This window comes from Ciconia boyciana, chromosome 1, assembly GCF_034638445.1.
Source record: "Ciconia boyciana chromosome 1, ASM3463844v1, whole genome shotgun sequence".
In the NCBI taxonomy this organism is placed as follows: Eukaryota; Metazoa; Chordata; class Aves; order Ciconiiformes; family Ciconiidae; genus Ciconia; species Ciconia boyciana.
In genome coordinates this window covers 150,543,221-150,687,399 of record NC_132934.1, presented here as the reverse complement: position 1 = coordinate 150,687,399, position 144,179 = coordinate 150,543,221, and the positions used below count along the sequence as shown (strand labels likewise).

Genomic DNA, 144,179 nt, shown 5'->3' with positions numbered 1-144,179 from the left:
GTTGGGCAGTCCCCGAGCAGAGGCTTTGGGGTTTTTTTGGATCACTGTTTTGGACTGATGATATGGACACCACATCTCTGGATCAAAAGGGACTGAAAAACAATCCAAAACCAGCTCCAAACCTCCCTCAGGTACTCCAGTATTCTCAATGAACTTCTATGAAATGAAGAAAAAAGCAAGAATAAAATACAGAGAGCTGAAACAGAGAGCCCACATAATTCTTCAAATACAGGCTGCCTCACAGCTGAAATTCCCCAAGCCAACCCCTGTTTCACTAGCAAACAAACAATGGGGAACATTGTCCTTTTTGCAAGCATGTGGGTGAAAATTCTGCTGCCTCTTCTCTTTCTGCCTAGCAGATGAGACACTGTGATCACCCGTGTGAACACTGGGGTCACTTCACCCAGACCTGGCAGGGAAGACCCCCGCCGTAACACTTGTTCCCTGCCTGCATGCTGCCGTGCCTTAACAGGGTTACAGAGGACAGGGCTGCAGGTGGCTGCCTCTGCAAGAGCCAGGCTTGCCACCTTGCTGTGTGCTTATAAAATGGTCTTAAAGCTCCAGGGAGCTAGTCATTGCAGGGCTAATGGCTGGTGAAAAATGCAGACTTTTTTCCCAGAATATGAAAACTTGTACAGTATTAATTGACTGTTCAAATAATGTAAAAACACATTTTAAAATCACCTAAGCATATAGGTGGAAGTGGTTTAACTTATTTCAAAATAAAATGTACTGAAGGGTGCCAAGAGTCCCCAGTAAAAGGCTAAAACCCCCAGCAGAGGCCTGAGGGTCGTTAAATCACCTTTAACCACGATGCATGCCCGTGGATGACGGGGAGACACGGCGGTGCTGCTGTGACCGAGGAGGCAGGATCATGCCCTCCCGAGCTGGGCTGAAGAGCTCCTGCTGGGAGCATCACCTCCCTGCGGACAGCCACCTCCCTCTGCTCTGAAAGGAAAAGGGCTGTGGCCAAATGTGAACATCTCAGTGGGTCCCCCCAGCTGCATCATTCAACCACCCCAAACTTGTACCTGAGAGTCCTCTTCAGGCTGAGTATCAATAACTCAAGGAGAGCAAATGTCCGAGTTGTGCTGGGAAGCGGCTTCCAAATTACGAAACCAATTTCCCTGGAACCGATCCTTAAACTCTGAGCATGTGCTTAAGCCCCCTGGGTCAGGAAAAGATTTAAATGTGTGTGAATGTCCATACTGTCTGAGACATGCCATGAGCATGTACAGTTCTTGGAGCTGAGCACAGGTTTGTCTTCCTGGGGCTGTGGGGTCACGGGCTCAAAAGCCAGGGTTGGGAGCTGATCCCAGAGGGGGTGTGGGGTGGGCACAGATCCAGGGACCAAGAATATAGTGAGCCCCTTCTCCTGCAAACCATAGATGTTTCCTCCCACCTCCCTCACCCCTCCAGGCCAACCCCTGGCACCTCTTTCCCACTGTGACAGGCAAAAGATGCAGGTTTAATCTCAGAGAGAGGGTGGAGGAGAAGGAAGACCTGTGAAAGCAATGGCCTCCATGGGGAAATGTCTTTCCCCGGTGCAGTCTGTCCATCTGATAGCTACATTGCTATTTACCAAACCCCCATTGTGTATGGCTGCATAACATGAAACCAAGCTCCAGCTCGAGGGAGACGAGCTGAAGAAGAGGAAGGCACCCGCGGAGGTCCCTGGGCTGGACAACACCCGGAGCAGCCTCACTGGGGCTCCCACAGGCAATGCACCAGATTTCCATCTAGACCTGGCTTCGAGAGCTGCCCTCCCCAAAGGCAGGGCCTTGTCCTGCCCCAGAGGACATTTAGACTGGATATTAGGAAATTTTATTTCACTGAAAGGGTCATCAAGCATTGGAACAGGCTGCCCAGGGAAGTGGTTGAGTCGCCATCCCTGGAGGTATTTAAAAGACGTTTGGATGAGGTGCTTAGGGACATGGTGTAGTGGTGGTCTTGGCAGTGTTAGGTTTACGGTTGGACTCGATGATCTTAAAGGTCTTTTCCAACCTATAGGATTCTGTGATTCTGTGATTCAGAGATCGGGCTCGGCCACCCTTGCAGAAGGAGAAACCGCGTGAGAGCCGCAGGGCACCTGGCTGGGGCTGGGTGAGCCTCACTTGGGGAAGCAGGCCACCACCATCTGCAGGGACAGCAGTGACGCAGACAGAGAAGGAGGGCGTCCTCGCAGGGAGCCTGCCTGCCGGTCTGGCAAGCTTGTGGCAGTGTTCTCCTGTTAAATCCCGATTAACTCAGCCTTAAAGGCTCAGCCCAGGCAAGCGTGTAATGTAGAAGGACTCCTCAAGGCAGCTCAGGTAAACTATATGCTTTATAACCTCTACTTTTAGTGTCTTATTTTAAGAGTCTGTTAACTTAGCATATAAATCACATCCTTTAATATAGGAAAGTGAGATAAGTTTGAATTAGAAAATGCCTGGAAATTCAGGTTATGATTACTATTCTTCCTCTGTACTTCAAATTAAGAGTGGGCTATTAATGGCAACACGGAAATTCCTGAGTAATGCAATTCAAGCTGGATGCTTTAAATGACTGAAACATAAAGGACCAGATTGTCCTTTATACAAAGGCCCTAAAGTGATAGAAAATAATATTTAAATCTTCTTTCAGACCTAAACATTTTCATTAAGAGTAGTTTTTATAGTACGAGTCTAATCCAATCTAATCTTGCAAAAGATGGTTTAGTGCATTTAGTACAAAGTATTTACATGATAACAGATAAAGTGAATACATCATTTTGCCAGCTATTAAAATATAGTTAATAATTCCAGTTGGAGCACTCAGCTGTAAGAGCTGCTTTCCATTTCAGTGAACTTTCTGCTACGGAGAGGAAAGAAATTATTCCTCCACATGGCTGAGCATCAGGTTTCTTTGAGCATGAAAGCAGGCTTGTAAAGGGTCAGTGTTCATGGTTGCTTGTCTCCACCACGAGTGTTTTCTGACATGCACATAACTTGCCATCCGCTAGCAGGCTTTAAGCAGCTTCGCTTTAAAACCTTCTTCTGTAAGCCTGTGTCAGCCCAGCCCAGTGTGTGCATGGATTATCTTCATTTTAGGAGGTGGTGTAGTAGTTTCTTTGGTGCTGTGCTGCTGCAGCTGCTATAGCTGTGTGAAAAGCATTGAGTGGCAAAAGGGAAAAACTGAAAAAAGGTATCTGCAGATCACGGGAGGGCTCTCCTGCCCTTCTCCCTCTCTGAATTCAGCTCTAATGACAACCTCTGCTAACTCAGAAGAACACCAGGGGCTGATTTTCAACTGGAGGTTGACTTGGAGCAGCTCTTTTTCTGCACTAGTCTTTATAGCTAATAGCTGGGGTTTTGTCTTGTTTTGTTTTAGCAGTGCTCACTGTTTAAACAAGTGAGGATGTTTAAACAAGTGTGGATGTCCTCATACTTTTGGGTAAGCTGAATGGTGCTCTGGACACCATGGGCTGTACATGGCACCTGCGGTGACTATCTCAGATGTAGGTATTTAAGCTGTAGTGTCCATATGTCCTCAGCTGGTACCCTCCCTTCTGTATATGTGTACATTTGACTTTACGTTGCAGGAAATAAAATGACTGCATTACACAACCAAACTTACACCATGAGAAACACACTTTTGTGCCTGGCAGCTCAGCAGTAACCTCAAGCTGAAGCCAGAGACTCCCTCTGAATTTCAAATACTTAGGGGCGACATTGCTTTTATACTCAGTCAGTAGAGTGGGGTGGGTCAAGGGCTCCCCTCAGCCCATCATGTTGCTGATCAGGGCTCTGCTTTCCACATGTGGCAGCCCTGCTGCAGGACCCAGCTTATAAAGTCACCCCCTCTCCCACAGCTCTGCTCCTCCTGTCATGCCAGACCTAGCAACCAATCCGGATGAAAAAAAAAAACCAAAAACAAAAAAGGACAACATTTTGAAAAAACCCACCTTATTTCAGCCTAGTGGGGGAGGTAGTTTGTGGGTAAGAATCAGCAGCCAAGACAAGGGCAAGGCAATAGTTGTCTAAGCCATCTGATAATAGTAAGCTAAAGGGTGCCTCGCAGATGACACATTAAAACGGGCCAGACTGTAATCTGGAGTGAAGGGAGAGGGAGGAGAGAAAGGGCAAAAGAAAGGGCAGGAAGGAGAGGACTTGTATGCGTCTGGAGTTTCGCCCTGGGTGGAGCATGATGGCTGAGACCCTCTTTCTTGGGCAGCCACCTGCATCCCTGCTCCCTGGAGGCTCTGCAGTAAAACGTGACCTACCTGGGGCACATGGGGAGCAAGCCCCAGGTGCCCTGCACTCCAGTCACACCTGCATGACAAGTAGTACTTCTGCCATGTCACTATTCATCTATGCAAAAATAACTGAGTGGATGTTTTGGGGGACAGCTAATGTTACAGTATTTTTCTGAAAGGCAATCTACCCACATAGTTGAACACCAGGCTCCCATAAATAATTAGTATCGCAAATCTTCACCTTGCCTTTATCTTTGTTACAGTGACTGGAATGCACCCCACTACCATCTGTGATTATAATTCATGCGTCACTAAAACCACAAGGTATGCTTTTCACATGCTTGATGTCCACCCCTCCACGCACCAGCACTGCCCATAAATCTCCTTTTTTTCCAAAGATGCTAGGACCCACTGGCAAAATCTAAAGAATGCCAAGTATTTGCTCGAAATATTAATGTATTGTTAAAATCAGGAGCTCTTCAGAAAAGACATATCTGATATTTCCAAGGAGTGTTTGGTGAGCTAGAGTATCTGGAAAGTGCCTGTTGTAAGCGTGATGGAAGAAGTGGTTCAGAATAATCTTTTGCAGCAGGAAGCAGTTTCAGCAAGGACCTTGCTTCACTAAAAAGGGAGGTGCTGATAGAAGCTAACCTAAAACAGCTGCTGCATTTATTACCATTGTTAGCAGTTTTGATAATAATAGCAATGACAACAACAACAATAATAATAACAATAATTAATCAATGGAGGATAGGCTGCCCACAGCAGGCTCACTGCCCCACAGCCTTCCTTACCTGCTTGTTTACTGGGCTGTACAGTGCGTGATCCCTAAAAGTGATTGCATATTAAAGAAAAAAACCCCCAGCTCTGCATATTTTTAAGATCCACTGCAAAGTCTGTGTAGGCTATGAAAACACGTACAGTCTAAGTACTGAAATAATAATTGAAAAAAATAAACCCCCTCAGACAATCCAAACCAAGAGCCTTTCCTTGAGTACACAGCAGTGATCCTAAGCAAAGCCAGGGACACTGCTGAGGGCAGAGGCTTTTTGTGCCATGGCACTATGGAGAAACAGACCATTCCCCAAGAGATCAACAGCATTTCCACAGGTATCTCACTTGTCTGGGTCCACCCACAGGCTGACAAAATGTTTTTATTCGAAGATTGTTTAGGCACCCAAAATTATCTGACATTATGAAATACTTAGCTCAGTGTGGTCCTGTACGATGCTGCCAGCTTGTTGGGAAATCATAGTATGGCAGCCAGTAGGCTGCAAAACCTTGCCTAGGAAATTTTTTTTTTTTCACCTCTGCCACAATGATGCAGGTGTAGTTAACCCGTCCGCAAAGACATCACAATTACTTTGTCTGAAATTGCCAGCATTAACGCTGTAGCGAGAAAAGGACAATGATTCTTCTGCCATACGATGCAGAGGGCACAACAGCCCAGACTCTGATAGCAGGGAAGGGAAGATGTAAGGTGACTGAGGACTAGCCCTAGATCAGACTCTTATTTTCTTGTGTGCTGTGGTGTGCATGTATGGGCAGCTTTCATAACAACTGGTACCAAGAAGAGGAATTTTGGCAAACAGCTTTGATGGAAAAAACCAATATCTCTTCTTGCTTATCTTTGCATGTCTCCACCTGCGGTGCCGCCGTTGGTCACCCTCTCTGAGTGCCCACAGCACAGCTGGCCAGATGTGCTTCATCCCTTTTGCCTTTACCACACTGTGGGGGTTGGGAGAAGATCCTTAGCAGAGCTTTATTCCAAATCCGTCTGGTACAATGCAGAAATGGACATAGCAGGGTATTCAGGCTGCCTAACCTAACCTGCCCAGGGCACACGCACCCCTACCTGAGCCATCTCTGGTCCACACCCCCCAGGGCCTCCACTGACCACAGCAGGACTCATGAGTTTTTATGAGGTTGAGCTCATGAGGTTGAGCTAACTCATGAGGTTGAGCTAAAGGCCTGAGTCAGTCATGAGTGAAAAAGGCTGAAATACTTCAGGAAGGCTGCTGAATATCACACAGGCACTATGGGTGTTTAAGAACAAGCTAACATTTTGTCAGGACATTTGTCAGAAATGGGATGTCTGCAGCTGATCTTGCCCAGGGGCAGAGGATTCAGCCCTGCTTTTCTGTGGCTCTGTGGTATTCAGTGAGTCCCATGGTCAGGAGTAGTAAAGCTACAGGAAGCCACAGAGATCCCGAATTTCTCAGGAAGCTGCAACAGCTTAGGAAAAAAAAAGTTAAAGAAAAAACAGCTTTGTGGAAATGCAAAGAGAATCAGAAATTTAAATTTTGAAACTTGCTTGAGGCGTCGTTTCTGGAAAAGTCGAGATACTGTAACAAGTACTCACTTGATGTGGGGTTTTCCTTACAGCTATGAGATGTTAATTTTCACTAGAAAATGGTGCTAAGTGAGGACAGGAGTGTGTGGTTTTTGCTACTACAAGATTCAATGCCTTTTTGAAAGGGCCTGGTGAGAGGCTTTGGTAAACCTCATCCTCATCTGTGCCTGACAAAAGCTGTACCAGAGGGAGCTTATGTAGTCACTAGTAAGTCTTTAGCCTTCACTTCAGCTATTTGCAAAGTAAGCTCTGGGAAGCAGAGCTGGTCTAACTCATAGTAGTTCGAATGAATCAGAGGGTTTAAAACAGTTCTCATCGTCTGAGCCTCTATCGCTCTGTCTGTCTGTACGTGGGACTGTTTTTATGGCCAAATCCTCATCTGCCTCTTTAATAGCCTTGATGCAAGGGCTCACATCAGTAGGCACTCAAGTCTGTAGAAGTTTATCCATCTGTGGCATCAGCCAACGTCTCATCTATTAGGCTGACTCTGAAAAGTCAATCTAAGGTTGCTCTGAAATTAGGTTGACTGAGAAGTCAATCTAATCTGCTATCTAAGGTTGTTTTCATATCAGAAAATAAAATTTAAAGACTGACAGTTTAAAACACAGATGGCTTGGGCCAAATGGACAGTTTGGTGACTATTTGCAGAGATCATGTAGAGTTTTTCAGCGACCCAAATCAGATGGTGCGTTATCCAGAGACCTACAGTGTTACCAGGTAAAGTGTCATACGGTTACAGAGTCACCACCACAGGGTTTCGTGTGAAATTACGCAGTCAAGGACCAGGAGAAGGACTACTCCTGTGACATGCAACTCCATTGCCAACAGCAGCTTCATTGCTAGAAGGGAGCAAGACCTGTCCTCCCTTTCTGCTGGTCGACTCCTTCTTCAAAAGGAAGAGAAGAGGTTCAACTACCATATCACTGGAGAGACCTGTTCATGTGATGGGGAAACAGGGAAAGGGAGAGGACTTCTTACAGAGCTCTAACGTGCAAGACTTGTAGGACGTGTGTGTTTTCATCCTGAGTGTAAGGCAGGATGCTCACACTTTTTACTACCCTGCATTCAGGGCCTGATTCAGAGACCTTGAAAACTTTCCATTGACTTCAGTGGAGTTTGGATCACTTCTGAAAGCTACCCAACAGCCTGGAAGGGGGAAAAGATAGACTGACTTTTTCCCCTGGAAAGATCCAGGAAAATAATTCAGGCAGAGAGAAGTAGGATATTGTGGCGTTTTGGTTTTTGTTGGGTTGTTTTTGTTGTTGATTGGTTGGGTTTTTCTTCCCCACAGCAGCTCATAATCTAATGCCTGGATTATTTTTAATGTTACATTCTTCTTGTTGTTGTGATTTCTAAGGAGAACAGCCTGCAGGGCCTTTGGCCACGGGGTCCAGCAGGCAGCTGAAACACAGCAGCAGGAGCTCCTGCAGAGAAACGCGGTCCATGGCCCAGCTGGCAGCCAGGGCTCCTGAAGGGCCAGGGAAAGGGGGGGCACTGGGGCAGGACGAGGTTGCACAGCCATGCTCGGATGTCCTCTCCCCAGAGCTGTGCTGGGCAGACGCTGCTGTGGGGGGCAGAAGGTGACCGGCAGCCGATGCAGCAGCACCAGATAACGGGGTGACCCCCGAGCCCATAGATTTGACAGCAGTTTACAAAGCCATCACGGTCCTTGTGACTATCCCAGGGGCTGGTGAGCAAGCTCCAGGAAAGATACAGGTTTGATCTGGGCTATCGTGAGCCATGGTCTTGTTTAGTCTGGGCCTGGTCCAAAATCAGTCTTAAGGCTCTGGTATGTGTTCTGGCTGAACTAGGCTTTGTTCTTCCATTTTTGAGAGAGCCCAGAGAGCAGGCTCCCGGTGAGAAAGCCCTATCAGCCAGGCTGCTGATGTGAAACAAAAGTCTCACATTTGTTTCCTTTCACATCCTTTTGGCTTAGGAGCACATAGACACATTTAACAGGAACACACACCCTAAAAATAACATCTTTGGAACAGTCAGAAAATCAAGGTTCTTACTTTTTAATGATTACCTTAAGCAGCCCTGCTTTATGATCTGGCCTTGGAACTGACACCGCACAATCGATCAGCCTTACAAACAAAAACAGTTTTCAAACCTTGCCACTTTTAAGATAAAATGCCTTTTAATGGCTTTTCTACTAATTAGCTGCCATAACTTCCCAATCGCTTGGCAGAGGCTCTTTTTAATGTATGTCAATAAAACCACCGAGCATTATGGTCTTTTGTTCAAAGCATGTCAATAAGGGATAAGCAACCATAACGGTCCTGCTTTCACCCCACTAATGGGCACCTCCATCTGTGTCCCTCCAAACATCAGACCTGCCTGGGCAGGAGTTGCCAGGAGGGGCTGAGGATGGGGAGACCCCTCAGTAGGGCTGAAGTGACCAGGAGGATGGAGCAGAAGGCTATCGCTACAGCCCTGTCACAGGTTTCTCTGCTGCTAAAGCAAAGTGCAAAGCCCAGAGGAAACCACACAGCATAGCCCCCCACCCAGGACAGAGGGGATTGATAGAGCCGGTGGCTTTTTCAGGGGTGAAGAGCGTTGTGCAGCCGCCATGATGCTCCCTTACAGCTCTCCTCTTTCTCACAGGAGAGCCCTTCAGTCTGAGCGATGTGGCAATACACATGGTGTCAGTAAAGAAAAAAGCCATCTGAGTATAAATAAAAGGGGCCAAAGCCTCCTTAGCGGTGGTCAGTCTCTAAGCATCTCCGTGATCTAGATGTTGCCAACAGTAAATCCAGCTCTTGCGCTCTCCCTCTTACAAATGACTTTGCTCAAGCAGTATCAAGCGCTGGCTGGGCTATTACCAATAGTGGATATTAAGGAAATACACAGTCACACCAGGGAGTAACAAATGATCCAGAACACGCCCTTGGAAGCCCATTTTAAAATAAACATTTAGAGTCTCAGTTCTTCAGCAGTCCACAACAGGACCAGCCTAATGCCATAATCTCAGGATTTGCCAGCTTGGATCACACTGAACATTGGCCTTTCCAGTCTTACACTGCAAGTTGTCTCATTATTCCTAGCTAATGCAATTATCTGTGCTCATATTTTCCACACGGTCTCAATAAAACACTCGGACGTTTCAAACTGATAGTTTAATTAAATTATGGCAACTGGGGTTATTTCAGTTCCAGGACTATCTGAGGCACAGATACTGAGGATAAACGTGGCACTTGTGCTGTCAGGGAAGGGGATAGACAATGTTCTATGTGAAGATGAAGCTTTCAGAGGACTGAATTTTGTTAGCATCTGAATCCTCTAGAAATCATGCTCCTTTCACACATTTCAAGTTGGATGCTCCAAGATGGAAGCCATCAAGCTTACTTGTGGAAAATTTGTCTTACGCATGCAAGGAGACCTGGATATCCGTCTATTCCTCTGTGCTAAAGAAGGATTTTTAAGTGGTTTAGATATCCTCTGTGCAGCCAGGCATGCCAAGACAGCATGGCTCCCTATGGGAAGCTCTGCTTGGCCTCTACTTTTACTAGCCACCCAAAAAGCAACATTAGGTTTCTATGTGTTATGTGACTTAACCACAGCAAGCAGTAAGCAGTAAGACCAGCAAGGATCAACGACAGATGGAGGCAGCCTAGTGACCTGAGCAGTGAAAACAGGGCCCACTGAATTGGCAACTCCCTACGACCATCAAAGGAGAAGGATTAGACCATTACCAGTGTGAAACACCCCATGATGGGACAGCCAAATGGGTCAGACAGTCATGCACAGGCAAGGGAGGTACTGCCTAACAGGATGCAGGATTTAGCGTGGTATGCACAGGAAGGAGAATTTGAGGATTGTAGAAAATTTCTTAGGGGAGGTATTCAGGGGACTGTGGGAATGTGTGGGTCTCAGTGAGGGATGCTTATGGGAAGGACCAGAGGTGGAAAAATGAAGGCATAAGGTGAATTGGGGGGACAAAAAACATGAGGAAATTTACTCAGATTACTCAAATTACTAACCATTATTCCATATATCCATATCCATACCTCAGATTATTATCCATTAGTGATTTTTCAAGTAGGCAGCGATGAAGCTGCAACTAGAAGTCCGAGGGCAATCAAGAGAGGCTTCAGGGCCTTGAGACGAATGGTTAAGGGATCAGGAGCACAAGTAGTGTTCTGCTTTATCCTTCCAGTTGCAGGAAACGATGAGGGAAGAAACAGGAAGAGCCAGCAGATCAATACCTGGCTCCGAGCCTGGTGTCACCGGCAGGATTTTGGGGGTTTTGATCATGGTCGCTCTGCACAACACCAGGCCTGCTGGCAACAGACAGGGTACACCTGTCTCAAAGGGGGAAAAGGATCTTTGCACAGGAGTTAGCAAGGCTCATTGACAGAGCTTTAAAGTAGATTTGAAGGGGGAAAGGGATAAAACCAGGGTCACTAGAGATAAGCCTGGGGGCGGCACGCCAATGTTTGAGGAATGGTGTGCTAGCAAGGTCCTTTGGTCTGCTGTCTCAGTGGAGATAGGGGATGGAGATCCATGTGGCAGCAAAGACACAAGGGTTATGGATGTGTTAGAAACCATGGAAGTGCCTGAGAATGGTCAAGTAGGAATTAGGGCTTCTTCCCCCAAAAAGGTGGCAGGATCAATAGCCCAATTGAAGTGCATCTACACCAATGCACGCAGCACGGGCAACAAACAGGAAGAACTGGAAGTCATTGTGCAGCAGGAAAGGTATGGCATAGTTGCCATCACGGAAAACATGGTAGGATGACTCGCACAACTGGAGTGTGGTGATGGATGGCTATAAACTCTTCAGAAGGGATAGGCAAGGCAGGAGAGGATGTGGGGTAGCCCTGTATGTTAGGGAGTGTTTGGATAGTTAAGAGCTCAATGATGGTGACGATAGGGTTGAGTGTTTATGGGTAAGAATCAGGGGGAAGGCCAACAAGGCAGATATCATGGTGGGAGTCTGTTATAGACCACCCAACCAGGATGAAGAGGCAGACGAACTATTCTATAAGCAGCTGGGAGAAGTCTCACAATCGCTAGCCCTTGTTCTCGTGGGGGACTTCAACTTACCAGATGTCTGCTGGAAATACAATACAGCAGAGAGGAAACAGTCAAGCAGGTTCCTGGAGTGTGTGGAAGGTGACTTCCTGACACAGCTGGTGAGTGAGCCAACTAGGGAAGGTGCCCTGCTGGACCTGTTGTTTGTGAACAGAGATGGACTTGTGGGTGATGTGACGGTTGGAGGCCATCTTGGGCATAGCGATCACAAAATGATAGAGTTTTCAGTTTTTTGAGAAGTAAGGAGGAAGGGTCAGCAGAACTGCTACCTTGGACTTCTGGAGGGCAGACTTTGGCCTGTTTAGGAGACTGGTTGACAGAGTCCCTTGGGAGGCAGTCCTGAAGGGCAAAGGAGTCCAGGAAGGCTGGACATTCTTCAAGAGGGAAATCTTCAAGGCGCAGGAGCAGGCCATCCCCATGTGCCGAAAGACGAGCCGACGGGGAAGAAGACCGGCCTGGCTGAACAGAGACCTTTGTCTGGAACTCAGGAAAAAAAGGAGAGTTTATGACCTTTGGAAGAAGGGGCAGGCAACTCAGGAGGACTACAAGGATATTGTGAGGTTATGCAGGGAGAAAATTAGAAGGGCCAAAGCCCAACTAGAACTTAATCTGGCTACTGCTGTAAAAGACAATAAAAAATGTTTCTATAAGTACATTAACAACAAAAGGAGGGCTAAGGAGAATCTCCATCCTTTACTGGATGTGGGGGAAACATAGTGACAAAGGATGAGGAAAAGGCTGAGGTACTTAATGCCTTCTTTGCCTCAGTCTTTAATAGTAAGACCAGTTGTTCTCTGGGTACCCAGCCCCCTGAGCTGGAAGACAGGGATGGGGAGCAGAATGAAGCCCCCATAATCCAGGGGAAATGGTAGGTGACCTGCTAGACCACTTAGACACACACAGGTCTATGGGTCTGGATGGGATCCACCCAAGAGTACTGAAGGAACTGGCAGATGTGCTCACCAAGCCCCTTTCCACCATTTAGCAGCAGTCCTGGTTAACGGGGAGCTCCCAGTTGATTGGAAGTTAGCAAATGTGATGCCCATCTTCAAGAAGGGCCAGAAGGAGGATCTGGGGAAGTACAGGCCTGTCAGTCTACCTTGGTGCCAGGAAGGTTATGGAGCAGATCATCTTGAGTGCCATCACATGGCACGTACAGAACAACCAGGTGATCAGGCCCAGTCAGCATGGGTTTATGAAAGGCAGGTCCTGCCTGACTAACCTGATCTCCTTCTATGGCAAGGTGACCCACTTAGTGGATGAGGGAAAGGCTGTGGATGTTGTCTACCTAGACTTCAGTAAAGCCTTTGACACCATTTCCCACAGCATTCTCCTGGAGAAACTGGCTGCATGTGGCTTGGATGTGCATATGCTTTGCTGGATAAAAAACTGGCTGGATGGCCGGGACCAAAGAGTTGTGGTGAATGGAGTTTACTCCAGTTGGCGGCCGGTCACAAGTGGTGTTCCCCAGGGCTCAGTATTTGGGTCAGTTCTGTTTAATATCTTTATCAATGACCTGGACAAGGGGATCGAGTGCACTCTCAGTAACTTTGCAGATGACACCAAGTTGTGCGGGAGTGTTGATCTGCTTGAGGGTAGGAAGGCTCTGCAGAGGGATCTGGACAGGCTGGGTCGATGGGCCAAGGCCAATTGTATGAGACTCAACAAGGCCAAGTGTCGGGTCCTGCACTTGGGTCACAACAACCCCATGCAACGCTACAGGCTTGGGGAAGAGCGGCTGGAAAGCTGCCCAGCGGAAAAGGACCTGGGAGTGTTGGTCAATAGCCATCTGAATATGAGCCAGCAGTGTGCCCAGGTGGCCAAGAAGGCCAACAGCATCCTGGCTTGTATCAGGAATAGTGTGGCCAGCAGGACTAGGGAAGTGATCGTCCCCCTGTACTTGGCACTGGTGAGGCTGCACCTCAAATACTGTGTCCAGTTTTGGGCCCCTCACTACAAGAGAGACATGGAGGTGCTGGAGCGTGTCCAGAGAAGGGCAATGAAGCTGGTGAAGGGTCTGGAGCACAAGTCTGATGAGGAGCAGCTGAGGGAACTGGGGTTGTTTAGCCTGGAGAAAAGGAGGCTGAGGGGAGACCTTATCGCTCTCTACAACTACCTGAAAGGAGGTTGTAGAAAGGTGGGGGTCGGTCTCTTCTCCCAGGTAACAAGCAATAGGACGAGAGGAAATGGCCTCAAGTTGCGCCAGGGGAGGTTTAGATTGGATATTAGGAACAATTTCTTCACTGAAAGGGTTGTCAAGCATTGGAACAGGCTGCCCAGGGAAGTGGTGGAGTCACCATCCCTGGAGGTATTTAAAAGACATGTAGATGTGGTGCTTAGGGACATGGTTTAGTGGTGGACTTGGCAGTGCTAGTTTAACGGATGGACTTGATGATCTTAAAGGTCTTTTCCAGCACAGACAATTCTATGATTCTGTTCTATGATTCTATAAAGAGAGGGGAAAAGGAGATAAAAGGGCCCAGTTAAGTATACACTTGCCTGACTGAGTCCTGCGCTTCATCACCACCACCACCTATCCTGTATTCTCACTAAATCCTATTTCTAACTGGCTTCCGTGAGGGTGCACTCTCTGTCCTGAGTCATTTTGTGTGAGTGCTACCAAATTTCAGACCAGACTAGTAGGATTAGAGAGTACCAGCACCTAGAGGGGGACTACAAACCTCTGGGGCTCATAGGTCCAAGCGCTAGCAGCTGGAGGAGACCAGGAGCTAGGTGCCAACTAGAGGACAGAGTGTCTATGACCAACTCCTGGAGTGACCCATACATTGTGTGTATATCCCACCAGTGGACTTCAATCCTGATCCCCCAGAGAGGGGGAACAAGATGGGGCTGTCTGTGTTGTTCATGTTTGTGTGAGTGCTGGCCGTGCCAATAAAGGCACTGATTCCTCTTTGTGCTGATCTGTGTGACCGGCGATGTGCACACTGTGTGTGTGTGTGTGCGCACATATGTGTGTTTGTCCATCGGGAATATATGCTCAGCCTCACTACAGGCTGGACCCATGGACGTGGAGCTGCAGCGGCCTCACCTACATCCCAAAGCTCACCGGATTCGATCACCCGTAACACCATGAACTTGATGGAGACTCCGTGTTGAGGCACTTCACTAGCTTTACAGAGATAGACTCTGTCCCAAGAAGACTTCCCTTCCAAGCCTCCTTATCAACTTTCAAAATGCCCCATGCAACTCGGGGAGAAACATCTGGCTGCCTGTGGCTTTGTATCTTTTCTAGGAGAATGGTCCAACACCCCCAGTTACTGAATCGTCGCTTCTTTGGGAATGGAATGACGGTGGTTTGCCAGTTATCCTTAAATCACTCCTACCACCAGACAGGCTTGAAGATAAAGTAAGGAATGAATTTATTCAGGAATCCAAAGATCAGCAGTACCATTTCCTTATTTAGAGGCAGCTGTGCAGAAATAAAAGAAAACTTACAGCTGCAGACAGATTATTCTAACTCTGTTCTCTGTTTTATCCAGTTAAAAAGCTCTCAGCATGCTTACACTTTTCAGCTAGAAGCTCGTCTTTAAGCAAGACCTGGTCCAGAGCATGTATTTCATTGAAGGGCTCCTGATTCAGGGATATGGATGTCCTTGCACATCTCTTTTCTCCCCTGGGGTGTTTCAGGTCCCCCTCACACCTCTCCCATTCATGCCGTCACCTGACCTGAGAAGTGTTGGTGCCTGCTGGATAGGTGGGATCTCCTCCTGCCCAGACAGGGGAAAAAATAGCATTATCCTGGTGCTTACCTTAATGCATGCTGACTGTGAAGGAAAGCTTCTCCTCAAAGGCAGAGCAGGATTCAAGCCTCCTTGCATTAATTCTTTATACACGCAAAACACCAGCTCACATATATGCATAAGCTAACAATCATAGTAGATATAAACATATAAACAGTGATAATGCATGTAGTTAATTAGATCTTGGCTGCATCGAGACAAGAATTAATGGTAACCAAATTATTTCAGGGTGACAATGGCATGACCATGCTTGGCATGAACAAAGCCCCTGCAATACCCTGTGAGGGCATTTTCTTCCTTTGAAGATATGGATGTGCTGGATGAGAGATTTTTGGAAAACATGAAAACCAAAAGTCATTTATTATACTCCTTATTCTATTAACAGTTTTATTTTCCATCTGTCCTCCCAAATCCCGGATCCATGTTAACCAATGCTTTGCATCAAGCAGTCCTTGTGTTTAGAACTCATATGTGACACTAGTGCCCATTGTCACTTGCAAAGTTTCAAAAGTGGCCACTGATGGCAAGCATATGAAAGTTTTTACTTATTTTGTAAGGACTGTAGACATACCTGCCACTATCACATTAACATCAGGAGGAACGATCTTGGGTTGTTTGGCATTAACCTGGTCTCACCCCTGTGAAGAATTATTTTGACCTACAGGTTATTCTTCGCACAAGCACTGCAGGCTGCCTGATGTTATGCGGGAGGGTTGTCCTTGATAAGATTCTGGCATTCAAATCTGCCGAGCTACCAAGAAAAAGCTGAGCAATTTGAGCTGCTACCATGATACCATGTTTGAAAAGGAGCAGAAATGCTGTTACTCCCAGTCACATTGAGAGATGATGCAAATCACTTTCCGTCATAGCAGCAATAGGTCACACATTTGAAAAGCTTCTCTATTCAGTCTTTTAACGCAACTGTGCCAGAAAGGGGACTTTGGGACCTGTGTTTCTGGGATCCCCTGGGCCTCCCCTACCACACCTTCCTCCTCCTCCTCCCTCAAGCCACAGTGCCCTGCAGCATGTGTAATGGAGGTGGTGGAACCCTCTTTTATAGACAGGGCATTGAATTTACATCACGTTTGCTGGCAGATGGCTCCAAACATCACGTTTGGTGGCAGATGGCTCCACGTTTGGTGGCAGCGTAGCTCCTCCTGGGCTGGCAGCAGTCCCAGGGGTGCTGGACCTGGCCCTGGGGCAAAGTTGCAGCAGAGGCTGGGGAGTGAGGGGTTTCCTCTGCTGGGGCTGGGGCAGTGGGAGGCCACATGGAAAGGGCTTTTAGGGGGTCCTGTCACAGAGCTTAGCTTTCAATCCTTAATCTTTTCAGGTCAGGTCTGGATGCCACAAATCAGGGGAATGAAAAGAGCCACTGAGCTCGTTAAGTGCCCGGGTGAGCTCCTACCAATGCTCTCCCATGGCTCTGCACAAGCCATCCTGGAAACGTCCTGCAGCTTTGCAGAGGAGCAGGTACCCTCTGTGCTGTTTTGGGACCCAGCTGTAGAGTAAATGGAGATTCACATCTCTTCTGCAGCACTCAGATTTTTCTTTTTTTTTAAGATATAACCTCGCCCAACCTATTAGGTTCTATTAATGAAATTATTGTATTTCTATACAATTCAATATTTGTTTTTCTAAAAATTTGATCTCCAGAAGGCAAAGTTGTCTCCGGACCCCTCCCTGTCCACAAGGATAGATCAGGACCAAAGCAGGATCAGAGCCAGAGAGCTCACAGGTCTGGTATCTGGTGTTGTTTTAGGATTTGTTGTGATGATGCTCAGAGCTGAATGCCCTAAAAGCATTTCAGCATGCAAGGCAGAGATAACAACTTCTCTGTCTTTCAACTTGTTCATCTGCCTTTGTTCAATGCCAGGAGGCCTTTCTTTTTATACTCCTTTAGGTTTGGCAGATATCGAACCTCTTCAGGCCCAAGCTCAACTGCAAACCATGGGCGATGCCCAAGGCTCATGCAGGGACTCAGAAAATGCCTTCTTCTTGATACACTCTTGCAAAGGAGCACATTCTTTCTAAAAGATAGAAAGAAGCGCTGCTGTCTGCTGAGCAGGAGCCAAGTTTAGTGCAATCACAGATCAAAGAGAGGTGTGAACCTCTTGCCTCCCTCTTAGCAGGGCACTCTCCAGAATATTTAATGCTTGCGCCCAAAAATTAAATGGCAGATTTGTTTACAGAAGTGTTTTCCAAGAGATGCTTGGGCTACGCTCAGCAGCTGCCCGTATCGCTGGCGCTGGGCATACCTTGCGTGTCTGGGTGATTAATCGATTTGAACTGCTTTCCGCAAGACTCCTGCTTGCAAGGCAGGGACGTGCTCCAGCATGGCAGAGGAGCCGTAAAACAACAGCTGCAACAGATGGCTTCTGCTCTTGTCTTGGTTTGGCGTGCCCTGCCAAAACTGTGCCAGACGCACACGTTTGTGCGGGGCTTGATGAATGAGGAATAATGCAAGAACATTTGTCAAGTGAAAATGGAGAGGACTAATGTGCTGTAGGGACATAAAGTTAAACGGGGAGATATGGGGAATGAGGTGAAGGGAGAAAACTGCAGGTGTTTGGAGGAAACACCTGCTAATCCTTGAGGGGAAAGAAGTGGTGGCAAGGATGCTAAGGAGGCAGAGATTGAGAGGATTAGCTTGCAGGTTTCACGGCTTGAGTGGAGAGGGGAGGTTGGCAGACCACGCACTGACACTGCAGATGCCCGGGCAGAAAGGAAGCAGGGGAGAGACGTGGCGTGCCAGCTGTAACAGCTGAGAGGAGAAGAGATGGTGGAACATGGAAAAACCGCAAAGAAAATGATAGTAATGCTAAGGTGGTCTAGTATTACACTGGATGATGGTTTTATGAGGCATACAGGTGGCAATTTGAAAAAGATCAGCAAATTCATAGTCAGGATATGTGCAAAAACAGAATGCAGATTTTGAATGATAAAGACTCTAATCTCACTATCTTCCTGTTATATTGTATACAACTGTATGTTTTTAAAGCATGAAAAAGGCACTGTTTTTTTTCCTAACGATGTGAAAATCAAAGAGCTCTTTGTGTATTTTGATCGGTGTGTGTAACTAACAATTTATCTAATCTCAGCTGATGAGACACACAGAGCAAAGACCTGTCGCTTCCTTGTTCAGCATGCTTTGGTTTTGCTTTCTGCACTCCGACAACTTAATGGCTAAACAAGTCTGTCAAGACTTTCAAATTAATTCATGGCCATAGAACTGATTATTTGTCTTTGAATCGTTTTTGAAAAATCTGAGCGTTTCTGATGATGATAGAAGCAGCTCTGTTGTTTAACTGAGATACCATAAAGAGCTGTCCTCCTGGTAAATGTCATGTTCTCTGTCAAACTCGGCCATAAAATCAGGGTGCCAGTTTTAATACACATAGCTTTTTTCAGCCACCAGAAAAATCACTGTGAACTCTCACTGAAGGCATCACTGAAACAGATAAAGTATTAATATAATCAGGTGAAGACTTTATGTTATGGATGAGAATAGAGGCAAATCAGTGACTCAACAAAAAGAGAAAACAAGCATTTGAGGATCATCATAGTCACACACAGGATCTGGGTAAGGGGAAACGGTAGGTGTCAGGTTTGACATTAATTTTGGCACTTGCGTCCAGGCTAATCTAGGCTCTCCAGTGAAATTTTTTGCATTGTGCTAAGTGGCCTAAAAGGTACATGGTAGCCCTGGGCTGCACTTCTATCAGCAATGCAACAAACCGCTAGCAAAGATTGAGTTACCAGTTATGCAGTTGATTATGTCTCCAGGGGAAGGATATACACCGTAACACCAACAGCTGCTCTTTATAAACATAACTTTTTAGTATTGCTGGGCTTGTTTCAAATTGCACACGATGGCCTTCAGCAGGCTAACCCAAGCCACCAGGCTTACACCAAAGCAATGCCCAAAAGAGGGGCCACTGCCCTATTTCACAGTGTGCAGAGACGATACAGGGCTTAAACATCCTGTGAAAGATTTTAGATTTATCACCACTGCCAGCTGCATTATCCCAATTTCTATTTCTGCACTGTTTTGGGAAGTGCCTTTGAAGGTAGTATAATGTCATACTAGTTTTGCAAGTGAAGACTGATGTTCTACTTAATATGTCCTATTGATTGCGATGTAGTGCATGCAAACAGGTCGACTCTGGGGTGCTGGAGCACCTCTGCTTGAGACCATGTGCGCCCCACCCAGCATGAACCCTGAGGCAGAAGGTGTAGGGAAAGGGCTATCACAGCCAGTCGTGGGGCTTTTTGCTGGGAAATGTGCTCCTGCCAGAAGGATCCTTCTAATGGCTGTGGAGGTCTGGGAAATTCTTAGTCCTCTAAGGGCTGGGGGGTTTTTTATGATCTCGGTGTATTTTTCAGATCTTGTTCTCAGCAATGATCTCTCTCCTAGTTTCCCCTATAAGTGGAAACCTGAGCCCCAGGGAGCTTAATTTGATTTTTTTAAGTGCTTGGCACTTGCAGCTCCTCTGTCCTTCAGTGGGGCTTGCATGCACTTGCCAGGTTTGATAATGTGGATGTGAGTGTCATGTCCAAGGTCACACAATGAATTAATGCCAGAGCTGGGATTATTATTACTTATTATGGGTGGGCTGGCGATTACACCTATGCTTAAGGCAATCTACAGCTTCTATTACAAAAGTCTGCTTTAGTCGCTATACATGCCAAAATAAAACTGCTTAGGCTGAAATTCCTTATCCATACAAGCACCCTTGTACTTGGGGGCAGGCAAAGCAGACTGGGCTCTTGCTTGCTTAATTTTGCTGGTGGCAATTCCCAACTCTCACTGCTGGGTTCACAGCACTGTAATTATCTCAGGTAACAGTTACCTCATGAGAAAATACCTCTCTCCTAAAAGGAGTCCTGAAAGTTTCTTTTGCACGTGTACTCATACTCACTAGTGGGGTTAGGTACAGTGCGGTAAAGACATTAATTCAAACAGGCAGGTAAGGGTGCAAATGGGGCACTGAAACTCAGTGTTACTGGGATTGCTTCTCCCATCTGCTTTGAACTCAGGCAATGACTTGGGATCCCCTTGTCACTGCAACCCACAAATAGTTATATCTCAGCTTGTTGTTAAGTGAAGCCTGCTTAGCTTTATCAGGACTTAGTTTGGTGGATTATCAGGGTAGATTTAGTTTTGGACTGAAGAAGTCCTAGCATGATCCAAAAACAGCAGCTACAGTGGAGTGAACGAGTATTTCAGCCAAAATGGGAAAGGGCAGAGGTGGGGCCATGAAACAGCTGCTAAGAGCAGTGGCCTTTTGTGAGCTGTAACATTTGCTGGGCAGATAAATGAAGAAGTGAAGAAGAAATGATTCCTGCTTTTCCAACCTTGTTTGCACTCTGAAAATATATCCAGAGCTCCCTCTGGCTAAAGAGGCACCATCCAGTCCTCTCTTCACTCAGGGCATTTGTCAGTGCTGTGTCACAAGATTTGCAAAGTGAACCCTGAGATATGGGGCCAGTGAGTAGGGGCAGAAAGGCAGCATTGCAGACTGGGGACTGGATTCAATGCCCTCCATGTGAGTGGGACAGGGGATGGAGAGGGGGAGAAAGGAGAAAACTCCCTAGGTTTTCCATGCAAAGTTTGGTTTTAGAGGTTTTGGAGAGTTGGGTGTCTGAATCTTTAAACTAAGGTTCATCTGCATCATTTACCCGAATGTGGTATTGTTTGTGCTGGAGGGAGAGCTCCTGCCTGTGCTCTGAGCCTCTGCCAGCCCCCAGGCCTGGGGGGTGCAAGCTGCAGAGATTGGGCATGGGACGGACCAAACACCCTGAGCACTTGGGTTCAGAATCAGCTGGAGAAATTCACAGAAAGAAAAAAAAAAAAATCCATCAAGGTCATTAAATATAGTTTGCTTCTGTCTCAGAGAGTCCCCAAACCAACACCTGTGGGAATTCAGGAAATTGTTCTGGGGAATATATATTCCCAAACATGAACTACTGGCTATCGCTGGAGGCAAGAAAATGGGCTAGGCTAACCTACATCTGGCCCAAGACAGGCATTTTTGTGGCACACTGCACACAGCAAGGGCATCTCAGCTGAGTGAGGCGCATTTCACGTAACTTCGGTCACCAGAAGTTAGCTGTCTGGTGTGAGTCATCTCCTCTCCCCCTGTAGTCAGCAGCAAGAGATAGGCACCTCCACCCACCAAAGAAAGCACACAGATAACCCGCTTACACTAGATGCCAGCTTTTGATGGCAAAAAGTAGGTGAGGTGAACTGCTGATGACAGCGTCCATGGAAAACACAGAGGTCACAGGGCTCCAAGCGTTTCAGCCTGCTCTCAAGCCTGCGCGTAGCTTTGCAGTGATGACATCTTCTTGGAGCCTCGGCTCAAAACACAGGGCAGGAGGGAAAGCCGGGCAGAGACGAGGCCCTTGGAAATCACACATGCCTTGCTGCTTCATATGAAGGCATCTCCACCTCACCTGTGCTTCAGAGCCTGGGCATGGTGGTGGTAGCGAGGACAGCTGCCCACCGGGTGGGAGCTGGGGCTGGGGTCTTCCAGGTGCTCCTCCATCCCCAGGGGCCTGGAGGTCACTGGTGTTCCTGGGGCCACCACTTCCAGAGCCCGAACACTGCCTGCCGCAAGCATTTTCACAGGCGTGGGAAGGCCAGAAGATGTGCAATGCTCCTGATGCCCTGTGTGCCTCCTGGCAAAAGGCTGTGTACTCATGGGTTTGCATGGGGGTCAGTGTTTGTGCATGCTCTTCCTCCAGGTTTGGGGTTTCATGTGCAAATGTCTTATTCGGAAGGTACTGGTGTGACCTGTGGCTGTGAAGGGCAAGAAGAAGCAGGTAGGCTGATGGCTTGCTAGCACAGCCGAATCCCCAGTTCATAGTGGCAAATGCTAATCCCGTCTTCCTCACTGCGAGGCCCTGAGTATAAAGTGTTTGCAAAATATTGACTACCAGCAAAATCTCCACAGGCCCCCTCTTCCCCTCTGGCTCTGCTGATAAGTCTCTGGCAGTCAATATCATATGTACAGAACCTACCTCTAAATCCCCCAAATTAGATTAAAGGCTCAACAACATCATAATGCGGTTTTAATCCCTGTGCTACCTACCATGAACACAAATGTCAGGACACCAAGGTCAGATTCCCATGAATATCTGTCAGTAGAGCTCTTCCTTTAGAAAAGGCAGTTCTGGTGCAAGCTGGTGAGCTTTTATTTGTTAAAGCTATCCTGAAGATTTACATCCTTCTCGAGTGCCCACACTCCGGCATCTTCTGTGACTTGCAGAGAATGGTGGGGCGAATCCTGATTGTGTGGGATCAGTGGTAAAACTTCTAACCTCAGTGTAACAAATGGGTAACAGGACCTTGGTATGGTTTCCACAGGGGGCTGTGCTTTAAAGCTTGCACCATTTCCTTTGCATTTCAAAAGCACAGTTGGACTTGATGATCTTACAGGTCTTCTCCAACCTAAATGATTCTATGATTCTGTGATTCTAAAGCAGCTCTTCTAGCGCACACACACCTCCCATCGCCTTGGAGTAGAGAACTGGCTGAAATTCTTGCTTTGCTTCCTCCCCGTGCCTTAGTCATGGGAGCAGCAGGGCTGAATCCGGTGCCGCAGACCCATGGAGATGGCAAAGGGGCCCACCATGCCACTGCTGCTTTGGGCCCCAGAGGTTCAGCCCCTGACCCTCTTTTTAAAGGGTTAAATTCCAGTGCTGCTATAAAGTTAAGAAGCCTGACAACATCCACAGAAACACCTCTCCTCCATTGTTAGCCTGCCACCCTTCTGTATCTCAGAAGTGCTGGTGCCCCAAGCACGGGGGCATTGCCCTGCCTATCTCAGGAGAGCAGCTCAGCTGCTACCTGCTGCGGGGAGCACAGGATTGTTCCCAGCATCCTGACTTGTCGCTGATGCTTTAGCCTTCTGACGGCATCCTTTTTCAAGCCCTCCTTTCCCCGGTGAACCTCATCAAAGACTAAAGCAATACCCAAAATGAAACTGGGACAGATTAATTAGCGGGACAGTGGGGAGCACCCAGCTTTACAGGACATTTGCTTTTTTCAGAGAGAAAAGCAGTAATGTTTGCGTTAACAGATCTGTAATTCACCTTCTCAAGTAGCTAGATGAAGTGTGCTGGGAGGCCACGTTTACCCCAAGCTGCTCCTCAGTTGCTCAATGTTTACACCAGATCCAAATGTGCTCTGTAATTGGGCTGACACATGGGGATTAAACATGTCATTAGTGCCCAGAACAGCCTGGACTAGGGCTGGGGACAACCATCTTTTACCCAGGTTGTTTCTACAACATCACCCGGACCTTTGAATCATGCAAACAAAAAAATTGGCTAACATGAAAAGGTTGAGGCTTTCCAGAGCTGTCCAAGCATATGTCCTAACTACTACTTTTTTGTTGCTTATACAGCTTTTCATAACTGTTTATTGTTCTGGGAAATGAGAAAGGGCTGTTTACACATTAGCTAAAGGAACATGTGGCAAAAGGCTGCTAGCTCTAGGATGAACAATATTTTCATCAGGAATCTGTGGGACTTTCCTCTTATCTCCCTAACCTAAGTCTCTAGGCCATGCTCCTCGCCCACGGCGCTTGGAAGCTGAGCATTTCTGCATGGACAAAAGGAGATGGGTGAAAGTCATTTGTTCCAGGAGACTTGACTCAGGCTTTCAAATCATGTTGCTTGGCAGGGGCCAAGGACGTGCTGTTATGAGCTTTTTTATGTTAGGATGAACCCTCCAGATGCCAACTTCTCATTGGTTTGGAGTTAAAACCATAAAACCTGACTGGGCTCCATGTCAAGCCATAAATCAGTTTGTCATGTCAGAAAGCCTGGCACACAGTTTGCGTTAGTATCCAGTCCCCATGGCTTGACCCATGCTTGCTATCCAAACAAACATCTGAGACAAGCTGGGAGGTGACACTACCTCCTAAAGACTATTACTCAACCAGCACTCTGAAGAGAAGAGAGAGAAGAGGGAGATGAAGGGAATGGGGGTTCTTCAGGACCATGGAAGTAATAAATAAATCCAGCAAAGAAATCGAATCCCTCAGCAAATACTCCTGTTTCAGCCAGGAGGAAGAACAACAGGCAGTCTCAGTTTAACAGCACAGTACTTCTTCAGAGAAGTATGCTGCTGTGTAATGGAGAGAGACATTTGCCTGCACATGGAGGCAGCCCAATGCTATTTCTTCACCTCCTGATCTTAAAGAGAGGTTTTCCTTTTCCTCCTCTGAAAAAAAATACCTTAAAATAGTTCACCTTTGGGTCAAGGGCTGTGTCTCTGCTGCAACTTTCTCTGCAGAAGTACATTGAAATGCAGAGCTGAGCCTGCATTGGCAAGGAGATGGGCAGGTTGTAACCCCACCTCCGCGCTAAGCCTTGCTCAGGCAGGTTCTCCTCCAGAGCCAGCGAGATGCGGCCCAGGGGAACTGCCAGAAGAGCTTTTTTCCACCTCTAATCTGTCACTCCTTACACGTACGAGTGTCCCCTTCACCCAGCATCACACCTGCGTTGCAGCGGGAAGGGAGCCCCGAGCAGAGAGCTCGCTCCTGAGCTACAGCCCCACTGCCCACGCAGATTTATGTCATGACCTCAGGCCAGTCTCTAAAGTTGCTGACTTTTTTGCTGTGAAATGGTAGCACTGGCACTACCTCCCCTACACGAGGTGGTGCAGGGGTAAAACGAGGCAGGACACGAGGCACAGACACCCCTGCAACAAGGCTGCACACCTGGGATGGACAGACAGACAGACAGACAAAGGGGAGTTGGAGTTTGTTACATCCACAGGGCAGTCGACATTTCCTAGCGTGTTTCTGTCAATCCCGGAGCCCTGACAGATAATCTGACTGAGAAATTACAGTTGCTTATAGCTCAGCCAAAATATCACACCCTGAAATAAGGCCGGCTCCTTGGGGTCCCTTGCAGGACCTCCCTACAGCAGGTGAGTGTATTTTAAGATCAGGCACTCCCAAATGGAGCAGAGCGAAGGGCCGGGGCTGCTCAGGAGCACAGCAGCCCTTTCCATCGGGGACTTCGTGCCGCTCTAGCTATGAAGCCTTAAAAGGCTGGTGGCACAGAGGTGCTGCTGTCCTTATCTCCCGCAGATGGCTGGTACTTTGGAGATATTATATTTATAGCTCATCCAAAGCATGAATGCCTAACCGTCTAATTACTAAACACATAGTTTGGGCAATCCAATAAAGCAGAGAGTCTGTCCCCGTCCTCTCTCGTTCGCAGACTCACAAGCAGAGGCAGCACCAAGCTGCAGCAAGGTAAGACAGTGCCTTGTTTTGGTTTTCACTGTCCTTTGGGCCCTTTTCTCCTTTTCACCTTCCCTTTGCAAAGGGGGCTGGCAATTTCTCAGGGCTCTGTGTAGATATCATGAGGGGAGCGCTGCTTTCTTATGGGAAGAGTGGATTTTAAGATGTTTGTTCCCTTCTTGCTGCCAGGGCACACACAGAGCGTCTCTCTTTGTATTTGCAGTCTGCTGTTGGGAACCAGGTGCTAACTAACAGCTGCTCTTTAGTTTCTGCACTAATAATATGCTGTCATGTTTTCATGTTCTCAAGGAACACAACCATGTCTAACTATAGACACTTTCCTGGTTTGAATAGCAAACTGAATGACTTCAGGCAGAAAGCTTTTGATTAGGTTTGTTTTTTTTTTTTTTCTCTATCAGCATTTTCTTCTTTACGATGAATATTTGGAAAATGAATAGATAGTGGAAAAAAAAAGAGGACAGAAGGAACATTTTACTTTTTTCCCTTCTTTCAGACCATTTCCTAATGGCCATGAAAGAAAGAAAAGCAAATTACAGGAGATGGCTGCTGATTTCATATTTAAACAATCACTTGTTATGGATTACAGCAGCTGTGTGAAAAGGGAAAAGAAAGCAAAGCACTGAAACATAACTGGGTGTCAAAGCAGGAATTTGTCAGAACTAGCCTGTAAAATAGCATTAGCAATAACTGCCAAATGCCAATTATCAGGCTATTGTTACATTAAATTACTTTTAACCTCATCTCATGAGAGCATTAATTTTCAAATGAAGCCAATAAAAGAAGACCTCTTTGGAAAAATAAGATTGTTTGTGCATGTGTGTACATTTGTTTGGATGCATTTACACATGCATTTTTAATATAAACATTCTTATAAAAAAAGGCTTTTTAATCAAAGGATCACAAAGTATGACACAAAGGTAAGAAATACTAATTTACTTTTAGCCTGAGAACTAAAGCTATCACATTTTGCACCAGAGTTTGTTTACTATTCCATTATTTAGGAAATTAAATGAAAGAATGCTTTTTTTCAAAATGCTGAGCAACCATTGCTCCATGGGCTTTGACAGGATCACAGGTCCCTGGCACTCCTGGGGAGCAGGACTCCTTAGACCTGACCCAAAGCCAAGGCTTGTAGGAAAGGTCAGCCCACTTCAAAGTGTTTGGGATTGGGCTCAATCCCTAAGTAGGGATTTCAGAGGCAAAAGAGTAGGTCCTTAGTTGGTCCAAAGCTGCTGGAGATCCACCGACTCTAGCTGAGAGGTGGGTGTTTACACCAGGTGCTGACTGGGCAGGTGGACGTGGAGAAGTTGGGTCCGGTCCCAGGGCTGTCCCTTGGGCTCTGTCATAGCAGTGCGTGCAATATTCCCGGCAATGCTCCCACGGGAGACACGGCCCCGGGGCCGTGCCCGGGCCTTTACGCACTCCTGGCCTCTGAAACCAAGTGGCCATATTCCAAACAGGTCCTAGGGACAGGATTTGCTCCCAAGCCATGCCCAGGTGGGAGAGCCCCAGCCGGCATCTGGACGACTGACCAGTGCGGTTGACTGAGTCTCAGTGCCCAGGAGCACCCTGTGGTCCTGTTGGATTTATGAGTACAAACATGGCCTCTGAGGGTGCCCCCACGTGTCCAGCCTCACCTGCGATGGGAGCCCGCTGCCGTGGTGGATGTCCTCAGTTAACATGCCTTGTCCGGCTGGGCTCTCGAGGCTTATGCTGGTGGGGGCTGTGACCATCAGCGTAGATAGCACTGAGACAGCATGCTTAGGAACAAGCTTGCTCCACCTTTCATGTGAAGAACAGCACATAACTTAAGTGGAAGAAAAAAGGAATGTACAATACCAAATCGTCTGCACACACGCCTATCTTATCTTGAGGCTTACTGTCCCCGCTCAGATGCCTTGGAAGGCTTTTAATGTCTTCAGGCACCGCAGCCGGCGCCTCCACGTGTCTCTCTCTTCTCCAGCAGTAACGGTCTCGCTGCTAGACTGTGGTCTGCTCCGTTCAGACCTGCACAGAGCCCCGATCTTCTGCTCCCCAGCACTGGTGAGATGAGTTTTGTAAGTTGGCTGGAGCCCAAAGGTAGCGTGACCCACCAGAGAGCGCAGCATTGACTCTTAGCGGGCCACGAGCAGGAGCTGGCAGCCGCCTTAGCCTGACCTGCTGCTCCACTTGGTCTGTTTTTTCCAAGATCTTGCTATTAAGCTGAACTGATGTGTCTCCACAGTAAATTGTGCAATAAAGAAATCATGTACAAAACTAATATTTTTTTATAGAGTAGTCTCACTTCTCCCATACTAGAAGTTTTCTCACGTCCTCAAATTCTTTGTCTATCATCCAAGCCTCAGGCTGAAACAATAAAAATAACAAACTTGTTCTGGTTGGGTATTTAGTGTTAAAGTATTGCCACTGGTGTATTGATAGTATTCCCTCTTAAAAACAAGAAGCAGAAGCAGCATTCCAATCATGTGCAGCAAAACTTTTTTTTTTTTTTTAATATGTTGGCCAAAGATCTTTAGCTTGAAAAAATGCAGGAACTTACATACTAATGCAGTGATTTTTCACTGGATTTGAATTTAAAAGTGAAATAAAACAAAAAGACCCAAAGCCTGTTCCCAAAGTGAACCCATTCTAAAGGCAGTCTTTCCAACAATAATACTTTGTTCTTACCTAGCATTTGAAAATATGATTAATGGATGAATAACTTTACTTTTTCCCTTCCAAACAGCAAGCCATCAGAACAAGGCAGACCTTTGATTGCAGCTGGCAAGAGGCTGGGAGGGGGCAGACTCATTCAAACACTTCTTTAATACAGAAAATGTAAAAGGCCATTTTACAAGGAAGAAAACCAGAGAAGGAAGGGAATGTGAATACTGACTGGGGGGTGAAATCCTGGCCCCACTGAAATCAGTGGGAGTTTTCTCAGAAACATCCACTGATTTTAGCAAAGCTCAGATCTCCTCCTTTTCCTTCTAATTTTAATAGTGCCAAACTTCTGTAGATTTGCACCACCAAAGTGCTTTTTCACATTTTTCCTTACCAGTTTCCCTTTTTTGTAGCTGCGTATTATCTAACCGAAGCACAGGCACTCTGACACAGTTGTTTTTCAGTGAGATGAATTATCAGCTGCAATATTTTATCTTTGGCTTTATATCACAGTGAGTACAGTTTCATGCTGATAAATCTCAGACTGTTTCAACAATGTTCATCATCTAACACTGATTAGTTTCAAGAAGCATAGGTCATATTACACAGAGTCCTAGTTTTTTCTGAAAGCAGTTGGAGTAATGCTGCCTGGTTTCGCTCAGCTCGCTCTGACACAAACACAGGAGCACTACCATACATATTTTGAAGGGATCCATCAACTTCATAAAACTCAAAATGTTTCTGCTGCAGGTTGATATACTGGCTACTGTTAACACATGTCACCAAGAAGTCGTGAAACTGAAAGAGCTAGAAGAAAAAATATTTTCCCCCAATTTCACTTTATATTTTCAGTAACATTTTGTGTGAAGCCAGTTGTGCAGGTTCTCTTTTGTAATATTTTTTTCCTGCTGTCTCCATGAAACTTCCATATTGCAACGAGAGGAAAACTCTCCTTTAAAAAAGGAAAATAAGTACACTATCAAGCCACGTTGTCATGGGAGTAGAACGGGCACAGATGTGGGGACAGAAATTGTTTCACACACTTCATAAACAAAGCCAGTGGGCTTTCCGATCAGCATATTCCCTGTCAAGCTTAACGGATTTTCACCACAGTCTCACTAGAAATTTGCATGCTTTCTGTTGGACAGAAGTAGGTAACATTGACTAGTGCTCCTTTTTGGTAGTCTCCAGCTAGGGGAGCAAAGCCCCGCATGCCTAGAGATTACCATACGAAAACAGGAATACCTACAATCCACAGATACCACCACACAGAAGCCCATTATTCTGTCATTTACCCCATTTTTTAAATGCTGAGTATCCTAATTTCCTATGCATGAAGTCAATTGACTGCAACACGCCCCACAGCCTCAGGCGTTGGGTGCAGAAGGCAGCAGGACACTCAAGGGGTTAGGACACCGATTATAATACAAAGAGAGAGATGTGACAACGCTGTATAGCATGGCGCTCCTGGTACAGAACAATAAGAGAGAGGAAGCTATGGCATAAACTATCGGAATATTTGTTGTAGTTTTCAACTTCTGTGTGTAAGCCCCCACTCAGTAATTTGCATGAGCACAGGTTAAACACATTTTGTGTTACATACTCGTATGGCCTGCATATTATGTTGTCGAGTATTTCTTCTCTCAACATCCTTTTAGGGGAGAAAAGTAGCACTTTTTCCTAATTCAGAAAGGAGAAGCAAGGGCCAGATCTGAGGGCAGACTCAAGTGCTGAAGTGCGGCGAGGATTGGCAGGCTGTGAGACCCAGCTCGGGGCTGCAGTGACCCAGGGCTCCAAGAAATAAGTCTTGGAGAGAGACTCTCCCCTCTCTTCCTTTCATCTGCCATAAAAATCCTCTAGCCAACATGAGCGATGCTGTGTCCAGTTCTGCTCAATTAAGCAGGGGGGAATATAGTGGCTGAATTCAGGTGTGTGAATTCTGCCCGGACATATGTGCTGCGCTTTAGCTATCCAAGGTCAGGTGTTTGTCTGAACTAGACAGCTGGTTTCCCTCTAGATTCAATGTGGAAAGAAAAGCACATCTATAGGGCAATCCATTTCATCCTCAATAGCTGTCTAACAAATCACCCCTCGTAAACACCTCTCTTTCTCCATCCACTATAGTGGGATCATGGATGGCTTGTTTGGGTCAGCTAACATTTTAACTGAGCTAACCTCAGTTAAAATGAGGTGAGATGGATGCCACTATAGGTTATTTGCAAGGATTACACAAAACATTTTGTTGATCAAGGAACAGACTTTGTTATCACAAGTCCCTGACTACTACCTGCAAACTCTCCCCTCCTCTCTACTTTTATGAACCAGGGTACTTTATTAATGTAGACTCTCTGTAATAAGAACTGGGTTGGCCTTACTTCTCATCTTTCTTCTCGGTCATTTTTACTTCTTATATTGTTTTTTCTGTATATTGATGTGTTCTGGGGCATTGTCTGGAGATTCATGAGGTGAACCAAGACTATCCTGGTGCTGTAGGAACTCTTGAAAGCCTGCTTCCAGGTGCAAAGTGGGACCCAGAGCACAGAAGGAGCACATCAAATGAACGGAAAGTGCTTCTGGTAGAAACAAGAACCCGTATAGGAAGTAGAAATATTTTGTTAGGAATTTTTCCTTGCTTGGTGGGGCTGTAACAGAGAGCAATAGTCTGCAGAAATGACTTTGCCTCTCAAAACAAAAGGCTGTGAAAGAGTTTATTCAGGAGTGAAGGATTATGAAAGAGTGTAGAAACTTAGGAGGAGGGACTGAACAGTGATGGTTTTCTAGACCATCCATTCTCATCTGCAGGGAGAAAATGACACAAACCTATTTGAAAATTTGTAATGGTAACAGTCTTTTCAGCAAACATTACCTGAAAAATTTTCAATCCAATGTACCTTTTTGTCCAAAGTTGAAGGTCTCTGAAAAATTGGAGATTGCAATGGAAACGTTAACAGTCTTTTGTAGAAATCTTGAATGGAAAGAAGAGCTTTTGCATGAGATTGGCACTTTTCTGATCTGATGCTATGAGTTATACTTGTATTCCTAATTATTTTTACTGAACTGCTTCCGAAAAACATCAGTGTGACTGTGGTAACAATGACAATCAGCCAGCTAGGACACTGGCTGTCTCTTATTTTAGACTGTCCATTTAAAATAAGAAAAAGAACAGAACTTTTCCTAATAGTGGAAGGTGCTTATGTACATTTGTTAGTTAGGCAATCAATCAATGGGAAAATATTAAATCATTATAAATTATTAAAAGACGATTGGATAAATGATAAAAGACAATTGGAATGATAAAAGACATACAAATTATAAAAGACAATTGGAACTTCTTATGAGGACTGATAAGGTCATTCATTTGTAAACTGTTCCACCTCCATCTCATCAAATTCAGTAAGAGTTTCACTGCGAGGCCTCCAAGATTGGCTACAGAAACATTTCTGAGCTTCATGGTAATAATAGTAACATTTCTTTGTAGACCACAACCTTAAATAAAGCCACGGTGTTATTTGTAGTGTCATCTTACTTAAGTCTTGCAGTTCAATAACTAGCAGATTCATAACCTAATGAGAATCTAGATTTATTAGTGCAATTAATGTCTTACGATACAATTATTTGTTGCTGTGGAATACTGGTGGCTAAGCAGAGGGTATAATTATATGCACTTGATTACGTGAACATAATATATGATGTGCACAGTAAAAAACATATTGTTCTGCTTAAGAAGATCTTTAGGCAGACAGAAGTGGGAAGACAGTGGTTGCAGATGTTGGCACCCCAGCACACACTTGAAAAACAACGAGCAAAACTCTCTGTTTCAAGGATCTTACATCCACGCTCCACCAGATCTGAAGACCAAGGGACCACAGAGCTACAAGCAGCAAAGGATTCAAGAAAGAGGGACTAGAATGGGCCAAAAAGGCTTTCTCTTGACCCTGTGGAGCAAATGGTGCATGAGATAGATAGAGGAATAGACTACATCAACCAAACCACAGAAATCTCGGGACAGGTTTTCTAAGGACATCCTTGTGGAAAATAGGTAGATCTGATTTACTGTCATGTTTCTCTGTTAGCTAGTTTTGTCTCAGTTAGAAACATTTTGGTTTATAACAAAACATTGGCCCTGAGGCCAACTAGCATGGCACAGCTGGTGTCCATATAGTTATGCTGTCTTACCAGGCAAAACGAGATGGACACATCCACCCTCCTGTGAGGAGCAGACCTTCGGGCAGGCCAGCCCTTGGGCCATGCTGGAGACCCCTTGGAAGAGCTACGGGGGCTTTGGGCTCAACCCGACCAGGGGCTGCACTTACAGTTGAACAGTGTGGACCATCCTCTGCTGTGTTTGGGCCAAGCTACTGCTATAGATGCAGGCAGGGAAGGCGGCGGGGCCAGAGGAGTGGGCGATGCGGTCACCCTGAGAAGATCTCCCTGTCATTGGCACAAGGAGGTTGCAAGGAGATTGCAGTATGCGAGAGCAGTTTGTTTGTCCGTCCTTTTCTTCTCAGCAGCCCTTGATTTGCTTCCGGTAGCAAAATGCACACGCAGGGGTGGGGTGGCCAGGCCACTCTCTCCCACCACCATGAGCAGGAGGACCTAGCTTGCGTGCTGGAGATCATGTGGGTCCATGCATGGTCTTCCCTTTGTCCTAGCCGTTCCTCCCCCTGTTATCATTGCTTCCTACTGGAGTCTGCCACTCCTCCCAGTTTCCTGCTTTTGGTAATGGTTTCCTCATTTGTTGAATGAGAGCGGCTGAGTTAGCAGAGACCTAGCACGTGAAGGGCACGGGCACGGCCAGCTCATCATGCCTGGAACAGGTTAGGGTTCAGCTACACAGGCAGTTGTGCCAGCTGCTGGAAGAGGATTTGTAACCAGACCCGCAGCCTGGATTCCTGCCCAACTATCTACAGCCATGCCTCCTTTCTGCCTTTGCCCCCTGTCCTTACCAATGCAAATGTCGGGTGGATATGCAGCTTACTAAAGGAAACAGCTTTGCTTACTACAGCAAACAGCTCTGGGTCTGAGGCATGCTCACATAGAAAGCCGGCAGGGGAAGCAGCATGAGCATGGCTGTAGAAGAGCTGTGGGCACCCAAGCTGCGCAGCCTGCCTTCCTCCCAGGTCTTCCTCTGCTCTCTCCTGCGAGTGAAGTTTCTGCTGCCTGCCAGTGCTGTGTCTGCTGCCAGACAAGCCAGCCCCTTCCCCACATTTTTTTCTGGACAGCCAAGTGTTAGGAACTCTTCCTTGCAAATGAGGGGTCTGGATTCCTGGAAATCCTACTGGATATAAGGAAGAGCCAGCATCACCGTGGACCGGGTGCTCTTTGGGGAGCAGCCAGCCAGGTGGGCAGTGCTCAGTCGTGCAAGGCATTTGTATTGTAGCACCCCAGCAAGGACTCGCTAGACTTTATGGTTAGCCATTAGGGATAAATGAAAGGACTAGCGCTGCTTCATAATGTGATTTCTGACTCCTCTCTAATGATTCAAAAAAATTACTTAGCGCCCAGCATGAGACACATTATCTTCAAGACAAGCCATTGTTACAAGCCTTTATTTCGTTTTACTCACAACATTTGAATTTCATTGACATTAAGACAGCAACTCCGCTAGACAGCCATGTGAATATAAACTTGGCAGGGACAAACACAATCCATATGTCTATCAGGCTGACAATGGATGGTATATTTTTTCAGCTCTATGTGAAGTGTTAGACATGAAATTCACATCAGCAACAAAAAGAATGCTTTAATCCTATTATTTAAAGGGCCTGAGCACTTATAGAGTTCAAAGTAAGCACAGGCCTAAGAGGATCAACAGCAAGGACTCTACTTCAAAGTGCACAATCTAAGCTCATATTTTCAATCATATGTCTGAGCCTATGTCTCAGACCCTCTCAGTTTATATGAAGTATATACAAACAGTGGTTGAGAAGAAAAATAACTGTTGCCGTACAGAAGGATCTTTCTGCAAATCAGGATGTCCCCAATCACATTCAGATTGGAGAGGACAACTATTTCTGCTTACATCAAAATATTAGGAGTCTGAAGTAATCTGGGAAGTGATTTGCAACTGTATACTTCTTTTGAATTCAAGGCAAGTTGAATGGTTTGGGGAATGATAGGACCAATAGATAACCAGGGTACAAAAAGAGTCCTCAGGGAAGAGATGGCTGTAACAAAAAAAAAAAAAAAATTTTTTTGCTCCTGTGTTCACTGTGAGGAACTTGGAGAGCTTCCCGCAGCAGAACACTTCCTTATGGGGATCGTCAGAGGATCTATTTCAAGCTGAAGTGTCTGTAGAAGAGGTATGGAACAAATAAACAAAATGAATAGGAGGAAAATGTTAGAACCAGATGGTGTTCACCCAAGAAATCTAAAGGGATGAATTAGCTGAAATAATAGTGGTGCATGGCCTCTTTCTTATTTAAAACAGGCTTAGAACTGAGCACCTGAAAGTAGCTATATGGTGCCAGTCTTTTTAAATGGTTCCAAGAGAAACTGGGTGAATTAGAGCCTGGTAAGTTTGATAAATTTAGTAGAAATTACTATGCAGGGTAGAAAAGATGGATAAATATGATACATTGGGAGAAATTCAATACAGCTTTGTAAAGGGAAATCATGCTGTACAAATCCATCGGGTTCCTGTAAGATGATAAGGAGCATGCAGATAGGGGAGATCTTTGGTTGGCAGCATCTGCTTATTTGTACTTTTCCATGTATTCAACAAGGGTCCTCACCAAACACCTTTAAAAACACATACACAGCCACAGGATAAGAGGGAAGATCTTTGCATGGATTGCATAAAATCGGTTGAAAGATAAACAGGCAGTTCTTGCAGTAAAGGGAGTTTAATAGGAGATTAATAGTGGAAATTCTTCTAAGACTGAGAAACAGAAGGATCTTAGGCAACAGGATGAGTGGGCACTGGAATGGCATCTTAAACTGAATGTAGATAAGCATAAAGCAGTGCACATGGGGAAAAATGTAACTTTAGCTATAAAGTAATGGTTCTGAGCTGACCACCTGGGTGTGAAATTTGGGGGTTATATAGGTTTACAAAAAAAACCCCAACTGCTCAGTGGTCAAAAACAGCCAAAAAGCAAATTGAATGTTAAAGTTCTGGCCACTTCATCTGAAAAAGTAAATCATCATGTTGGAAAAAGTTTGGGGAAGGATGATAAAACACGGGGAGTAACTTTCATACAGAGTGACTAGGTAGGCTGGGACTCTCCAGCCTAGGAGAGAGATGGCTGAGGGGAGATATGATAAAGATTGACAAAGACATGAGAAGCCTGTAAAGTGTGAATAAAGATCAGTTGCTCATTATCTCTCCAAGCGTAAGACCTTGGAGGCATCAGATGAAGCTAGTGGGTAATATGTTCAAAATGAACACAAGGAGATGGTTCTCCAGCAACACAGAGTAGAGCTATCTGTCACAGGAAACTGGGAATTTCCTTTCAGGGGATCAGGAGGGAACTGCGCAAGTTCATGGAAGTGATATTCAGTATGGATACTGCCTCCAGGTTGAGAAATCCCAGGTTGAGCCAAAAGTTGTTGGAGGCTGGGAGGGTATTATGAGGAGGTATCATTACAGGCTATTTTCATTTTCTCCCCAAGTCACTTCTGAGACCCCAAGAACAGAATAACAAGTTGGAGGAACCCTTCTGCTCAATAATTCTCATATTGCTATGGCATGATCTGAATACCTACAAATTACAGGTTCTGCCTGACACTAGTCATCATTTACAAGCACTCATGTTAGACTGAAAACTCTAGTCTGAACGTCTTTTTCTTTCTTTCTGCCATCTGTGTTGGACTGACAAAACTTATGCTCATTTGACTTTGGAGGTTGTGGAGTCCTAACGTTAATCCTTAAGGGCAGATTAGACAAAGATCTGCCAGGAACAAGTTAGGTGTTGTCACTCCTGCCTTGGAAATGAGATAGACAAGTTCTTGAGGTGTCTGCCGACTGCTCAATTTTACAAACCTCTCTTTGTTCAGAAGCTCCCTGGGCCTCTGGCTGGCTGATAAGGGGAAATGGCAGTTACAAACGTTGCTGTGGACTGTTTCTAGAGGGTCATAAAAGATGTCAGGGATGCAGGCAGAAAAAGCATTAAGGGGAGGAAAAGGAAATTATTCACACAGAAGGTTTTGGAGAAGAAGCTATGAGCAATGGAGCAGAGGGAGGGGGAGGATCCTGGAAAACGGACTTTGCCTAAAAACACTGAAGCATGCTGGGAACACTGTGGGGAATACTAGGTATGTGAGCTATTTTGTACAGATTTGCATGTCTTTTGTGCTATCAAAAACACAGAGCCATTAGTTTTTTGGAACAATCACAGTGTGCTTGTTTAATGTGTCTGAAACAGGGAACCATAAATCATGATTATACTAAAATGAATAAATCCTAAATTAAGGGGCAGTATTGCCAACTCAGAAGACCAGCAATTACTGCAAACTCAGTCGTAATTTGACATCCCAGGTTCCACCCGCAGGGGTAGGAAACCGAAAAGCCTCTTCCCATCTGTCATACTCAGGGCCCCACGTGGCAATCAAGCTGAATCCAGAGGAAAGGAAAGAAGCAACAGCTCCTCCACATAGGTCTCTGCACTATCATCGTTTAGAGTCACTGTTTCTAAAGACCCTCGCCTCTTGTCAGAGGTTGTCTCTGGATCCCAAAGCACTTCCAAAAACGTGCCACCAGGCTCCCTATCCCTGTTTACAGGTGAACAATCTATGGAGCCAAGAGGCTTAGGGAATGCTTAGATTCCAAAGAGGTGTGAGGATCGCACAGACGAAAACGTTTCACTTCAGTTTCCTTAAAAGTAGAGGCACTATCTGTTCTCTAGTGAGAGGAAAGAATGAGAAAGAGTGGTTGGGAAAGTAGGGAAGGAGAAGACTATATTCAACAAGAAGAACTGTTGCTTTCCACTCACTTCATTACAACTCTTCATGATTTCTTCTTCACTTGGTCAGCAGCCTGGTGAGGGCTCTCCAAGGTGGCTGGCCCACATGGCACAGACACCTGCTGCTTTGGGAAATGTTTGACTGGCTTCCTTTATCCTGTGATGGCTTTTATGGCTTCTTTTAATCCATGAGGACCTGAGATGTCTCTTCTGACAACGCTGCTTGCCCAGTGAAGGACCTGTCAGTCCTATAGTGTGGTACCTCAGCTTTCCAAGCTGTTGAAAACTCAACCATCACCAAGAGGGGTTTTCTTTAGCAGATACCAGTTCCTTTAAACCCTGGCTTACTCCTTGAAGCTTCCTCTGGTGTGCTCCGTCCCCTCCTTCCTCAAGCACCACTGTTCCTCTCCCCTCTGATCCCCTCAGTTCATGCCCCACCCCTCATCAGTGTCAAGAGCTGTTTGCCACCACAGCTGAGATAGATAGAGGAAAGCAGCAGCAGGAGGGACATAGCTGTCTTTCTGCCTGGGTCATCCATTGCAAACCATCTCTACATCTCAATTGTCCATGGAGAAAGGGGCATAGGTGCAATTACATAGATAGTGGCAGACCACATGTTGACCAGTGTCTCACTGCCGCATTCACTTTGAGACATCTTTTTCAGGAGATAGATTTATCTGAATGAAACTGGGGCTAACTGGATAGAAAAGGAGGTCCTGACTAACTTCAAAAAATGAATGAAATCTTTGTCCAAATTGACCATAATGGTCTAAACTGCTTTCAACTCCATCCCACACCATGTTACCACAGAAACACCCTTGAATTTGAGTCAGTATCATCTGTCTTATCACATAGCAATATATTATCCTTCTGAAGATAACTTTTCCTATACAAAACCAGAAGTTCTTCGGTGCTACTGAGCCATGGCACCTTTCTCTAAATTCACTGAAGAAAATTGTTTAAGACTGTATGTGAAAACTATTCAAACACACTAAGAAAACAAACATGGAAACATTTTTTCCAGATTAGATTGGAGTTTCTAAAACACTAAGCTTTTCATATTGCTTTAGGCTAAACACCCTCTCAAAAATAAAAGAGGTCTTGCAACTACCCAAAGCAGACAGACTTTCACTTCATGTTAAGTTCCGTATCTGCCTTGGCTGCTGTGGTTTTAATGGGTTGTCCAAAAGTATCCATAATTCCTTCATCAGAATCTGAGAAACTCTGAGATTTCTTATTTGCTGAGTATTTCTACTTGAGGATTGGGTCACCAAGGGGAAGAAAGGAAGATCAGAATGTTGCAAAAAGCCTTGTGACTGGGAGACTGAATGGGGAGAGGAAAATACACACTAAAAAAAAATCTATTTACCCTTTGCATATTCCTCATACACTTGGGGAAAACTACATATCTGAGAACATCTTATCAGAATGAAATTTCAGGAAGATTTAATATTGCTTGGCTGTTATTTTAGGTTTAATGAACTAAAATGCAACGTCTGCATGAGTCTACACTACTTCCTAAGCAGTAGTGCCAAAAATAGCAGTTCTCCTAAATGCACCCTCTCGTATTCAATGGAAGCTTGTATTATACAGGTTCCAGCATCAAAAAGGGATTTGCTGAATTCTGATAAGTAACTTAACAGTTTCCAGGATAAAATAGTGGTGGAAGGAATCAGTCAGTAGCTTAGCCATTTTCAAACCTTAAAGTGTAGCTTTCCACCTCCCCTGCCCTCTCAGAGACATTAAATTTCCCTGTGACTCAAACTGGGAGAAATAGAAATATTCCACTTCCAGCTGTCTCTTTCCACTATTTTTCTTTGTTCATTCTTTTCAGCCAGAAAAGGAGATAAGTGCTGAAATGGTAGTTATTCCAGCATCAACCCAGTAGCTGAAGTGAGATTTCTGAAGGAGTAGTAAAATAATTGAGAACTCCTGCTGTGAAAATGATACTTTTTCCGTCTTGTTTCCCATATGTGAGGTATGGCCTTCTCCACATTAGAATTAAACCTGTTAAAGCACACAGGCCACTGAAGAACAAACAATATATGCTACATAAATGCTACATAGATGAGAAATATATAAGCCATGGGGTATGTTTCTAAATCACAGGATGGCACTGAATGGTGCTTGTATTTTCAACCTTAAATGTAGGCACCCTATTAGAAACATTGCCCCCTGTTTTCATTGCATTGTCTCCTCTGAAGCCTTGAGGATGACTGATCTGTGCTGGGCTAATCAGAGAACCAATGCAGAAGAAGAAAAAAAAAAAAAAAGTGGGTCACTTACTTAAACATTAAATTTGCCAGTGAAAAAAGCCCCTGCTCTTTCCTCCGCATCTCCCTTTCCTTAATTATCATTAAGGAAAATTGGTTTTCTTCCCCCGGTGGATTTGATGCTGATGGGAAAGAGGGTGTGGGAGTTTTTGCCAATTACTGATGAATATTTACTTGTCAGATAAAAAGGTGAAGTGAGCAGGGGTGGACTGACTGAAGGAGGGTAAGAGGTCAGAGGTTGCCCCTGCCATGCCTAGTAGTGTTTGATGGAGTGCATATACCACATCATGGGATGAGGGAAGGAGCTGGCTGGTAACTCTCCCTCATCCCTTTCACAGCTCCATGAGGTCTTGATGTTGCTGCTGAGCATCAAGTCCCATAGTGAGCCCACAGATCGTTGGGTTTTAAATTGGCAGAGGCTCTTCTGCCTTCAAGGAGTGAGAGATGTTAGATTAAATCAGTCAAAAATTATCTTATCTTCCTAAAGTCAACCCATGACCTGCAACAGTTAAACTAAACCCTTTCAACTGGAGCTAGTATATGTTTTAACTTGTAATTGTGGAAAACACTTGTATTGTATTCCAGGAGGTCACATAAAAAAAATCTCTGGCAGAGTTGCTGCAGTGGCTGTCAATGGACAGACAGGGAAATGAAAATATCATGGAAACTGAAAAAATCAAATAACACATTCAGAATATTTAATTTCTTTTAGAAAGGTTTGGAAATACACTGACTCAAATAGCCCAAATCTAATCACCTTCAGGGCCCATTTTTCTTCTTTACATGCACTTCTAAATCAGAGCTGAGCTAAGAGCTGTAACTAAGATGGAAATTAATGATTATTGTTGTCACTGTGCAATAGTTTAATCTAAAAGAAAGAAACACTATTATGATTATTATTCTGCACTAACTAGTCCTTTGTTAATTTGCTAACAACTCACACAAGAGTTTGGCTGTCCTGAGCTCTATATTTACAGGCAGTGAAACTAAAGAACAGAAAGGTGCAATGTCTTGTCCAAGGGCGTCCAGCAAGCCAGTGACGGGGCTGGAAACCCAACAAGCAGCTCTCCCAAGATATAGGTGCAGCTCCATGGCAGCTCAAGGGCTCACTGAAAATTGCTCACTGTCTGGTTTAACTCATCTTTCAGTGACAGTGCAAACACAAGGGAGGAGCCAGGGCCATGTGGCTGGGGAGTGCAGCAGCTTTGATTTAAATAAGCTTTAATTGCCATAGAATCAAACTCCTTAATCCCATATGTCCATGGTCAGACCTCCAGGGCACAATGGCTGCGTTTTGAAAACGCAACTGCAAAGGCTGCAGCAACAGACAGATCAACCCATGGGCTTTGCTGGTCACCGAAAAACCTCACATCTGTAAAGAAGATTTTGCTCCTTATAGAAGAACTAGGAATGGCCCTTTCCTACCATTTTATTCTGTCTGTGCTTTTGTAGATTTTGAGTAAAGCTAAGACTGACATTTCATCCCCATTCCAAATCTGACTACCATTCGGGTGCACAAGGGGACAGTAAGTACAGGTCAGGGTTCTGGCATAAGTTTGTTCTGTAGGAGAAACCCTTAGCCAACCCATATGCACACCTGCATCATCGCCCAGACCCGTGCCAGGACCCAGTGTGCAACGCAAAAGGACATTGGACTACCTTGCATCATCTGGATGCAAAACAACAGCAACGCTGTCGCGGGCTAATGGGCTTTACATTTTTATCCTACTAGTTTCTCTTAAGGTTGAAAGCATTCAAATTAAAGCACCTCCCTTTGGCAAGCACCAGTCATTACTGAAGTATTACCCTGAATTGCCTCCCCACCCTACGCCTCAAATGGCAGAAAGCAGACATCTCCCGTGTGCTTCTGATCCAAATTCTTCCCTCTGGGAGGTTTCCCAGGACCCTCACTGTTTTGATTAACAGAATGTGTTTCTGCTAGAATGGTTGATAGATGAAATTGGATTTTGTAGCAGAAAAATTAGTTCCTGGTTGTAGGAGGATTAATGGTTCCCCCTCTCTTTAACATGTGCCCACTGGCAGGGCTCTTCACTGGGTCCTGAGCATGTGCTGAGACAATCTGTTCCTTTGGCTTTCTCTTACACAAGGGGTTTTTTTGGTTTCATTAATTTTCCCTGTTTTTCTTCTTTTTCTTCCTCACTATGGGGGAACTTGGAAAGAAAAAAGGGTGGAGAGAAACAAGAATGGGCTCTGAACGCTCGTAAAGAAATGCCTGCACACTTGCTCCTCAGAAAAATGTGCACCTCTTCACAAAGGAGAAGAGAAACAGCTTGTTTCACTCTTCTCTGGGCAAGGCACTAAGTCAGTGCAGGCAAAACAGCCAAAGCTAATAAAGCCTCATACCAATTTTAACCAAATACTTTATTCTCTCAGCCAGGTGAAGAGCCTTACAAATGTGTGGGTTTGAGTTGCTGTAAAACCTTTCCTCCTGTAAAGCGCGATCCCTCGGATTTAGCAAAGCTACGTTATTAATAAGCATCAGGGGTTTAGAGAAACAAAGGCTGGAGGAAGGGAGGGGGAGCCTTATTTTAGGAAGGGGGCCAAGAAAGACAAGATGTTTAGGAGGGGGAAGTATCGACACCCTTGGAATAGAGAAAGTGTCGAATGCCAGCTGCAGAGCGCCTAAAAGAATGAGTGTCTCTGATGCTTTTGTCTCCTTATATGGTAAAATGATAGAGAGGGGTTTCACTAGGCTGGGGAAGGCAGCAGCCTCTTTCCACACAACACTGACTGCAGAGCTGAAATCGGAAGAGCCGCTCTTCGCAGGCAGTAGAAAGCCCCGGCTAGCTGTGCAGCTCTCCTCTGCAAGCAGGCCGGTGTGCTCTTTACACATTTGTTAATGGATGTGACCCCCTGTCCCTGGTCCAGGAGGTGACATTAACTGCCCGCTACTGCTCTGTAAGTAAATATCCCTTTTTTTCCCCTCCCTCCCCACTACCCACGGACTAGATCTTTGAAGGTGTCGCTTTAAACAAAGGGTGCAGAGAGGAGGAGAGGGTTGTTTAATGCCCCAGTGGGTTGTTGGGTAAGGATGCGAGGAAAGAGATTGCCGGTCCCCCTTTCTCCTGAGCACACAGCAAGGGGTGCGAAGAGGAGAAAAAGACAAATTTCTTATCAGAGCAATTACTGCTGCATGTCCATCCGTACAGTGACACATCAGCGAGCTGGTGAGGTGCTGGGTCATTTCATGTGTACCTATTTTTAATGACTGCATTGTGCTGCGTGTGTAACCCACTGGGGAGGTGAGGAAAAGCAGAAGCTCGGGTCTTAGATTCCTTACACCTCCGTGCACCCCTCTGCTGCCGAGCTCAACAAAGGAGGATTTTTGCACTGTAGCAAGAGCAGATGCACATGAGACAAAGGTAGCCTTTCCTCTTTGCAGGCAAACGCTGTGGACAGATTGTGTACGGGAAAAACGGGGAGCCATCAGCATCGTATTTCTTCTTCTTACGTGGAGAGAATAAATTAGAACGCGAATCCCAATTAATAGCTCTGAATTCCTTCCTTCCATGCTTCTCTCTGCGTGCATGTGTGTGCAGCCACAATAACCCAGGTCCTTAATGTATGCCGTCTATCATGGATTTCTCTGTGTACATAATAAAGGAAATACTAACTTTCATTGTCTGCATTAATGGCTGTTCTAAACTTTCTACTTCCCTAAAGGGATACAGCTTTTATTTAGTTCACCAGATACCTGCATATTTCAGCTTTGCTGTGTACAGAGACACACACATAGTCACAAGAGAGCAAACCTTCTAAAATCTATATACCAGCAGCAGTCAGTCTGTTATTGTTACTCCCCTGACTCCTATCTAGAGGTATATTAACTAAGATTGCTGATTGCTGTTTGCTGATTGACACTGAGATTGCCATGGTCAGTAGCTATAACATTTATTGTTGGCTATACATGTTTGTACACTGTCCTAAATAGGAATTGTCCAAGAAGGGACCCACAGAAGGGGGTGTGTTATTAGATACTCACATGCATCCAAATGTGAAGGAATGCTATAACTAAGGTTGCCATTCGCTTTCTGTTATGAACCCTATTTTCATCAGTTCATACATTTATGGGACTCCCTGCTTTCTGGCTAAAATCTTCTGTGCCTTTTATCAACTAGATGGTAAATTTTGAAAATGATTGCTTCAGGTGTGTGGTTGTGGAAGGCAGAAAAATAGTCTCTTTTTTAAAATTTATTTTATACAAATTTCTGTTTGTTTTCTGCCCCTTTACATATAACCGGGAAAGGATGCACTCTAAAGGCTGCTCTGTCAATAGAAACTGTGTATATTCTTGACCACATTTGGAGAAAATAAAAAAGAAGTATGTGAGGTACTATATTTATTGAAAACTCAGTTCCAAACACTGCCATAGTAGCACTACTGTATCCAAAATCTGACCAGACCACCAATAAAACTATCTTTTACCCTAGCCATAACATAGATAATGATCTTTGGCTTCCGAGCCAACACGTGGTTGAGGTGAGCAGGGCAGCTGAAAGGACACAAACCGCTGTTGCTGAGAAATCATATTTGTGAAAGTTACCTGGGGTTCCCACCTAACATCTCCATCTGACTAGCAGGCCTGAGGTTGGGGGATGGACCAGTTCTTGAGGTCTTTTGAGGAAGCTTAGAAGATCCCAAGATGGCAGAACTGCTGGGGTAGAATATACTTATTTTTGGCTCTCACCATTCTGCCAAATGTGCTCCCAAGGGAGTCAGCAGGGCTACACATGCAAGCACCAAGTAGTCACTTCCAGGTGGTTGGGTTTTATAGAAAAATATTACTAATTTTTGTGAGATCACTGTTGTCACATAGCAGTGGCTATGCTGTGTCAGACATTGTTTGTATATGCAAAGCTCCTGCCATGAGGAGCACGTATTGGTGATTCGCAGCTAAAGTACTGGCATACAGATTCTTCCCAGGAAGAGGGCCTTTATCCCTGTTTCCTACCTACGATTATACAGTTTCTTAAGGAAGTCTAGGGAAACACTTTCCCTGAAATCACGTCTTTCCTATCCATACAGACAGACATCAGCACTCCCAGCTGGCACACTTTGCATTAGAAAAAAAATTAGACAATTCCTTCAATCACACACAACACAGTCTTCCAGGATCCCATCATGCCTTAAACATCAGGAGCCAAAAAAAGAAAAAAAAAAAAGTTGGTGACAAAGTACAGCTCCTGCAATTGTAAGGGCTGATGAGAGTTTCTGCTGCATTGCACTGCAAATTCAAGCTTTCATCCCAAAAGAAAGGGATGAGGACGGCTGTAAAGATCTATATTCACATGAATGACTCCTGGCTCAGTTCTCCAGGGCATTGAGCCCTAAGCCCAAGAGCCAAGTCTTACCTGCTGTTGTCCTTGCCTTGCCTCACAGGGGTCAGGACATTCAGAGTTAAGGGAGGGCCAGATAAATGTTAACACCATCAGCCAAAGGAAATGGCTTCTTCTCCATGAAAATCAGGCTGAAAACTGAAGTAATGCCTGTTACTGCTGGCCAGCACGCTGCCACTCTTGCAAGGTCCCCACAGACTAGTTACAAGCAGGTCTGAGGCTCATTCAATTTTCTCTGCCGGATAAATCAGTCCTGAGCATCTTCAGAGAAACTCTGGATGGTGTAGTGTTGTAGGCAGTCACCTTCCCTCATTTGGGTACTGCTTCAGAGATTGGGCATCTCATAATTTGCATTTTTAGACTGATTAATCCTAATTGTGTAATTTTAATGTTTCATTTATATATGCACAGTTATTTGTGATGCAGATTCACCCCAAGTGAGGGTATGATATGGCAGGGTAATGACAGGTTTCATGGAAATAAATCTTGGATACATTGACAGCCACTGAAGCATTACCATTTCAACAATACTAATTAGCTATATATAGAGAGAGAGTTTGATTAAAAACCACCAGAGGCTTCTTTTAAGGCTGAACACCATAACACTCATACCAGGTGAAAAAGTTACAGTCCTCGTTTTGTTCCTTTTCACATACTCTTCTATATTCAATTGGATAATACTAACTAAGATGCTAAATGGCTACTGTACATACCGCAGTACACTGTAAGAGGAGTCTAGGTGAGCATAACACTGATATAAGATTACTCATCTCTCCCTTTCACAGCAAATTTTCAACTTTAAAGTTGCAAATCTATCAATCACAGCAGAGCAAGCCCTAAGGTTGCACTTTTGGTGGTGGGAGGTAGTTCTAGACCCTTGGCAAGCACAGGCACAAGGGCTCAAAACCCACCACTCTTTATTTCATCTTGCATAATAGAAGTAGCAAGTTGCATAAAACGGTAAGATATCTGTCAGCATTTCCCTACCCCTGTTTTGTCATTGCTCTGAAACACTCTTGAGATTTAGACTAAAAGGATCTTCAGAGACCAGGATCCCACCTGTGATGAATTCCTCCTCCTCCATACTATGCTATGCATCTCTCCATGGTAGACCCAACATCTTCTGTCTTCAGTTAGAAAAGATCTCGCCCACAAAAAGATTGCTTATGTCCTTGTCTCCAGGCTCTCTGTGTCTTTCTGTGCTTGCTCCTGCATCTCTCATGCACCACAGGTACTTTGACTCAACGTTAATAGCTGATCTCTTTGCTCTCTGTGTCCAGTCTCCAGCCCCAAACCCCAGCAAACAAACTGGACCAAACTGGTTTCACCCAGGTGTAATCAATCTATTTTGCTAAGATGAGCCCAGCTGAACGGGTACCTCTGCGGTTTACACAGCCTCCCTTGCCACGTTTTGGAAAGCCAACGGCACAGAAGTATGGATGCCTCACCGCCCCGAGGCATTCTCTGCTACAGTAGTTTTGTACGGTAGCTGAAAGACGTACATTAACTGATATTCCAAATCACCACGCATGCCAATTATCTTAGACAGAAAGGGGCTTTGTGGTCTTGCCTCTGTAAACAGAACCAGACAGAGAGACCCAGAGCTGTTCTGCTAGAGGCCAGGACAAATAACAAAGCATTCTTCCTCCATAAGTCCTCCCAGTTTTGCTTCTATTCTTTCTAGAAGGAAGGAAACATAGAATATTTGGGTCATTGTTCTGGTTTTGTGCCCTGGATTGTATTATGCGGGACTTCAAAAATATAGGAGAATTCAGAAATGTCACTGCATGGTAGCATGTGGCATTTTCTGGATATTTTTATCGTAGGGTCTAATTTCTCTGGGATTAGCAGTGTTCCTGTCAATAAAAGAAAGCGATTCTTTTCTGGCAAAACTAACTTCCGTTGGAGTTTAGTGTCTGCAGTCATTTAGCTTATACATTATTTCTGTAGTGTAGGGCCAGAGGTAACAATTGGTTTTATTAATCTTACACTATTTTTCTCCTCTATCATTTTCTGTTATCTGCTTAAATGCTCTTATTAGAAATACGAATTTCTATGCTTAAGTAATATCAAGTATTTGATCTTTCTCTTTGAGTAAGCCTTTGCTTATTCTGCAAGAGAAAGAAGGAAGACAACAGTTTCAAAAGGCTTTAAAATAGAAAATAAGAGCAAGCCTTTCTGCTTGAACTGTGCTCTTCCTTGCTGTGGTAGATTTACGAGTCATGCTCCATGTTATTTCAATAGGCTCCTTTTGTAACTGAAATGAATGCAGGAATGTTGGTAAGACCATGCATCCTCCAGTCATTTCAATATCAACCTCAGATAATCATAGTGTAAATTGTGTGGGATACACTTTCAAAGTGTCAGTGCTCAGTTCGTCTGTGGCCTCTGTAGTTACTACCACTGGTGCTTGCTCTACCACTGCTGGAGTGGCTCTAAACTGGAGCAGATCCTTATTGTGACTGCCAAACACAACAAACCACACAGAAACCACAACTGGAGTGTTCCCTCTCCACTACTATAACTGGGATCACTTTAGCCAGGCACATGAGGAATCTTACCACATGAGAAACATTCTGGGGTTTTTTATTATTATTATTATTAATATGTTAAGGTAAACAATAAATTAAATAGCAAACTATTATAATTTAACTATAAATTAGATTGTTATATTATTTTATAATATAATATAAATTATATTATATTATAAATTATATTATTATATTATTGCTATATAAATTAAATAGCAAACAATTAAATAGCAGACTATCCACTTTCCAATTCATGATAGGCTGACTGTGCAATCCAGACAGGAACCAGGTATGCTTTGGTTATCTGCACATGTTAATGCAGTCCGTCTGCTCAGAAAATTGCTCTAAAGTGCTTAAAAAGAAACATCGGAATGTTATAGCATAGGCAAAATAAGTCAGCCGTGTACAAGGAAGCTGAGTCGCTGGAAAAACCTAACTCTGATTCTTTACATCACAGTTGTAAATCGCAACTGTGATTCTTTACATCTTTACACAGTTACATCACAAACAGAAGAATGTTTTAAGGTAACTTTAAAAAGTCCATTAAAAACTAAACATTTTTTTAATAGCTTTTAATATTTAGTATGTATAATAGAAAGGCCTGAGTGGGATATTTAGGAAGAGGTTTCTTTACTTGGGTTTGATTTTTATTGTTTTTTATTATTACTATTATGTTCAAATATTAAACCAAGTTTTCCTGGCTCTTGCCGGGGAGCTTCTAGGAGATCTATGTATATCTACTCTGAGCTTAAAACCTTTAGAAGCAGCAATGAACACCTCTGTAATTAGATACTTCTAATATGCTAACCTTAATGTGGACACTGGTAAAGCAGTCTGGGCTTGTTAACAGGGCTGTTCTGAAAGAGCAATGACATATTATGTTATAAGGCCTTGATTTCTTGAAGACAGGGTGCCAAATTCTTTTGATGGGCTTACTACAGGATTGTTCTTCCATAGCGGCAGCAGGGGAAAAAGGCTTCCACTTTCTTCTCAACTTAAAAAAATGAAGAGCACAGGCACATCTGTCTAAGCAAGCTTGTCTTATTTACAAGCTTAGCATAAACCCCAGATCATGGGATACAAGGATACCCAACAACTTGTTCCCTACAGTAATCACGACTCCCCTTTTAAGGACCTACACAAAGATGATGGTATGAACAACAGCTGTAGTAATAAGCTTCAGTGTCTCAATAACCTTGCAAAAGTATTTTCCTTTTCTTCTCTTTAATCAAGAAATGCACCTTCATGCAGTGGTAACCCAGTAGCCACTGGCAGGGACAGAGGGCCTATGGAAGGAGAAGAGTGGCTGGCTGGAGTTCCTGCAGGATGAGCTGTGCATCACTTGTGTCTCAGCACCTGGTTAGCTTTTGCGTTGGCCATCTTTAGCATACGGAAGAAAATGTCCTTCTGTGGCCCTTGGAGGGAGACTTGGCTGCTCTGCATTATAGACAAAGAAAGAGGGCTACTGCCTCTTAATGTGTTTTAGTAAATCTAAACACACAGGGCATACGCTTTGGGTGCTTGTGGTGCGCATCTACTTCAGGAATTTTGAAGTTCAGGTGGACTCTGACTGTATGTTACTTCTTTTTTGTTCTTGTCAGTGCTACTGGCAAATGGACGTTTCTTCTTCTCCTAAAGTAAATTAAAAAGAATTAAAATTAGCTTTCCCCCCTCTCTACTTGCATGGCATTATGGCCTGGTTTGAAAAAATTATTAGCTCTTAGAAGAGTGGCTTGCAGTTGCTGCAACAAGATAATAGATAACGAATGTGGCAATAGCTGCTAAGTTACAGGAAAACAATCACCTCTGGCCAGAAAGACCAGCAGAGTTTGAACTGCTAGTTCATACTTGCAAAGGGTATCATAAATCTTTGCATTTTAGCCTTTGGAACATTAATATAAATTGTTTCCAAATGCTCTAGACCTGCATGGCTTATGTCACTGGAGTTGCCAGACACAAATCTTCCTTTCTCAGGGGAAGGAGAATAAACAGATAGAAAATTCTCCATGTGCACAGTTCTTCTGGAAAAATGTCAGGTGGGAGAAATGTGTGTACATCTTGGAGGAAGATGGGTGTCTCCAAAGACCTTTTATTTCCTGTGCAGGTGGCTAAGAGAACATCCTGCTCCAGGGGCACACCTAGAGCCCCAGCTCTACTGACCTGACTGAGGTCAATAGTGAGTCCCCCTTTGGCATCTACAGGGGCTTAATTCTGTGTCCTCAGCTACCGTTACAACAAGAGATCAGAGCTTCACTTCACTGAATAAACTAAACAACTCCTACATTTTTTAGGCAATTTCCCTTGGCTTCTTTCTCTCTCTTGTGTGTGTGCATCTGTACCTCTCAGTGTTCAACACCCCCTAAGAGGGGTTGAAATATGAGATGCACAGAACATCTCTTATTAGGCTTGCAGACATAGTTCAAAAAGCAGGCAAGGTCTGGGGCATCTAGTCCCTTTTCCCAGTAGTCAATTAGTGTCATGGGATGGGGGAACACTGGGTGATCTCTTAGTGACACTGTGAGCCCTAATTTTTATGAGGTAATACGATAACTTTAACAACTACTGCTAGTAAAATGAGACTGACTGAGCAAACAGGGGAAGAAGAGGAAAGAAGCATAGTTTTTAAGTCAGCCTACTAACTTTTTGGTAATTTTCATGCCAGTTCTTACTTCCTGGAAGAAACAATGTGGGTAGTGCTAACATTTGGCATAAGCTGTAACTTCTCTTCTGGGCATGCAATGGAAAGCTCTTTTCCTTTTGGAGATGTACTTGTTATGTCTAATGTTGTAGGAGGGAGACTGTATGGCAGAAAAATCAATTTCTCCTTCATGATAATGTTGAGAGCAATCTGAAAAAGCATCAATATAAAATGACTACTGCGATAAAATCTAAAGACCTTGTTGTTCCGCAAAGAGGTATAATAAAGATGAGCTTCTGGCCCACAAAGCTTTACAGTCAACAAGTATCAAGCACAAGAGGAAGAAATAGATCGATGGCAAAGAGGTTGAATTGCCATTTGTGTCCATCCACAACTGTGAAAGTCTTTTATTTTTTTCTTAAAGCCCAAAGCGGTGCATAAAATCCGCACTAAGCTAAGCACGATTTTGTACATGACAGGGACCAACAGACTGGCGATGTAGAGGACCATGTACACCAAGTGAAAGGCAAAAACATTGCTTAGTATGATTTCACATTTCTTGTTTGTAAGACAACAGTGAAATTATTTGTTTGACATTCCTGCTAATTTTTCAGTAGATAGGTCTCGTGATTACATTTAATTTCTTCTCTCCAGAGAAGAAAAAAGCTGTCAAATATCCTCAAAATGTCACATAGTAGATCGTGAGATCCAATCCAAGTCCCAGATCTAAAGAACCTGGAATTTGGGATGCTTCACCCTGAATTCCAGCTTTCTGAATGAAACCACATGAACTTGAATTCCTAACTTCGAGAGATATTGGATCTCAAATTAGTGCCAGATCCAATAAAAGGTCCACGCAACTAGAATCAAAATGCAGATCTTGGAAACTTTCCTTTCTTGTCTTTTAATTTCTCAGATCTCCGGAGCTGTGCCTCGAACCCCATCCAGAGCTGCCCCTTCAGTGTCTTCACAGAGCAGAGCTCACCCCTAAATCTGTTCGGGACATAGAAATCAGGTCTGCCTCTCCCTGCTCAGGGCTATGGGGACAATCTGCTGTGACAATCTTAGAGCACATTTAACAAAACTAGATCCCTTTCAGAACAGGGAGAAAAATGACCAGGTATTTTCTAAAATAGTGGCACTGACTATTCTATTAAATAATGCTTGCCTCTGCTCCTGTGAAAAGCACCCAGAAAATAATACAGCACTCAAGAAGAAACCTCCTGTGACCAAGAGACTGGAACATCCACCTCTGAGTCCTTCTTCCAGTCACAAACCACTTCTATATTTTACATTTATCAGCTTTGGATGAAGAATAGAAATGGTATAAACCTGTAAAGGAATCACACTTTATGGTTTTTGCTTTTACACATCTTGATTGCAGAGAAATTTTTCACTCTTCAGTATCACACATCTACTTCTAATTCAGGGCTAGAAAGAACTAATTCTGAAGAAAGGTGAAAAATGGAAGTTCATAAATGGTTCCTGCTCACACTTTAACTTAGTAATAATGCAAATTAACTGTGCAACCAAATCCTATCATATGGAAAAAAGGTCTAATAAAACCTGGTAAAAAGTACAGATTTCTGTCCTAAATGCAGACTATTTGGACAAAACTATCACTCCTCTCAGACTCAGTCATACATACACACACCAGTTTATACTGGTCTGACTCCATTCATTTTGCTGAAATTACTCCTTGAAGGAAATTAAGTCTTCTCTAGTTCTTTCATGGGAAAGTACAAATGTTTTATGTAGGTTGGGGGTGTAAACAGGCTCAAAACAGAGGGGAAAATAAATCCACCATCACCTTTTAAACGTTGTGGCAAAGACTGCACCTCCGCTTCCAGAGGAGACTAACTTGCTGGAAGCAGTTATGAAGGAAAGGTCACTCTGTACCGGCCCTGTTCTCCTCCCTGACACTTTCATTGCTAGCCACTGCTGTTGGAGATGGGCTGGAGGGGAACTCTGGGTAGTCATTGCACTTCTCTCTCCAGCGTAAGTCTTCTTACTTTCCGACTTTTTGTTATCAGTCCCTATGATCCTCTTCACACCTTAAGGACCAAGAGCACCTAGCATACTCCTAGCTCCCCTTTGGGATAAGAAAGTTAATTAGTTCCTAGAGCATCAGTAGGGTCAAAGCAGCTGGACAGCAGTCCTTCTGGGTTGTTGGTAGCACAGACGACCAGCTGTCAGGATTTTTCTTCCAAGCACATTTTGGGGTTTGGTAGTTTGTTTCTCTTTCTTCCTTAGTAGTTACTTGGAGTTCAAAGGACTTCCCAGCAGCTAAGCCATCACTTACCTACTTCGCACATATAAAAGCACTCACCCCTTAGTCTGTGCTAGTCACACAATTAGCAGTTGACCCAACATTTAAAAAAAAAAAAAAAAATCTTTCTAGACATCAAAACAAACTTTGCCCATTCAGGCTGCCCTAAAACCTTAATCAAACCCCAGCTATGGGGAATAAAAGATAATAATAAAAACTGAAATCATGGAGGAGAACTCAGGATTTCAGAATGCCCTAAGGGTGACTCCCACCGCCAGAAAGAGAGGACGAACTCCAGAATCAAGCAACCTGTGCCAAGAACACTAAGCAAGTAACAACTTTTTCTTTAAAACTGAGAGCTGAAGTTGGCAAAAGGACTGCAGCTGCTGTAAATGTCACTTGTGTGTGAAAGACAGAGGTAGCCACTTAAGCCATTAGTACCCAAAACATTTAAGGCTTTATAGATCAAATGTGGCTTAAAGAGGAGATGAGGCCTGGCAGGCAGTGAAGATCATGCAGTCCGGGTGGAATGTGCTTTCTGCCTGGGAAATTCCCCTTCCTAAGCAGGCAGCTATGCCCTGCTCCAGCTGTAACCTCCAAACAGATTTCAGGTGCAACACATGCTGCAAGCCTCAGGTTAAGAAAGAAACTAATGACTCCAATGAAACCCCAAATAAATCGTCCCAGGCAATAATGAACATTCATGCAAGTAATCAAAGGCATTTGTGTCATCGTTGCTTGTGCATGCATCCAGAAAATGATGGAGACATAACAAGACCTGAGGAACAACCAGCAGTTGTCTCTAATTCAGACAAGCTGATACATCATTTGCAGTTTCTTCTACTTTCTTTTCCCCTTCCATAACCATTGTTTGACATATGCCTGAACCAGGGCAGCTAGCTCCCATTTATGTCCCAGTATGCTACAGCTGTTGGATAACTCATTCAACTGCATCAGAGAAAAATCAGATATACAATCACAGACCCCACATCTCCGGCTGCTAACACTGCCCATAGTCCCATGCATGAGGAGAGATGGAGGGTTGGTGTACCACTGCAGGGCAATGATTGCCAGGCATTGGCTCACTGAGAATGTAGAAAAGGAATCACAGAATCACAGAATCGCAGAATCACAGAATCGTATAGGCTGGAAAAGACCTTTAAGATCATCGAGTCCAACCGTAAACCTAACACTACCAAGACCACCACTACACCATGTCCCTAAGCACCTCATCCAAATGTCTTTTAAATACCTCCAGGGATGGCGACTCAACCACTTCCCTGGGCAGCCTGTTCCAATGCTTGACAACCCTTTCAGTGAAGTAAAATTTCCTAATATCCAGTCTAAACCTTCCCTGGCGCAACTTAAGGCCATTTCCTCTCGTCCTATCACTTGTTACCTGGGAGAAGAGACCGACCCCCACCTCGCTACAACCTCCTTTCAGGTGGTTGTAGAGAGTGATAAGGTCTCCCCTCAGCCTCCTTTTCTCCAGGCTAAACAACCCCAGTTCCCTCAGCCGCTCCCCATCAGACTTGTGCTCCAGACCCTTCACCAGCTTCGTTGCCCTTCTCTGGACACGCTCCAGCCCCTCAATGTCTCTCTTGTAGTGAGGGGCCCAAAACTGGACACAGTATTTGAGGTGCGGCCTCACCAGTGCTGAGTACAGGGGCACGATCACTTCCCTAGTGCTGCTGGCCATGCTATTCCTGATACAAGCCAGGATGCTATTGGCTTTCTTGGCCACTGGGCACACTGCTGGCTCATATTCAGGCGGCTGTAGGAGCAGAAGCACGCAACAGCGGTGCCCAATAGCCTGTGCATGACTAAAGTCTACCAGCAATGCAAACCTTTGTCTTGCCTTATGGAGGAGATGTTGCTCCTTCTGAAGATTAGCTATCTCATCCTCCTAATGTACTTGGCTCCCTCCATCCCCTACAGAGACAGCTTCTTGCTTTGGACCTATTGGTCAAATCCCATTCACAAATCCCATGTGAATTCTTCAAACTCAGGATTTACTGCTCTCTCTCATCTCTAACACTAGCTCTGGTCAAAGATGGGTCAGTGGATGGCTAAAGTAGATGGACTATTGTCATTACCCAGCACTGCAAAATTTATAGTCCACTTTCTTCCTATCGTGTTCATTTATCTGACTGAAAGTTGGAATAAAATTGAGGTACAATGTGATAAACCAGAATTGATAAACCTTTACTGGGGGACTGAGTCAAGTGTAGCTCAGTCTGACAAGTGCATATTTCTGTCTTCGTGACAGGATAGCTGGACTCCAGACACCAACATGACTGAACGCTTTGACTGCCACTACTGCAAAGAGTCCCTGTTTGGTAAGAAGTACATCCTCAGGGAGGACAGCCCCTACTGTGTGAAATGCTACGAAAACCTTTATTCCAACACCTGCGAGGAATGCAAAAAACCTATTGGCGCTGACTGCAAGGTATGCCAGATTTGTCTTGTTACAAAAACCTTGACAGAGTAGCCTGGACACATAGCTCTGAGACATGGTGCTATGACCTGGAAGGATCCAGCTTAACAGCTACCTAGGGGTTTCTTTTGGTGGGAGAGCATGCTTTCTGGACCCCTGTATCTGCTTTTCACCACTTCACTTGGCAAACCCTTCTTTACCAGGCATGTTAATAGAAATAGAAGAACAGTCTTTTCTTCCCATAAGGTACAGGGTGATCTGATGATCTGATGTTAGAAAGTATCTCTAACTCATTAGGACAGTCCAACTGTCCTTGGGGCCGGCTGGGATCTGGAAAGGTGGCAGAAGCTGATTTTGCCTACCTTTGGGTGAGAAGAAGCTAAGCCACTGTTGGCTTTGCAGTGACCACAATTCAGTTGTCATCAAGAGACAAGACACGCTCAAGAAAAGCTGCCAACTCATGGACCACAAAAATCTGGCTAATGCTGACCTAAGTAATAAGTCAGTTAGAACACAGTTAGAATAGTTAGACTTTTAAATACAGAATGATGATAGTGGAGTCTAACTAAAGATTGGAAAGGACAGAGCAGAGGCCTTGCTTGCTTGAGCTATGCACTGCTACACCACATAGAAACACCCACCTGGTACAAATAAGGTGTGACCACCTGCATTTCTTTTAAATTAACCAAACCAACTGGAGTTCATGCCAGTTTTACCCTGACTGAATGAAGACAGATGATATTTGAGCCATCCAGTGAAGCATCTGTTGAACTGCTACAGACAGACTTCATGCAGTATACATCCTCCTTGCACAAAATTGACCCATTCGAAGTTGGCTAAGAGTTTCACTGACAGAGCAGGTTTGCACTAGAACAGCAATTTGCATTGCATGGCCATAGGATTCTTGACTGGTACGAGGAGGTCTGATGTTTGATTTCCTACATTGCTGATCCATACCTCTAGAAGCACCCATTAGTCCCTATTACTGATACTACCACTCTATCACTAGTTCAGAGATATAAAAACATATGCTTACTCAGATTGGGAAAAATAAATGTCTCGTATCTTCCAAATTGATCTATCCCACCTTCTTGGCAAATCTGTAGGAAAGCCCCTTTCAGAAGCCTTAAAAAAGTGAGAATGTTTCACCGTCATGACAGGGAACTGGCAATAATCTGTAAGAGGGTATAAAACTGCCAGCTTTCCTACAGCTCATAAATATTCAGATTAGAGAAGAGATAGAGCTGGCCTGACCTGAAAAAGCAAAATATTTCTGCCCTATTCCAGAATGTGCTTTCGTTTTAAGGTCTCTTTCTAATCCCCTGAGAAGATATTTCCATGTGTTGATATTTAAGAATTTAAAAACTTGGACCAGCTTCAACAAATCTCGGACAAAGTATTCAGGAATTAATCAGGCTGAACTTTTCAACCCAGATTTATGGATTTAGGGAGTGTGGGTGTTATTCGATATACTGCTCTTCTGTACTTTTAAGCAAGACACACTCCAATAGCAGATAGGAAAAAAAAGCCCCTGTTGTCTGCAATATAAGAATATTTTATGTATGTAAAGAACCAGAACTATATGTGGAAAACACAACTATAAGATAGTAAATAAGGATTTCTTAAAGAGCTATAAAGTGTACCAGAAACAAATGTGTCCTTTTTTGTTTCTGACTGCTGTTTGTGCCTGTCCATGCTTTATGCTGTCCATGCATAAAGCTCCATGCTTTATGCTGCAGCTTTTGAACCTGTTGACCAATTTTAACCAAATTCTGACAGAAGGATAGAAGTTGCAAACTTAAATTCCTACAAGTTTTCTGAAAAAAACGTGTGGTCGGGTAGAAAAAGAGATCTTATTAATGTTCCCACCGAGAGGAAAACTAGAGTAGTTTTCCAATGACAGTAATAGACACTAGAGAATACATTTGAGAGCGCCCTTATAAGTGCCTCAGCCACAAGGTAAGTTTCAGTCGAAGCTTGTGCACTGTATGACTAAGCATAATTCAGCCATGAAACACAAAGCCACAAAAAATGATGCTTCTGCTCTTCATTAAACTGCATATATATATATAGGTATACAAACACATAAGAAATATACACATACACAAGACATATATGTATGTATTTGTATAGATGTCTTTTTACACATTGCATTTGCATTTTGCCCTGAGCAAAGAAGATAAAATGTACTGTGTTTGGGAATAAAACCAGTATGTTTACTGCATTTACTAAATGGACTCCATATTTATTTGTATGTTCTGACATAGCCTTTACACAGCTGTAAAATTTGGGACTAAAACCCAATGGAGTGACAGCATTATCAGAAAGGGTCACATCCAGGCCTCTGCATCTGGGAGGGGCACCCACCCTCACATCCACATTACAACCTGAAAAGCTCCATGTAGCTCTCACCTCAGATCCTCCTTTGCAAATCCCTGCTTGGCCACCACTGTTCCTTTACACAGAGAAGTGCTGAACTGAGAACCCAGCTGCAGTTGAGTTGTTCTTATTTTCACCCTGCAAAGAACTCCCTTCTTGAGGATGGCTGTATAGTTAGTCTATGGATGTTTCTTAGGACTTGCAAAACATGAGACTAAAGATTAAGATTGGGAGCTCCTGATTCCGTAAGAGTGCAAAGCAAGAATTAGCTTTGATAGCATCTCAAATGCTTGTTTGTCTGGGTGAAAATTACTGTACAAAAACAAAGTACACCAAAGTAAAACAGGCATTGACAAGAGGACAGCCGGCTCTCCGTCTCTGACACTACTGCAGTCTGTCAGCACTGGTGCATAGCGTCATCTCACCTGAGCTGAACTTAAGCTTGCTCAGACACTGGTAATACTCCAACTTTGACAGCACTGGGCTCTGAGAGGGTCAAACTGATGCCAGATTTTCACCTTGTGTTTTAGCTATGGCACAGAGAGCCCATAAGACAACTATCCTGAAGACAAGCTTTCTTTGAATTCAAATCAGGAGAGAATTTGCTTCACTATTTTTCAATCTTCCTATGGTAATTTACAGGTAACTGTGAATGCAACTGAGTAATAACTAATTTGCTCTTTATTTTAAACACTTTTTTTTTGCATTAAAAAAGCCCTGAATGATAACATGTGTCTGAATGACTTTGGACTTAGGCCATTTCATTAACTGTAAACAATTCTAGCTGATGTTTATGAAACTTTCATGGACAGATTAGAAGCATCATATACTGAGTGGTAGGAGGCACTGGCAGGCAGTAGAAAAACACAATGCCATTTCTTTCGCAGCTATTACACATTATCCGTATGCCAACAGGTTCTAACAGAAATTTATTCTTTCTAAAAAGAATTGGCATTTCATTGCCTATGTCCCTGGTGAACGCTCACCACACCTACAGTTTCACGCTTCTTTCTGGAAATCCATCCATTATGTTCTCATTTGCTTAACTGCTGAAATGTGACTTTCGGTTGATTTTTCTTTTTTAATAGTTTCCTTGCAGACCCTATGGCACAGAAGCCATCACAAATACAGGAAATGCCTACAGTAATCCAGCGTTTAATGCAGTCCACAAGTTGGCCTTGGCAGGCAGGAAGGGGTGAAAGCTCTCTGCAAAATGTGAGAATGAAATTAAAAGTGGATTGTGAGATAAAGCTACTGTGTCAGCACACAGGCCAAAAATTAATCAGAAGGGTCAGTCTTACGCTCAAAATAAGCAACAAAAAAAGCCTCTAGTAATGTGGACCAGGAAAGGGAGAAAATATTTGTTTTTCAAATTTTTAATGTTTAAACCTTGTCCTGGGTTGCAACACTTTTTCAGTGCATTACTGAACATCAGACTAGTTGTTGTGAAGCGGAATGGTGAAAGAGGCAGATACCTTCGTCTCTTCTCATATCCCTAAGATGCTGGGTTCAGCACAATATCATTTATTTTTGCCTTTTCTAAACATGCTTTTGATAGAGAAGTACCAGTCTAACATATTTGTTTTGCTACAGGGTGTACACGGCTAAAATCTGTACAGCATTTTGTTGTCGTACCCCATTTCCTCTGCTCAACCTCCTGAAAAGAGCATTGCAGCAAGCAAAAAAGTCTGATGTAGTCTTCATTCATGAACAAACATACGGTTACTCTTCTGGTAACAATCTCTCTAATCTTACTCTTCCTGTTGGGTCCCTGTGGAAAGCCAGTTCAGGAGAAAAGGTGATACAAAATGGCTTAAATTTACTTAGACTTATAAAGCCAGAGTAGAAGACAAAGCAGTTGCAGGATATGAGGAGTCTATGCTTAACCCACTCAGCTGGTAACTCTAGTCTTGGGGCCCTTCTAGTTCAAAAAACAAAAGTCACCGGCAATCCCATCCTAGAGGCCCAATAAACCATGCTGGATCAAAACTACACAGAACTATGGGGGAGCTATAAAATGTGATTTTGCCAATGTTAAAAACAGTTATTTTGACAAAGTTTTCTTTGGGGATGACATCATGAAAATAAGTGAAAATAAAATTGTTTAAAAAGCACTTAATGGCTTTTCAAAACCATAAGTTTCAAACCCATTTGGGTTTGGGGATGACTCTAAAGTTTTGGAGAGAAATAGGATCTGCATTAAGTTCTGCTTGCACCATATTCTTGCAGTCAGTCTTCTGAGTGTGTACAAAGGACCTCCACTTGGCCCACTCTCTAACACGTGATTGAGAAACATCCATCATTCATTTGGTTGTCCCAAGTAACACCGAGCTGAAACTTTCAGCTGAGGCTGATGCTCAGATCAGGCTGAGAAAAGCACCTATTCAAATTTGGGTAGTTTCAGGTTTTGCTAACCTGGTTACTGTTTATCTTCAAATGAAACCAGATAAGGGAAGGATGATTTTCCATGTTCAGAAGAAATGTAACTGAATGAAGGGTTAAATATTTCTCCCTGCAAATTCTGCTGCAGGATTTATCGCAGCTCCGCAGAGACAGGCATTGCCCTCCTCCCCTTCTCTTTCCACTAGTAGCACATCTGGAACTGGTCTGGTGCTCTCTGCACTTCAGCTGCAAAACGCTCGTACAGGACAGACCATGTCCGTGAGCATCTGTGTGCATGCATCTCTATATATGTAAACCCTGTTCCACTTCTCAAATTTCAATCTATGGTTATTCTTCAGTCTCTTATCTGTGTTTATGTGTGCTTTATCTAACAAGAACACGTAGCTGTCAGTTTCCATAGACAGATGCACAGATCGATCGCAAAAAGAGTCATTCTCCAGATTTCTGTTAGGCAACATCGGAATCTGCATTTAAAACTACAGTTAAAATACATAGCACCAGGGACTCATTTCCCTCAGGCTGCATAAAGCAGCTGAGAAGTCATGCTCATCAATATTTTAAGGATACACTCCAGTGCTGAGTCCACAATGATAATTTTCTTTATTACTTCTTCCTGAAAATCCATGCAATAAACAGGAATTAGTTGTATATCACTTGAACCTTCTGGTGGAACAGATTTATTTGGGTTACAATCAGCTAGTGTAAACTAGAGCTGACATGCCTAGAGTAAACCTAATGCTCTTTCAGCTTAACTGAGGGCCAGCCTAACAGTCAGACAAGCTTGAAGTCAGTTTTGCAGATGCATCTTCTCCAGTGTCAAATCTGTTCCAGATCAATACAGCCACAGCTTATGTACAAGCCAAAGACTCCAGTTAGATGTACAACACACTGAAGCTGAAGGAGACCAAACCTGATTCCTGGTGACTTTATTACACTGACCTAAGAACAATCATGATGCAGAAACGGTTTCATCAGTACCTTGGACTTCCTTGCTTTGGATGTGACAGATTCAGAGAAAGAAAGCAATATCCATTTCATCGGCCTACTATTCTGCTGCAGGCATGTCAAAGCCAGACATCTTAGACTGCCTCTACATTTGATGACAATATCTCTTATAATCATCCAAGGTAGCTACAGATTATTCAAGTCAGTCTGTATCTTGGGTACTTTGGGTTGTAGCTGCGCTTCATCGCTTTGCCATGATGAAATATCTGCTACTTTCACCTACCTAGCTAGTGTCTATGCAAGCTGCCATCATAACTGACTCAAGGATCAAACCTTTCATCATTGACACCTAATCCTTGTCTTCATTGCTCCTCTTCTAAAAGGCACGCACCTTCTCCAGGGTATAATTGTATTAATAAAACAAGGCAGAACAAAAGCAGATAACAGCATATGAATTTTGGCAATAAAAAATAGCTTGTGGAATATTGCAAGAAGAGGAGAAAGGCATCAAGTGGGAAAGAGACAAGAGAAAGGAAAACAGATGTGTTGTCATTCTGTTTTCTAGCAGGCAAATTTCACATTTTGGAAAACTCTGTTGGCTGTATGTTGTATTTTTCTGTTGAAAATCTTATTCCCCTCTGAGATCAGATTTAGGCTATTCAACTTCATTTAGAGAGAAAGAAATGTAAATAACTTTCAAAGAACGTTTTTTTCATTTTGCTATTAGAAAAGATTAAAATTTTACAGTCAGAAATTTGGGTTGTTTCAAAAGGAGTTAGCTGAAATGAATAGACAAGCTGAATAAACAACTGTCTGAAAGCTGTAAAGTAGGAGGCTTACATATTCTATCGCAGAGTGCAACCTCTGAGATGAAAGACACATTGGGTACCAATTGTTACTCACAGGGATTTAAGAAACTTAGGTGAGTAGCGCAGATGTCCAAACAAAAAGTCTTTATTGCATGGTCAAATTCTGATTGAAGTTACTATAGTTTAACAAGCTACCACACATCAGCTGAGCTAGGCAAAACTATTGCAGTGTTTCCTGTTAGCTATTTATGAGAACAAGGCTCCCGCAGACATAACGTGTGGTTATTTCAGGTTAACCTAAATCCACAGTATCTTTTGTTTGCTCTGGGCTAAGATTGCACATTTGGAGTTACCTGTGACTGTACTGGCTAACATAGAGCAGCTTAGGCCAGATTATGTTTGAACACTCCGCAATGCTTCCATTTACACAATTAAAAAATCTGATATTCTACAACTCATTCTTTTCCCTCAGTTAACCATATTAATTCAGTGCTTCTAATTAATACATAGTGGATCTTGAGCTAGAACCTGAGAAGTTATTTCTGCTGAATGTTTATACTCCCCATTCATGGCAATACTAGTCCCACACACTCCCGCCTCAAACTGAAGCCTATATATTTTGGGGTAGACATCCTTTCTTGTAATGATCTAAGCTCCATTTTGTTTGAAGTCCAAAGACACTGTTCAAGTGTTACATGATTAGGCCACCTTAATTTCAATTTTAAAAGGCACCATCCATCCCTTTAGGTCACAATTTTTAGAAGGATCATTTTTTTTAAATAATAGAAGTACCATGGTGGAGACTATTTTAAATACTTAGGTGCCCATGCTAATCCCTTGGCCAGAGTGTTCTGCATCACTGGCTGCAGGTACAATGTGATCTCTCATCTTCCAGTCTGATCCACATTTGAAACATAGGTAAACCAAAGCACAAGAGTCAGTAAAAAGTAGTTGCAGTGAAAAAAAAAAAAAGGAACAGAGATCAGACCAATTCCACCCTTGGTGTAAATCTGTTGAACTGAATAAATACCAGAAAGTAACTGGGAAAAGGATTTCTGTCCAGCAATGAACGGCTATGAAATTACCTAGAAATCAGCAACAGCTAAGATAAATAGGGGAAGTCTATTATACCTATAAGGTTAACAAGTTTTAATCTGACTCAAAAATGGGGCTTTATTCTCACATGAAATACCTAAATGAAACTAGTTGTTCCTCTGCCACATACAAAAAATGAAGGTTACCTTGAACTGAAAAAGGGTCGATAGTTGCCATGAGCTCTTTCTTGGTTATCATAGCAAAATAAGTTCACCTTCATCAGAACATTTTGTTTTCTTGAGCTGTGCAAATTAGCCTCAGCTCCTGGCTGTGGTTCAGATTTGGACATGTTTGCATTCTCTAAGCTTCCAGTTGTGCAAACTATTCATTCCGCTTACTCTGTGGTTTTCGATTTCTGCAGGATCTGTCTTACAAGGACCGCCACTGGCATGAAACCTGCTTCCACTGCTTCCAGTGCAAGAATTCATTGGTGGACAAACCTTTTGCTGCAAAAGAGGAACATCTACTTTGTACTGACTGCTACTCCAATGAATACTCTTCCAAATGTAATGAGTGCAAGAAGACTATTATGCCAGGTTAGGATGCTCACTTTTTGGAGTAAGAAAAGATTAGGCTAAATATCAAGCCCAAACTCAGCAACGTTTGTGACAAATATTTTTCCTTGACTATCTCTGCTAAGCCATGGTGAACTTTGTAAAATACAGTTGATGGTGCATTCTAAGTCATTTCCATGACCAGAACACAGAATTTTCATAATGGATCATCATAGAACTGTTACTCACCTGAAGCAGATTAGTCTTGAAAATTAGTATTTATTTCATTTAGCATTTTTATTAATGGGATTTATAATTTTCTAGAGCAGTACATTAAAAGGCTTTTGAAGGCTGGACAACTAAAATTGATCTTTCTGTCCAATCCCAACTTTGTACTCTGTCTTGCTTGGCTTCCACTGCTTGGAGAGGAGAAGCAGCTTGCAAATTTAACAGCTTACTTAATTCACGAGTTAGCTTTTTATGTAATTGCTCTAAATTTAGCTTCTCCCATAAAAATGAAAAATTTGTCAAAGTGCCTCTAAGGTCTTTCTTGAGCACAAAGATATGAAGAAACAGGAAAGCTATTTTCTTTTTCAACATGAAACATGAGGTTATAGTAATAGATTGCTAAAACCTCATCTTCTCATGTCAATACTACAGCATTCTGTGATGATCTGAGGGCTTAAAGTGGAAGGAATATTGGTCCAGAAATAAAATATTAAAAGGCAATTTGAAGAATCCACATACGTGCTCCATAACGATTACTACTTAATTTTTCCAGTAAAATTTTTCCTAGGCTGGTTCTGACATTTGTCATCTTAGACAAAAGCCGAAAAACACAACATTGTGCACCTAAGGTGTAAAAATGAGGGCTTGATGATGAAATAGGATGTATAAATAGAAACAACAACGATATTGAAAAGCAGATGGCCCTACCCATTCATGATTGAGTTTAGGCATCTCCTTCTATTATTCCATGTGCACCCGTTTTTACCAATACAGCACTAACAACTGACATGTTTGGGAATAGCCAGTGCTAGTTTTAAAGCTGGAACTACATATATGTATACATTTTTAAGATTGTTCATCAAATTCACCCCCATGGTCAGTGAGCTTATTTACCGAATGGATCTCTTTTTGCCTATTATGCCAGCTATAGATTGATAAGTAGTAATGGAGGCTGGATTCAGCCAGTCAGAGAATCCCTTCTTCTCTTATAATCTGAAACAGAAGAAATCAGTTTTTATGAAGCTTTACAACCACCAACTGGTCTTTAGCTGCTTACGCAAGATAGCTGTGATGTCACCACATTTGCAGAGCAGTACACCCAGCGTGTATGTTTTACTTACACAGCACACCATGTTAGTACAGGAGCTACACCAGAGTGCTATGATCACCAACTGAAGCATAATTCATTTTGAAAGAACCAGCAAGTGGTTGGATACCCTTTATGGAGACTGTTAATGCTACACTTGCCCTTTGCTTTGCTCCACTAAATGTACAATTTAGATTTAATAAAGCATAATCATGACATGCCCATTAAATACTAAAGTAATTACAAGCTTGATCTTTCAGTCCTTCTGCAAACTAAACTTCCACTGACTTCAGCCTAGCAGCTAACAAACAAGGATCCCCCTGCCTTGGGTTTCAGTGACAACACAATCCCCAAGAGAGAACAGCTAAAAATGTGAAAATAAAATTCTAGACTATTCAAAAAAAGTATCTACATCTCCTTTTTCCAGAACATCATTCCTTCAACGACTGATTTATTTGCTCCTTGGTATGATATAGAAAGTTACCAGCACAGAGAGGGCATAATTCTTAAAAGGTGTCCATTAATAAAACAGATCAGAAAGATTCAAGCATGTAAGCATCAGGCAGAAAGATAATTAACAGTTGACTTATTACACTCCTGCAAGTCAATTCTTAAAAAAAAAAAATATATCCTGAAGTATGCCTCTGGGCAGGATCTAATGAGACAAAAAAAGAAAAAGAAGAAAAATATGCAACTAGTAAACAAAGAGGAATTAATGCTTGAGAAGGGAAAAAATGATAAAACTTCACCCTGCAGTAATGGGAGTGGGGAGAGTTGGCATCAAAGGAGTTAGTGTGCTGCTTCATCATTAGCCAACATGATCAGCTTGTCAGCCTTCCAAGCACTTGACATCATGTTTGTTGCTACAGGCTTCAAGAGTAATGCAGAACTGTAGGAGCATCATTTATTTGTTTGCCCTTCTGGCCAGTATCTGGCCTGACTCAAACTGGTACATAGGAAATTATATATTGTGCAAAGAAATTTGTCCATATAATAGGGCACCTCCAATTTCCTGGAAGGGCTGAGTCCACTTGTCATACAGTGGACTGAATCTGCAAAGTACAGTATCCGTACCCTAAAACTTCATTCTAGACAAGTACATTAGCTCCTAACTACCATACCACTTCTCTGCTTTTCAGTAAAGGATTGTTTAAAGATTTTTTCTTCCTTTCACATTGCAACCATGGTTTAAATACAGCTGAAGACAGAGAGAAAGCTTCTTTCTTACTGAAAGTTTCAAGAGACAGAAAAACATTTAGGATAGGTGTTGCAGAGCTGGAGGACAGGAACAAGTCCCCAGAGCAGATATGAAATAATCCTTTGTCTCAGACAGTGACTATACTTTATTGGGAAAGGGAGGCAAGAAGCTTGCCAGGAATTAACCAGGTGTCTTGCAGCTGTCTGAAAAAGAAACAAAAGGGACTTGGAAAGAACGAAGTCAAATTTTAATGAGGAATGGCCTTACCTTCACTCAGCACTATCAGCAGCTTTTACTGGTGTCTCACCTATTCCTCAGATCTCCCTGTGTATTAGAATTCATTATTAACTCTAATAGTACCACCAAAAGGTGTCCTACGCCTTCATTAATAGCAGTAAATGTTTCTCTTCTTTATAGGAGAACCACTCCCTCTCCAAAAACTTAAAATGGTACCCAATACCATGCAAAGCTGGTAGGAACATGAAATAGCTTCTAGCTCATAGCTGCACTGCTTATTGACTGACAGCCAGCTGTCAGGCAAACCAGAGCTACAAATTGCATCTGTCTCAGCCAGAAGAAGTTCACTTGATGCTCTGGTCTCATTACAGGTACTCGGAAGATGGAATACAAGGGCAACAGCTGGCACGAGACCTGCTTTATCTGCTACCGCTGCCAACAGCCTATTGGGACGAAGAGTTTCATCCCTAAGGACAATCAAAACTTCTGTGTGCCCTGCTATGAAAGGCAGTTTGCCATGCAGTGCGTCCAGTGCAAGAAGGTAATGCTCTTTATTTTACTTACCGAAAACCTAAGGGATTGAAGTCCATCCCATTTTATGTCCAAGTGGGTAGAATATCTTATTTTTCTATGTGTGTTAAAGATTAACATCCTGCACCAGGCACAGCATTTACTACAATGAGAATTCTCTTACTCAGGGTTAAAGATCCCTTTGTATTGAAAGCATACAGAGAACACATTTTAAAAACAAAAAACCCCCACCAAAACCAAAATAAAAACTCTGCAGTGGAATAACCTCATTCCAATATAACCCATCATATCGTTTGGATGAGGTGCTCAGGGACATGGTGTAGTGGTGGTCTTGGTAGTGTTAGGTTTACAGTTGGACTCGATGATCTTAAAGGTCTTCTCCAACCTATACGATTCTGTGATATATCATATACCTAAACATTTCAACTGGAAGGAAGATGAGCTAACACCAATCATTTTTTAATATTCTAATGAAGTTCAAGACAGAGAGATAACGTTTACACAGAGCAAATGCTGTTCCTGAAATAAACACTAGTAAACTCAATATGCTCAGGAGCATGACTTTCTAGGCTAAGGACCTTTTATTTGTGAATTTCCTAGATTCTATACACAGACACTGATAAGAATTTTAGCATTCTTTCCTAAAAAGAATAATCTCGTCGCTTATGGAAGTAACAAATCCCAGCCCTTCCAGTCAAGCAAAGCTGCAGCCTGGTCAGACATACTAGCTGGCCAGAAATGACTGCATCTTTGCTGCTGCACGGGCAAAACAAAATAGGTAAAGGCTAAATTTTTCTTTCAGCCTTTGATCTAAAGTATACCTAATTACCTTTACTACATCCTATCCATCCATCAATTTTCTGAAGCTTCTAAGAATTTCGTATCTTAAAAACTCTGTCTAGAGTCCAACTTTAACCACATTTGAGAACAGGCTCAAAAATACTTGGGAAAGAGGCAAAGACACAGATGAATACACATATTAGGTAGCATGATCACATACAAGCCTGATTCCCAGGGAATCTCCCTTTAGGAAGAAAAGAAGAAAAATTAAACTGTCCAATTCTACAGCCTTCTTAGGAATACTCAAAGGACCAAAAAAAGTTCCGTTTGTCTAACATCAGGGGAGCTGTTTTTATAGGCAACAACTTGTTGTAAGAGAAAAACCCCAGACAAAGTCCGGAGAAGCAGAAAGCAAACACTTCAGCTAAATTTGAAATAAAACAGTCTTTGCCAAGGAAAGTAACAGGGAATTTGACACACCTAAGGTAGTTCCTTCACCATGAAGAATGGGACAGGTGAAGGAACAGAGATGAGACGAATCCTAGCACACGCATATGAAAAGTGACATACAAAGACTAGCTTTAAAAACAAAGAGGACAATTGAGAGTGAGATTATACCATACATGAAGAATAAAGAACTTTTAGTATGGGGCTTCTTTGTATAAATTAGGAAATTATAATAAATCACTTGCATGCCTTTCTCAAGGTCAGCTCCAGCCAAAATTATGATTTTGCTGCTGTTAAGCCTTCTTTCCTTCCTCCCACCCACAAAAAACCTCATCACCTTTCCTCTCTACCAAATCAAGACACAAACCTGTCACCCTCAAGAAAACACTGTCTGTCTTACTTTCCATAAAACAGGCTATCACTACAGGAGGTGTTACTTACCGGGAGCAGCCGTGGCATAAGGAGTGCTTCGTTTGTACTGGATGCAAGAAGCAGTTGTCTGGACAACGCTTTACCTCCAGGGACGAGTTTGCATATTGCCTGAGCTGCTTCTGCAACCTCTACGCCAAAAAGTGTGCTGGATGCACAAACCCAATCAGCGGTAGGTCTCTCATGGCCAGTGCCTTTAAATTTTAGTGTTTTTTCAATGAACTGCTTCTAAATTTTAAAATGGTTCAATAATTCATTCTGAGTAACTTGAGAGACTCATGACACCATACAATTAAAGATATGTGAAATTAAATACTTACAATGCCTTTCAAGTGCCTAACAAAAAGAAATGGAAGAGGCCCTTAAATCAAAGTTTCCACCTATTCACCTGATTTTCATGGAACATGGTGGACACACAGTAGCAGAGCCACGCATGTAGTGGGATATGCATGTTCTGTACGTCACTCCACTTGCGTTCATTAGAGGGATCACTGACCTCAGCAACAACAGTCCCTCTGCCAGCTGGAAGTGTCTAACTGGCTTGTACCTCGTGTTGTAGCACAGTGCATTTCTTCCCTGACTGTTCAGGACAGCAACTGAGAAATCACAAGGCTTTTAGATACTGCTTTCTAGTACAAAAGTACTTAAACGAGCAACTGCTTAGAGGTTTACTATGAAACACTTAGCATAAAAATATAACCTCCTCTACGAAGTAATCAGCATTTAACAGCAAGATCCATACAGTCCAAGACTGCAAATCTGAGTTATATCTGGACCATTTTCTCTCGTTATTGCTCTGCCCTTGCGCCTGTCCCTCACTAACATATGCTCGATTGCATAGCTCCTAGAAAAGTCAGTGCATAACACCACCGGGTACTGTTTGCTGCTCGTGTGAAAGAGGCATTTCTCTTTTGAATATTGCAGTCTTTTCTATCATATGCTGTTTTTTCAAAATGTTGCTACTAAAGGCAAAAAAAAACAAAAATCCCTCTCATCAGGTAAAAGATACGCCCAACAATCTTTTCACTGACTTCCAGCTAGTCATTCCAAATGCATCATATTCAAATTGCCTGTCATTTCTGAGGTTAAGCAAGAGATAATTAGTACTAGGAGACATTTGTCCCTTTTCTCTTTTTTCCTGTACAACTTCAATACCCCTTATAACCTCCATAGCCTCAAAATCTTGAATGTTTTTTGCAGTTTGCTAACCTGCTTCTTTTCTTGAGGCACCCTCTTTCACAGCTATGAATCAAGTCATGACACAACCTGTCAGACTTCTTTTTTAATGATCTAAATGCATTTTTACAAAACAAAATTAATTTACTCAGATGCCATAAAACATTCTGTAAAAAACTATCAAACTTCTGTTCAGGGGCAATTGCTTTCCTTTTCTTCTGCTGTACATCGTAGTACCATCCCTTGAAAGTTCATTTATGCCATTGTCTATCACCAGTGATAACAGTCTAGTTCACTAACTTAGCTGAAAGCAACAGAACTATTTGAGGATGAAAATATTACTTGCTATGGAATAAGGGTGGCAAAATTAGCACAAAGCAACAAATACATTTGTCACAATGGCATTTTTTCACTACTATATGTCAGATCTCCATAGCAATCCATGAGGGGAGTCTGAAATAGCATCACTTGATGGCTAATGTGCTATTCTTTTCTTATAACAGAATGCTTTTGGTTTTCAAACAGGACTCGGAGGAACCAAGTACATCTCCTTTGAAGAACGGCAGTGGCATAATGATTGCTTTAATTGTAAGAAGTGCTCTCTCTCATTAGTGGGTCGCGGCTTCCTCACGGAAAGGGATGACATCCTTTGCCCTGAATGTGGGAAGGATATTTAAAGCTCAAAATAAGAGGTGGGGAGAGGGGAGGAAAGCCGTGCTTGCAATATATAGTCTGAAATACACAGATGTTCAGAACTAGCTTTGCCACTCTGTGTTTCGCTGTACTATTAACATTACTTAACCTTTTTCTTCAAACTCTCCAAATCCGGAGGGAAACCAACTTCAAAATCTCTAGTAGCAGTGTTGGTGTTTAAGATTTCTACAGCTAACCAAAACTAATGCAAAACCTGAGATGTAAGATCATTTGGGTGCTATTGACATAACATACTCTTTTTGGTTTTTTTTTTCCTTCCACTGAATATTCCAGTTACAAGCAAGTGATATAGTTCAAGGATTACAATGGCCATGCACAATACATTCATAGATGGATATTCAGGGTGAAACCCTCAGTCCACTGAAATCAATGGCAAACACCATTCAATTTCAATAAGGCTGTGGTCTCGCCTCAGTGTTCTTGAGCTATGTGACTAGTGTGTGCTGTCAAGTGTGTAGAAAGACTGCGAACGTAGAGGGTGTTTCAATGCACAAGGATTTGTGCCATGCCATAAAGACATAATGATAAAACAGTTGAAGTGGGAGTGCTTCATAACACATACATATTTTATTGCATGACTAGCTGATCATTGTGTGAAGTACAAGTTCTGATTGACAGTGTCAGTATTACAGTTAGTCTACATTACACTGCACATTGTATTTTTCAAAATAAAATCATTGAAAACAAAATTGTGATTGTGCTTTAATTGTATTTACATGTTAGATATTTACAAATAAAATGCTTTCACAGTCTGAAGAAACACAATCTAAGAGCCATACAATCACAACCCATTTTGCACCCAGTCATGATGAAACTGTGGAGTTTAGACAATCCTCATATGGGCCCTGCTGATACAACATAGTCTTCTACTAACTGAAATCAGTGGGAAAATTATCAGCAAAACTGAACAACTGTATGAAAACACTGAATCAACTGCAGCTGATTAAAATGTGTTCATAGGCTCTAAACTCAAAACCAAAATATTATTGTTCTCAGCCAGCAAGGAGGTCAAGACAACTCAAAAGACATTTAATCTTTGAGAAAGTCAGAAGTTTAACTTCTACATTAGGGCTTGCTTTAATTTCGTTCTGTATTCCAACACGTAATACCCTTTGCTCTAGCATCATTTCTGCTACATGTTTGCTGCAAAGGCAACTGTTAGCAACAGCATGCTGACAGGACAATAAAATCAAGAGGAAACAATCCAAAGGAAGATAACTCTCTTCCCAAAGCAAACTTCAAGAAATATGGCCGTGTTATGCAATGTACGATCTGGTACACCTTCCAGATGGAATTTATTTGTAACCAGCAAAAGGAGGAAAGTAATATGTCACACTTCCAACAGGAATCTTCGGATATAGAAAGAAGAATTAGGAATACACTTACTCTGCGTGTAACTGGGTAGGGGAAGTTAGCTTCTAGTTCCTGCCACCACTCTTGAATTTGTGTCTTTTTGTACCAAGTGTAAAGTGCTCACAGGTCATTCTTCCCTCATTAATTCAACAAGCTAAATAGATGCATCAGATCAGATTGGTCTTACTGTACACCATTTGAAGAACTTGGCTGGCTGACATTTTTGAAGCGTACACTGTGCTAATGTGATCTCACTGAATGACTAAATTCTATCCTTGGGTGACTTCATTCTATGATGAAGGCTGCAGTAAAGAATAGCCATAAAAATCCCTCTGATACCCACACCTCCCAAAGGAGGGCAAGCACCTCACTTACTCTCTCCTCTGGGGTTTGGCAATCACCCACCACACTGCAGCTCTGCTCTAATACTTTGCTGAGAGAAGAAGGATTGCTGTTAGCTGAGGGGGTAGTGGAAGGTTGTAAGAAAAGCATGGCTTGCACCTTGCCCCCCAGCAAGCGCTACAACAGACGGCAAAATGGTCCCAGCTTCGGGGAAAGGTAGGTGAAACATGACAAGGGTGGAAGGCATACCGCCCTGAAAACAAGACTGTTACCATGCAATAGCAGCATCATGCTGTACAGTTCTGCATATCACTCCTTAACACACACCAACACACACATGCACCTAGCAACTGGAACTACAACAAAATATAGCCTAGACTCTAAACCACTGCCAAGAAGCCACCCACAAAACAGAACTCCTACCAGACTGTTACGCTAGTGCAAGGACCACCACTTCACATGATACTAACTGCTGCTAAAACTCCAAAGTAGCTACTGAGCCTTCCACCCTGTAAGCTTTTTCTTAAGTTCTAATCACTTCAAGTCGTCTGAAATATAACCATATAAAATGAACAAGCTTAATTACATCACAAAAACAAGTCAGCACTACTTTGTTTGCTTTTAATTGAGTTTATTTAAATAGGATAAGGCTACTTAAAAGACAATTTTACATACAAAATGTACATTACGTTAAAGTTTGCTGTACTCAAGTACAAAAACTACACAAGTGTTTAGTAAAAGGGAAACAGCACACAATATTTCAAAACACACACATTCTTACCATTTTACAGCATTCAAGAAGTGCCTTTTATGTCATAACAGTGAATGGAGAACTTCTGTCAGTAATGAATTAAGCTACAGTTTTTGGTTTCAATATTAACCAATGTTAAAAATGTAAACAAGCTTTCAGATCACTACTGACAGCTTCTTTTAGTGGGTTAACTAAGTGGATTCAGAAGTCGATTTTTTTTTTGTTTTTGTTTCACTAAGTCTGGGAGCATTATTATTATTTACCATCCATATCTAAAATGGATCCAAACTGGCTTCACCCTGAGCCACTGAGATTTAATAAAAAATGTTTCCATCAACTTAACTGGATTTCTGCCTTATAAGGCACTACCAATAATCCAGCGGAAACACCGAGTTTCACAGAAAATCAACATCCATCTTAAATCACCAATGGGAGGGAAAACAGGCTGTTGGTGGGGTTTTTTTTGTTTTGTTTTCTGTTTTGTTTTTGGTGGTTGTTTTTTTTTTTTTTTAAATGAGTGCAACTACATACACTAATGCTCTCAAAGTACTTCTTTGTCTTGCTATCCTTGTCCCTCTCCAATTGTTAGCAAGTTGAGAAAGCACTGACCTGCATTCCACAGGTCTTCCCATGTTTTATAAGCATGATTGTAACCAGGAAAACAAGGAAATTTGCTATATCGGCACATTTTTACACTTAAGCATGTATAAAATGTGCCTGTGTATTTAGGAGAACATGGCACTAATCCATTCACTACTTCTCTCAAAGATTCATATCAAACAGTCTAATTAAACATACTTCCATCTGTGCATTTCTTATTTCACATGTCAATAAGAGAAACTTCAATTTGAAGTAATGCTGTTAAATAGTTCATCTCTTATTACCAACCTAACTTGCACTGTAAATTCTACACTCCTGTTCTATGCAACAAAAAGGAAAAAAATTTTGTCTCAGACTATCTTATCAGCAGAATGGTCAGTTTTCTCATCTAAATGAATTATCTTTTTGAAGCCAAGAAGGCTCTTGGGATCACTCTGAATCTCAATAGCTATTTTGACTATTTAACCAGAAGTGGAACAAAACTGAATCTTACTGAAACAAAAAAAATATATATTTATATGTGTGAATCGTAGTGACATGCAGGAGATGAACTATAATAACCTTGAAAACTAAAAGTAGGGCATTTAGTATATTGTAACATTACTACCTTTTAAAGAAGTAATGAACTACTTGGTGTACAAGAGTAGACACTCTTAAGGTGACTGGTGATAATGACTCCAGCTTTACAACGGGGAACTTTTAAACCTGTTGAAACTTCACAGCAATCTGAATCCCTATAAGGTTTAAAAAGAATTGTACTTAAACTGTTTAAATATGACTTATCTTTGAAAATATGGAAGTAACATTTACATTTCAAGCACCGTTAGCTACTTCATGGCCATGTAACATGCTGGATTTTCTTCTTTGCTTCTGTAGGCTTTAGGTCATTCTGGAATACAAGAAAGCAAATAAGTATTCTTAGATATACTGCACAAGTAGAAGTTAGTAATTAACCTGCCATATTCAAATCTAGTACCTACAATTGCTCTACTCAGCTATATACTACAACAGCTTTCTATTGCCATCTTGTGGAGAAAGTTAAATATCACAAAACTTCTCTAGAGAAGATAAAAATAAAGCCAATAAATTTAACTGTCTGCAAATAATATGTGTCTTGGTTTTTCTTAATCCTACAATTAGTTATGAAAAAATCTTTCAGTTATGCAGCTTAGAAACAGGTACATATTGGAGTCTCAAAACATACTTCTAAAGTTATTTCAGATTGCCTTCTTAAAATGCTTGTTGAAATGGGATTGTACAAGAAAAAACCAAACATACAACTAGGAAAACAATTTACTTTCATCAAATAGTAAAAAAATTAGAAAAAGAGAAGGAAAAGTTGGCCTTCCTTTGTAACGACCTGTATAAAAAAAGTGAAATAATTGCCAAAGCCTCAGATGAACTCATCTTTCAAGCCCCACCCCAAGAAACCAGGAAAATCAAGTAAGCCCGAAGTAAAACAATGGGAGATTCAAGTGGTGAAATAATTACCTTTCACCATCTAAAATAAGAAAAAAATCTGAGAAATTAGAGCTTTAATAGTTCACACAAGCACAGTAAAGACAGGTATATGAATTTTCAAGAATATTCTGCAACACACTGGTTTGGGGAGCACAGTCTAGAGATCTCTCTTCTCAGTAAGAGTTTCAGTGTTAGTTTATTTACAGCAATCCTGTGGACTGCAACCACTGAAAGGTTTAAGGCAATTAGACCCAAAGACCAGGAGGATAGTTCTGTGCTATTCAGGACAAGAACTTCACTTTTTCTTGAAATTCAAATAACAGTCACTTGCTTGAAATGGTAAATGTCATTACTGTATACTAAAAATATATCAGGCTTTGCACTCTACAGTCATCTGCCAAGTATACTGATTCTCCCTGGATGCATCACTTATTATTCAATACCACGTTCCTTAATCTTAAACACTAAAGTAACATCCATACAACACACTCACCTAACTTCAAATGTGTCTGACTGATGTTAACCAAGGCATAACTGAACTTACCGATATTAACTTGAACAACTGTGGCTAAGACAGAAAGTCAAGTGTCAAAGGTCATAGCTTCCAAGTGTCAGTTATACAGTGTCACTTAAAAGTGTTCATCATTGTGTCTACCAAACAATTAAATTAAATATAAAGAAGCTGTGAGGTGTATACTAAACAAGTTCCAAAAGCTCTGTAGGCTCAGATCTGACCAGTACTTAGAAGAGTTCTAAATACTAAAATAAGTTAGAGATATTGGTAGTAGGAAACACACCTCTCCAGCATAAATTTCACTCAGGGCCTCAGCCATTATTCTTGTAAAAGTTGCTAAATCTGTCTTTCAGAACAGCCACGTGTTTAGGTGCTCACGTTTAACTGAAGCCTGATGGAACCTACCAATCCATGCAGCAAGGATACTACCTGCATTCTTTCATGAAAGAATTTTTAAAAGAGAGATTAATAGAAAGCATTTCATGAGGCAATATTGGGAAAACGTTAACCAATGTAATTGCACACTGCATATGTAAAGCTCCCCCTGCAGTTCAACTGAGAACAGATATTTCTATTTCTTCCTTTGAAGCCCAAACTTATTCCAGATATTCCCGTATTCCAGTGGAAATGTGAAAATTCCTTCATTTGTATCATGAAGGGATACAACACAAATGTAAGACTTATCCTTACCTCGCAGCACGTTTTAAAGAGGAGATGACCCATTCCTCCTTGCTCACTGACAAGCCCTTAAAGACTAATCACACCTTTGTCAAAAATAACCACTGTACTATCTGTCTCCCCAACTGGCAGCTACATTCAGCACCATTACCTACACTTTCAAAGATATGACCTCCTGAATTAATATATCCTGCCTTAGCTCTTCTCTCATCACTTCAGCTCATCAGCCTCATTCTGCCCCCATCTGTAGTGTAGTTCTCTTCTCTACAGAAAATTTGTTTGCAGCTGAATCTAACTTGCAGAAAGAAGATAACTATTTATCTTTATGGTTAACAGCTCAGTCATCAGTCTTCTATTTGAGAACAGCACCCTTCTGTTCAAGATCTCAGCATATCTTTCTCAGCATCTTATAGAAGCCCAGGTACCTGATTAAGATCACCATGGCTCAAAATGAGCACTCAACCTTTGGCCTCGCACTTTAACTAGGATGGTTTGTTGTTATGACTTCTCATTCAGACCCACAATCTAAGCAGCTCTCCAGATTTTCACATCCAGTTCCTTCCTCTAGCTTGCCAATTCCTATATGAGATTTAAAACAGATGGCATTCTTCCTCTAAGGATATATTCTACAGCTCTCAGCATCTCACTTCAGTTCCCGTAATAGCTCTTCCTTCACTTTGACAAATGAAAGCTTGTCCTAATCAAACATTCAAGTGTGATTGTTACAAGTGTTATCATTCCATTTTTTTCTTCCCTACTACGGGAAAACAAACCACTTGTCCTCCCTTTAAGGCTGTTCATATTGTTCTATAATACCTGTTCTCTCTCTCAGACCTACCAGTAGGATTATTTCGTTTGTTTTATTTGATTGGTACTAGCACCACCTTAAGTATTACGTACTTACTCATTCTAAAATTACATGCATGTTTTCTACAAAGCTGCCTCTCTCACACAGAAGTTTCCCACAGACAAGTACTTCATTTCTTTCCTTCTAATCTTTCCCAAACCAGCTACTCTTTTGTCTGTTTCTAAATAACTCTACTATTACTCCAAAATAAAATAATCCTGAAAACTCTTACAAGGGTCTACCTTTGGCTCCTGCAAGTTTCAATTAAAAAAAAGCTGCAAAACAAGATACTGAACATACATACCGGCAAATCAGATTCTTCTTTTGGAACAGCTCTCTTCAACTTCACAACAGTAGTTCCTGCTACTGGAGACAAAGGGTACACCTTCAGACTAGCCAACACACTGCTGTTAGTCTTTGAAATATTGTTCTGCCTAGCCTCATTATTCCTCATTCCCAGCTTAGCGTCCTCTGATAAACTGGAGGCCGAAATGTATGTTGAGGCATTTGAAGGAACTGATAATCTTCTAACAGTGTTGGTGGTGCTTCCAGCTGGAGGAGGTTTTAGGCGATCAGCAGCTCCATTCTCTGTCTTCTTCACCTTTATGCTTGTACTTGTTGAATTCCCATCAAATACAATTAATGGCCGTTTCCTTAAACCTTCCACCGTTGTAACACTGAAAATACAAATTGTAAAATTCTCAGAAACACAAGCTAGATGGTGCAAAAATAGCATATCCAAGACATGAGTAGTGAAAATGAATTTAATCCTGCCTAAAGTGAAAATATATCCCAACATATTAACCTTAAGCTCTTACCTGCTTCAAATTTAGGCAATAGAAATTGCTCCCAAAATAAAGGGGGGAGGGGGCAGGGAGTTGTGTGAGGAAGAGAGTTCTAAAAGACTGTTAGACAAGGAATGAAAATAATAAGCAAAAAAAGCATGTCTGAAATAAGATGTCTTTGAACAGGAACCCTAAGCTGATTTAATGACTACTTTTTTTTAACAGTTTGTGCCTTTAAGCCTATGCGTAGTCAGAGCTGGCCAATTTAGTAGCAACTGATTTATGAAAAAGGAATACCATCAAGCTAATATCAAAACAGTACTATCAGAAAACATCCTGACTGCCAAAAAACAAAGCACAAAATTATCATAGCTCACTCTACATGAATCTAGAGTTTTAAAAAAGCATTGCTCAAGAAGGACAAAGAGAAAGTGTTTGGAAAGCGCAGATTTAACAAACAAAAAGACCTGAACCACCATTAAGTTATATATTCCTGTTCAGAAACTTCAATTTTCAGTACACACTTACTGTTTAATCATCTCATATTAAACAGAGGAATAAAAGTTGAACTATAGTGTTTTCAACAGTGAGATGTATTCATTAATTTGTAATTAATGAATTTGACAATATTGATGTTAGGAATCTCAACAGACTTCAAAATAAGCCACAAGCAGGGACTCCATTCATTTGATTTAGAACAACATCAGATTAGTAGCTGCTGATAAACCTCACATATTAAGAAATTACACATCACTTGCACAATTTCTGTCCAGACCAGGGGTTTCTTTAAAAAAAAAAAAAAAGAAAGGATTCACAATTTAAGAGCTCACAGAGCAAGAGAAAGTTCAGCTCTTATTCAGAGTTGCTTCTACATTACTATCTGTTCACAACAACATATGTCACATAATCCTCCTCTTTTTCTATTCATCGGGTTCCTGGAACTTAGAGACAAAGAGACACCTTCAATTCATTTGGGACTTGTTTGTCAAGAGATCAGACACAACTCTTTAGCTTATATCTAGATCAGATGCTGTTTCTAGGAGAGCTTCTACAAAATGAGATTAGCTTCCAAGACCAGGAGTGTTCAGCCAGGCATGTTGTTTCAGTTAAGTACTACTGAAACAACAGTAGTATTTTACACATCCATTAAATTAAGGAGTATAATTTCACTTGAAAAGTCTAAAAAGCTGACACACTTCAAAAATAAAACATGATACTTTTTGCTCACTTTGGCTTTGTCCAAGAATTTATTCAATGCTCCTGACAAGGAACAAATTCCTCAGCAGCCTTTTTGGAAAGCTAACTTACAAACTATGTGAAAGAAAAACTTTTATACCTTTTTTTCAGTTACTTTCCTTAACGTAGGAAGTCTGCTTTTGCTATGGAGATTTTTTTTTTTTTTAATTCAGCTTGGTGAGGATTGGTAAGTCAGGAAATAACTGCAATTCTAGGAGGATTGTTATCTATTCTAAACTGAATTTTAGAACTGTAGCACTTGTACATAGGACCACATGCTATAATACACATAATATTCCCAGAGAAACACTTTGGGAAAATTCCAAAAGAAATTTGGATGTTGTACCATGAAGAACCGTCACATCTAATTTTTAGATACATGGCTCACAGAAGAACACAGAACCTTGGGTGTGACATTCACCTTCTTTATATAAAGTACAGGCAGCTCAAAAGCTTCAGAGCAGGACTCATTCATGTTAGCCAACACTCTTCTGAGAGAGAGGACACTGACGCTACCTAACAGCTGAAAAGAGCCATTTTGGGATCATGTCCCCTCCTGCAGGACACTCTCTGTGAAACCTAGATTTCAGTGCACATCTCCTACATCCTAGAGGAATGTTCTAGCCACACTTTGGGCCAGGCTGGACGGAGGGCATGCTCTAATCCTGCAGTTTACTCTGTAGCGCATGGTAAAGACGACAAGATTTACTAAAGGAAGCAAAAGCTTCTCTACATGAGTAATCTGGGTTTCCACTGTTTCACATGATTACTCACGTAGTCAAGACAGCCTCTGAGCAACTCCTGATTATGAGAACAATTTAATGAAAAATGCTCCCATTCTTGTCTAGCTTAGCCTGGTACTTAAGGTAGCACCCTAAAACCAGAGAGAAGTATAGGTTTTAGCTCCCACCCTGACTATCCTAAATATTTACCTGTTACCAAAACGGACAGGTGATCACCTCTTCTGTGAATGTCTGACACTGGTCAGAAGTACCATGTTTTACACTGAATTCAGTACTATCAGCACATCAGCAGCTCTCAGAGGATGTCCAAGCGGCCTCTCAGGTGACTAAGGAGAAATTATGAGCTCTACTAAGGCCGCAGCTCTAAGTATGCGCAGCCACAGTGCTCCTGGAAACTGAGAGTTTGCAGGTGAGGGTCTTCAGACTCGATGGCACTTCAGAAACTACATATACATTTTAAGATTCACACCATCCTCTTTCTGCCAGCAGGCAAGACAATCTTATAGATCTACAAAATTAACTGTCCCTAAACACAAATACTTTCTGAAATGTTTTAAGTTGGATAGACTGCACTTCTTTTTATTCGGTATGATCATCTGCAAGCTCAAATATTCAGTAATAAGATGTATAAACCATCATCTGTGACCTCAGATATTTGATCGTATTATTGAGGTATAACACGTTACTGCAGCTCAGCTGATATACAGCAAGCCTTTTAGGACATGCCATCAATCACCAGCAGTAAAACTAAACACGATATTCCACGCTGACTTTTAACTTTTGGTGTATTTTTATCTCCTATCTGTAATTACTAGAGGCATGCAAACACACACTGAGCTGTGCTGATCAAGTCTCCAAGTCTCATATTAACCCCAGCACATGTTGTAAAGCTCTGCTTTCCACAGAGGAACTCATCAGAAAGCTCCTGTTGCTCATACAATCAATCACTTTATCTGACTTCTAAACCAAACTAACAGCACGCTTAGTTTCCATCTCTGACTTGCACATAACTTACAGCCTCACAATACCTAGGAACTTTGTCTTGTTTTTAAAAACATGCCAAGTTCTACTTCCTCCTCTGCACAATGGCATTGTGCCAGTTCTGCTCAAGTGGTGCACAGAACTATGAGGAAAAGTGTAATATTTTAACATCCAAAAAGATGATTGAACTTCCTTGATTCTTTCCGTGAATACACTAAAACTGAAGTTTTCTCTGTGCAACTTTTACTTACTGAAAGTCTATTTCTCCCATTTCTCTGGCGTTAGTAATACTAGCAGTAAAAGATTAACTTTTCTAGACAGTGTTTTGCCAGCATATTTGTTAAGTATGAAAGATGTATTACAAGCAAAACTAGTAACTGCTGGAAAAATCTTAAAACTGTCTAACAACAGAGCAAAAGACTAAGCCTAGCGTGCTAGATGTTAAGTGCTAAGAACAACTGCTAAAGAAAAGCAGGCTGGTGGATTAAACATATCTCCTTTTACTTACTATTTTCCCAGCAAATACTACATAGGTTTAACCATTACTGAATTTTAGTGTACCAAAATAAGAGCACCTAAACTTATTCTACATATAAACTCTTGATTAAGCCATTCTCCCATCTAAAAATTAACATTGCCTCCTCTCAAAAACAGCCTGCTATCTTTATTTCTTTGATAGAAAAATTCTTTTGCGCCTATTTCAGCACACCAACAGTTTCTTATTATTCAAACACTAACCTCATGCTTTCATCCTCAAGTTGCAGAGGTACTACAACCTTTTATGCACATGGAAAAAAACACCTGACATAACAAGATAACTCAGCATCCTAGCCACTAAAAATTTTAAAATTAAAAAAAAAAAAAAATCACTTGACAGGATTTGTTTAGCTCTTCCCAGTTAGAAACCTCAGTAAAGCTAAAACAGACGCACGAAATCAACAAGCTGTAATACTACAAAACCATAATAAGAATTTCCATCCACCCTTCCTTTAACATTTACTGCTGAAGCTAAATCAGAATGCTGCCCATGCACATCACATGTCAAAGTCAAAGCCTTGGGCAGGGGGAAGGTCAGGAGAAGAAGAGATTCAGTAAAATAAACTTTTGAGGAAGATTTTGCTTTCTGATCAAATATAAACAGGAAGGTTTTAAAAACAAGACAGAATGTTTCTTTCAGAAAGTAGATGTTAGTTTTGAATTGGACACACAAAACTGCTGCAGCATACACCCCTGACTCTAGAGTAGACCAGTCCTGTCCAGGGAGCAAGCATAATTAAATATGCTTTTGGTACTTTTCTTAAACACTGTAAATATGATTATTATTTAATAGTTACTTTTTCTTCATTATAAGTATCTTGAAATGTACCAATAACCCAGTATCAATACAGGCTGGAGGATGATGAGATCAAGAGCAGCCCTGCCGAGGACTTGGGGGTACTGGTGGAGGAAAAGCTGGACATGAGCCAGCAATGTGCGCTCACAGCCCAGAAAGCCAACTGTATCCTGGGCTGCATCAAAAGCAACGTGGCCAGCAGGTCGAGGGAGGTGATTCTGCCCCTCTGGAGTCCAGCTCTGGAGTCCTCAGCACAGGAAAGACATGGACCTGTTGGAGCAGATCCAGAGGAGGGCCACAAAAATGATCAGAGGGCTGGAACACCTCTCCTATGAAGAAAGGCTAAGAGAGTTGGGGTTGTTCAGCCTGGAGAAGAGAAGGCTCCAGGGAGACCTTACTGCAGCCTTTCGATACTTAAAGGGGGCTTATAAGAAAGATGGGGACAGACTTTTTAGTAGGGCCTGTAGCAACAGGACAAGGGATAATGGTTTTAAACTAAAGGAGGGTAGATTTAGACTAGATATAAAGAAGACATTTTTTTACGATGAAGGTGGTGAAAAACTGGAAGAGGTTGCCCAGAGAGGTTGTAGATGCCCCATCCCTGGAAACATTCAAGATCAGGGTGGACAGGGCTCTGAGCAACCTGATCTAGTTGAAGATGTCCCTGTTCATTGCAGGGGGGTTGGACTAGATGACCTTTAAAGGTCCCTTCCAACCCAAAGCATTCTATGATTCCACGAAAAGAAGCACTATAAGCTAGATACCATTAATAACATTTGGATGGAAAAAAAAATTAATCTTTCCTTTTTTGCTATTATTGCAGTAGCAGAATCTAACACTTCTGACACAGGAGACCTGACACAGCATTCTCTGTAAACTGTAACAATGTCCAAAACCTGTACAAGTTTCATTAATAAGGCAAACAAAGATTAAACTTAAAGGCATTGTCCTAAATTCTCCAAGTCTAGCCCAATAAAAGCTAAATTACCTTTTAGTCTCACTTTTTGATTCATTTTGCTGTCTTTTCTTTTCCATCATTTTCCCCCATCTACTTTTTGGTAAGTCACGCTGAGGCAGGGGAATAGCATGTTGAATATAGAGATCAGTGAGACCATCTTTGTCCATCTTTACGTCATTTTTGACTAGTATATTCTTCTGTGGGGAACAGAAAAAAAGTAGTTGTTATTACGACAAATTCAAAGCACAAGCATCTTAGTGGCATAATTTCTTTTTTCAAAAGCCACTTTAAGGTAGCGTATTGGGCATAAATGCCAGGGTTTCAGAAGTGAGGGGGCTGCAGGTATGACTGGTGTGGGGAGGCCATGAACTGCCCTGTGCCAATGACAGCCTGAACTCCTGCCTTCCTACTCTCAGCTTCCCTTGTTTTCCGTGTGGATTACACCCAGTCCCTCCCTTCAGTGAGGCAATGGGAAATACAGGATGTTTGGGTCAGTGCATAGTGGTTTCTTTTTCCACTACCTGCAAGCGCATCTCTTCATGTATCTTCCTGTGTGGTTTTTTGTGTCTCCTGCCCCTGGTAGCTGCTGCTCTTTCTTAATTGCATTTGAGCACAGGCGCCATGAGCTCCTCTGCTTGAAATTTTGGTGTGTGATGAGCTGGTTTCGTGAGTGTCAGACAGCTGGATCCAGCTGCAACCAGTACTGGGCACTTCATCACCTTTGCCCACACAGGTCAACCCTGCAGCCCCTCCCCATCCAAAACCCCACAATTTTTCCCAATAAAAAAACATAGCAAAAAAAAGGAAAAAGTTATGATAGGCATACTGTTGATGACTGATGTTCTCATGCACTCTTAAAACACGCTTTCCTGAATCCAACCAGAATACCAGAACTCTTCCTCACACTTCTAAAATCAGGCAACTAGAACATAACACAGTTCAAACTTACAGATGTAGAGCCATGCTTCCTTCCCCAGTTCCTAAAGAATAAGTTGTGAAGGGACATTTCTAGTAACTGTCAGTTATAACAGAACACCAGTTTTCTTTCTAGTCATGTATAGGGTTGTGAAAACAAATCTTGGTACCTCCTGCCAAATTCATTAAGAGGAAAAAACCCACTAACTTCCTACAAATTTGAGGTCAATAAAGCAGGTAAAGTCTCTGCCACTACTGGTTTTGGCAACACTTCATGACTTCTGATGAGGGCCTAAAACCTGTACATTTTTGTCCACATAAACTACATGGACAAGAGCATACAAAAATTCAGCGAGCTCATACAAAAACCTAAAACTTTGATTACTATTGTTTCATGCACCTAAAATTTTCAGGCAAGGCAGTAACAAGTATTCCAAATCACATCAACTAAAGCTTCATATGGTCCAAAACTGTTTATAGCTCACTTTCAAACTCAAACTTTTTCAGTTACGCATACCTAAGCATTAGTTTGACTGATTATATAGGATGCATTTCCTTAATTCACTGGGTATGAACATGGCAACTTTAACAGAGTAAAGGCCATCTTTCCACAGATAACTTCACTGTATGCAAACACTGTCTCACAGACATGCTGGTTTGGGCAAACTATTCTTTAGCAGCTACAGCGGCAGTGTTCAAACGCAGCCCCTGTGCAAACACGGAGACATCTCTCACGCTACCGGCCTCCTCTAAGCAAGGACCTAGCCTACAGAGTACCGACTCGGGTTTTGTTTGGCGGGTTTTCTTCCCCCGGATGCTTCCTGCGCACCGGTTAAGGGCGGTACAAAGACTGGAAACCGCAGGAGGGCCGGGAAAAAACTTCCCGTGTAGGTAATGGCGGGTCGGAGTTTCCCTGCAGAGTAAAGCGGAAAACAAACAGAGCGGGCCTAACGCGGAGGGGGAACACGACAGCAGGCAGGGCCGCAGGCCCGGGAGCCCTCCCTTCCCGCCGGGCGGGGCAGGCGCCGCACCCCCCCGCCCCGCCTCAGGGGCCGCTGCTCCGGGGCCGGCTCGCTCCCCGGCGGCGCCCGGGCGCACCTGCTCCAGGGTGAGCAGCAGGAACTCCTCCGAGAGCAGCTCCGGGTGCAGCAGCAGCTCCGACTCCGGGCGTCCCGACCCCCGCTCCTCCTTGCCGCCGCCCGCCCGGCCCCTTCCCTGCGCCGCCATCTTCTTCCCCCGGCGACCCCTTTCCGGCCTCCCACAATGCCGCACGGAGCACGCGGGGCGGGGGCTCGTAAGGGAAATGACGCGACCCGCGTGACGTCAGGGCGGGGCGGGCCCGGTGGCGGGGCGGTGTTCCGGGTTTCTCGTCGGTAGATGCGTGTCACGGAGCCGCCGTGGGGGGGTCGGGACGCCGCCGGCCGGAGCGGAGGAGCTGGGAACAGGCTTCCAGAGCAGCCGCCCTGCGCCAGACGCTGCTTTCGCGTCATGTTCTGGAGCGGGAGGCGGTCTGTGACGTGAGCAGCCTGACTCGGGGACAGCAAAGCTGGGGGCGCGCCCTCCCGGGTCGGCGTGGCTCCTGTGGGCAGCTGCGCCGGCAGGCTCGGCCAGCGGGTCGAAAGGAGTTTGACGTTGCTGATAAGGTGAAGTCGTCCCCCAACCGATGTGTTGAATAGAGGAAACAAATCTCTCTTATTATAATTCCGTCAGCGTACAAAAGTACAAAACGCGTGTGCTGCCACAGGCAGGAGCTTTCCCACCGAACTGAACGGGGTCTAAACCTGTGCCCGTAACAGCAGCCACTGCCCGCTGACACTTCCTCAGCTGCAGCAACGAAAGCCGCTTCGTAATTCCAAAGTAAAACAACTGCCTGCTCCTTCGAGGTCGTAATCTGCTTACACATTTAAGGGCAGAATAGGGAATTACAAATAATTACGTTAGTAAATCAACCACGTTGTCGTTACGACATCGAATTGCAATGCAATTTGAAGTACTTGGCGTATTTTGCAGAATTAAGAGGCACAGGCAACAAGTAACGGTAACAGGAGTAATGTGACAAAAGTCCACGCGCGTGGACTGAGTCACGTGTATATGACCACGTATGTAACGTTACTGCAATATATATGCAGCGCTTCTAAGAATACGAATTCAGATTTTGAATACTTAAAGATCATTTAAGCAGACAAGCAAGCAATGTAATAACGGTTTATTGATAAAATTTCGTATGGCGTCCTTAAATCTGTCTTCTGGCAGTTTACGCCATTTGTTTCCTTGCGCTCGCCCTCTTTCCCCCCTCCCAAACCACCCACAACTACCGTGACTTCTTGATTTGGGTCGGAGCAATCCTCGGTTTCAATACAGGCTGGGGGATGAAGGGACTGAGAGCAGCCCTGCCGAGAAGGACTTGGGGGTCCTGGTGGAGGAGAAGTTGGACATGAGCCGGCAATGTGTGCTTGCAGCCCAGAAGGCCAACCGTGTCCTGGGCTGCATGAAAAGCAGCGTGGCCAGCAGGTCGAGAGAGATGATTCTGCCCCTCTGCTCTGCTCCACTGAGACCTCACCTGGAGTGCTGTGTCCAGCTCTGGAGTCCTCAGCACAGGAAAGACATGGACCTGTTGGAGTGGGTCCAGAGGAGGGCCACAAAAATGATCACAGGGCTGGAGCACCTCTCCTACGAGGACAGGCTGAGAGAGTTGGGGTTGTTCAGCCTGGAGAAGGCTCCAGGGAAACCTTATAGCAGCCTTCCAGTCCTTAAAGGGGGCCTATAGGAAAGACAGGGACAGACTTTTTAGCAAGGCCTGTTGTGACAGGAGCAATGGTTTTATGTGTTTTAATGTGTTTTAATGGTTTTAATGTGACAGGAGCAATGGTTTTAAACTAAGGGGGGGGCAGATTTAGACTGGATTTAAGAAAGAATTTTCTTACAGTGAGGGTGGTGAGGCACTGGAACAGGTTGCCCAGAGAGGTAGTGGAGGCCCCATCCCTGGAAACATTCAAGGCCAGGCTGGACGGGGCTCTGAGCAACCTGATCTAGTGAAAGATGTCCCTGCTCTTGCAGGGGGCTTGGACTAGATGGCCTGTAAAGGTCCCTTCCAACCCAAACCATTCTATGATTCTGTGATTTCTCTTGGAAGAGCTGCGCTTGCTGTCTGCATTTATCCTTTGTACCTCAGGTCTGTAGCTACTGACTGTGACTGAACTACAGCATTTGAAAACAACACACGGCTCTCTCCGGACCCGTAGTGACGCGGGTCACGAGTGGCGTATGTTGTTTGCACCGCGGGCATTGCCTGCGGCCGGGTCTTCCTCTGCCTCCCTGCGCAGGTTGCATGCAGCCCCCGACGCTCAGCGCGCCTATCTTTGAGGACCTGCTGGGCCGGCCGGAGTCCAGCGGCCCAGGGAAGGGGCCTCCGATTACCGGAGCAGCACAAGGGCGCCGCTACCCTTCCTCGCCTCCCCCTCCGGGGAGACGGCGCCGAGGGGCCAGGCGGGGAGGCCGGGGCCGTCCCGCCAACCGCCGCCAAAAGCCCCCCAGCGCGCAGGCGCCCTCCCCGCCCGGCCCCGGACACGCCCCCCAGTGGGCGTGGTTCGTTGAGGCCCCACCCCCAGCCGTTGGCGCAGGGACGGCGGGTGGCCCTCCCCCACGTGACCGGAAGGGCCCCGGCCCCTGTAGGTGAGGCGGCCCCTCTCCCGTCCTGGCCCCTCCCCTCCGGGAAGCGGTGACGCTAGCGCAGGGCGGGGCCTGTGCCACACCGGAAGCGGCGCGTCACCCCGCCCGCCGGCGGAGCCCCGCGCGCCGCGAGGCCTGGGCGCTGACAGCGCGGCCTGGGGCGGCGCCCGGCCCGGCCCCGGCCGCGCACCGCAAGGCCTCGAAGCGGCGGGCCAGGCTCCCGGTGTGGCGGCGGCGCCTGGCGCTGGCAGGTGCTGGGGGAGGGCGAGCGGCAGGAGAGGCTCCGTCGCCTGCCGGGGCGGAGGCGGGCGCACCGGGGGCCGGGGAGGCGCGGGGGCCGCGGGGCCGGTCGCTGCCGGGCCTGGTTGGCGCTGCCCGGTCCGGCCGCGGGCGTGTGAGGGGACAGGGATGAAGCGAACGGTGCCACTTATGCCGCCGCGAGGCCCGGCGTGCCGGGCAGGGTGTGGGCGCTCCGCCGTGCCGGCGCGCCCGGGGTGAAGCGCATCCCCGACCTCCCGGGGGCTGGTGGTGCGGCCAGCCCTGGCGCCGGAGTGGGCCGGCACCTCGGGTCTGTGGAATCATACCGGGAGGTTAATTAGGGCTTGCACGCAGTTAATTGCATAGGGTGTCGGAGTATGAGCGAGCAGTGCGGAGGTGAGGTGGCTAGGGTGCTGGTTGGCAGGGCAGCAGACAAAACGTAAAGGCAAAGCAAGGTATTGATTGCTGAACGAAAGCAGGGGAGAGCTGCTTTCCACCTCTTACCGGAAATGAGTGCATGCGGGCTTATTAGTACACTTAAGGAAACAAAATTTAGTGGACTGATGATTTGCATGCCTATTGATTATTTTTTGACAGCAAACACCCCCATTATCTTGTTTTCCGGAGTTCTGAACATCGAAAAAGTAGCGTACTGGCTTCCATTTGTAACTCTGGCATGGCCTCTTGCCTTTTAAAGGAACAGCATGTTTCGCAGAACCTGTTTCTTCGCAGTCCACATAGGCCCCTGAGCTCTTATAAATGAAAGCAAAGTAAATGTAAAAAAAAAAAAAAAATCACGTGTAGATTATGTATGTTGACATTGGTTGTTCTTAAAAGCTTTTTTCACAGCTTTTTTTCTAGCATGAATGTTTTAATTTCTTTGTTACCAGACTTATGTAGCACTATGTTATTTTTTTTCTTCGTGCTCAGGGATTGCGTACCTATTTTGATTTCTTTTACACTTACTTTTCATCTACTTTTATTTAGTAAGTTTTTTGGAGGTTTTTAATACATCTTGGTCAAGAGCAAAATTCTGTAGTTCTCCCAATGGCATACATTAACATTTTTACCCTGGGCTACAGGAACGTTAAGTTGCTGACAGCTTCAGGTACGAAAGCTGCCTAACCTCTCCAGATGATAGTCTATCACTTCAGGCTACACACAAGCTCTTAAAAATGGTTGGGGTCTTTTTGGCAGTCAACCTTTGGTCAGCCCTCTTTAACTTACTTAATGTGTTTGGGCAGCCCTCTTTAACTTAATGTACTGTGTTTCTTTTGATAATGTTGGAGGATAACATGGCTGTGTTGCCAGAGACTTGCATTATCATTTTACCTTAGGCTATTTTCTAGTACTTCCTGGGTTTGGGTTTTTTGTTGAAGGTCAGAATGCTAATTTACACCCCAGGTGAGGATGCAATTTGAAAATGTCATGGCAGCCCAAACTAAAATCTTTTTAACTTCTGAAAAAAAGTAGGAAGTTCTTGGCAAAAAAGGTCACTGCTATGTCTTTGTAACATGATTTACTTCTGGCTATGTTCTTAGTTTGATCTAATTTTATTTAGTGGTTACTTGTGAGTTGTGTATCTTACCTTTTCTCACTCAGTTTTGGAAATTTTTGCCATGGTTTTCAGTGTTCTCTTGCAAAAGCAAAGGGGTTTTTTTAGATGTAATAATTTGGAACTAAAATCATTTTGAGTGTGTTTAGTTTCAGGATTGTTCACAAGAGCATCTTGTTGATGTTGGTCTCTCTGGTCCACAGAAATTTCATTTGATGTCTTATATCTCCATTGTACTTGTGGACTAGAAGTAATTGTATATGTTATTTGTTAAATCCATTCAAGATGTTCAGTGTTGTGTCTTCCCCTGTGTTGGCTAAGTGGTTGTTACAGAGCAGTCATGACAAATTAAAAGGTGATTAAACAAGGTCAGCAATTTCTCCCCTGCTCTTCTTTGGAGTGTTGAGCACAGCTGTCTGCTGGTTTCTTATAAAAATAACACAAGTCTGGAGTATAGTAAAATTACACGGACTGTTTTTAAAACACTAATAATTGCTTCATAAATTGCATCAGTCCCTTGACAGTGCTTGATTGCAAAATGGTAGGTATAGTTTGTAGAATGAATATTAGAAGTGCTGCTTGGCACTTAAAGACAGACTTTTGGAATGGTTGTGATAGTGGAGAACAGAAGCTTTCAATTTCCATGATATTGCATCTTAAGCTTAATGAATGCTTTACAGACCATGCGTCCAAATTTGCTGTATGACTGTGCTTTATAATTGCTGGTGCATATAGTCCAATATAGAGAATGTGTAAGTAGCACTGAATGAAACAGACACTCTGCAGGTATTTAAAAAAAAAAAAGCCACAAACCAAGAATTTACTATGAGTTGGATGATACCTTGTGTAAATTATTATTTAAGTAGCTTGAAAGTTACATATTTCTGACTGCTGGAGAGTAAGGAATGTCAAGTATGTGTTAAAATGGAATACATCTATGATATTTCACTAAGAGATCGCGTACTAATAGGCCTAAATGGAGTATAAAGCAATGTGAGATGTTAACTTGTAGCACTAAATGCCTTGTGGCTTCTCTAGAAATCTGAGAGCTGAATCTTGTATCTTTTAGTGTGCAGGTGATACAAACCTGAACATGGCAGGTTTATAAATCGTGAAGTACTGGCAGGAACCACTTGTAGTGCCAAAGTATCGAGAGAGGCAGCAATATGCTGGTTACTTGTGGAGGAAGCATCACTTCAAAATAGCTGAGTGCTGTTGTGAGTCTGCTTCGGAATAGACTTGAAGTGGAGGCATACAATTCGATTAATTTCTGTGGTTATTAATGCGATCATTCTGGCTTATGTAATCAGGTTGGAAACAGAGTATAGACTATTAAAAAATGCAACAATGAAGTTTTTGTATTGATGAATGTTAAATTGCTACCTCTGATATTTGATTATGTGTGTGGAGATAAATAGTGTTTTTTTTCTCGTTAATCAGATCACCCAGAAGACACAATGAGTGTTAAAGCTTTCAAGCTCGTTTCTGCTGTTGAGCGGGAGATGTTAATGGGAGACAAAAATTACATCAACATCGAATGCATTGAGTGTTGTGGAAAGAACCTCTATATTGGAACCAATGACTGCTTTATCTATCACTTTCTGTTGGACGAAAACATCTCAACAGCTGGAAAAATAACTTTTGCTGCCACCAAGCAACTGCATAAATACCTGGGCTTGAAGAAGCCTGTGAGTGAGTTGAAAGCAGCCTCTGCCCTCACCAGGCTTCTTGTGCTTTGCGACAACACAATAACACTAGTTAACATGATGAACTTGGAACCTGTCCCTACTGGTGCTAAAATCAAAGGAGCTGTGACGTTCGCATTAAATGAAAACCCTGTGAGTGGGGATCCTTTCTGTGTCGAAGTCTGCATTATCTCGGTCAAGCGGCGGACCATTCAAATGTTCATGGTATTTGAAGACAGAGTCCAGATAGTGAAGGAAGTGTTTACTCCAGAGCAACCCTGTGCTGTGGCTGTAGATGGTTATTACTTATGTCTTGCACTTACTACACAGTATATCATTTTGAATTATAATACTGGCGTCTCCCAGGATCTATTTCCTTATTGCAGTGATGAGAAACGGCCGATTGTGAAAAGGATAGGCAGACAAGAGTTTCTGTTGGCTGGCCCCGGAGGCCTAGGTGAGACTACGGATTGTAATTTTTTTTGCAATTTTTTTAACTTCTCTCTCTTATTTTCTCTCCATTTGGGAAGCAAAGCTTAACCAATTAAGTGTTGTGCACAGTAATGATAATTTTCTTTACAGGGCTATACTGGAATGATGAGATTAAAAGATAGATGGTAAACTTTTGGTACTAAGTATTATTATAACTCTCCTGCTTTTTTTAATGCACAAAAACCTGATTATTTGTATTTTAATAGTGTCTGTAGAAAGCTTCATTTCTGTATAGACAGCTAACAGTAGTAGTATCTTGCAGCCCAGAGTAAAACAATTGGTTGGTACCAAGTGAAAATTCAGAGGCTGATAGCCTTTCTGTAGTGACTAGCTGGACTGGCTTTGAGGAGCCCCATGCTGCTATAAAATTGTTAAATTAGTGTAGATGAGTTAATTTTTTCCTCAGTTGCTATTCAGAGGAGTTCATACGAAGTTCATTTTATGGGTTGTAGCAGATTCACAAATAGGTATGTTGTACTACAGTGCTAGTAAGAAATGTTAGTGCACGTAACCTGTATCCTAACTCCTGTAGAAGTAAAGTCTGTCCTATCTGTAGATGTTGTCAGATACTACCCAGTTTTTATGCTCCCATTTGCTTAACTTTTTTAATAGTATTTTTCAGCTCTGTATTACAGAAAATGATATTTTAAGTATTGCAAAACCAAAGTTAGATCACGTTAAATAATGCTCTTGTCTAATAGACACATGATTATAAGGACTGCTGCTGCTGCTATCTGTCTAAATCAACATTATGCTGTGAGATCAGTAGTCTTGAGGTTTTTTTGGAAAAGCTGCAATATCCCAGAGCTGACGGACCGCAGGCAGAATGTTTTCATGCTGTTTGCCATATGACTCTCCATTTAGGAGATGCAGTTTATATATCTTCCCTGGCACATTAGGAATAGCATGACACAAAGATCCACAACTATTTAGGTCCTTAATTCAGGGATCTACATTGGTTTTGGTTTTTTAATATACATTGCAAAGAAAAGCAAGAGTGCAATCAGTTGTTTATATTGAAGTTTTGTCTTGTGACCAGAATGCAAGATGTATGTCAACTCGCCAGTTTTTCTTGAAAGAAGTAGAGACTCATTAGAATATCAGTTTATGCAAATTAAAGATGTTCCAATATTAACTTGTTTTTTCAGATGTAGGGCTTTTCCAAGTCATCTTGGTTCCCCACTTCTTATTAAAACTGTTAGTTACTTGAAATGTGGATGCTAACCATTTTTAGTAGTGCTATGAAAGTTAAAATTTGTGAATTGACTGTCTGAAAGTATTCCCGTTTGACATGTTTCTAAGGAGATCCCATTCTTACTTTAATCTTTATCTTTAGGAATGTCAAACCAGATTCTCTTCAACTGGTTCATTTCTTTTTTGAGTTAAGAAGAATAGATATACTTTCAAAAGCATAATTGTATTTAGTCAGAAAGCAGAATTTTATTTAGTCCGACTTTTGCTTTTATCTGGTTTCCTGGAAGAGAGCTATACAATCAGACCTTTACTCATAAAATCCAACATCCTTGTGTAAGTAGATTGTCCTGGGGTTAAAATATCAGCAAATGCACTTCTGCAGCTCTAAATGTGCTATAAACTTTCCTTTTTCCCATAATACAGGCAAAGTCTACCTTGTACTAGCTCAGAAACCTTACAAAGACTGCTTGCTATGGATTGTATAGTTTTTTTCCTTGCCTAATTCAGCTTGTGGGGTTGTTTTTAATCATCTGTTGTCTATTCCCTCCCCACCGTTGTTTTGATTAGTATTATCCATCTTGCTGTTCTTCCTTGGTAAAATTCTTAGTGTCTTTAACACTTGCCTCTCTGAAGTTGTGAAGATGGCTGAGCACCTTTATAATATATAAGCATTGTATATCTTGGCATTTGAGGTAGGCCTGTGCTGTAAAGTGAATGGACTTGGAAAGGTTTGACGTAAATCTTCAATTCTAATTTTGGTTTGCTTTTGTATGTCTTATTGGTTAAGACATGTTTGTTTGGCCCTTGGTAGAGCATCTATGCTAAATTCAGCCTCTTACTGAGGTGGATGTATTCTGCATTAATATATTTGGCTTTATAGTGTTTGCAGTGACATTTATCTAGATTAATTTGCTTTTGAGTTAAGACTGGAATTTAGAATGGCAGAAAGCAACTGCTTAAAATGGTAAACAAAGTAAAACATCTTTGAGTTTCTTGGGTAGGTAATCTCTTTCCTTCTCTGGTCTCTTTGTGTTTAAATTGATTGTTAGAATTGTTCATAGTTGATCCATAGACTTAGCCATTCGGTACTTTGCTGGCTCTACTTGCAGTTAGTATATAGCTCATTCTTTCAAAGGGAGGAGGAACTTCATTTTTGATGCATCTTCATTCCGTCCAGTAATTAGTTCATTCAGAATTGAAAATCTATTTTTTCTGATTGTATGAAACTCTGCTTACCAAAAATCAGTTTTTCATTTCTTGAAGCTCTTGTTGCATGTTTCTAATCAGATTTCCTGCTGTACAGAGGCTTTAAGTTTTTAAAATTTCAGCAAACAGTTCTTGCATATTGGCACAGGGCATGCTTCCTAGCACCGGCTGGAGCATCTACCCCAAAACATCAGAGGCGTTGACTCAGACCAAGCTCCCAAGAGAGGGTGCAGCTCTTCAGGTCTTGAGCTGAAGGAAGCGCCTGGTGCCTCTTGCTGAGACTGGGGCAGGGGGAAATTTTGTCCTTGCCTGCAGGAGATGTGTGCTTGGTTGAGGATTTGTGTTGCCAAGTAAAGGCGATGCAGGAGGAGGTCAGCAGAGTGCACAGCATCAGAGGTGACAAAAAGGAAATTGAATCTTCTCCAGGACCCAGGCATGATCCTGAACCCGCAACTGTACTGAGGGAAGGGCGTGCTGAGTCTCTGCTTGTTCTGTGATGACAAAGGCTGGAAACTTGTGACTTCTCGTAAAAGGAAGAACTCTCCTTTGCCTGCAGATCTGCATCTATAGAATATGTTCAGTGCTCTGGTAGCAGATGAGGAGCAGGAAGCTCTGTCCAACAAATCATCTAAGCCTGTACAATGCAGCAGCACCAGGGGAAATTAGTGAGTAATAGTAGTAGGATACTCCCTCATATTGGAGATGGAGGTTTTCTCATCAGTCCTGCTGGTGAGGAAGAACAGCGTGAAGAGGAGTGGGTGGATCGTGCAGGTCACCAACTGGTTGCACAGCTTGTGGTGACAAGGGATTTGGCTTTTACGACTATGGATCAGTATTTAAGGAAGAGATGGGATCCACCAGGCCAAGTGAGGCAAAAGCGTTTTTGTGAACAGGCTGACCAACCTGCTGAGGAGGATTTAAACTAGGAATGGTGGTTGTAGGCTGAGTTGGCAAACAAAGAGTGCAGGATGATGTGGATGAGAGACTTCGTAATCAACAAACAGGGCTGAAGAGGCCTGGCTTCAGGCATATGCACACAGAGAAGTGTGTACAAAACAACAGGATGGTGAAAGCTCTCTCACTTTTTCTGGGAAATCAGCACAGCTATGTGTTAACAGCTGAGGTGGGGGTTACCATTACATAAGAGCAGGAGGAAGGTGTGCTGTTGTGCCTTGGGACAAAGGAGGAGGCAGCTGAGAGTTTATGGTTTAAGGTTAGAGGGCAGACTAACATGCATGATATTGTGGTGAGTGTCTGCTACAGACCACCTTATCAGGAAGAAGATGTAGGTAAGGCCTTCTTCAGAGAACAGGAAGAAACCTACATTTGCAGGCCTTGGTTCTTAGGTAGCACTTGAACCACACCAGTACCTGCTAGAGGGTCAGCACAGCAGGGCAGGAGATTTCTGGAATGCATTGGTGTTAACTTCTTGACACAGGTGACTGAGGAGCTGATGAGGGGATGTGCTCTGTTGAACCTGGTTAGGGATGTGAATGTCAGGGGAGCAGCCTTGCTGCAGTGTCCATGAGATGGTGAAGTTCAGGATCCTGAGAGAAGGGAACAAGGCAAAAAGACCACAAGCCTGGACAGCAGGACAGCAGACTTTGGTTTGTTCAGGATCCTGCTTAAAAGAATCCCACGGGATATGGTCCTGGAGAGATGGACTACCTCCTCCAATTTCAAGAGTGGTCCATCCCAATGAGCAGGAAAATAAGCAAAGGTGGCGGGAGGCCTGCGTTAATGAACAAGCAGCTCTTGACTAAACTCAAATATGAAAAGGAAGCAAATGAGGTGAAAGCAGGGCCAGGTGACCTGGGAGGAATATAGAGACACTGTCCAAGCATGTTGGGGTGGCGTGAAGGAGGCTAAAGTCCATCTGGCATTGACTCTGCTGAGCACCATGAAGGGCAACAGAAAGAGCTTCTACAAGCATACCAGCAGCAAAGGAAGGTTAATGGATGTGCACTGCTGAATGGAGTGGGGGACCTGGTGCCAAAGGACATGGAAAAGGATGAGGTGCTTAATGCCTTCTTTAACTCAGTTGTTACTGTTACGACCTTCCTTCAGGAATCTACAGCCCGTAGGACCGGTGGGAAAATCTGGAGCAGCAAAAACCTGCCCTCAGTAGAGAAGGATCAAGTTATGGAACATTTAAATAAACTGGACAGACAAATCCATGGGACCTGATGGGATGCACCCATGAATGGTTGAGGGTGGTCAGTGTCATTGCAAGGCCACTCTTGATTATCTTCGAAAGGTCATGATGATCAGGGGATGTTCCTCAGGACTGGAAGAAAACAAATGTCTTCACTCCTGCCTTAGATGAGCAAGAGAAAGGATCCAGGGAACTACAGGCTAGCCAGCCTTACCTTGATCCCCAGAAAGGTGATGGAGAAAATCCTGGAAGCTATTTCCAAATATACAAAGGACAAGAATGTGATTTGGGGTAATCAACATGGATTTACAAAAGGGAAATTGCCTGACCAGCCTGGTAGTCTTCTGTGATTAGATGCCTAGCTTGGTGGATGAGCGGAGAGCAGTGATATTGTGAACTTCAACAAGGCTTTTGACACTATCTCCCATAACATCCTTGTAGACAACAGATGAAGAATGAACTAGAGAAACAATGAGGTGGATTGAAAGCCTGGCTTAAAGGTTTGTAGTCAGCAGTAGGAAGTCCACCTGGAGGCCAGTCACTAGTCGTGTACCCCAGGGGGCCAGTAGTGAGGTCAATACTAATATCTTCATTAACAACATGGATGGTGGGGCAGAGTGCACCTTCAGCAAGTTTGCACATGATACAAAAGTGGGAGGAGTGGCTGATACACTAGGGGATTGTGCTGCCATTCAGAGGGACCTTGACAGGCTGGAGAAATGAGCTGACAGGAACCTCATGAAGTTCAGCAAAGGGAAATGTCAAGTCCTGTACCTAGGGAGGGACAGCCCCATGCACCAGTACAGGCTGGGGGCTGACTGGCTGGAAAGCAGGTTTGCAAAGAGGGACCTGGGAGCTCTGGTGGGCAATGTGACCATGAGCCAACAGTGTGCCCTTGTGGCAAAGAAGTCCAATAGCCTACTGGGCTGCATTTAGTGGTGGACTTGGTAGTGTTAGGTTAATGGTTGGACTCGATCTTAAGGGTCCTTTTCTATCTAAATGATTCTGTTAAGAAAAGTGCTGCCAGCAGGTTGAGAGAGGCAACTTTTCCCCTCAGTCCTAGTGAGACCACATTTGGCGTGCTGGGTCCAGTTCTGGGCTCCCCAGAATGGCATGGACATCCCGGTGGATTTATGAATGGACCTTTATGAAGGACCAGAAAGACAACTAAGTGATTGGAGCACCTCATGTGGAGAGTCTGAGAACACTGGTACTGTTCAGTCTGAAGAAGAATGCTTGCAGAGATCTTATCAACATGTATGGGGAGGGTAAAGAAGACAGAGCCAGACTGCTCAGTAGTATTGCGTCCCGTGAAAGGATGAGAGGCAGTCAGTACAAACTGAAATACAGGAAATTCTGCATAAACATAAGAAAACAAATTGCTCATTGTGGTGGTGGTCAAACGAGGAAACAAGTCTTGGAGAGGATGTGGAGTCTCTGTTCTTAAAGATAATTCAAAACCTGACTGGGTGAGGTCTCGAGCAACCTGTTCTAGTTGACCCTATTTTGAGCAGGGGAAGTTGGACTAGACAGTCTCCAGAGGTCCCTTCCTGCTTCAACTATTCCATTTTGACTTTGAGTCAAAAAATACAAATTTTAAATACCTAATTTTAGTTTATTCCTTTTGCTTTTCCAGAATAAACTCTTCTCAGTGTTGCATGGTTTGAACAGTTGTATAGTGATTGAGTTAGACTACAAATGGAGTTGGAGAACTGAGCCTTATAACAAGCACACAGGTACTAAGCGCAGTCATTCATAGGAGGTTATGCAGTGCCTTTTCTCATAGCTGATGACACTGCATAAAGCAGAGTAGTCAACAGTAACCAGCATGTTTTCACCCACTCACAGTGTTCCTCATGCTGCCAACTTTTATGATAACTGAAAGGTTCCATATTCCTTTTTAAACAAGTAATAATAATAATAATAAAAAAGAAGTTTTATTTCCATTTTTACAGATCTTTTCACTAAGAAGCTTTTTGTTTTAAAACAAACGAACAAAATCTACAGTCTCTATTGCATAAAGTCCTGAATAATCTGATCTAAGTTGGTCCTGCTTTGAGTGGGGGCAGGGCTGGACTGGATGTCCTTCAGAAAACCCTTCTGACTTAAATTATTCTATGATTCTGTAAATTTCTAGATGCCTTAGTGCTGAAAACAGTGTAGCTGTGTTTTGGGTAATTCTTGTAACCTTTGGATAGCATATGCATTTTTAATATGGAATTGATTACTGGCTTCATCTCAGTTTCATCAAACATGTTCCTGTGCTATAGAAAGGCCATGGTTTCTGATTGTAGTTGTCATGTTTATTGTTATCCTTAGGTGATGAGAGCTGGATGAAGACAGAAAATGTATCATTCTACCACAGAAGCCCTAGCTGCTGAAGGCAGAGGCATGCAGAGAGACATTGACTTGGAAAAGTACTGTGCATTGCTCTGCATACCCTTTCACTTCCATAAAGGATTTTTTAAAACTACCTAAAAAAGAGCTCTGTCATTTAAAATAAAAGTTTTTAAAATCAGATTTTTACAATATTTTTTTTGAGAATGTCAGAGACATAGAAAATTCTAAGAATTAATATTTCAAATATAATTAGCCCTGAGTTTACTACTGGTTAGTATGTATTTAACTCAAGTTTTCTCCCACTTTTTGAAATGGGATTATAGCACAGAGTAACAACTGGAAGGCATTAAAAATGTTTAGTGCAGTCTGCCTGGCCTAAGATTCCACTTCTGATCCCTAAGAATATCAAGATCTATAGAGGAAATCAGGAATTATATATTATGGCAAAAAAAAAATATTTTCTGTAAGGCGCTCTGATTGAAAAGCTGATCATTATAGTGAAAAAGCAAGTAGCATTACTTGCTAATAGTCAGATGTGAAACTTTAATTTTGTATTGCACCCTTAGTCAAGGGAAAGGGCTGATCATTTCAAAGGTGCTGTAAAGGATCCAGAAGCTTAGTCTCTATACCATAGTTCTGTAAAAATCTACAACCTTCTTTTTTCCTTCCCCTTGCCTCCCAAGATGGTTCTCCTACCCAGCTACCCTTACCTCATTATGCTCTGTTTGGAAGAGATTTTGTAAATTGAATAACATAATCTTTTAATCTCCTCTGTCCTTTAGAGCTCAGTGTCAAGTGACTCATTACTGCCAAAGAACAATTTTCATGAGCGTGTCTTTTTAATGGCATGAGAATGCTGGTTTTAAGGGGAATGCATTAATGTTTAGAACAGAAGTTTACATAGTGCTCCAGTATGGCTCAGCTGACAAAGGGTTACTGAACAAGGTCTGAAAACTTTGACTGGAGTTTTTCTTCAATTAATGTCTCAGGAAGAATTGGGGAATACCAAGTAGCATAAATAGAACCAGTGGCATGTGGTCCAAGAGCAAGTCAAGCTTCTATTAAGCTGGGAGAAAGAAGGAAGACAGAATAGACAGGAGGAAAGATAGTGGCAAAGAAAAACACAAATTAACTGAAGATTTAATATGGTTATTTTGAAGGCAGCATAGGAAGTATCATTGGGATAGTAAAAAAAAAAAAAGTCTTTACTCTGTGCTTGGCTTTTGGGAAAATATGCTTTATACACAGCCTCTGCATTTTTTTTCAAATGATTGAAAACACAGATGCCTCACAGGAAGTGACTTGTCCCAAGGAGCCAGACCCTCATTCTGTGAAAATTTTGCTATAGCAAAAGTGAAAAAGTGTAAGTAGATGATTGTCTGTTGACTAAAATGCTCTTTAGACATTTGACACTACAAGGAACAAATATGCCTGTATTGCCAGGTAGGTCAGGTAGTGCAGGTCTGCGGCTCCTACTAAGGCAGTATTGTTTGAATGCTGGGTCTCACTAAATGTTAGTGTTTTGAAATGAATTCAAACCACATGGCATAATTGGTATTTAAAACATCTGAAACTTACTAAACTTGAATAATTCTTGCTAGTTTCTTTCGGTATTCCTCTCTTTTCAGTTTCTGGTGTTGTCTGTTTCTGTGGTGAAGGAGAAAGAAAAAAAAAATTTGAACTGAACTAACCAACAGGTCTGTAAGGTCCAGGGAGGTGTGATGCGCTGCTGTCATGCCACCTGATAGTGCATCTGTTCTTCTGAAACTTTTTATTTCTGTACCTTGATACCCATGCTTCGTTTTGGGAAAACAACAGTCTTCAACTAGCATGAGCCTCAGGCTTTGTTTTTCCCTTTTTGTAGGCATGTTTGCAACTGTAGACGGCATTTCACAGCGTGCCCCTGTCCATTGGTCAGAGAACGTGATTGGAGCAGCTTTGTGCTTTCCTTATGTGGTTGCTCTTGATGATGAGTTCATTACAGTGCACAGCATGCTGGACCAGCAGCAAAAGCAAACACTGCCTTTTAAAGAAGGTCACATTCTACAGGACTTTGAAGGTATTAAAAAGGACACTTTTTTGCATTGGTAATTCTAGAACAACCACTGCTGTGGGCACACTCACTTCAGTTTTTTTAAAATATGCAGCAAGCATGTTAACTGTTGAAACTTCTGTTGCAAATGCTTTTCTGATTAGATTCCTGCAGACTATGATAGGAAAACTTTAGTCATCCAAAATTCCCCGCTTCTAACAAAACGTATGCTCATTAAATGTGCTCTAATTGTCAAGTTAATTGTCAGGTAGGAGTCTGTGAGGTTAGAGCTTTTTCTTGTAACTTAATTATCTCTTTCAAAGGAGCAATGTTAATTTAATGCTACGAGTCAATAATTGTGAGCTACAGGTATTTGTCCATTGGCTATCCCGACAAAGTTCTAACATCTTAAAAATGGTTCTTTTGTATTCCTGTCTAAAATATCAGTGTAAGAGGTTTAAAAGGGGATATTTCAGAAAGAATTGTTAAACAAAAAATACAAAAATTTCTTTTGATCTGTTCTTCAATTAAAAACTCTGAACTGTGGAATACTTTGCATTGCCTTTTTTTTTTTTTTTTTCTTCTTCCAGGAGAGCTACAAACTCTAGCACTATGAACTGTATGTTACTTGCTACCTTTGATGTACAGCTTACAATTTTCTAATGTAAGCCTGTGGAAATATCTGGCAGTTAAAAGTCCCTATTCTCTAGAATCTGGGCAATAGTTTCAGTGGTGGCCTTTACAGCTTAGGCTCATCATGAGAGATTGTAGCTAGTTTCAGTTACTCAGAGTAGAACAAAATCTGCTGTAAATAAATAAAGTTACCATTATCTCTGTATTTTTGAGGTGCAATTTACAGGTATACTATACTATCTGGTAAATATGGTAACAATAAAGATGAGTTTTGGAACTTTAACACTGTTTAGGTTCTTGTATCTTAAATAGTAAATCTTAAAGCTTATTTCTGAAATGTGGTTTTTCTGTAAGAGAATGAAAACTGAATATGTCTGTCTGCTCTGTCCAGGAAAAGTGATTGTTGCTACTAATAAGGGTGTGTATATCTTGGTGCCGCTACCTTTGGAAAAACAGATTCAGGATCTTCTAGCTAGCCACAGAGTGGAAGAAGCCCTTGTTCTAGCAAAAGGAGCTCGAAGGAATATTCCGAAAGAGAAATTTCAGGTCTGTCCTTCCTTTAATTTTCATGAAAATATAAATTTCATAGTGGGGCCATGTATACCAATGGTCAAGTGACTAGAGACGGTGGGGGATGAATTTACATTGAAGAGAAATCTAATACCTTTTATTGTTTCAGCCTGAGGAAATAGACATGCTGCTGAATTGGCTTGTGCTTGTAAAGGCTGTGACATTGGCAGGGTTGAATGCTGTTGTTCTGCTCGATTTTTGGTGGTGTGTTTTTTTTTTTTCAAGTGTGTACCTTGAAAAAATTGAAAACAAAACCAAAAGATCAGTGATAGAAGATCTACTGCAATGCTTCCTTAGTGCTAGGTTCAGTTATTACTTGCTATTGTTGTTTAAAAAAGTATACTTTATTTCAATTTGGAATTTTTAGGTTTTAATTTTTTTATTTGACATTCTCACCATATCCTAAACTCCACAGTAATACAACTTCAAAGTTAAATGATGGGAAATCTAAAGCAAATACATCCTACTTCCGAACTCATACAAGTAGTGCTTGTACTGGTGTGTTACTGAGTATTTAAGATCTTTGTGTGGCAAAGTATCTTAGTAACTCTTTGATTAGACTGTTGATTAGATATTTGTACTCATTTCCTTCTACCTCTGGTTTATATTACAATACATATTCTACTGTATTTGTTCCTGTTTGTCATTTAGAGACTGAAACTTGGAAAAAGTAGCATGAAATCTCTACTCTTCAAGTGTGAATGAATATTTGACTTGGTTTCTTTCCTTTTGTAAAAGCAAAATTTGATCTGTAACCTGCAGATGATCTGGGATTGTTTTTTTAATATACTTTGGAGCATTTTGTTGCCATTAAAATTGTATCTATTGCATTACTTTTGGTTTGTTTAGGAAGATGTAAAGTTTGGAACATGACTGTGGAAATTACAGAATTGCAGTGGTCTAAAATGATTCAGGCTGTCAGGATTTACTTATTTTTTTTTAATTTCAATAAGTTTCTAATTCCTTGTCATCTAAATTTTGGTCAAGGCCCTTGAAAAGCAGTCATTAAATTAAATGAGATTTGTATCAGCTTTCATTTTGATCCTTAAGTCCTCTGAATGAACAGCTGGGAAGCTGCTGGAAGTAAAAAGCTTGGCCATAAAAGTGTTTCCATCATTTTGCTAAGGTACAACTATCTGGAAGTACTTGAAGCTGAAAAGTGTTTAGGCAAATACAGAGTTTGGTTTCCAGCATGTTTTGCTTTTCATCTTCACTTCTAACTTTTCCTTTCCAATCTGTTTAAAGAAGCAAACTAAAATCCTGCTGTCAGGACAGGATGCATGATCTAATCAATGTCTTCTATGTATGATGACCTCTAATTCTCCAATTATTTCTTTCCAGTTTATGTAGATTTAGTGTGGGAGATGTCTTTCTGTATTTTGCCACAGGATGAACTGCAATTCAGTATCTAAAATACATGATGTAGAATCTTATTCCTCCTAAGTTTTCTTGCATTTAGGATTTTTCTGTCTTTAGGATAAGTTACTTTCTGTTCACATGTATGTTATGTGCACAATGTCTTCCTGAAATTACTGTTTCCAAGAATATTTTAAGTTCTTTCTAACTTAACGTGCTTTTAAGGGTGTTCAGTTACTTTGAGTCAATGCTACAGCTGAAAAACAGAAAACACATATCACTTGCAAGCAAAACAGCCTGTTCTAGTTCTGGGCTGTATTTGCAAACTGATATTAACCAGCTTAAATTGATGGAGTCTCCCACTGACTCATATTAAAATGACTTGACTTGGCTTAGTTGTTGAGACATTAGTCCAATTTTTTCAGAGCTTATCTGTAGTTGGAAATGTAACATGTTGAGCTTACTTTCCAACGTGCTTCTGATACTTAATGCTGTCATTACAGGTTTGTTACCAGCACATCAGACTTTCTTTTACTGTAATCTCACATAATATAAACCTGATGGAGTTCAACTAAATTACATGCCTTACATATGTCTCTTGCCAACATTTCTTTGGCATACTTTAACTGATCACAGTCACTCCTTTCTAACTCCTGTCTAAGAGGGATCTTCGGATTAATAGATATTAGATAGATAATAGGTATCTTTTAATGGATATCTCTGGATATCTGTTTTGCAAGCTTTACTTGTTCCTGAGTGGCTGACACTTTCAAGGCCTTATTTTGCCATTTTATACGAGCAGTGGGAAGGAATGCATAGGTTTGGCATTAAGGCACTTGATCCAGCCACTATAATTTATCCATACAGAAGAGTGATAGTAATTGGTCTGGTACATGTAGCATAGTGTCCCCTTTTCCACATGCTGCTTTAATTTCTGCAGTTTGCAATGGCTGTTACCATATACATATGACGTGAACTCAGTCATTGTAGGACAGTTCTTGACGACATGGGGTTTTTTCCTACAGTTCAATATCGTATTGTCGTTGCATGTATACACAGGTGCATGCTCTCTCTCCTTATATCAGCAGTATTATATCAGCATAAATATATATGCTGGTAATGCAGAATGATAGTGGGATTGAAACAGTAAAGCACTGTACTCTCAGAATTATTTGTACAACCAATATTTAGTTATTGGAAAGAAGCAGGTCATGCATTAGTAGCTCTAACCTGTTATTTAACCCATGGTCCCTGCAGACTGCAAATTTGTCTCTGCCATATTAGATGAAAATTCCTTTGGTTTTGAGCATCAAGAGTTACTGAGGTAAAAAATGCTAAGCAAAAGTCTTGCAAAGTGGTGGCTTTGCTGGATATCACTTTTGGTAGAAGAATACAAAGGCCTTTCTACCATGCTACCATGAAATGACTGAATACTACTTATTAATTTTTCAGGACAGCTGAAGTTTGCAGAAATCATGGTTGATGGTAGTGAAGACCTTGGTTAGATTGACACACATCTTGCATAGGTATCTCTTTTTTTTTTTAATTTCTTTTTAGTTTCAAAAAACATATTGACTGCACCCAAACCTGACCAAAAGCCGAAGTGACTTTCTACAAAAAATCTTTTTGGCAATCTAGTTGGTAATTCTGACCATTTTAGAAAGGATTTTTCTAGCAGTTGGGAGAATTAAGGCTTCACTATAGCTATCGCAGCTTCAGCAGTCATCTTTCTGTTTTCTAGTGCTTTTTCAGATACGAATCAATACAAATTTTACTTCATGTTTTTGTAGCTATTTTTTTAATGTGAATTCAGTCAACAATATAGAATGTTCCTAAAGAATTTCAAGTCCTATGGTGGTTCTTCAGAAATGATAGGGGAATAAACAATGTGTTGAATTTTGACTGGGTGTAACTTATACCTTTTTAAAATAAGCCTATTGTGGTATTCTGGCAAATGGGTTGGGAAGAACTCAAGATGTTTTTTCTATCATAAACAAAAGTTAACTGTATGTGGTTGGCATATAGGTCTAGCCCATTTTTAAAAACCTGTGAGAAAGAGAATATGGAATTTTCCACAGTCAGTCTGATCTGTTGCTTCTCTAATCTTTACCACAGAACATCTTAATGTCTAGTGTTTATCTTGTTGGCTAAAAATCAACCTAGGTACTGCCTATCCCATCACTGCATCTTTAAAAAGTTGGGAAAGCGTCTGTCTGTAGACATTCTACAGCTTTTTTTGTTGTGTGGCTTTAAGGGACAAGTGAAGATATGGCAACATTTAAATGAAAGTGAATACCATTTAATCAGTTCAAATTTAAAACTGATTCCTTGGGCCTGTATTTACACTGTCAATGAGCTCTTTTCAACTTCTTCTAGTTGAAAAGATTGCTGTACAGACTAAACTGTACAATTAAAGCAGTATTTTCAGTGTCTTAGATCAATTCAAACTTAATTCCAATATCCTAATTCAGTAAATTTGTAAATATTAGTAGTCACTCCATTGCAAAGATTGAAAACAGACTTAAAAAAAAAAAACCACCAAACTATTTTTGACACTGGTTAGCAGGGTGAGAAACGTTTGTACTTCAACCCTCCCTGGAAAGTCTGATGCCAGATTCTGAAGTTTTTCTGGTGCCACAAGATGCTGATAGTTGCAGATTTAAATCCTTTACCAGCATCCTTAAGAATGTGACCAGATGGGTATTCATCAGTTCACAGATTACCATTTATTGATGTAATAACACAGTCATAAATCCAAAACATTTTGGATATTTTGTGAATTAATCACCTGAGGTAGTTTTACTTTTATTACTGTAATTAAATTCCCTTTTAGCTTTAGTTAACTGTATTTTTACTTAGTACACTTGGATTTAAAGCATAGTTACACTAATATAAAGATGTCATGAAGTATTGTTTGTTTATTTTTATATTGTTAATGTTTGTCTGAAAAGGTGTGCCAGATAGCATTTCCCTCTGTTTCCCCTTCTATCCCCCACACTGGGATAGGTTTTAATGGCTTGCTAATGATCAAGATTAAGTATTTCCTTATTCGTAAAGCACGCACAGACTAAATGGACTTAAGCCAAGCTTTTCTCTTGGTAAATCCACACTCTTTAATCAAGGTGAAAAATCACCAATTATAATATCAGTCTACCCTACTTGAGGCCTGACACTCTAGCAATTCCTGCCTGGAATACGTTGCTAATGTATTGCAGTTTCTTTAGGGATTTTCATTGAAAATGGGAGTCTGTTATTAATAACAGCATTCGTTTACACTGCTAAATGTTAGAAAGCTGTATATTAATGAGAAAGTTGAAGGGAAGAACTGAGGGCATGTGGATGTAGCTAGGTGTATTTCCAAATACCAGTGTTGTCACAAATGGTGGATGCTTTGCAGAGCACAATTTAGGTTCCTTGCTTTTAGTAATTGTCTTTTGCCGTAGGAAGTATTCTGGGCATGAGGGTTTCATTTAATCTTGTGGTAACTAATTGATTATTCAGATTAAATAAATACCTAGCATTTAAAGTAAGTTTTGTGTTCTTTTTCTAGTGAACTTCTTGTAAACTTTTTTCTGTCTAGGCATGACCTTAACAGTAAAACTTCATAACACATGGCTTTTTGTATGGTTTGCTTGTGCTCCTCTTTTTAGCCATATTTTTATGTACATTGCATAATGTACTGCATATTGGATAAGTTGAACTCCTCTGGAAATATTTTTATTTAAAAACAAACAAACAAACAAACAAAAACAAAAAAACCACCCCACACTGGCAAACTGGCAGAAAGTCAGAAATATGGTCATCAGCTGGGGATGAGACTGTGAGAATCACCAGGAAGGTTGCTGCAGAAGTGAGGTGAGACAGGGAGAAAGTTGCCTCTGTGCGGTCAAGTGGGACCACCCTTGAGTTTAAATCTTTTTTTGTGCCTGCTGAATCATTGGGAACTTCAAAGATTACCATTGGCTTTTACGTTTGCAAATACCACGACCAAAATTAGAGGCAAGTCAGACTTATATCAGATAAGTCATTATTTGAATAAGAAAACTTAAACTTGCTGTGTGTTGACTTTGCTTTTAGTAAGTACTCATGAACAGTGTTGTATTCACACACTTTTGTGTAAGAAACTGGGTCTGGGCAGCGGATTCAGTATATTCAGGTACATACAATTTAAAATGTGGAGGATCAAGGCTTAATTTTGCATATAACTTGACAGGTCTGGTTGAAAATCATGTGTTCAGTGTTTTTGGCAGGTAGTTATTGCAGTAGTGACTAGCACTACATAAATAACTCCTCACAAATATAATAAACCTTTTTTCCCCCTTCTCTTTCATAGGTAATGTACAAACGAATCCTGCAGCAAGCAGGTTTTATACAGTTTGCACAGCTTCAGTTCCTTGAAGCAAAAGAACTCTTCAGGTAATTGTGTGACACAAAATTTATTAATTTATCAATTTATCTTCTTTAAATAAGGAGTTAGTGTTCTTGGTTTTAAAAACTTAGTCGCTTCAATGTTTTCTGATGTAGATGTGAGTTCACTATGATAAAATTATTTTGTTGGGGGTAAAAACAGTAACATTGAAACAACTTTATAACTGAAGAGTTAATGCAACTGATTTTTTTGTGTGCTAACATACAGTAGTATTAAGATTGTAACCTGAGTGTTATATATGTGTAGTTTTTTTTACTTTATGCTCATGAAGGTCAAGGCTTTATTGAGCCTGTGCTGTGATTTACAGCACGAACATTGCCTGGTTCTTTTTTTTTTTTTTTTTTTTTTTTTTTAGAAAAACAAACTTATAACAAAAAGTTACAATTTAAATATTATTGACTTTATATAATTGCACTAATTTTTTTGAGGATGCTGATACTGAATTTGTTTTAACACTTGTTCTGCTAGGCTTTTTCCAGGAGACAGATTATTTGTTCTTGAAGTCTGTACTAGCCTTCCTGATTTAGCTGTTTCAGCAGCCACTTGTTTACAAATTGACCTTTGTACTCCACTTTCATTCAAAAAATGCTGCTTGTTATCTTTATTTTACCTGATAATTTCATTTCTGCTAGCCGTGCCTCATTCTGTGATGGAGCACTGTCCAGAGTTAGTGTAATCCATGCTGACCACATAAAATAACTCTCCTTGTTATCTCCTGAAATTCACTTTAAATCAGTGTAGAGTCTATGGAATAGGATTAAGGTTAGACAATTTGCTGTACATTGTGTGTACAGTATAGGAAAAAAGTTGTCCTTGGGTTTATGGAAATGTATCAAGGAAAGTAAGGCTTTGGGGAATGTTACTACTGATGAGGGACTTCATTTTGCTTCCTGCTCACCAGGATAATGGGAGACACTGGGTTTGAATGGGTAGTGTACACTGAGTGAAGATCATGGAATGACAGGAAAGGCCTGAACAGCATTTAGTGACAATTTGTTTTGGCCACAACCGCTTTCTGTATCACCTTGTAATTTTTGGCATTAGTGAGCAACTTGCAGTCTTCCTCCTCCCTGTAATCTTGCAGACACTAGGCTGAATCGCTGCTGTGTTGTGTGTCTGAAGTAGAAGTACAAGCCGTACATAGTTAGGGATCCTTTATAGCATTCCCACAAAGCCCTTCCATGTGGCTTTCCAATGGACTTTTTATCTTTTTTTTTTTCTTCAGTGTGGCCAGCTTTGGTAAAATTGCTTGTTGAGGTTGTAGTGGCTATAAAGTGTCTTCATTGTCTAGGTGTGGTTAGGTGGCCAGACTTGCATAGCTCTGCAGCTGTCTTTACTATGGCTGACACTTCAACTTTTTTTCTATCACTTTATTCCACCTTGTCTGGCAGTAATTCCCTGTGGGGTCTAATCTGTTGGCCCCGCCTTGCTGGTAGTGGCCTGAGGATCTTTTAAAAGCAGTGAAAAGGGGGAAGTATATCCTGCGGGGAGCTCCAGCACCTTGTGGAAGTAGCCAAGATAAGTTATGCAGCCTCCATCCAACTAGCAGTCCATCTGACAAATGAGCTTTAATGAACAGGATCGTGAGAGCTCCTCCATAGAAAGAAACATGCTTCACAAGCAAATGTGCTGTCCAGGCATGAATTTTGGAGCTGAGTCGGCGTCTGAGGGTGTTCTCTTCCTCTAAAAGTCGCAACTCCAAAGCAGAGCAACTGTTCATGAATTGCTGAAGTCTGCTGGGGGGAAGAAGGCAAAGATAAGTTTTCTGTGCTTTTCTTATGGCCACCATAAGAGTATATACTAATTTCAGAGTATTTTGTTAACTTTGAAAAACTCCTTAGGGAATCCAGGTTCCCTGATTTTCAGCCCTGGTGAACATACACAGTTCGAGTAATATCTGGTTATGCCCTGATATATACTCAGTCTTGTTCATTTTAGACTTACTGATGCTCAGAGGAAAAATGGGAAAGATAATGGCAGTCTATGCAAGCACTTCCTCCCATCCCCATATGTTGCTCTGCAGGTGTTTCAAGCTAGTGTTAGTCAGAAATAACTTCAGTCTTAAAATGCCAAAGGGAAACTTGATACCTATCTGAGAAAAGATGGATTTAGCAGTGAAACACAGTGGCAGCAGTACGTCCAAGAAAACTTGATGTGACATGGGCCTACTTCTGGCCAAATATGAAGTGAGATTGTCTCACTCCTCAGAAAATATCTGTCAGTTACAGGCTAGCAGGGGAAATTATTATATTGGACTAAAGGTCTAATTTTCTTGCATTAATAATCCTTCTTGGATAACCTTGTCAAGATACAGCTATATCTTATATTTAACTTTATATTCTTAAATACCGAAACTTTTAAGAGGTATACTTTCCTGCTAAGTTCCTCCTTTTGGTTATGCTGATACTTCTGAATACTGAAGAAGGTTGAAAAAAGGAAGGAAGTGGTAGCTTTATTGAAACTCAAGTAGTTCAACAAAGGGAGGAGAACTTTCTTCAGCTGGATCTGTTAACCTTAAGCTGAGTGAGCTGTCACAGCAGGGCTTCTTTGGTCTGACAAATTCTGTTATAAGCAATAACAGAATTACGATTGACTGTGTTATATAGTTGTGATTTATATATTATTTTTTGCTATTTCATGTTGCTATCGTTGGAGGCTCTCATGCAGTTAGACCAAACAGCAATGTTTAGCAGGCCATTTGCTGAATCCTAAATGTCTTGCTCGGATGTTGGTAGCTGTCACAGTGAAACCATTTTTCTCCAGTGTGTTTGGTTATGTCCTTTCACTGGTTAGATGTTGCTTACAATCTGACATGCCACATACTGGAACTTTTCTGAACTTTGTTGCTCTTTTTAACAAATAAAAACATTAACTCTTTTCACAGTGTTGTCTCACCTGGGAAAGGCTATAGAGAGACTTACAGCTAAAGTCTCTCCTACACTGGAAAGGTTAAAAATTGCTGCTACTTATACCTGGAGACATAAGAAGTAGGACTCAGTGTGAGATTTGCATCTTAAACATGATTAAAGAATATAAGCTTCTATTACAGCCAGTGGGATCTAGGCAAAACAGCTGAATCATGTAGGCTTCTTTGACATCTCTGATATCTGTAAATTTAAGGGTCTGAATTTAGACCTAAGTTTCCTGAAAACTTGTAGATTCTGCCTGTTGCATTGTTTGTATATATGAAACCCAAAAAGACCTAATGCAGAATTACTCGAAGGGAAGCTGCCTCTTAACATCGACAGCTTAACTTCTCTTAAGAGCCTGTTTTCTATGTTGTGATAAGTTGCTAGCTATATTTTGCTAAACCTGAGATGCTAGAAGCTGAAGACGCAAATCTGTTTTTCAAGAGAGATGAGGTCCTTTGTAGCTGCTCCTAAACTTTTTCCTCCAAATGTGGTGGAAAGAGCCCCAAGACATCCACAGATCCCAGAAGCCCTAAGCCTTGAGATTAATGTTAACCATTTATGCAGGTGGGGTCTTTGTTTAGTATTTGGTATTTTTCTGAAAAAGTTTGTTGTGGATGGTACTGTGCTTTGAAGGAGGCTGCTTGACTGCTGATTACCATTGCCGTGGGGAGAGCAAAACTACAACGTGAGCTTGAGTCAGACCTGCTGAGAGAACCACTGGTGATTCACAGCCCAGGGTTTGGGCTAGCCTGAGTTGGAAGATGGTTTTGATTCTCCTTGTGGAAGCGGATGGTCATTAAGACCAGAATCTGTGAAGTTCAGAGGTGAAGTAGCTGACTACTTCCTCATCTAGGAAAAGTTGGATGGTAAGATGAAAGGATGTAGAAGCTACTGCAGAAGTAGGAAAATGTTTTAAAACTTACTAAAAGTGGCATGTTAAATATAGCATTTTTAACTTTTTCATCAGTCTCCATGGTCATAGTCTTCATTTCAAACTTAGGCCATCTACAAATACTTGACAGCATAGCCAGCAAGGGAACCAATGTTTATACTTTAATTTCTGCGGATTTGTCAAGACTCCTTGCTTCTGCACTAATTTTGAGTAGCCTGTTGATGTTACTCAAGTTATGGGTTAACTTTTGTTCTAAAACAAATCGGTGAAGAACCTTGGCCAGGGGGGGAATCTTTCTTTAAATAGGGGTAATTTTCTGGTGTAATACATCTCATGTAATGTATTTTATCTGGTGGTCCTGAGGTCTTAAACTTTAACAAGTAGTTGGACTAGCCAAAGCTGCAGTTTGATTACTGTAACGAGTTCATACTGAAAGTGCAAATGCTCTTTGAACCATCAGGTCACACCACTGACAGAACTTGCTACTTGGTTATTCTGCCTCTTAAAAAAAAGTCCTCATCTACTTGTGAGTTCCATCATAATGTAGATCTAAGAACTTCAAAACCAAATATCAAGTTTGAAAAGGGGGATTAAAAGGACATTTCAAGTGCAGAAATCTGCAAAGTAGATATGAACACTTTACTCTTGGTTAGAGGCTGGCCTTTCTAGCGTAGAGGTGCTTTTTTTAGGCAGGAGGAACTCTGTGTACAAATCAGAAAAACTTGCTATTCAAACTTCTCATGGGAAGGCTTCCCATGTTCAGATTTTTCTCTGTTGTGGTCCTTTATTGTTTGTGTTGCTGTTCCCATGCTTCGCAGTCACTAGGTTCTGGAACAGGATACTTGCTGCTTTTAAATTTGCTGTTGCTGCTGTCTCCCAGAATTTCATTCTTCTGGTCTAGATTTTTGCAGCCAAAGGACGGTATTTCCTTTTTTAAAAGTTCTAAATCGGTGTTGCCATGGTGATGCTTCCTACTAGTTCATATGTCCTGGATGGTTTTGGAACTCTGTCTCTGGCAAGAAGTGAACGACTCGGGGCATGCCCCACTGCTTTAGTTACTTTACAACAGTAGGGAAGGGATGATGAGCCTGCTTGTGAGGATCTTTCACACTTTATTGCCTGCAGAAATCTGCTGCTTCGTCTACTTCCATGGTTCTAACTTGTTTCTTTTTGGAATTCTTTCCAATCAAGGTTGTGAATGGAAAGTCTTTTTGAGGTTGCTGATACCGGAGAGATAAGAACTATCTTTTAAAAGTTTTATTTGGATCAAAATAGTAACTAACCAGGGTTTCTTTTAGAGAACTGTCAGTTCATGTTGATTTTTTTTTTTCTAGCAACAGTAGCTCCTGCATTTCAGGAATGCTTATCTTGAAAGAAGAATTCTGAATAATGACTTTGACAGTGAAATAAAAGATAAATCCTGATTTCTTGCTGTTCTTCTAAAGCAAGGCCTGGGGAGAGGAGTCATTCTAGCTGTGAAAATTGGGGAGGAGTTTGCCATGTGTGGAAAAAACTTCTCATTTTATTCTTCTGTCACAACATGCATTCTTCAGATGCTTGAGGAATTTCTTCAATCTAGGCTGAAAGAAAAATGTTTTGTGTAGGATATCTATGTTACAGTTTGCTCCTGGATAAAGCATAGATGCCCTTCACATGCGAAGTCGAAAAGCCACTCCATAGTATCTGACATAGATGTACACTCAAGACCTATGCCAGTACAATGGACTGCTACTTATTGGTTAGACGGATGCATAATCAGTGTCCATGGTTTGTTTTCAGAACCTCATTAAGAAGTGAGCTGGAGGAGGAATCTGGTGCATTTCAGGGTTGGGAAAAATGTTTTCATCATCCAAACACGTGTTCTGAAAGCTTTCATTTTCTACAGGAAGTTGCTGTTTTCTGCAGAATTACACTTGCACAGTCTTTGTGGATTGCCTGAAAGGGCTCACTCTCTCAATTTTATTTTATTTTTTTTTGCCTCCATCAGACTAGCTCCCATAATGTATGGATGAAGTCTAGGACAGTCCTAGGAACTGCACTAAGGCTATTCAGCTGATTTTTGTATATGCCACAGAACAGCTGTGGGATGTCAAAAGCAAAAGGCTGGTCAGGCTCCTAATTCTTTCAATGGCTAGAGGAGGAAAAAGAATGATAAACAAGTTTGGATAGAAATAGCAAAAGAAATTCCAAATTTGTTCTGAATATATTCTCTTCAGCATAGAAGGCAATAACTTTCAGAAACTGACAACCTGTTAGTGTCCTGACTCTAAGCATATGTGAGCACACATTCCTAGTATGTTATTTTTTTGTGCCTATGTATACTTTTTCTTTCTTTTTGCTTCATCTAGTTTGACACTGTAATTGCAGAAGCGGCCAGCTTGACGTCCGGGAGCTGATCTCTCTCTACCCCTTCCTGTTGCCTACTTCCTCTTCATTTATACGGTCTCATCCCCCTCTGCATGAGTACGCGGACCTAAACCAGCTGACCCAAGGGGACCAGGAGAAGATGACAAAATGCAAACGATTCCTCATGAGTTACTTGAATGAAGTCCGCAGCTCTGAGGTTGCAAATGGCTACAAGGAAGATATTGACACAGCTTTACTCAAGCTATATGCAGAGGCAAATCATGAAAGCCTGCTGGATCTGCTAGTTTCAGAGAACTTTTGTCTTTTAACAGATAGTGCTGCCTGGCTGGAAAAACACAAAAAGTGAGTGGATTTTTTGAGTATCACACCTTTGAGACCAGAGGGAAAATTGTCGTAAATGCTATTGGCTTCTAGAGCAATGTGTTCAAATCCTTGTAGTTTCTGTGCTTTCAGGTCCAAAAGACAACTTGGCCTGACTTGTCAGCATTTTAAAATGTTGGTGAAAAGGTATTAATTGACAGTCTGAGGTAAAGGAAATGCATTCTGTCTTATGCTGGTAAATACAGAGTTCTCCCTGAAAGTTTCTATGTCCAACACAAATAAAGGATTGGTACAAATTTGGAGGGAAAAAAAAAAGGCAATTTGTTTGCCCTTGTGACAGTGAGAGTTGAATGGACGCAGTAGTGGTACTCAGACAGAATGAAAAGATGCGTTAAAGCATGCACTACCTTAGGTAGAAGCTATTAACCAGCTAGTGGCTTAAAATTGTAGTTGCTTATTCAGGGAAAGAGATCTTACTTTTGAATTGCGTATTTTCTGTGCTCCCACTGATTCACCAAAAGGAGGTTGCTTAAGATGACTGCAAATGACTTCAAATTGGAAATGCCAGCAGGTGGAGAATTGACTGTCTGTAAGCAGGAAACACTAGATAGTAAATGTGTAAAATTCAAACTCCAGTTGTAGGTAGTGTCTCTGTCTTGGATTTAATTTCTTTAAACTGTGTGGTGCAGTAGTAGCAACTACAGCGGTGAGGAGGAGTCTTTAATTGTGGTTAGATTTAGGTTAGTTTCATTTATTTCAGGTGTTTTGTTAAATCCTCTTGGTAAGTATGGTTTGCATGGCAAACTTTTGCAAATGTGAATGGTAGAACATCGTTCCATGAGAACAGCCATTACAGAACTTTAGCTGTATTTTTATTACAGTACACAAAAAAACCTCTGTAATGGCACTGTACAAAGCTCTTCCTTGCCTGACTTGATTTCATGCTGCAGTAAAGAAAAAAATATTTCTGATAGTAAAATGGAGTCTTAAGTAAAAGCATAAAAATTTGATGTAATGACACCTAATTAACTGTTGGAGGAATATTTATGATTTGGAGCTGTGTGTTAAGTCTGTATATAAAATTCAAAGGACGGCATGGGCATCATCTCTAATTTGACACATACTTTGTTTAAGTTGGAGCTAGTAACTAGAAACTGCCTTAGAGACAGGAGAGACACAGACACATTTCTAGGACAGAACTTCTCTCCTTTGATTCTGAAAAAGAGCCTACAGACACTTGTTCAAGTGTAAACATGGCCATGTATATGTCACTGTAAGCGATTATTTGTTATATTCTGTGCTAATCAAACTGTAATGAAATTGGTAGGAAAGATCTAGCGATTTTAATATTATTTTTTCTTTCTATACAGGTATTTTGCCCTTGGTCTCCTTTATCACTACAATGGTCAGGATGCTGCAGCACTTCAGGTTAGAATAAAGCTTTTAGCATCATCTGTAAACCATTCCAAAATACCAGTTTACCTCTGAGATAAAAATCTGAGGTACTAATTTATCTGTTTGAAAAGTAGTGATGTGTATATATGAGAAACTTATGCTAAGACTTCCTTGAATAAATTAATGCGCTAGATGTGAAAAACCTGAAGAGCTTACGGAAGATGATAGCTATTTAGATGCTTGTATGCTATTTTTTTAAGCAAAACTGTGCATACCAGAACATATGTTTGTACTCTTAAAAGATGGACAGAAGTGCTAAAATAATCAAGAGATCACTTAAAAAGGTGTTTGAGGGACTTCAGGAACATATCATGTGCTGATTAGTCTGTATACACACAGCAAAGCAGTATTGTAATATCATGGCAGACACTGACAGCAACTGAGTTTATCTTCTTATCTGATGATGGACAGTGAACACATTCTGCAAGATCTGTGGCTTTCAGTTGGGTTAGTAATCCCTTTGGGGACCCCGTCCTTCTGATGTCACTAAGATTAGCAGTGGTCTGTAGACTGCAGTCTAGATAATTTTGTTATTCCTGTCTGCAAAGCTTCATCTAGAAAAATTAATATGTTCTTGATCAATAAATAGCATGTATGTCTCAGACCATATCCAGTACCTTCAGTACTTTGCCTTACTGTGTGGCTTTTTGAGTTGGTTAATCACAGTAACACTGTCAAATGCATTCAAGTCAGTTATATAAATAGTAATTTCCCAAGCAGAAAACCAGTAAGGACAGCAAAAACAGTATGCACCTTTGTCATACGCAAGATATTTTTCTTTGTGTTTCAAGGAACAAGGTTTATTGCTAAACTGGTCTGCTAGATGTGGCACCTTTTAATTCCAGTTATAACATGTATAAAAATAATCTCACATGGTACTTAAAGTTCTTCAGTCAAAATGAAAGAAGAGCAGAAAAACAGGTTTTCTTTTAAATTGTTTGTATCATTTGCTTTTAGTCTTGCACACACAGAACACATGAAAAGTATACCATGCATTGGAGAAAAGGACTTTTATCAAAAGCTTTCTTTGATTAGAATACCTCCTCCTGAAGTATTCAGCCAATCACTCTCAGAATGAGAACCCACATGATGTGGGGTCTGAATTAGTTGAATATGGCAGGTGCAAGAAAAGCCTGTGATGGAGAGGAGGCATAAATTTAGTGATCAGTGAGGTCCCTTGCAATTCTTGTTCCTAGGAGCTCTTTCTAATTGCACAAGTACTAATAGCTGATACTAAGTGTTGTAGTAGCTCACATAAATTTTGAGTTGGAAGAGCTAGTACATGCTTTAAGCACTTTAATCTGTGTGTGTTTTTGTTGCAGTTATGGGTGAAAATAGTTGATGGAGACATTCAAGATTCTACACGTTCAGATCTTTATGAATATATAGTAGACTTCCTTACGTTCTGCTCAGACCAAGATCTAGTGTGGAAATACTCTGAATGGGTTTTACAAAAAAATGAAGAGGTTTGTGATTGGTGTACTTTTCACAAAACATCATAAATATAAAGTATTTTCCTGCAGTGGTGTTTGGGTGTTCATTAACCTTGTTCCATCTTGACAGCTAATTGGACCATTTTTGCAGAATATTTAATGCCAGTTAAATAGTGATCAACAGAAAAAAAACTTTCAGGTTTCTCAATTATTCTAAGTTCCTCTGTTAACAAGTGCTAGTGGTAACTGCCTCTTTTTCTTCTGAAAACGAAGTTTAGGTCATTCTGTACAATGAAAGATATAGCATGTCTTCTGTTTTTCTTTATATTAAGCAAGATAATTTTCAGATCTTAAAAAAAAAAAAAAAAAAATCACCTAACAGGTTAACTGTTGCTGCTGTTTCTTTTTTTAAAGGATTCCAGGGACGGGTGATATCTGTGTACACTAGGATGTGGAATAAATAGCCTTCATTCAAGACAAAACCTCATTGCTACAAGAATTAACTTAATCCACCAAAATTTAAAAAATAATTTTGTAATATCCATTAGTGTGGTGTGCTGTTAAATGAGATGCTTGATGCTGTATCAGACAGTCTGTGCTGTTGGAACTTGTCACTGCCTAATTTGTATTAATTTAAAGCTCAGTTATAACATGCAATGACAGATTTCTAAACTTTTGTTTCAGTCATTATAGAAGTGTCTTGCTCTGTGTATATCATCACATTTGATAAGGCTATAAACATTCTGGTCTCTAACTTACACTTTCTTGCTGCAAAGGCTGAAGTCTCTTGTTCTGCTATTATGCAGATCTGTTCAATACTTTTTGTGGCTGGTGGAGTTTGTGCCCAAAACAAGGTTTATAGGCTGGACAATGTATAGACTACGAATTGAGGTAATGGAGATAGGAGTAAGTGAGATCACGATAAGCACAGACTAGTGTAATCTTGGTGGTGTTGAGCAGGGTTTTGTGTTGTCTATCTTCCTGAATAATGTACTAACTAATCTGATAGTGCTATTAAATATTTCAAATAAAATGGTTGCCACTGCCAGTGAGTTCCTAAATGCAATTAACTCTTTCTAGGTTGGCGTACAGATTTTCACTAAAAGGCCTTTGGAAGAACAGGAGAAAAACAACATTAATCCAGATGATATAATCAGTTGCCTTAACAAATATCCTAAAGCACGTGTTAAATATCTAGAACATCTAGTATTGGAAAGAAAAATAGAGGTGAGTCCTACAAGAATACTAAAAATAGGCATAGGATTCAGAATGCAGACTAGGATTAACAACTCTGAAAAAAGCCAAAGTCTAGAAGAAATAAGCATAATTTGAACGCTTTCAGATGTACTCGGAGTACTGAAGGAGTGATTTTAAGATTAAAGTAGAAGATGAGGAGCAGATATCTGCATTATTTTTAACTTTTCAACTTTCATGATGGCAAGACAGTTGCTTTTACCTCCCCTCAGAGGGTTGGATTATTTTTTTTTACATCTGATCGTTGCATACTTTTCTGTTTCACTAATGAGGCTCAAACCTCCATCTGGAAAGATCATAGAAAAATGGTTGAGCAACTGCTAATCCTATTGCACTGTGGCAGCAATATACTAAAATTGTTAATTCAGCGTTTTACAGGTAGGTGTGTTTATTCTGTCCTTCTAGAGAGATTTGAGCAATTAATGATAGATTTAAACCATGCACCTCTCACTGTAGAATTCCAAACCACTCTGGATGTTGAATGTCCAAAAGATGTGTTCACAAGTTGTAAGTGACAGCGTGTTCTACCTTTGGGTTTTTAAGCACAATACAGAAGCAGCCAAACATTGTGGTACTTGGATATGAAACATTTTAAGCACAGGAGAAGTTACTTTAACCTGCAAATAAAGCAAGGAAATTAACATTGGAAGAACTCAGCAGAACTGCTGACCAGTTCACTAATTTACATTCTTCAAATACACATGCTAGATCAATGGTTTCCCTCTGTCGCTCTTGCAAATACGTCAAGGTGTGTAGCACCTTGACGGATGAATGTACTAGTTTCTGATGTCATGAATATTTTCAAACAAACTTTTTGAGTTAAACATAGTGCCTTGTAGAATATTTGTATTAAAAATAATGTATAATTAAATATAATTAAATATTATAGTAATTACTCTACGTGCTAGTAAAGGCTGGGTTATACATTGATTTGGTCTTTAGAAAGTACCAGATTATTGTGAATGCTTTAGTGAGAACGTTTCAGTCAGTCAAATCATCAACTTGTTTTGATGAATATTGGGTAGTGAATAACAAAAAAGCACTGTGCCTTTAGAGCACTTGTCTACCTCTGGTGGCTTTCTCAAATTTTACTGCAGAAATAGAAAAGGTCAAAGAACATACCTGAATATGAGGAAGAATTAATTAGATGAAAATTACTCGTTTTACAAGGGAAACAAAAGGAGAAGACACAGTAGAAATCATACTTGTACTCAAAGGAGAGAGATCTTCTTTACTGCATTGGCTTTCATTAGGTGAACTTTTGAAAGGAAATAATTTTTGCACAAGGAAAGCTATTTATAGAGCTTGTTTATTTAAGGTGAAGAAGGGTTTAGGAATAAGGTGTTTCATATCTACATTTTGGAAATATAGGTGTTAATGAAATAGAGAATCCCATAGTATAGGTATAGTGTATTTTGTGAAGCTGGTCTGAATAAGTTGTCTGTCTGCATGAACAAAAGACTTTCTCATTAATTTGAATTAAATGAATTAAAACACATTTCTATGTAATTATGTAAATATTTGTCACTGTTATTGATGGGGAGAAGGGGTTGTCTTTTGTAAACTGAGCTAACATTGTTCTTTTCATCTGTAGAAAGAAAAGTACCATACTCATCTAGCTGTCTTGTACTTGGAGGCAATACTTCAGCTAAAATCTGTGACCACAGATAATTGTACAGAAACAACTGAACTGCTGTTTAAACTACGCAGTCTTCTTCAGAAATCTGATCTTTATAGAATTCACTTTATTTTGGGTAAGATGCATGTTGTCTATTATAAACGCTATATGTCAGTTCTAGCAGGAAACAAAATAAAGTCCTCAAGGATAGAAAACTGAAAGAGCTGAGGTTTCTAGGTGTATTTGGTTGATAGGCTTACCATCTGTATTTCTAACAGACACAAGTTAATTTAGAAAGCATATCTGTTAGTGTTGTCTTTGAGCTCCCATAGCTCGTGAGGTACAATGGTATGTTTGCCACTGCACCAAAGACAGAATACCATAACTAGCTAGGAAAAATATCTTCGTACAATCATCTTCTTAATTTTAATCAGTTTCTTAATGATGAACATGTAACTTGTGACAATCTTTTGCAATGTAAGACTTACAAGTTTATTTGTTAGGCAGTCTGTTTCTCAGTGAACTGAAGTGAAGCTTTGAGGAATCTGATTACCAAGGACTTGTTTGTTGTCCATAACCCACTCTCACCCTGAAAACTGGGGTTCATGCTAAACAAAAATGTGAGCATCTTTTTGAGTGAAAAGCGCAACATGTGTCTAACTGTTGGTATAAGGCAGGCAACAGTTTAGCTCAATTTTTTCCTTGGCCACTGCTTATAATGGCTAATTTTTAATGTTTCATCCACTGGAACAGACTGCTTAACTGCAACAGTGGATGAAAGGGAAATGACTTGTTATTGTAATGAAAGATGTGACATGTTTTTCTGAAATTCAGTGGAAAAATCTAGTGGATGTAGAACTAAAAATAGCTGAGTAGCAACTAAAATAATTTACCATTTAATGTCCCCTTGCCTTTCCAGTCAGCAAAACATTATATGACAGATAATGTACAAGTATAACACAGTCATTGAAACTCTCGCTCTCTTTCATCTTTTAATTTTTAAACAAATTTTTAAGGACAAGAGTTACAAGATAGATTATTCTCTTGAAATCCATGTACTCCAAAACACAGGACTTCTTACATGACAATTCTTATCTTACATGAAGGTGAGATCAAGGCATGCTACTGTTTTCCTCCTTGATAACCCAAATATTTTGGGGAGAAAAACATTTTCTTTCCATACCTTTTACAGAGGCCTATGCCAAATCTTTATCACCTTTACAATAAGTAGAGGATTTTCTACTTTGTCTTGAAATGCCAGATGAACTTGCCATTCCCTCTGCCTGTCGCTGAGACTTTAACTAACTGTCAGACTGGATTAAGGGTTTGTAGTGTCCTTTTCTTAAAGGGAAGTACTGTTTGATCTTTATTGTCTTTTATGGCCTTTAAACTATTCTGTAATTCTCTATAATTTTGGGAGAAGCAGAGGTTAAAAATATTGCAGCTTCATCTTACAGTTTATCATACATGGTAGTGTGTGCGGAAATGTGCAAGACTGACATGCTAGAATTTAGAAGATGTCAGTGACATTGGTTTTATAACCTGTTTAGTAATTTCTTTTTCTCATATTTTGTGGTGCTCTTTTGTTAGAGATGTGTTTCCATACATCTAGGTATTCTTGTACTAAATACCTGTCCTTTATAGCTGCCAGCACCCCTGCAAAACTAGCAGCAGTTGAGTTCTGTGGGCTTGTTTGCATTGACTCTGGGAGAGGGAGTAGTTGCCTTCTCCACTGAGCAAATATTGCCTTGTTTCTCATTTAACAGACAAAATTCAGGGCACAGACCTTCATATGGAAGGTGCAATTTTATATGGAAAGCTAGAAGAACATGAGAAGGCTTTGCATATCCTTGTCCACAAGTTAAAGGACTTCCGTGCTGCTGAAGAATACTGTATGTGGAACTCTGAGAACAGAGACGTGCAGTACAGACGGAGGCTTTTCCATATGCTGCTGTCAGTGTATCTAAATCCAGGCACTTCGGATTGTGCACTAGTCATGGCTGCTGTGGATCTCTTGAATAACCACGCTGCTGAATTTGATGCAGCTCTAGTTTTGCAGCTGGTGCCTGACAGCTGGTCAGTGCAGCTCCTCTCCCCATTCCTGGCTGGAGCAGTGAGGCAAAGCATTCATACACAAAGAATGACTCGGACTGCACTTGGGTTAGCACAAGCTGAAAACTTAATCTACAAACACGAGAAGGTAGGTTGTGTTGTTTTTTTTGAATAGAGGCACTTTGAAGCTTTACAGTTAAGTCCTTTGACATGTAATAATCAGCAGAAGTTTGAAGAATTAGGACTAAGTTGTCTTCGTGTCCTTGGCAGTTTTACTTGCTGCATTTATTATTTTTTTGCCATAACGACTAGATTCAAACTTAATTTTATGCTTTCTCTGTAAAACAAAAGGGAAGGTGGGCGCCTTGAAATAGGAATCACTTTGAACTTCTGGGCTGAATGAAAATGAATCTGGGATTTACAGGTTAACAAAGTTCTTGCAGAAACTTTAACAAATGTGAGTTAGCGTTTTTTCACTAGGATTGAGACCTGTCATAATTTGCAAAAAAGTTTACCCAGCACTTAGTATTAATTGAAGCTTGTTAGTAGCTTTTGTTAGTGGTAAATTCACTTGTGAAGCTTTCTTCTATTCCTGGCTAGAGCTGTGTTGCTTAAAGCTCCCAGTAGAGTCTTAAATCTGTTTAGTTCTAACAACAGTATATCCAGCAGAATCGGCCTGGAATAAAAATGCATCAGTGCTCAGTTTTCTCTGGCTTTGTCCTGTGACCTTGTTTAGGAAGCTGCATTGGGTTTTCAGTTGCATTAAATGTGTGAGTGTTTTTCTTTATTAAACAAAAAAGGAAAAAAAAAAAAAGAAGGAAAAAACCCAGTACTTAAGAGGAAGCATGAAAATGAGTATGAATGTGGAAATGGAATTCAAGTTAAATGGTTCAAGCTGTCTTTTCTTACTACCTCTATCATTGACCAGGTTTGTCCACTTGGTACAGTTGGAATTATATGCCTCAATTTCCCTTCCTTTCTTGCCAGATTCATGTTTGGATTTTTTTCCCCTCTCTTTAGGTTAAACAAAAAGGAACCCCAATTCTTCTTTCGGACAAAAAGATCTGTCAGGTGTGCCAAAATCCTTTCTGCGAGCCTGTATTTGTAAGATACCCAAATGGGGGTATGGTCCACACACACTGTGCTGCAAGCAGACATCTGAATTTAAACGTGACTCATCACTCTTCCAGCTCCAGCAATCAGACTTGAAATATGTTCCAGTCCCACAGGTTCCCATGACTTATACCCCACTGAAAGTGGGCTGGAAAAAAGAACAAAGTGCAGCTACTTTAGGTATAAATCAAGATGAACAGCTAGTCTTTGGGTTAACGGGAAGACTTTTAGTAAATATGAAATATCGCCACTTATCTTTTTGATTTCTAATGAATGTAGATAGAAAAGAAAATTCACTACCAGAAATGGAGAGGTGCAAATATAGGCTCTTCTGTATATAGTAATAAACAATTAAAGAAAATGAGCCTTTTCTTCACAGTAAGGATGAATGTTATGGAGATAAGGCAAACGGTTATTTTAAGAAATGTCACTTTGCACTGAATATGGTGTTGATAAATTTGTAGAGGTGGAGATTGCATCTATTGGAGTTGGAATTCTTGGAACATTACGTGACAAGACTGGCATCATGCAGCTTACTATCAAGACAAAAATGTGCATTGGTTATAATGTTTGCTGCAGCATGTCCTCTTTTGGGCTGACTTCTCTTCCCCAGGATCACATTATGAACTTGATTTTTGCTCTACAAATTGTTGGCTTTTGATGCACTTTTTAGTACTCCCCATACACCCACTCCCCGCTATATAGAATTTAAAGGTAAGCACTGGTCCATTAGGTTTCTACTCCTACAGTTACTGTAGTGATTTGAGTGGAAACTGATCGCCTCAGTCACACAGCTGTGCTTGGAAGAAAAAAGAACGAAGTTGGATTGTCTGGTCAGACTGTAGTCACTTTTATATGGGGGAAGAGACCTTAACTTTAATATTGATTTATTTATTAATATGCAAATATACTGTACATACAGTTGAATAAATTGATCTTATATCATTCTGGAGTTTCTTTGGAGGATAAAGATGTAGCTGATACATAAGTGTACAGGTTGTGCTAAATGTTTGCTATAACATAACTTAGGCAGATTGGAACTCCACAAGAATAGGTTTTAGTACTTGTGGACGACGTGCAATCAAAATCAAGGAAAGAAGGTATAATTGGGAAGAAATCTACAAAGTGCACTACAGGGGTACTGGATTTGTTATATTCTACAAAACATTCTGTAAACTAAGGTTTTTCAGATAACAACAAAAACCCTTTACTTAACTGCCCTGATAAGTATTCACATTGCTATTTAACCATTTTAAAGCAATCAGCTTCCCACAAGAGATGTTAAAAAATGATGAGTTTAAATAAAAGTTAAGTATTTCAAAGTCAAAGCATTTCTTTTAATTCTGTAAAGCTCTAATAAATCCCACCTTACTGACCAGCATGCAATTGAGTTAGTATGGTTGCTCACTGTTTCGGTGTTCCAAATCAGACTTTCAGCAAAATGGGATATCTGCATGGTATCTTCTAGATGCAGTCTCTGCAGGGGTCTCCTGTTATGGAAAGGTTGGCTTATGAAACAGCCTTGTAAGCATTGTGCTGCCTCCAGGAAGCGGCAACCAGACTACATCCAGGGGAAAAAAAATAGCCATTTCTTTGTCTTTGAAGCAAAATCTTTGGATCTTTCTCTTTCCTGAGTTTGAAATTAGAAAAGTATAGCTGTTGTGTTGGGTTTTTAAAAAATAAATTAAATCCAAGTAAGGAATTTTGTAGTGCTTCCTACTAAGACATGTAAGCCACGTATAGTGAAAGGCACCTTCGAAAAAGACAAAGGTGGGCATTTCTGACTTCATTCTGGCATGAGTGATTCTCTTGTGTTGCGCTGGTATGAGCAGATTCTTCTGTATCTTGTATTCGTGGTTTTCAAACATTGTGTATACAACTGGCAGTGATGACAGACAAATTTGTAGTCCCCTGTCCTCAAAATACTTGCTGATAGAGAGCAATTGATTTTACAAAGGTCTGATAAGCCTTTTGCGTACAGTAGCATGCAATTCATAAAGACTTTCTTTTGCTGCAAGCATCCTCAGTGTGCTTTGCTCCTATCTAATAAGGAGGTACTAAAACAAATATCACTCTCTGTGATTAAGACTAATTCTAGCCACTAGGTAGCGATGAACTTAGTCTTGTCAACTAGTGTTGCAATGGAATAGAGATCATATCATTTCCACACCACAAGAAAGTTCTTAATTGTTATTGCATGAAAAGGTATGGCTGTAAAAGATCAAACAATTCTTTATTAATATTTGATATTTTTTCAGATTTTTACTTTGGCTAAAATGCAGCAGTAACAATAATTGTACATACAGAACAAATACAGAAATCAGAGTAATGCAAGGTGGCATATTTGCAATCACAGATGACCAAAAGGATGATTAATATTTAAGTTGGGGGATCTAATTCTTTTAGCCCCCCCAAAACGTGGTCTGGAAAAATATTGACATTTGATTCATACACTGTTACCTGTTTCTTTGTTAAATTTTTGTACTAGAACTCCTTTGGATGAATTAATGTGGAAGTCTTACAGTAACAAAAAGAAAAAGCAAAAAAACCAATGTGAGGCTGAGGTAGAGCAAGAGCTCAGCAGGGAGGTGGCAGGTGGAGGATGCTCTTCCAGTGTGCGTACAGCGCTTGAGCAATTGGCATAATGCTCAACCAGAGGAGATGGCAGCCTATGTCAGAGTGGTGCGTGGTATTGTGTACTTTATCACCAGGAAATTTATGAAAGGCCCTCGGATTCCCTTGGGTAGGTCAACTACAACACCCCTTGGGTAAGAGAACTTCACAGTGGAGAACCTGAGTTCATTTCTCCTTTTATTTTGGCACTGTCGGTTTGCTCATTCTTGGTTTTGTACCCGAAGTCCTGGGACAGCGTTGCTACTGGGGTAAGTTCTTCTGGTGTGGCTGCAGCAGCAAGGAGGGAATGAATGGTAATCTGGCTATTAATTGCTGACTGGATACGCGAAGGAGGAGAGGCAGGAAAGAGGAATATTTCTTTGACCATCCTTCTAGTTTAGAAATCAAATGGGTTCTGGGAGTTTAAGCTTGATGCAATCTTTTTCTCTCCAGTTAGGGAATGTGGTGTCTTAGACCTGCCCTTGGAGAGATGAGATTCTGTCAGATTATTTTTTCTTGATTTAGCTTTTGCTAAATTATTTGTGTTCATCTCTCTCACTTTTTTTTCCCCAATGAGTCTCCTCCAACTTTGTATATGTGAAAACCAAAACAGTAGTGCAGATTTTTTTTTTTAATGTGACAGTGTGTCTGTGATTCAGGACACAATAAATGAGATTAGTCTCTCACACAGATGCTTTTGCAGATATTGAGGCACGTTTGCTTAACAGGTAGCTTCTAATTACAGAAATATTGCAGCTCTAACTTTTTTTTTAGCCATTCTCTGTTACAGTCACTGATACATACAAAAAGGACTCATTAAACCCTTTTCTGCTTTCTCATATCTCCATGCTTCCTCACATAAAAATTACCTATGATGTGTAAATGTCATCATATGCAGTTTTTCCCCTCTCTAAGTCAAAAAGAGGGGAAAAATACTAATGAGAAAAAATTGCCCCGAATCTGGCACTCTGCTCAAAACAAGATTAATGGCATTTATGAGAGAGAATTCTGTTAGATCTTCATTTCTATGCTTTAAAGGGATACCTTATCACATTGATAATTCTACAAGAACACTGATCTGAAAGTCTGGAGAAAATAAGCAGTTGGGTTTTGTTGCACAGAGCACCACAGATACCTATGAATGGACTTCTTCGGGCAGCCCATTCTGTGGGGGCTCAGGTGTGCACAGGAGCCCGGCTTACAGTGAGAACTCCTCTCTTTGCTCCCCCTGCTCCCAATCTCCAAAAACTTCCCAGCCTTTGTTACCTGATTAACATCACTCTTCTAGCGCTTAATTGACATGGGTGTAAATCTTGAGTTCTGGGTGGACTCCTGAGCACATCTGTCTTTGTTCAACAAAATGTCACATCAACCCCATGCCACCTTGATAATGTCAGCTGTGGAAAGGTGGTGGTAGGGATGGAGTATGCGTATGTTTTCCGAGGCCTTTATTACATGTTTGAACACACAAGCATTATCCTGACTCTGCTGAATCTTTATAACGTCTGTTCTTTGCAGGACTTCTATCCTGAATGACGTTAAAAATTATTTTATTTTATACAGCTGTATGAGGAAGTAACTTTTTATTACTCTTCCCAATTTGCTGCAGTCGCTATTCAGCATAGCTCTAAGTGTTTTATTAACATCCTGCTGTTTATAATAGGCAGCAACTAATACATTTTCCTTGTGAGCTCTCCTCCTATTGCCTGTATTTACTAATTAATTTTTCTCTTGCTGTATGACACTTCGGGGCTTATGCCTTGTGAACACTGATAATTAGATGTGCTGCTACTTTTAAAGGGAAAAGAAGAAAAGAAATAAATGACATCCTGTAATGTCTGATTGATTACAGAACTGAAGTTCCCCTGCAGTAAATTTGTTCAGATGGAAATCTGTACTGTTAATGCTTTCTGACTTAATGGTTATGTTGGTGAACATACACAGCAGTATGTGGAATGTACAAATGTACAAATATGTTGATTTTTAATAAAAAAATCTTTTAATTATGTTTCTGTCATTCATTCCTAGATATATAAACCCTGGGATGTGAATGGCCAAATGAAGGAGAAAGATTCTTCAGTGGTAAATAGAGGATTCATTTGGGTGACTGACAGAGGTGGTCAGATGAAAAGGCTGAATTAAGCAAGTGCAGGGTGTTAATGGAGATTAACAGGTGTTCTTAAACTGGTGAATTTCACTTTTGGGAAGAAGTTTTACTTTGTTTTTACCTCTTCCTTGACTGAGTCTGGGTTTTTACAGATTCAGATGAAAGCAGCTACTGCCATTACAGATGTGGAAGTTCTTGATCTGCCTCTGTGTAGCCAAAGCAATCCCTTCCATGATGAAAGCCAGTGGTTACACGGGGGGTCTGGTCAGTGGCGGGTGCGTGGACATCCTGGAGCAATACAAACAGAAGTACTAAAACGTTTTGAGGGCAAGAGCTCGAAGCAGGGCCGGTGTTGATCTGGGAGCATAGGCTGGTAGCTGAGAGGAGTAAAAGTGGATGCTGTGTGCAGAGGCTCCTCTGGGACCAGGTAGAAAGTGAGCTTAATCTGCAGCTTCTCTACTGGGGCACTCTAGTAAAAACAAAAATTTAGGGAAAACAAAGATGCAAGTGCTACCATGGTTGGATGGTATTTATTTTTATTACTAGAGATCCTTAATTCAACCATAGGAGGCCAAAAGCAAGGTCACGGCCAGAGCCTAGCCCATGTCCCTAGGAAAAGGGGATTATATCCCTGCAATGTGGAAATGAGGCTGGTGCTTATATACTCTACAGCAGGGAGCTGGTGTTCCTCATCTTCCTCCTTGCTGCTCAGGAGTAATGGCCCTGGCTGAGAGCAAGCTTTGGGGCCAAAGGGCCGGGTGTCCCCTCTTCCTACTTCCAGCAGAAGGGGCTAGGGCCACCACAGTGGCTCTGTAGGACCCGCTGATGAGGAAACCCCAGGAAAAGGAGAGTGGTAAGGGCTGGTATGGAGGCTGTGGTAAGCCAAGGAAACTGATGTTATCTCCAAGGGGAGGCAGTGAGGGAGGAATGCAAAGAACAAGTACAGAAAAGGGAGGAATCTGTGTTTAGGACATGCAGGTGTGACCTAATTCAGCCGGTCTCCAGCCCCACTCTGCGTATGCTTGAGTCTTTTCTCCTTGCATCTTCCCTGCCCATGATATACGGGAAATCCTGTACGTGACCAAAATGTACTGAGGATGCTGGCTAGAAAGTGTAGGCAAGTAGTGGCCTTTGGGTCATAAGAAATGGGAAAACTGGATGAAATGTCTCAGCCCTGAAAAAACATCACTGGAAGGAATTTAAGAGAATGTAGCAGTAACCAGGCAGGGGGAGAAGTGCTCGCTGTTTATGTATTGGTATGGGTGTGCATCCCGAGGGGGTGGTATGTCCTTTGCCTGCTACATCCCTCTCCCTCTCTCATGCAGTTTGTGGATGTGACGGTTGTCCTGGCAAAGTATAAAATGGGCAGACCTCACTGAAACCATGGTTTAACTTTGGTATGAATTAATCTGTCACCTCCATATTTTACTGCTATTGTGCTAAAAATCACTTGGTTCTTTGCATATATGGTGTTTAATCATTAGGACTTGCTGCTTGTTTCAAGTTTGTGCAAACAGTATTTTCACCTTTTTGGTGCTGCATTTTTTTAGCCAAAAGTAAGTTTATATAAATAAATAATATCATAAAGACTGTTGAGCAGTAGCTACGTGCCATTCAGTCAACTTCATTTTAGTTGCAAGCGTGGCTTTGACAGTATTGCACTGTTGTGGTTTTATTTGATGTCCCAGAGCCAAATAACAAATGGGAACGTGCTCATTCTCCAGTTTGGTTTGTGCATTAAAAACTCATGGGGTGGTCAGAAAGAAAGATGCAGAAGCAAAATTTGTGCAGTTTAGCTAGTTCTTCCCTGATTTTCAGCTACTCTGAAACCGCTGCTTAGACAGTTGAGTGGCTCTCCTCAGAAGCATAGGTTGTATTATTTTTCCTTATTCACGCACTTTGGGGAGAATCCTGGATGTCTTATCCTTGCGCTCAGCTCAAACTTCTTGAAGCATCTTGGCAGTAGAGGACAGGGTAAGCCCTCAGCCAGGCAACCCAGGCACTAGTAACGCTGCAGGCATCTACTGGATGCTGAAGGCAGGTTGTGCACTGCATAGCTGGGGAGTCAGCAGGGTGAAAATCCAACAGAGTGGGAACTGTAGTGAAGGGCTCTTGTTTTGAAGTTCAGGTCTACGTTCACCTGGCAAGGTTTCTACAGCCCTATCAGGTCAAGTTTGTTTCTTTGGCTGAAACAAAGGCTGTGGCCACGTTGATGTGTGCTCAGGATGCTCTCACAGAGGGTGTGAATGAAAAACCGCAGCAAGCATCACTTGGTTAGCTCAGCCAGCAGGAAATAAACCGTGGAGAGCCCTGGTTTGCATTTCTCCAACCATCCATCCGGTCAGTGGAAGAAAGGCAATGCAGAAAGCACCTAAAAAAAGCCGTTGTGGCTTTGGCACGGTGGGATTTCAGCTAGTTTTGCCTCTAGACTGTGTTTAGAAAATGGTCCACGCAAATCATCCAGATGGCAATTCCTTCCAAGGCGAATAATCAATAGAGCATAGCCGAGTTCTGGCAGAAATGAGCCCCAAAGGTCCAGTTCACTGCAACAACCATAGCTGCAGGACAGCGTAGGGTCAACGAGGCCAGGGTTGCCCACAGAAAGCTGATGGCTAAACACACAGCAGGTTTTCAGTAGGTAACGAGGCTGATAATAATAGCGCCTAAAAATCCAATAGCAATCATGAACAACATTACCATTGCCTGTAACTGCCAATAACCCCCTGAAGATACTGCCTTGTCAACGTGGTACTTGCGTTGAGTGGGACATGACCATCCCAATGTGTGTTAAAATCCTAGAAAAATTTAGGCTGGCCGGGTTCTCCAGGGACCGTGTTGTCCGAGCCCAACTCAAAACAGGGTCAGCCTGTGTCAGGTTGGTTGTGGTGTTTTAGACCAGTGCTGACAAGCTTGAAACCAGATTGGGAAGGGTCCAAATGTCTTCTGGTCAGCTCTTTGCCAGAGGAATGTATTGCTTAAGCATCTGCAAGACTCTGTGGTGGATAAATGGCTAAAAGGTACATCTGTCTTGGAGGAATTCTTTGGAGTTTTTTTCAGATACTACAGAAGGACTGAATAAACAGGGAATTTCTAGAAAATAACAAGCTACTGATGACAGCTTCAAGAGTGTCTGCTTGGTGCTTCTCTGACCTGAAGAAGTCTATTCAAATAAAATGCAAGTTCTTTATATCTGTTTGAAAGTCACAGACTGCATGCAAGGATGATTTAATCTCTTTAGTCCCTGTAACATACAAGGTTACTCTGCAGTGTCATGCCAGAAAGCTGTCAGATTTTGACAGAAGTATGGGTTTTTTGCCCTTGAACCACAAGCAGTTGAAGATGGGGAGGGAGGAGCACAGGACGGATTTGTATCTGCTTTCTAAAAAAATGTTATGCACTGGGGATTTATATTTGCAAAGAGGAAAGGAGGTTTTCATTTCTGTACTCGTTTGATCCATCTTTAGGTTTTAATTTGTCATATCTTCTTTCAAAGCATCTCTGTGGCCTGTTGTCATGCACTCATTTGTCAAGCAGAAGGTTTAGTTTTCCTCCTTCAAAAATTTCCTGAAAGTTCTTGTTCTGGATAGCAGCCGCTCCGTACATCACCCCTAGATACTCCAGTGCCAGGAGTATGAAGTATGCCAGGAGTAGAAATATTTCTGACAGCAGTTGCCCGTTCTGTAATGCTGAATGGCCACAGAACTATGATGGTCAAAACTAAAAACTACAAACTAAAGGAATCTCAGTCCTGGAAGAGGGAGGAATTCCCTTGTTAAGCTGCAATTAATTATTGATACCTCGATATCCTAGGCTTTTGGTTTTCCCACCTGCCTGATACCAAGTCAATTACGAGCGTCCGCAGTGTTTCGTACAAATAATCACTTGTGCTGACAACTTACCTCCCTGTGGGAGGAAAAATGGAAAGACTTTCTTGATTGAAGCCATGCTGTGACAGGATTCAAAGGCAGCCAAAACGATCTGCCAGGGCTTTTTTTTCCAAGTGAATACCTCCAAAAGCACCAAGAGGGCTCTGAATGCAAAAGCCAGGTTTCAGGCAATCATGAGCTAGAACAATTTTAAAATAGAAAAAGCTCATGAGTTGGGTAGGGAGGAAGTTTTTTTGCAAGCAAACTCCTTCCCCCCGCCTTGTGTCTTGCCAGATCAGGTTTTAACTTCGTGTTAGGCTTCAGAACAGACTTCGGTGGCTTCCGAAATTGCAAAGCCCCCTCCACCCAGCCCCTTCTTGCTCCCTTGGGGATAAGCCTCGCTGCTCCTGCTCTCAGGGGCTGCCAGTCTCCCCTGTGCCCGCAGGCTCCGGTTGGTCCCTGGCCGAGCAAGCTTGCTCGCTTGCTTCCCTTGCTTGGCTGCACCTTGTTCTCCGGGCGTCTTCCCTGGCTGAAGAGCCGCGCGGCGCTCGGGGCAGGGCAGGCTGTGCCCTGCGCGCGGGGCTCCCTCCACCCGGGCTTGACCACTTTCCCCCCCAGACGCGTATCAAAACTTTCTGCAGTGTGATATTAAGCATTAGTAAAATGCTAGAAAATAAAAATAAAGTAAAAATAAACAGAGGTTCCTGACTTTATTCAACAGTGTTGCATTGAATAGAGCTGTGCTCTAACACAAGAATTCAAGGTCTCTTAACTTGGCAGCAATATCTTTTTGTGTTGAAATGGTTTCATACACCCACTATTTTAATGAAGTATCTAGGGTGAAATGTCATCTTTAATGGTTTTTCTCGGGAAACAATGGCTATTAAGTCAACTTAACTGTTTTAATACTGAAAGGAGTCTGAACGCACTTGTAAGCAGTCCTGTCAAATTCTGTCCAGCTGTATCTGCAGAAGTCTGAGGAAGCCAAGGGACAGCCCTGCTCCTTGTGGACTTATATCATACAATAAATAGAAAGTGCTGATTTCAGGCAAAATAAAAGTCTCAGACAAGATCTCCTGAATCAAAAATTGTGAATCCTGAAGACATCCTTGTCTTCTGAAACGAAGGAAATGGAGTTGAACCTCTTATAAGTTTTTCTTCACTTTACTCTCTGGTAGCAAGATTTGGGCTGAGAGGAATGGGGTGAGGACTGACAGTGCTTAATTGCTGAACAATTTCTACAGGAATATCTGTGAGATACCTTCACCTTCATTTTCATTCTTCCTCATCTCCAAAACCCCAAACCAATGACCCCTCCCCACCAGAGCATGATGGATATTTGGCAAATGTGCAGGGAGCTGGGCTGTTCCTCACTTCTTACGTCCAAGCCCCTCCGGACCTAGCCTGAGACCCTGGCAGTGGGGTGACAGAGGTGACAACTACATCTGAACTTTCTCATTTCTTTCATGCCACCAACATAACATCGAAACGCTAAGGCTACCCAGCCTGTTTGGGCAGGTCTCTTCATTTCATAACGTTTTCCTAAAGAAGAAAATCTTTTTTTTTTTTTTAGCCTAATATTTTGAGGGTGAAGTTCATGCCAGTTTCGGGCAACTGATTTTGTGGGCTATGGGTTTCTTGGCCCATTTGGGCCGACCTCCATCTCTGGTGGAGGTAAGCTGAGGAAGGTGGAGGAAAAGCTAAGCACTATTCATATTTTTGCATCATGTCATCACGTCGTGTCTAGATACTTTAGTTCTGGTATAGCATGGCACTTAAGTGTTGGGTGCTCCCTGCAGCGTGGGGTCAGACCCATCACAGAAAACTTATAAAATCTCTTGTTCAGGTAGTCCCAGCAATGGAAATCGTAAAAAAACCCAGGAACTTTGATATGCTCATTTTATGCATCATTACCTGCCGTTGCTTTACACAGCTGTCCTCCTGCTGTCAGAGTGCTGGGAACGCTCTGGCATAGAAAGAGCTTTTTTTTCCTGTTCTTTGTAACATTTGAGGGGAAGAAAACTGTAACCGAGGTAGAAGAGTTGAATTTCTCCTTGAATACCTCATTTCTCCTTGTATACCAGCATGCTCTACTGGTGAAGTGATGGTGGCGGCGCTAAAACTGTGCTCTTGCTGACCGTACTTTCCAGTAGGTAATACAACCACGCTGTAACGAAAGCAGGCGGCACCGGTACAAGTGTAAGTCCTCGCCGGTATAACTTTGCCCACTGCAGGTCCCCTGTGCTGCAGAGAGAGAGAACCAGCTCCAGCACTGCGGTGGGCACGTAAGTCAGAGGCAACCGTGCCACGTCCTCAGCTGCGCAGCACAACGTGCTGTTGCAAGGCTGTCCTTCACGTGGCCTTTTCTGACGGAGGTTTTCTTTCAGCCAAGCCCAACAGCTGATGGGAGGCAGGGCACCCAAGGGGAGACCCATACAACAAATACGCTGCTCTTCCTAAAGCACACTGAGAGAGATGCACTGAAGACCAATACAAACTTTAGAGTCCCACGCGCCCTACGGCAGAACAATAACAATAGTATAAAAAAATAAAAGATTGACTCGCAACATCCAGCCTACTTGGTGATGTCCCCAGACAACTGCTCTTGCGCTTGACCTGTTTACTCCATCAAATCACCCAGCCTGGCCTCAGGAGCAGCACGTTTCTGCTTGTTCTGATGGCACTGGTGAAGGTCACCGAGCAAATCCACACAATCCAAAAAAGACTGGCAGCTTTATCTTTCGCGACATAAAGAGGTGCATACCCCACGGAGGCAACATTTATTCAGGTCCATGCTTTTCGCTCTCCATGCTTTCTTACAAGAAAATTTTAAAACCTGTGTATGTACCTTCCAAAAGATGGGTACATTTTTCCTCTAACGTAATCACAGAGAATAAATTTCCAGCCTTAGCTAGTGCTGAAAAGAGTACTAACACTGTGGAGTTACGCGACTAAGAAGCCACTCTTCTTCCTCCCTGCTCCTCACCATAGGTCACCTTTGGAACATTTCTATTAGGTTTGCTGTCTCCCATTACAGTATTTTAAAATGTGTGGTCTGTATTCATTCAAGCTCCGTTCCTGCACACCCATGGCATAAAGCCTATTGATTCACCCTTTCTGAAATTATGCACACTGCATCAATATGATAGCTAGTGTTTCACCACTTAAATAGTGTTTTAAAAACGGTGACATTCTATTCTCCCATTAAAACTTTCTATTCTCCAGTGACATTCTGTTCTCCCATAAAACTCCCACTTTAGAAACACTGAAAAAAACCCACGCCCACAGAAAATGCCAGGGATCTCATCCAAGTGGCCTGAGCTCACAAGCCTGAGTTTAAAAACAATCTCATCCCTGAATAATTTCAGTGTTTTAAGTATTCCTATGTATTATTTAAGGTTCAGCACAAGTCAGATTGGCTTTTACAGAGAGAATGCAAGAGAACAGCTACAACAGAGCAAGAGTCCCGGGAGTGTCTGTGCCTGGTCAGTGTGCACAAGCAATCAGAAAGGCAGGGAGAGGGAGAAACGCTCCAAAGGAAACCTAAGGAAGGAGTGAGCACAATATGCCTTAGCAGATAAATTATAGAAATGGCATGAAAAATCCAGAGATAAAGCTGGAGGGGGCTGGCAGAATGGGGAAAAGAACAAAAGCTAAGGCGAAAGAAAAGGAAAGGCAGAGGAAAAATAAGATTATGCAAGTATCCCCCAGTGGCTTCTCAGCTCTTAGGACTGCCTTTCTGGCTGGAGACACCCACGCATGCCCCTGGGGCTTTGAAAATGTTGCCCCTAAGAGTCAAATGAAATCTCTGTCCTGCTGCTCTCCTCCTTGCCTCCCCTCCTGCCCTTGCTCATCCCGCCTGCAATTCTTAGGCTGCACTCTCAAATGCAGCGGTTCTCCTTTCCCGCCGACCTCTCTGCGCTGGCTGCTGGAAAGGGCCAGGGACTATACCTAACTCAGGACATTTCTTCGTACAACCACAGCAGCACTATCTCAGTGATATGTCAAAGTTTTACCAGGCAGACTTGTTAGAAAGGTGACTTATTTACAACTTCAAATATATACAAAAAGGACAATAACGAGCCTACTTAATGATCGTGAAACAGACTTAATGCCATTTAATTACTGCACCTGTACCGAAAGGCAGAAGGAAAAATATAATTAAACTCCTGAATTAGAAAGAGGGGGAAAAACAGTCTAATAATAGCTACTTCACCAATAAACATAAAGGTTATAAGTGGAATCCCCAGAATTTCAAAGTCAAAATAAATTCGTAAAAGTGAAAAGGTTAGAGGCAGAAAAAATAATAATCAGGCAGCAAAAGGTGAATAATCCATTAATCATGCACATCTGCTGAAGCGACTGAGCGAGCCGGATGCTCGCCTGGCTGCAGAGCAGCGGAGGTGATACCGGGCAGCAGCCAGCACAGCCAAGCCTGCCCTGCGGGCGCCGGGTACCACCTTTGCCTACAGCAGCCTGGTCCATCGCCTGCTACCAGAAAAGACCACCGAAACAGAGTAATTGGCAATAGGCACTAGACACAGTTCCTGTAGGAAATGCTGTGCTTATAGGGGAGAAGCATATGGTAAGAGACAGAACTCAGCAGGTTACGGCTAGACATATGCCCGTGGAAAATCAAGCATGACTGCAATGGTGAAAACTGTAGGCAAAGGAGCATTAGCCAGCCTTGTAACAACTGACACAGCAGCTTCACTTCATCCCTGATCTTTTTCAGTTTCCTTCTTGCAAAAACACTTGGCAGGGCCCTGACATGCATGAAAAAGAAGGATGTTGTCTTTACATTGAGATTAGCAGTTTAAGGCAGCTTGCTGCATTCACTTTGGATAAGTTTGGTTTTTAGGTCTGTACAGCCAGTTAATGACCAAAATGCTTTTAGTTCTTCAGAATGTGGCTGAGGCTCGACCTGCTGTGGGTGTGCAGTTGTAGCCAGCCGATGTATAATCCTGACTCTCTGAGAGGTGACGGTTCACCACGTGCAAGCCCCTTGGCTTCGTGAGATGCTGCCAGGCAGCTAGCGCTGTGTTTGTTTTAGAGAATGGGGTGGAGATGCTGGCAGTTCCTATGATTTTTTACACAGGTAAGGACAAGGCTTCTGTATTCACAGCATTAAAACCTTAAGAACCCAACACATGCCAGGGCAAAACAAAACTGGGGCAGCAGTCCTTACAGGACAATTTTAATACCTTGAAAAGACACAGTACCCACCACATATAATGGCTATTGCATCTCTGCAGTAATTGAAGCTGAGAAAGAAAACATGAGTGTACCTGGAGCTGTAGCACTTTGTGGGCAGAAGAGTTGAGGCCACACAATTTTAGCACTGGAGAAGCCAAAATCCATCCCAGCCTACCACTGAAGCCTACTTTGATTCACGTAGAAGGCATGTTTCCCAATAGTGTCTTTAGACCACTTTTTCCCTAATAATAATTTACATTAGGCCACTTTCCCCACTGTTCCTTGGTGGTTACTTATAAGCCAAAGGGTCTCCTGATGAGCACGTTTTGTTTGTCTTGGAACAGGTGATATGCCTGTCTCTAGCCTGGATTAAACAAGAACGTCCCAGACATTCACACCTTTCACACTCTTTGTTAGAAACCTCTGCTGTCACAATTATTCAGCCAAAGTAGTCCATTTAATTTATTTTTAAAAGCTAATTGCACTGGCACATTAATCCTTTCAATTTTCTTTTAAAATTCTGAGTTTAGTATATCAACATCCTAGGCGTGGAAACAGCCAAAACTAGAGGAGATTTAGCAAACTTCAGATACACCTAGGAATGGCAGAACACATCTACAACAAGACATAAGTAGGGAACCTTCAAACCAGAAGGACTCTGGGAAGAGCATTACATTGATTCAGATCCCAGAGAGGTAAACTTATGGAAATACATTATAGTAAGTAACTATACATAGCTACCCAGCACTGCAAAATTCCCTATATTCAGTGAGTGTAAGGTCAAGGAGTGGATCACATTGCAAGGCTTAGAGAGTCTACTTTCACACAAGAGAAGCGATAGTGGCTTCTGAGGTCTCCTTCAACCTTTTGGGCTTTTCACAGTTTAAAAGGCATGAAAAGGCTAAAAAAACCCTATTAATCTTCTGAGGAAACCTGTTTCAGGGGATGAGACACAACACAGAAACTTTTTTCCTGCAGGGTACATGGAGTTGAGCATTGCAAGGACCTGCAGAGGCATGAAAGTATTGGCTTTGGACACAAATTTAGCAACTCCTCCCCTGTCAGCTTGTACAGAAAAGTGCCAATGGGCAAATGTTTTCAGATCCGTGGAGCAAACAGACTCCAGCACTGCTTCAGGCTTCAGCGCAGCATCGTCTGGCCTCCCACGGCACAGGGAGCGACAGGCACATCAAGGGAAGCTCTCTCGCACCTCGCTGCCTGCATCGGCAACAGCTGCTGCCCCGGCGCAGGCACTGCTGCATCCCTGAGCGATAACCACCAGGGAGACAGGCACTGAAATGTGAGGTGTCTGTTGAAATGAGACATTTCATTCTGTGTTGCTCTGTAGCAGAGGAGGCGTGTACTCCACTGTGGGTGTACCTTTTGGTCACCCCTTCCTTGGTGTTTCTCCCGAAGTGGTCCTGAGGGTGTGAACAAATGGTTGCTCCTTGGTCATTTACAGAGGGCACAGCATCTTGGCTCAAGGTATGCACTCACCATGATGCTCAATATGGACTTCTTCAGTTAGCATGCATGTGCTTTGCCTGGCAGCCTAACCCTGTTCTGAGGAGGCTTGCTAAAACATGTGCTTTGCTTTTTAACGTCAGAGGTGACAAAATACCACCAGAAGCAGGGATCTACTGATGTAATAAGGCAGGAAAAAATGTTTCCAAAAAAAGAAGGATGATATTGAACAAGGATTGAAATCAGGTCAAGCCTGTAAGATCTTGTTCACTGGGTCTTACAGAATAATGTCTTTGGATGAATTAGAGCACATTTACAAAAATACTTCCTCGTGCCTATTTTTGGTCTAAACTCGTAATAAAAGAGTTGATCTCTTTGTAGGATCTCGATGCTGAGATGCAGAGAGAACCCTGATTTAGCAAAGCACTTACACAGAAAGGCAGTATGATATTGCAGTGCTTCGGTAACAGCCATGGAGATTTTGCCCTAAGGGAGGTAAAGATCTGGACTTGGGAAGGGAAGATCTTTGGCATAAGAGCAGTCAGTGTTTTTTCCTGCAGAGAGTAGTCCCTTCAAGTACTTTGAGCTAAAACATTTTTTACCTCAAAATTCTCTGGACTCCTGAAACATGAAAAATGTGAGGCTGATTTTTAAGCTAGTTACTGTGCTTGAAAGACACGTAGGAGCCATTGCGAACCACTTGAGGGAACATTTCCAGTTTTGGACTGCAAAGTAAACAAAAAGAAAATCGGGTTTGTTTCTGAGGGAAGAAGGAGTTTAGTAATTCTCCCTTAACTCTAACAAGGCAGGGACGCGTTCCTGGACAGAAACATCACTCCACCGCAGGAACATCTAAAGGGCTACTCGGAGGCCCAGAAAAGTATCTTTAAAAGAACTTTAAATTTTTTTGTGCTAGGACTAAGAAGTCTGCAAGTGTGTCAAATTAATTGATGACGGTTAATTTAGATTCCCCCATACTAGTGCACAGATGTAGTTGTTCTCAACCTGTCTCCTGGATACTCTCCCTACCAATGCTTAAGGGAGATCAAACTGTTTGAATTGAAAGCTGTAAAGAAGCTTCATTTCTATCTTACATACTAAACAAGAACATGTAACCAGGAGGTACCTGAATTTATCAACATTTCAGGTTCAGTTGCAACCAAGTCTTACTTAAACAGCCATCTTATTTTACATGGCTTTAGAAAAATGATTTAGACAAAAATAATTTAGATGATTTAAAAAAGAAGCTTGCCCAATTTAAAGAGTTGATATAGAAACTGTAATAATGAACTAGTTAAAAAAAACAAAACACACACAAAAGCAAAGCCTCAAAAGCAAAGCCTCTCCAACTGCTTTTTTCTCGGTATTAGCATTGGTGTACTAAGATAGATCTCTTTTCCAGAGAGGTGAAGCTATAAAGAGTTATCATTAATCAGAAGCAAAAAAGATTTTTGAATTGAAGATTCCGAATAAAAAGTATCCAAATCTATTCAAAAGACAACTGGAGCACACAGACCCGAGAAGCAGTTACACTAAAAACGCCAGCACTACAAAGCCACAGGTGAACATTTAGCGTTACACTCTGCCGTAGGGCGGCAAAGTCACTACGGTGACTATGGAAAAAAAAGGCTGATGACCTGCAACAGCCATGTTTTTCCTGCAAGGTTCAGAAGCCAACTTCACAAACTGTTCCTGTGCAGGAAAGCAGCAAAGCGGGACTCTGTGGGTTTGGTCTGTGTTCCTCTTCTCAGCAAACTAACCAGAAAAAGGTATGGTGAACTAGTTTACTAGAAATCTGCTTTTCAGTGAAAAAATTCTTTCGAAGAACTGAGAGTTCAGCATAACCAAAGGAACATGGAGGCTTTTTGTCTTACAATTTTTTTTCTGCAGTTTTATCACCACATGTCACAAGCAGCTTACATCATTAATGTCGTTGTAGCAGAAACTTGTTTCCATGGTGCTTTACTAGTACTCAGCCACTGTAATTTTATATTTAACAATAATCTGTAAGCCTACTCCCCTACCTGTGTGAATGCATAGCAAGTCTCTTCTGGTAGCTCTGGTAACCTCTTCTAGCTCCATTAACTTTGCCTGCTTTTCTGTCACTTCCCCCCAAGTCCTTTGCCTCTGATGCAAATAATTCCCAGCGGAAGATGGCCTATGCTCAAAACTGGCTTTTCATCCCTGAATAGGGGGCCATGGAAATTAGATGCTCAGCTGAGTAAAATCCAACTTGCTAAATACCAGTAAAATTGTGTCATGGAAACAGACCCCCATAACCTGCCTTTGCTTTTACCCACCACTTATCAGACTTGATCACAAAAATAGCAAATTAACTTTAGGAAAAAAAAAAAACCCTGGCAGGGCAAAGATACTCGGGCAATATTCAAATGAACCACTTAACCTTTTGGTACTAAAAGCTTCCTGCAATAATGAAACATTAGTCATTAACTCAGTGTGCTTTGTTAAATATTAGACAAGAGCACACATTCAATTTAGCACTCACATATACTTAGCGACAAAGAGCCATCTGTGTTGACTACAATCTCCAGGATGGGAAGTGTGCTGTGAATGGCACTCCAGCCTAGTAAGGCTCTGGTGTACAGGGAAAATGCACAACAGCCAGTACGTCATGGGGAAAGGTGATCCAGAGAGGAGAATAATCCTGTTTATGAGGTTATTTCTTCACCAAAAGGGTTATCAAGCACTGGAACAGCAGGCCCAGGGAAGTGGTTGAGTCCCCATCCCTGGAGGTATTTAAACGACGTGTAGATGTGGCACTTAGGGACATGGTTTAGTGGTGGACTTTGCAGTGTTAGATTTACGGTTGGACTTGATGATCTTAAAGGTCTTTTCCAGCTTAAATGATTCTACGATTCCCCCTCCTCAGTGCTGTCCATCCTGTGCAAGCATAGAGGAGAACTGAAGTAAAAGAGCTCCACTTAGCTAGTGGGCAGACAAGGTATACTCTGCCCAAAGTAGGGTATTGCCCATGCTGCCTGCATGTTTTCATGAATGGGTTGCAGCACCTTGCTCCTTAAATCGACACTTACAATTCCCTGGCCAGTTCCAGGCTGGCCACCTCGGTCACTGGGTGGCACGAGCATCCTAAGAGAAGCAGTGCTCGCGTGAGCCCCTGAAGCGTTGGCTCGGGGGCGCTGGGGAGAAGGAGGTGAAGAGAACTGTGACTTTAAGATATTTGCCCAACTAAGCACGTGGACAGAAAGGCTGCATGAATGGGACCTATATGTAAAGTGTGCCGAGTTCCTTCTCGAGTAAAGGAAAAAAGGAAGACTAGATTTACTGTCTGTCAAAAGTTCATTTTTGTCTTCTTGTGTTCAATCCAGAAAATGGCTGTGTACTCCCTTCCCCGCTGGCCTTTGTTAGCCCTCTCTGGCTCCCTGTTCGCTTTGACTGAAGCGCAGCTGACAGTAGCTAATGTCAGTGGGAGTCCGTCTGTTCTCCAACACTTGGTGTGAGGGATAAAACATCCTGACAGACCTCCACTGGTCACCTGACAAGCACAGATGTTAGCCCAAAGCACGTTAGTAGATCCTCAAACAAAGGTTCTTCAAAATACCCAATCTAAGTATGAATTTCATTTACTGTATGATAAAGAAATATTTCAAGATGAACTTCTGAGCTGTAAACCACTCCATTTCTTCATTTTAAACATGCATATTAATATACCCATAAATTTATGTTAAAACAAGAAACATTATTGGGCTAGCATCACATGTATTTCAATCGCCTGAAATTTTTCTTCTTGTTCCACAAGAATTCAGAAAGTGCTTTAGACAGCTGCAGACCAAGACAGAGTACAAGTGTCATCTTGTTTAGCTTTAATGATATTGCTCTGGGCAAGGTCAGCTATTTCATATTGTTCTGTCAAGAAAAGAAAACGTATAAGCAATAAGATCTGAAAGGTTTCAGGCCTTCTGGGAATCCTCTCTGTAAGGATCACCGCAGCAGAAAGTCCCAACAGGAACAGCAACGAAAACACGCGGTGAGAGGAACAAGCTTCTCCAGCATAAATTTATATTTTCAGCTGTTTTCAAGTCCTTTAGACTCAGAGAAATGCTTTTACAACTTCTACTGAGCCTAAAGAGGGCGTCTCATCAGCACTTCAAAATTCAGGGTGTTCTTTAACTTTACAAGCTCCTTATTTGTGACATATAATCCAAGCCCATAATGAAGTAGTTCATGTGCGGACAACAACGCAATTAAGTTTCTGGAAGCAAATTAGGTTTTACCAACAAAATCCCTCTACTGAGAGCCATGATTTCTGTATATTTTGGGTTTCTGTGTGAGCTAGTTGCTCCTTTCTTTCCAAGGACAGGGACGATCTCTACTAAATCTTGGGAAGTCTACAGAAATTTTGCAGGGGTGAATCATAGGAGTCTTCAGCTGGTGTCTTCTACTTCTGCTGGAAGATATCAGACAGAAACACATGCATGTTAAAAACAATTGAAAAACAGCAAGAGAAGATTTGCTACAATTTGTCCTGAATCTCTTGCTACAAAAAATTTTTTCAACTACTTCTCTACAATATTGGCTGCTTAAAGTCACCCTTGCCAGCCACAGTGAAGAGCTGAGAATGCATTAAATGCCAAAACGTAAAGCTGAACAGTCCTTGTCACAGTACATTATGATACGATGATAGTGCTTCTTCTGAATTGTTCCATTAGAAAAGCTATTCTTAGGGGAAAAAACCTGGTTAGCAGTCAAAATATTAGGAAGAATTCTTAGTAAATGCCGCCTTTAAAAGTCTGCCAGAATAGCTATGGAGATTGCACATATGTGGAATAAAAAAACCCAAACAGTTTTATTCTAATATCTATCTTTAGTTGTGTTTAACTGAAAAATTCAATCTACCTTAGTAATTTATAGACCAACAGAGCAAAGAGGGAAAAAGATAGATTCTTTTTAGAAGTATTCATGGTTTTGGCCAATAATAAATAGTTGTGCTAAAGGTAACTAGCAAAATGAGTCAGTAGCTGAGGATACATGCTAATACTGAGGAATATGAACAGGCACTAGCCTGAAGAATGAGAAGCTGTGGAAACATCAGTCCCACTTCAGCCGCAGCAGTACAGTTGCATGGTGTGGAGACAGGATTTCTGACCTCAAACAAATTTTAATCCTAAAGGTTACACTGCGGGCGAGGAGTGAGCAGAGTGGGTTGTAAGAACTCACACCGCCTCATACCCACAAGTTATTTGGGTTATGGTAACTGGTTTTACAGATGCATGAGTCTCTGCGCTCTACGACAATAGCATGCAGGACTGAGTTCAGAAACCCAAATATTGAAGTTCAGTAGCTAAGACAGCTCAGATCCCAACAGATTTCTCTGCTACCTGCAGATATCCTCTCCTTTCTGCAAAAAAGAAAAGCAAAGCTGTACAGGATGGTTCTTGCATGCAGGCGTGCTGCAGAGACTGATGCCAGGGAGTCTACAATGTCCCTCTGCATCGTTACCAATGATTCGATCCCTTGGCAAGCTCTCAGGAGGCACTGCCAGTCTAAAGGTTAAGGTCTGGTCAGGGAGCTTCAGGAGTGCGAAATACTGAGACGTGGAAACTAAACACGGCACTGTCGTGGCAGAGCGCTGTTACCAGCACTGCTGTGGGACACTGCTGGTTAGCAAACCCAGCTGGTGTCCTACCCTCGACCCTCTTCAGAAGTATGTTATTTCAAGCGAGGGGAGTTAATCACGATTCTGGTTCATTACTTAGGTTCTGGGTATTTTCCCCATTTAACAAATAAACACCCTCCCCACCCCCACCCCCCACCAATCTGTCGATTTAATGCAAGAGCAAGAAGCAGACTGTAACTCCAGGGTGCTTTCCTTCACGCTCTGCCTTACTCTACAGCACTCTCCCTCCGAGTCTCCCTTAGAGGCTCCAAAATCAAGTTTTTAAAGCCCACTGGCAGCTGCATAGTTAGACTTTTCTCACCGACTTGCAGAGCATAATTTCTGTTATTAATTCATACTCATGTATAACACTTGCAGAAGGGTCTCCCTTTATCTGCACTTACTTAATCCACAGCTCAGTGCTGTTTCCCCGTCCCACTGTACTTGTCACGCAGACTGGGCTACATATTGTTCCTGAGAACCAGTTTGGGCACTGAGCTGAATTTCCACAGGGACTCCCTGTCCAGCACTTCCCGGCTCCTTTCTGAAATTCCTGTTAAAAACTGCAGGCTGACATTAGATTATGGCAATTGTTACCAACAGATGCTTTAAATGTTGCTGTTATAATTGCATCACCATTGCAGCTGGGAATGGCACACTTCAAAGAAGCCAGGAGAAGCTGGGCTAGGAGAGCGAGGCCAGCCTTGCTCTTCAGAAGGAAAGAAGAACACAGGCTGTGTATTCATTATCGGCAAATTTGAGCAGAGGGCAAGAACCAGCTCCTGGGGCTCTGCTTTCCTCAGCGTGGTCTCAGCTGGGGACTGACGAGAATGCCGACGGAGTGGGGCACTGCTCCCACTGAGCCTGAGAGGGAGAGTGGCCCTAAGCAAGGACAAGTGAAACCTGGTGTCCCAAACCGGGGTCATGCTTGGGTACCTGTACTCACTAAATAGTAAATTCCTTAAAAACTTGGCCTAAGATACTGGATTTGAGGTGTTTTTCAAGAGGCTGTAGAAGCCCCTCCGCATGGTCAGCACCTTTAGAAATCGGGAATGGCATTGCCGGTTGCCCTTAGGGGTACAGGCAGTGCCGTGGCCAGTACACCACTGCAGCTCAGGTGTGCTGAATGCCAGGATCCAAAACTCACCGCAGTAATTCAC

The 144,179-nt window shown here is 42.1% G+C and overlaps 3 protein-coding genes across 6 annotated transcripts; 2 read left to right on the top strand and 1 right to left on the bottom strand.

The window, feature by feature from the left end:
* Window positions 1-42,196: 42,196 nt before the first annotated feature.
* FHL2 (four and a half LIM domains 2) lies at window positions 42,197-70,319 on the top strand. 3 transcript variants are annotated; one of them, XM_072849772.1, is made up of 7 exons: window positions 42,197-42,385; window positions 50,909-51,007; window positions 54,531-54,710; window positions 62,691-62,865; window positions 65,945-66,114; window positions 67,746-67,932; window positions 69,462-70,319. In XM_072849772.1, the coding sequence occupies exons 3-7, from the start codon at window positions 54,555-54,557 to the stop codon at window positions 69,611-69,613; spliced, it is 840 nt and encodes a 279-aa protein (XP_072705873.1). In that variant the 5' UTR covers window positions 42,197-42,385; window positions 50,909-51,007; window positions 54,531-54,554; the 3' UTR covers window positions 69,614-70,319. The 3 variants fall into 3 exon arrangements, with proteins under 3 accessions (XP_072705873.1, XP_072705872.1, XP_072705874.1); XM_072849771.1 differs by lacking the exon at window positions 50,909-51,007 and having other exon boundaries at window positions 69,462-70,318; XM_072849773.1 differs by lacking the exons at window positions 50,909-51,007; window positions 54,531-54,710.
* Window positions 70,320-71,966: 1,647 nt separating this feature from the next.
* Window positions 71,967-84,403, bottom strand: C1H2orf49 (chromosome 1 C2orf49 homolog). The gene is made up of 4 exons (XM_072849770.1): window positions 84,246-84,403; window positions 82,263-82,429; window positions 76,501-76,873; window positions 71,967-73,585 (listed from the first exon to the last, which is right to left on the bottom strand). The coding sequence occupies exons 1-4, from the start codon at window positions 84,372-84,374 to the stop codon at window positions 73,529-73,531; spliced, it is 726 nt and encodes a 241-aa protein (XP_072705871.1). The 5' UTR covers window positions 84,375-84,403; the 3' UTR covers window positions 71,967-73,528.
* Window positions 84,404-84,528: 125 nt separating this feature from the next.
* Window positions 84,529-122,236, top strand: TGFBRAP1 (transforming growth factor beta receptor associated protein 1). Of its 2 annotated transcripts, none has more exons than XM_072849769.1 (12): window positions 84,529-84,790; window positions 90,070-90,771; window positions 99,566-99,760; window positions 100,758-100,912; window positions 106,626-106,708; window positions 112,893-113,234; window positions 114,584-114,641; window positions 115,991-116,134; window positions 117,182-117,328; window positions 118,950-119,109; window positions 120,740-121,173; window positions 122,046-122,236. In XM_072849769.1, exons 2-12 carry the CDS (start codon window positions 90,087-90,089, stop codon window positions 122,232-122,234), a joined length of 2,592 nt encoding a protein of 863 aa, XP_072705870.1. In that variant the 5' UTR covers window positions 84,529-84,790; window positions 90,070-90,086; the 3' UTR covers window positions 122,235-122,236. The 2 variants fall into 2 exon arrangements, with proteins under 2 accessions (XP_072705870.1, XP_072705869.1); XM_072849768.1 differs by lacking the exon at window positions 84,529-84,790 and adding an exon at window positions 86,893-87,067.
* The last annotated feature ends 21,943 nt before the right edge of the window (window positions 122,237-144,179 follow it).

Excerpts from the sequence above, each read along its gene's own strand:
- TGFBRAP1 (XM_072849769.1), top strand. The coding sequence starts at position 90,087 with ATGAGTGTTAAAGCTTTCAAGCTCGTTTCTGCTGTTGAGCGGGAGATG. Across the intron at positions 106,709-112,892 it reads GAAGCAAAAGAACTCTTCAG|AAGCGGCCAGCTTGACGTCC; the intron begins GTAATTGTGTGA and ends CTGTAATTGCAG. Across the intron at positions 113,235-114,583 it reads TGGCTGGAAAAACACAAAAA|GTATTTTGCCCTTGGTCTCC; the intron begins GTGAGTGGATTT and ends CTTTCTATACAG.
- FHL2 (XM_072849772.1), top strand. The coding sequence starts at position 54,555 with ATGACTGAACGCTTTGACTGCCACTACTGCAAAGAGTCCCTGTTTGGT. Across the intron at positions 66,115-67,745 it reads AGTGCGTCCAGTGCAAGAAG|GCTATCACTACAGGAGGTGT; the intron begins GTAATGCTCTTT and ends TCCATAAAACAG. Across the intron at positions 67,933-69,461 it reads ATGCACAAACCCAATCAGCG|GACTCGGAGGAACCAAGTAC; the intron begins GTAGGTCTCTCA and ends GTTTTCAAACAG.
- C1H2orf49 (XM_072849770.1), bottom strand. The coding sequence starts at position 84,374 with ATGGCGGCGCAGGGAAGGGGCCGGGCGGGCGGCGGCAAGGAGGAGCGG. Across the intron at positions 82,430-84,245 it reads TGCTGCTCACCCTGGAGCAG|AAGAATATACTAGTCAAAAA; the intron begins GTGCGCCCGGGC and ends TGTTCCCCACAG. Across the intron at positions 73,586-76,500 it reads AAGAAGAATCTGATTTGCCG|AATGACCTAAAGCCTACAGA; the intron begins GTATGTATGTTC and ends CTTGTATTCCAG.